Raw genomic sequence first — 144,179 nt, forward strand, 5'->3', positions numbered from 1 at the left:
CAAGATGAATAAACTTTAGAGATCTACTGTGCAACCTTGCACCTACAGCCAACAATAATATATTGCACACTTACAAGTTTGTTAAAAGGGTATATCTCATGTTAAATGTCTCACTACAATCAGAAATAAATAAGAAAACAAAGGAAAAGAAAACACCCTAGGAGAGTATTTCCCCACAAATAATTAATAAAATACCTTTATTATTAAAAATACAGATATGAGTGTCCAATTTCTTTATATGTAACCATAATCTGATTACTTTTAGGACACTGATATTAAATTTTAATCAAAGAATCTCCAAGATTTGTTAAGTATTTCATGATAGGAAATAAAGATGTGCTATAAGTAGAAAATACACACCAGATTTCAAAGATTTAGTACCAAAAAAAGTAAAATATCTCATTTATAAAATTTATATTAATTGTATATTGAAATGGTATTATTGATATTGGATTACAAAAAATACATTATCAAAATTAATATTGCCCATTTCTTTTTTGTTTTCCTGCATGTGGATACTAATATTTTAATATTACAGATGTGCCTCACATTTGTGGCTTATAATATATTTCTGTTGAATAGTGCTGCCCTAGACAGTGCCTAGTGTCTACTGCTTAGTGTCTCATATCTCATATCTAGTGTCTAGTGCCTGTCTAGTGTCCTACAAATGACAAATTGGAACTGGTGACCCTTTGGGCAAGTTTAGGTGATAAAGGGATTTTTTAAAATTTTAATTGTTATACAAATATTTTATTTTATTTTATTCTATTTATTTTTCTGAGATGGAGTCTCACTCTGTCGCCCAGGGTGGAGTGCAGTGGTGCAGTCTCAGTTCACTGCAACCTCCGCCTCCTGGGTTCAAGCGATTCTCCCTGCCTCAGCCTCCCGAGTAGCTGAGATTACAGGTGCCCGACTAATTTTTGTATTTTTTAGTAGAGATGGAGTTTTGTCGTGTTGGCCAGGCTGGTCTTGAACTCCTAACCTCAGGTGATCCACCCGCCTCGGCCTCCCAAAGTGCTGGGATTACAGGTGTGAGACACTACACCCCGCCTATGGATATATTTTAACGTATTACAAAAAATACAACTGACATTGTTTCATACATAGTATTGCTTTGAGATGATAAAGTAGGTAGCATCATGATAATGCTGTTTACAGAAAACCAGGAGTTATCAATGCCACAAACCCTCCTTTATTAACTGTTCAGAAATAGTACTAATTACGCAGATGATTCCTATTGCTGATATCTTGAAGGTCTCTTATTTCTGTACTCTTTCAATGCATATCTCTAAATTTAGAAAATAAAACCTACTTGTTTAATTACAGGAAAATCTTAAATTACTTTAGATGTGCTTGAAGATTTAGAAGTAGCTGGTAAAAGTGTTCCATTTGTCAATTTCTTTAGGTTCAAGTCACTGGGTTCTCAACATTTTTTCTCAGTTTCGTAAGGAGTAGAAAGTGAATGTAAACTTTTATGTTGACGTTTCATCATTCGACTATATGGAGTGTGAGATGACTTCAGGGTTTTCCAAATAAAACTTCTAACCTAAGAAATCACACATCTATTTAGGACTGAAATGAGAATATATCTTGCATATCGACATGTTTATTTGAACAATAAAAATTTATTCTTACAAGGCATGATGCTTGCAGTAGTATTCTGTTAAAGAGCATATGAATCACATGAATGAAATGATGGTAACACTGAAGCTATAAGGCGCTGGACTCTGTTGACTGTGGAACCTTGGTAGGAATTCATATAAGAGCTGACTGAAAAGGTACTCATACATTCAATCAATATTTATTGTACACAGACTAAAACAGGTTTAGGCTCAGGTGATAAAGCAATGAACACAAAATTATCTGGTCTTCAAGAACTTTTTATTGAGAATGGGGTAGAAGGAAGAGGGAAAAATAAATAAAATTCCATGGGGGCTTTGTAGACCATTATAAGGATTTTGGTGCATACTATAGGTGGAATAGGGTTGAGAGACAGACAGCCAGAGAGAGAGACAGACAGTTCAATGTTGACTTCAAAGTTGGAAATATGATGTATATTATGAGGATGTATTTAAATAATAGAAAAAGTTGTCATGCATATTTTCCCAAACCAAATGATAAAAATAAATGGATAACACATGCTTGGTTGCAAAAGTTCATGAATAGGACAGAGTCAGAAGAATTCAGACAGAATTCAGGTTTAGGGAATTTCTTCATAAGATTTCTTGGAACACAATTGTACTGGAAAATAATCACATATCAATATGGTTAGAAAATTGGTTCTTTCTTCCCAAACCTGTCAGATAACGTAAATAAAATATTTTGCTCTTTCTTAGGAGATACATATGTGAGATGGGATTTTCTTTTTCTTTTCTTGACCTTCAAATAATTGTTTATTATGATGAAAAATTATATACAAACAAAATGTCCAATTGTAGGGGTGGAATGAAATAATGATGGTATGTGCATAGGATGAACTACTGTGTAAATTATTAAAATATTTTAATGACCTGGGAAAATTCCCAGAGATGGAATTTTCATTACTGATTATCCTCAAACAAAATTATGCAACCATTTTCCTAATACAGAGCCTAGGTTCTTCTTAAATTAAGTGTCATCTAGTCAAGTGACACTTTATACTATTATATAATTGATAACTTCATTATTTTTAGTAACAAACTTATCTTTAGTTGAGAAGATGATTATATTCATTATTAATTCTATTTTATATTTTATTTTCAAATTAATCACATTGTTTTGTATTGTGTTTGTTTTCGTGGTTACTTTGATTCATTGCAAGTGACGCTGGTTATACTGTTTTGAAGGTATATAAGTAACATGATTAAATTGATCAAAGAAAAATATTAAGTAAGTACTTATATAGATGGTATGAAGAATGGTAAAACACAAAATTATAACTCAAATGGTCATGGTTTGAGGAGCATTGTCCTATTAAGATGTTAACAATTCCTGTGATGCCCATCTGCTGGGTTAGTCCCAAGCAACGGAGACCTCTAACTTTCTTACACGTCTCTCATCTAGCTGACTCTTTTAAGCTACAGAGAATGTATTTTCCATCCTAGTGTGAAGTTGGTCTAGGCACTATGCATAGTGTGTTACAAGAATAGTATTCTTACCTTTGAGAAATGCATAATTGTATAAATATATGTGTAATTTATTCAAGAAAAACACTAAGAAACCTAGTAAGACCTTCAAATAAATATCAGCCTTTCTCACAGAACTAGGCCAACCAGAAGCCTTATTAAAAGATAACCAGGTGGAGTGCAGTAGCTCACGCCTGTAATCCCAACACTTTGGGAAGCTAAGGTGGGCGAATCACCCGAGGTTGGGAGTTTGAGATAAGCCCGGCTAACATGGTGAAACCCCGTCTCTACTAAATATACAAAAATTAGCCAGATGTGGTGGCAGGCATCTATAGTCCCAGCTACTTGGGAGGCTGAGGCAGGAGAATCGCTTGACACCGGGAGGTGGAGGTTGTAGTGAGCTGAGATCATGCCACTGCACTCCTGCTTGGGTGACACAGCAAGACTCTGTCTCAAAACAAACAAACAAACAAACAACAACCAAAAACAAAACAAAACAAAACAAAAAAAACAAATCTATAATATCATTGTTACTGCTTTCCAGAAATCCACACCCTTTACTTCAAGGTGAGATTGAAAAGTTCAAAATCCACTTCCCATATGAACATTTCCATCTTCACACCACCCTATTATAATTGTATTTTGCACACATCCCTTCAATACATGTGTTCATAGCCCATAGTATATAACTTAAATGCTACTTTATTATTGTTTTCTAATTAGTGAATACATTTCAACTAAACCAAACTTTTCATATTTTTAAATTTATTTCTCTCTTTAGCCCAGAGAAGTACATGCAAATAATGGACATCGCTGAAATAAAATAAAATTGCTGATATCTTATTTCTTTTTTTTTTGTTGCTTTTTATTACAACCTCAGTTTCAACAACTGTTGGGTTGGTGCAAAAGTAATTGCAGTTTTGCTGCTGAAAGTTATGGCAAAAACTGCAATTGATTTTGCACCAACCTAATACTCTTCTGTAAGTTTGCTTAATTGTCATCCACAGCTTCGAAAATTTTTGCTCTCCTAGAATCAAAAGTCCAACATCAAACAATCACAGTTGACTGTTGCCCAGCATTGCACATGTGGCACTAGTCACTTTTTGTATCACTCACATGCTTTTGCAGAACAGCAGTGCGGATAAAAAGGGAAGATAATGTTGCAGTAATATTTCTGCTGGTCACATGATTACACTTGTACCAAACCCCTGTTCATGTCCAGTACCAACAAGCTATAATCCAGTTAAACAGGACTGTTCTATGAAGACAGTGAAAGCTAACCTTAAGCTTTAATGATATGAAACTCAAAGTTATGATTACCTCTGGTTTGCTATTTAAGGTCAAAAAGCACATTTCTTTATAAATCTGTCTCAAAACTAGTCAGGAACTTTGAATTTTCAAAAGTCATGCTGAGGCTGTCTCATTTCTCATGCTCTTGCTCTGAAATATTAGCATCTAATCTTGTTTATCTTTGTGATTGATGGTCTCAGCTTTAATAATTTCTAAAGCATAGAACATCCTACTCACAAGAGAGTCCCTCTGAAGTTCCTACCTTTTTTAGTTAGTGGAGAACAAAAAGATGGAAAACACAGGGTTGTTAAATGTGTGCAGAATACTTAGCAGTATAACACAGAGAGATATCCCTTGTCTTGCAAAATTTTACCCTAATAGTTTAGGGAGAAAAATAAAGTCATGTGTTTCAGCAGGACTTGAGTGAATCTGAGTTTTTAAGCTACTTATCTTCTCAGGTTGTGTGTCTGTCTTCGATATCAGCTGTGAATATCAGGTATTCTGCATGCCTAAAAATAATGACTAAAATATTTCCCTCTAAATTTTTCTTTCAATTTTTAATTTAAGGGAATTATTCCAATGAGTCATTTTATTTAAAGTAGTGAAACCTAAAATTTATTTTATGAAACAAAAACTATGAGCATAAAGTATCAATATGAGGTTTATAAACCAGCTTAAAAGATTGTGAAATGTTTTTCCCTTTCAAAAGAAGCTGAGTGCTTACTTGAAAACTTACTTATTTAGAAAAATGATACTAGGTTCTAATTGAAGGTATAGAAAAAAATCAGTCTAGGCTAGAGATTTTCTATCTGGATTGGAGATTTAGAAAAAGACCTGTGTAATTAAAATATTGATTACTGTGATGTGAAGGAAACAAAAATAGGCAACTTTTGGCTTCCTTTGTGGCCAAATTATTTTAAAAATGGTAGAGTAAGAAATTTAAAAGCAAAACCAATGATGCATTCACAATCATTATATACCAGCATAGTTAGTACTGTGTTTCTATGATTGCATGTCAGCAGCCCATGTCTACCATACCCTTAACGTACATTGTAAGCACTAAAGGGTAGGCCCTGTGACTTGTCCATTATTATTTACTAGCATCCACATATATGACTGGAACACAGCAAACATTCAAAAGGTGTCAGTGAATGAATGAGTGAACAAGTTAAGTGTGTTCATGAATGAAATAGGAAGGAAGGGGATAGTAAGTAATCAACAGTTTTATGCTCTTCAGTTTCACAGTATCTATCTTTTCTCAAACTCTCCTGGCCATAGGAATCACTTGTTATAAATGCAAGTTCCTACTCACCACTCCGGACCTAATGCATCAAAATTTTCAGGGACTCATATTCAGGTAGGAAATCTCTATTTTCAATCAGCCAGTTGATTCTTACTGAATCAACTTCACATACTGTGTTTGCCTCCTGTCTGTTTCCTAGAATTATTTAAAATCTCAAATAAGTGACCCATTATTCAGTTATTGGTAGATCTGCTTTATCTTGTCAGTTAGGAATTAGGGGTAGACCTGGCAATATACTGGCTCACAATCTCACAACTGGCTACTATAAAAAATAAAAGTAGTACCTAACCTGGGACCTGAGGAGACTGCTTATCAGGGTGACTTTGGAATTTGGATGTTGGTCACATTGTTTTAGAGAAGTCTTATACTAATATTTTAACTTCAATTCAGTCTTGAAGAAAGCAAAGTAAAAAAAAGTATAAAGGCAAAATGGGTCTATCACTGAAACCAGACTTCCTCTACAGCCCTTTTCTTCTTCTGAGCACTCTCTGGAACCTCCCTTAATACTTCTTAATACTTCATTTATGGTAGTCTAGCCTGTTCCTAGCTTATTTCTCCAAATTCTTCCTACCTCTACCCATTACCCAGTTCCAAATCTGCTTCCACATTTTTAGGTGTTTGTTATAGTAACACCCTCACTTCTTGGTACTATTTTTCTGTCTTAGTCTACTTTATGCTGCTATAACAGAATATCATGGACTGGGTAACTAATTTTAAAAAGAAATTTATTTCTCATAGTTCTGGAGTCTGGGAAGTCCAAGAGCATGGTACTGGCATCTGGCAAGGGCAATCCCATTGGATTAGGGTGTAAGGCAGAAGTGAGCATGTGAGCCAGAGAGAAAAAGAGGGCCAAACTCCTACAACAATTAACCTTCTTCCTAGTGATAGGTGTGAGGGGGTGGGGAGCATCTGTTTGTTTTTTTCTTTCAGTGTTCTCCCCCTGAAGCTGCTAAGGGGTGTGTAGTTTAGTTGGGGAGACTAGCTTTATTTGTGACCATGAACAAGACATGTCTGGAAATGTACATTATTATATCCTTTTGGTGAATTTAATCTCTTTATTATTACTAAATATCCCTCTTTATCCGTGGTAATATCCTTTGCTCTGAAATCTACTTTATCTATCATTAATATATCCACTCCAATTTTCTTTTGATTAGTGTTGTCATGTTATATCTTTTTTTCATCTTTTTACTTTTAATTCATTTGTGTCGTCATTTTTGAAGTGGATTTCATCTAGATAGCATACAATGGAGTCTTGCTTTTTCATCCAATCCAAAAATTTCTGACTTTTAACTGGGATATATAGATTATTGATATGATTGGGTTAAATCTACTATCTTGCTGTTTTCCATTTGTTTGTAAGTTTAACTCAGAGAAAATTAAATAAGAAATCAACTACCTATATAATATCTGATAATCCATATGCCATGTTCATACTTTCCTCTTTTTCTGCCTTCTTTCAGATTTGTTTTCAAAAATTATATTATATCCTTTTTTGTCTCATTATCTATTGCTCTGGTACCATCTATATTATCTAATAGTATCACTCATATCATAGCTGTTATTTTAGTGGTTGTCTTTTAAGATTTCTAGCATACATCATTAACTTTATGAAAGCCTACCTTTAAGTAACTTTATATCACTTCACTTACACTTATAAAAACCTTACTATCCTATATATTTCTTCACTCATAGCTTTTGCGGTAATGTTATCATTTTACCCCTACACAGTTTGTGTTAGAATCTCCAGCATATATGGTTTTAATTTTTGTTTAGTCAATAATCTTTTAAAAGATGTTAAGTAATAAGAGAAATATTTAATATATTTATCCACACAATTGTTTTCATGTGTTCTTCATTCCTTTGTAGATCCACATGTAAATCTGGAAATCCAGTATTATTTTTCTTCATATCTAAAGGAATTTCTTTAACATTGTTTTTAATGCAGGTCCACTAATGATAAATGTTTTCAACTTTCATATGCCTTTATTTTATTTTTACTTGAAAAATATATATGCTATATATAAAATTCTAGATTGACAAATTTTTTGTTTACTTTAAGGAGTTGCTCCACAGTCTTTTTGCTTACATTGTTTCCAATAAGAGTTTGCTGTCATTCTTACCTTTGTGTATGTGGTACTTTTTCTTTTCTGACTTCATTTATGAAGGTTTCTTTAATAGAGGTTTCAAAAATATGTATTAGATATGTAAATTGCTATAGTTGAAATGTCCTCTCCAAAACTCATGTTGCAATTTAATTGCCAATGTAACAATATTGAGAGGTGGGGCCTTAAGAGGTGATTAGGTAATGAGGGCTTTCCCCTCATGAATGGTTTTTTATACATTATCTTGGGAGAAGCATATAAAGAGCTCTGGATAGCAGCACCGTCTATTTTTGTCAGCGTGTTCCATGTGAGACCTCTCTTCACCTTTCTACCAAACTCTAAGACGTTAGTGAGTACGTAGGGCAAATCAACTTTTCAGATCTGAGTAGGGTAAAGGCCTTAAAATGTGGAGATTATCCTGGATTACATGAGTGAGTCCAATCTAACAACACAGTTCCTTAAAGGTGGAGAATCTTCCCAGCTGAATTAGAGAGAGTTGTGATGACAGAAGAGTCAGAAACAGGTGGCAACACTGGCAGTGAAGATTCAGGAAGGGGTTCACAAACCCTGGAATGTGGGGAGCCTCTAGAAGCTGGAGAGGCAGGAAAGAAAGTTCTCCTCCAGAGTCTCCAGAAAGAAATGCAGGTTTGCCAATACATAGGTTATAGCTCGACGAGACCAGTGTTGGACTTTTGCCCTCCAGAAGTGGAAAATAATAGATTTGTGGGGTTTTCTATGCCTCTAAGTTTCTAGTAATTTGGTATGCCAGATATATAAAATTAATACAATGCCAACTACTAAGAAAAACCTGATAAGTAGTATTGGAGCATACTGAACAAAAACTTATCACATTTTCTTCTGCTCAACTGTAATACCTCATGTTCCACAACAGTGTTTAGTTTCATGGTGTTTGTATTTTTAACACTGTGGTCTCTCAAGACTTCCCTGAATTGTTTCTATCTAAATACGTGAAACTCCTTTAAGATAACATAGGAAGATTCCTGATACTTCTTTACCAACCCCAATTATTTCACCTTATTCTTTTTATTTTGTTCTAACAAGAAAAAATCTCTGATGTATGATGCTAGACTAACACGGGTTATTGCTGCTCTAATTGAGGTCATAGTGCAGAGGGGATTTAATCAACACAGAGATCAACTGCACATAAAGGCATTTCTCTAAGAAAAGCAAGCATAACTTTGAGAACATGTCCTTTATTTTTCTGTTTTTAGCTGTCTTTTCTGAGGACTAATTAGACCAAGAGAGTTAAGGAATCAGTAGTAACTCTTTGTTTTCTGAAACTACTTATTGTTACTTACCTTAATTTTCCATCTTATAATGTAACTCAGAAACATATTTGCAAAAATGTCATAATATGATTATGTAAATTAATAGGGGCAGTTTTTTTCAATGAATGCCAAGTGATGTTATTGTTTATTGTGAGTGTTTTATTCCTTCTAGTCTCTTTTAGTCATGGATTGAATTAGTTTTAGCTGGAATTTGCCCAGTGTTTTTTTGTTTTGTTTTGTTTTTTGTTTTGTTTTGTTTTCTCACAACGAAGGATTGTTTTGCAGATCTGCTCATCTCCGGCCTGTTTTATGTCCACCCCACATGGCGCATAGTGACAAAAAGAGAAACACATTTGGATATACGATGGCTCTCATAATTGAGTTAGTGTTGTAACATCCCAAACAAGCCAGTGATGCCTGATATATTAGAAACTAGAAACAATGAGACGTTGCATTTTTATGTAGTCAGAATTATCTTTAACTTCTTTTCTGGGCTTCATTTAAGAATGTAGACATTTCAAAGAAATTGAGAGGTAATTGTTAGAAATTTGAGCATGTGATGATAAGGATGATATTTTAAATATAATGAATTTCAAGACAGTGTAGTAAGTTCAACTTACTTAGGAAAATTTTGTAAATGTAAGATGAGTTTCCCTGTTAAAAGTCTTAAAAAGCTACATATTCTTATGAAAAGAGAAATAATTGGTTAAAAATAAAAATGATTAAGCTGGGCGCAGTGGCTCATGCCTGCAATCCCAGCACTTTGGGATTACAACACTTTGGGGCTGAGGTGGGCAGATCAGTTGAGGTCAGTAGTTTGACACCAGCCTGGCCAACGTGGTGAAACCCTGTCTTGACCAAAAATACAAACATTAACCGGGCATGGTGGTACCTGTAATCCCAGCTACTTAGGAGGCTGAGACAGGAGAATTTCTTGAACGTGGGAGACAAGGTTGTGCCACTTCACTCCAGCCTGGGTGACAGAGTGGGACTCCATTTCAAAAAAAAAAAAAAAAAAAAAGATTAAAAGAAAATACAAAGAATCCTTAAATTGTAATCTAATGCATTTCAATTGCAATTTAATCAAAGATGAGAGAGAGTTATTAAAACTGGCAGATTGGCTTACATGATTGTGGAGGCCAAGGAGTTCCACAGTCTGCCATCTGTGACCTAGAGAACCAGAAAAGCAAGTACTATAATTCAGTCTGAGTCTGAATCCCTGAGAACGAGGAAAGCCAACTGTATAAGTCCTCATCTGAGTCCATAGGCCCAAGAACTAGGAGCACCAGTGTCCAGTGCCCAAGGGCAAGAAAAAGTTGGATATCCAAGCTCAAGCAGAGAAAGTGAATTTGCTCCCCTTTGCCTTCTTGCTCTTTCAGGCCCTCGGGGATTTTATTATGCCCACCCAAATTGATGAGGAAGATTTTTTTCCCCCAGACTACCAACTCAAAGGTGCATTTTTTCCAGAAACGCCCTCACAGACTGGTAAATTGGTACCAGTAGAGTGGGGTGCTGCTGAAAAGATACCCCAAAATATGGAAGTGACTTTGGAACTGGGTAACAGGCAGAGATTGGAACAGTTTGGATGTCTCAGAAGAAGACAGGAAAATGTGAGAAAGTTTGGAATTTTCTAGAGACTTGTTGAATGGCTTTGCCCATAATGCCGATAGTGATATGGACAATAAAGTCCAGGCTGAGGTGATGCAGATGGAAATGAGGAACTTTTTGGGAACAAGAGCAAAAGTGACCCTTGTTATGTTTTAGCAAAGAGACTGGCAGCATTTTACCCCTGCCCTAGAGATTTGTGGAACTTTGAACTTAAGAGAGATGATTTAGGGTATCTGGCAGAAGAAATTTCTAAGCAGCAAAGCATTCAAGAGGTGATTTGCGTCAAAGGCGTTCAGTTTTAAAAGGGAAGCAGATCATAAAAGTTTGGAAAATTTGCAGCATGATAATGAGATAGAAAAGAAAACCCCACTTTCTGACGAGAAATTCAAGCCAGCTGCAGGAATTTGCATAAGTAACAAGGAGCTGAATGTCAATCCCCAAGACAATGAGACAATGCAGAAAATGTCTCCAGGGAAAATGTCAGAGGTCTTCCTAGAAGGCCCTCACATCACAGGCCCAGAGGTCTAGGAGGAAAAAGTGGTTTTGTGGGCTGGGCCCAGGGTCCCCATGCTGTGTGCAGTCTAGGGACTTGGTGCCCTGCGTCCCAGCCATTCCAGCTGTGGCTGAAAGGGGCCAATGTAGACCTTGGGCTGTGTCTTCAGAGGGTACAAGCCCCAAGCCTTGGCAGCTTCCATATGGTGTTGAGCCTGTGAATGCACAGAAGTCAAGAATTAGGGTTTGGGAACCTCCACCTAGATTCCAGAGGATGTAGGGAAATGCCTGGATGCCCAGGCAGAAGTTTGCTGCAGTGGTGGGGCTGTCATGGAGAAGCTCTATGAGGGCAGTACAGAGGGAAATGTGGAGTTGGAGCCCTCACATAGAGTCCCTGCTGGGGCACCACCTAATGGAGCTGTGAGAAGAGGGCCACCCTCCTCCAGACCCCAGAATGGTAGATCCACTGACAGCTTGCACCATGCACCCGAAAAAGCCACAGACACTCACCACCAGCCTGTCAAGGCAGCTGAGAGGGAGACTGCACCCTTCAAAGCCACAGGGGTTGAGATGCCCAAGACTATGGGAACCCACCTCTTGCATCAGCATGATCTGATGCAAGACACAGAGTCAAAGGAGATCATTTTGGAGCTTTCAGATTTGACTGCCCCACTGGATTTTGGACTCTCATGGGGCCTGTAGCCCTTGTTTTGGTCAATTCCTCCCATTTGGAATGGCTGTATTTACTTGATGCCTGTACCCACATTGTATCTAGGAAGTAACTAACTTGCTCTTGATTTTACAGGCTCATAGGCAGAAAGGACTTGTCTTGTCTCAGATGAGACTTCGGACTGTGAACTTTTGAGTTAATGGTGAAATGAGTTAAGACTTTGGGGGACTATTGGGAAGGCATGATTGGTTTTGAAATGTGAGAACATGAGATTTAGGAGGGGCCAGGGTGGAATGATGTGGTTTGTCTCTGTCCTCACCCAAATCACATGTTGAATTCTCATGTTGTGGGAGGGATCAGGTGAGAGGTAATTGAATCATGGGGGCAAGTCTTTCCCATGCTGTTCTTGTGATAGTAAATAAGTCCCATGAGATCTGATGGTTTTATAAAGAGGAGTTTCCCTCCACAAGTTCTCTCTCTTTGCCTGCCACCATCCATGTAAGACGTGACTTGCTCCTCCTTGCCTTCTGCCATGATTGTGAGACCTTGCCAGCCATGTGGAACAGTGAGTCCATTAAACCTCTTTTTCTTCCCAGTCGCAAGTATGTCTGTATCAGCAGTATAAAAATGGACTAATATACCTCCCTAAATGATATCTACTGGCCTGTTCTCTCCTTCTGCAAATTTACCAGAGAAGGATCAAGGGATCAGAGCCCCTTTTATTCCCCATTGTATTGTTCCATCACCATCACTCCATGCCCACTCATCTCTGTATATATGCTCTATGAACAGCAGGGGCATGGATAGCTATTCACTTCTTGCTGTTTTGTCCATTTACAGAAGGATTCTGGACTAGCTTGAGCAATTTTCAAAAATTTTATACCAATCCTGGCCAACATGTTTCAATTAAATTGGATATTCAATGCCAGATATTTAAAAAAAAAAATAGGCCTTAACATTTATTTGGTTGATGTTGAAGAAAGGGAAAGAATAGAAATAACATTCATACTCTCTTCTCCAATGCCAAGTTTTAAATTGGGAAAATCTCATAATCTAAGAAATTAGGATACATGTGTCTGGCTTTCAGGTATCTCAAAAGAATGATTACTCCTAGACCATGGCTTGGCTGCTGTCAGCTCCCCCGCCCCCAGATTTTTTAGCATGTTGTAATCACTAATCCTTTGATATAAATTGTGTTTTGCATGGAAGTTAATTCACAGAATTCCCTGTTATACAGACATCTTTTATACACACATAGGCTCAGCTACCTGTGTTTATTTTGACAGTTCAGTTCAGATTGTTAACTCCTGAAGTATTACATATTCCTGCATTTAAACAATCAATATCAACAATGAGAGTCCAGTATTAAATGATGAAGAAAACTAATGTGTTTGAATAGCTTATATTTTTCATTTTCAAGTAAATCTTTTTATTAAAATATAAATTTGTACAAAAATGACAAAAATATGAATGTTCAGCTTGAGAGATTTTCAACAGATAACCACACCTATCTAGATAGCACTCAGATTAAAAAACAATTGAGCATTACTAGTACCACTAAAGCATGCAACTGACCTGTCACGGTCACCCAGAAATATCAGAACAATTATCCTACATTTAATCATCATTCTTTAGTTTTTCCATTTCATTTATTTGCATGAAATTGTGTATTATATTCTCTGGCATTGTTTTTAATATCTAGAGTATTTGTTTTAATATACACAAACTACCCACAATGCAAAGTACTCATATGACAAGGGATTAATAACTAGAATATATAAGGATCTCAAACAACTCTATGGGAAAAAATCTAATAATGTGATTTTAAAATGGGCGACATACCTGAATAGATATTTTTCAAAAGAAGACCATGGCAAACAGATATATGAAGAGGTGCTCAACATCACTGATCATTAGAGAAGGGCAAATCAAAACTACAATGAGATAGCATCTCACCCCAATTAAAATGAATCTTATCCAAAAGACAGGCAATAACAAATGTTGGTGAGGATGTGGAGAAAAAGGAATATGTGCACACTGGTGATGGTAACATAAATTAGTACAACCACTATGGAGAACAGTTTGGAGGTTCCTCAAAAAACTAAAAATAGAGCTACCATATGATCCAGCAATCCCACTCCTAGGTATATACCCAAAAGGAAGGAATTAATGTATTGAAGAGATAGCTTCACTTCCATGTTTATTGCAGCACTATTCACAATAGCCAAGATTTGGAAGCAATGTAAGTGCCCATCAACGGATGAATGGATAAAGAAAATGTGATACATATGCACAACGGAGTACTATTCATCCATAAAAAAGAATGAGATTCTATCATTTGCAACAGCATGGATAGAACTGGTGGCCATTAAGTGAAATAAGCCTGGGACAGAAAGATAAACTTTGCCTGTTCTCACTTATTTGTAGGAGCTAAAAATTAAAACAATTGAACTCATGGAGAGAGAAGAATGATAGTTACCAGAGGCTGGGAAGGGTAGTACAGGGGTGGGTGGGAAGTGTAGATGGTTAATGTGTACAAAAAAATAGAAAGAATGAATAAGATACAGTATTTGATAGCACAATGGGGTGACTATAGTCAGTAATAATTTAATTGAACATTTAAAAATTTAAAAAAAAGTGTAATTGGATTGTTTGTAACACATTGCTTGAGGTAATGAGTGTCTCATTTACCCTGATGTGATTATGACATATTGTATGCCTGTATCACAATTTCTCATGTAGCTGATAAGTATATACACCTATTAGGTACCCACAAAAATTAAAAATAAAAAAATCTTCACTAATCATCAGAGAAATGCAAATTAAAACCACAATAAGGGGCCATCTCACACTGGTCAGAACTATTACAACAGTCAGAAACAACAAATGTTGATGAGGCTGTGGAGATAAAGGAAAGTCAATACACTGTGGGTCGGAATAAATTGATTCAATCACTGTGGAAAGCAGTGTGGAAATTTCTCAAAGAACTCAAAACAGAATTACCACTCAACCCAGCAATTACATTACTGGGTATATACCCAGAGGAATATAAATCATTCTATTATAAAGATACATGCATGCATATATTCATTGCAGCTCTAGTCATGATAGCAAAGAAATGGAATTAACTTAGATGCCACCAATGGTGGACTGAATAAAGAAAGTGTGGTAAATATGCACCATGGGATACTATGCAGCAATAAAAAAGAATGAAATGATATTCTTTGCACCAGCCCAGATGCAGGTACAGGCCATTATCCTAAGCAAATGAATGCATAAACTGAAAACCAAATACTCACTTATAAGTGGGAGTCAAACACTGGATACTCATGGACATAAAGATGAGAACAGTAGACACTAGGGACCAGTAGAGGGAGGAGGTAGGGAGGGGGGCAAAGTTTAAAGAACTGTTGGGTACTGGCCAGGCATGGTGGCTCACGTCTGTAATCCCAGCACTTTGGGAGGCCGAGGTGGGTGGATCACCTGAGGTTTGGAGTTTGAGACCAACCTGGCCAACATGGTGAAACCCCATCTCTACTAAAAAAAAATATATATATACAAAAATTAGCTGGGCATGGTGGTGGGCACCTGTAATCCCAGCTACTCGGAAGCCTTAGGCAGGAGAATTGCTCGAACCCAGGAGGCAGAGGTTTCAGTGAGCCAAGACGGCGCCATTGCACTCCAGCCTGGGTGACAAGAGCGAAACTCTGTCTCAAAATAAAAAAAAAAAAAAAAAAAGAAAACAAACAAAAAAGCTGTTGGGTGCCATGCTCAGTACGTGGGTGACAGGATCATCTGTACCCCAAACCTCAGTATCATGGAATATATCCAGATAACAAACCTGCATATGTATCCCCTGAATCTAAAATAAAAGTTGAAAGAGAAAAAAGTAAAGTCAATTCCTTCCCAAGTTCAGGTACTGCCAATGTGATACAGGTTGAACATCCAAAGTCCAAAAATACAAAATTTAAAATTGTCCAAAAATATCATTTGACCCAGCAATCCCATTACTGGGTATATACCCAAAGGATTATAAATCATTCTACTCAAAGACACATGCACACGTATGTTTATTGCAGCACTATTTACAACAGCAAAGACTTTGAACCAACCCAAATGATAGTCTGGATAAAGAAAATGTGGCACATATACACCATAGAATACTATGCAGACATAAAAAGAATGAGTTCATGTCCTTTGCAGGGACATGGATGAAGCTGGAAACCATAATTCTCAGCAAACTAACACAGGAACAGAAATCCAAACACCACATGTTCTCACTCATAAGTGGGAGGTGAACAATGAGAACATGTGGACACAGGGAGGGGAATATCATGCATCAGGGTCTATCAGGGGGTTGCGGTGGGGGAGGGATAGCATTGGGGAAAATATCTAATGTAGATGATGGGTTGATGGGTGCAGTGAACCACCATGGCACATGTATACCTTTGTAACAAAACTGCACGTTCTGCGCATGTATCCCAGAACTTAAAAGTATAATAATAATTTTTTAAATGCTCCAAAATCTAAATCTTCCAGGTAAAAAGTTCCACATCTGAACCCATGCAATGGTTCACAGTCAAAATTCAGTCAAATTTTGTTCCATGCACAAAATTATTAAATATATTGTATAAAATTAACTTCTGATTATGTGTACAAGGTATATATAAAGCAAAAATGAATTTCATGTTTAGACTTGGGAACCATTCCCAAGATATCTCATCCTGAAAATGCAAGTATTCCAAAATCTGAAAAAAAATCTGATATCCAAAACACTGTTGGTCCTAAGCATTTTGGATAATGGATATTCAACCTGCAGTATTAGGAAGTGAGGCCTTTAAGACATGGGTAAGTCATAAGATCTCTTTCCTCATCCATGGGATTAAGGTCCTCAAAAGAGAGGTTTCACCCAGCTTTAGGCTAGCTGACTAGCCTGCTTTTCCACTCTCTGCCATGTGAGACACAGCAGAGCAGTCCTTACCAGAACACCGAACCTTACCAGACCACCGAACCTGCAGGCACCTACCTAGCCTCCGGAACTGTATGAAACAAATTCCTCTTCTTTGTAAATTACCCAGTCTGTGGTAGTCTGTTATAACAGCACAACCGGACTAAGATAACTAACTGCAGCTGCAACAACCCTATTTTCAAATAAATACATTCTGAGATGTCAGAATTTCAGATTTAAACATATAATTTTGCATGGCACAATTCAATCCATAATGCCAAGTTTTGGCTTTGTTGTTTTTCTCTATTATATCTTTGCTTTATTTATTTATTTATTTATTTATTTATTTATTTATTTATTTATTTATTTTGAGATGAAGTCTCGCACAGTTGCCCGGGCTGGAGTGCAGTGGCGCGATCTCGGCTCACTGCAAGCTCTGCCTCCTGGGTTCAAGCGATTCTCCTTCCTCAGCCTCCCAAATAGCTGGGATTGCAGGCACCTGCCACCACATCCAGCTAATTTTTTGTATTTTTAGTAGTGACAGGGTTTCACTGTGTTGGCCAGACTGGTCTCGAACTCCTGACCTCGTGATCAGCCCACCTCGGGCTCCCAAGGTGCTGGGATTACAGGTGTGAGCCACGGTGCCCGGCCTGATTTCTAATTTATTAACTTCTGTACTTATCTACTTTTTAAAGGCTTTATTTGCCTCTTGTCTACTTTTTAAGGCTTTATTTGCTGGATTTTTTTTTTTTTCTCTTCTTGAGATGCACATTTAGAGCATTGAACTTTGACTTCCCCTCTTGTCTAATGTACGATTTAATGTTATTACTGTTTCTCTAAACAGTATTCCACAAGTTTTAATATGTCATCTTTTATCACTGAATTTAACATATATAAATTCTACAAAAATTTCTGATTCTATCCAAGTGTTGTTTAAAGCTGTGCTGACCTCTTATTGTATTGAATTTAGTTTAATTTTTTCTTTCTCACAAATGCCCAAATTATCAGTCAGACTTACTCAAAACTTGTGTCTCACCCAGCACCAAGCTTTAGAAGTAATTAGCGAAGAATACAAGACAGTCACAGCAAATGCCACATCGATAGCTAGGGACCCCAATCCATTAAATACAGCTCCCTGGAATACCTTTTCCAAATCAGGATATTGTTTAGATTCTAAATGACAAGCACTAACTTTAGGTGATCAATGAGTTAATTGGGTCTGTTTAGTTTTCAGATCACTCAGCTTTTATATCTCACTATTCACATAGTCAGAAGGCATATATGACTAACTTACATTCTTCAGGACAATAGTGGCTCACAAACCCAAAAACTGTAAGCTCGTTTATATACCGGGTATTTCATGTTGTAAAGAGTTCTCAGATTATTAATCACACATAGAAAATCTCTTTTAAAATCTTCATTTATACTCTAGATAGTAAATTCCATCAGTGAAGAATTATACGGAACTCTGCTTGGCAAAAAAATCAGCCTCTCATTTTCTAGCAATTTATTGAAATCTTGCTTCATGTTTCAGTATATAGTCAATTGCAGTAAATGTTTTCTGTGCTTCTGAAATAAATGTATATTCTGTTGGGCAGGTGTGGTGACTCACGCCTGTTAATTCCAGCACTTTGGGAGGCCAAGACGGGAGGACCATTTGAGGTCAGGAGTTCAAGACCAGCCTAGCCAACATGGTGAAACCTCTTCTCTACTAAAACTGTAAAAATCAGCCAGGCATTGTGGCAGTAGTCCCAGCTACTCAGGAGGCTGAGGCAGGAGAATTGCTGAACCCTGGAGGCAGAAGTTTCAGTGAGCTGAGATCACACCATTGCACTCCAGCCTGGGCAATAGAGCGAGACTCCATCTAAAAAAGGGGAAAAATATATAATCTGTTATTATTGGGTATACAGTTATATTTACACAATTAGGTTAAATGTGTTAAAGATGTCTGTATTTCCTAAATCTCTACTAAATATTTTTTCTTGTTCTATATGTTATTAGGAGAAATGCAGTAAAATTTTTCTCTGTGATTTTGGATTTGTCTGTTTCTCCTATTAATTCAGTTACTTTTGCCCTATTTTCAAGTTTATTAAGAATATAGAAATTTAAACTTGTTTGACCTTACTGAATGATTAGCCTTTTATCACTTTAAAATTTCCTATTTATTTCTAATAATGCTGTCTTTAAGGCTACCATTATTTTTAACCTCCTTGTGTCCTTATATTTAAGGTGTGTCAATTGCAAGAAGTATATAGTTTTACTATATAGGAGTATATAATTATACTATATAGATTATATATATACTATATATATACAAGAGTAAATAATTATACTGTATATGCTATATAGTCTATCTTTTTATTATTTAGACTAGTTATGTTTAGTATAATTATTAATCTGTTGGAGTTTATGTTTACCATCTTATTATTTGTTTTCCATTTGAACCATCTCTCAGTTTACCAAAAGAGGCCTATGCACACACATTCACTTAGTATCTCTCACTAATACTTTAGCCACTTCCTCGCAGAAGCCCACCCAACCTCATGTCTAGGTATGATTCCTTTTTGTAGTCATTTTTGTAGCATCTCTTCTTTTTCCTAAGAGCACATCGCTCAGTTATTTTGTGTGAATATTTAATTAATGCCTGTTTTTTCTTTTAAACTATAACTTGATGACGGTAGTACTTTTTATCATAAATAAATATTTTTAGCATTAAATTAATATGTACATTCTATAATTCTACCTTTCTTTACAATCAAAGGTTACATAAATACAAACAACTTTCATAAAGGATCTACCCATTTCCCTTATGTAGAAGCACATCATCTCATCAAGGAACCACTATTATATTGAGTCTAAATTGTTCTGCCATTGATCATGTCAAGCCCTCTCTTCAGGGACTACGAGAGTCTTTGCAGCTTCCTGCAATAGTGGGCTCATTTCATCACATTTCCTGAGACAACCCTGTTTCTTGCACATCCACAGGGAGGGTGAATAGGACTGACTAAGTGCTCATTTATTGCAAATATTTTCCAGATTATTTGGTGCAAATACAATATTCCATTGTCATTTTTAAGTGAACTCGTCAAAGCTAAGGGCTCTGACTCATGAATGTTCACTTTCTTCCTGGATTAAGTAGGCAGTCACAGTAAAAAATGTCTGATGACTCAAAGTTCCTGTGAGTGCTATGAGTGTATTCAAGATTTTTTCTCTTTTGAAAATCACTCTGAGTACAAGCGGAAGAAATAATGATGTGCTATGTGTCCTTCCTGTCATCCCTATGTAAACAGTACACTCTTCAGGACTTTGTCAGAAATATTCTAGCTTTTCAAGGTCCTTTGATCCATGTTTTAATTAAAGAAAAAAATTATTTCTTTTCATGCATGTTCTTTAAGAAAGTTTATACCAATAATTCAAATTAAGAAAAATAAATACCATGAAAATTAGAGAAAATCAAATCAGGCTAATAAACCTATTGCAGATTACCTGGAGGCTTGACTTGTCCTTGGGTCAAGTTGCATTGTATTAGAATAAATATAATCTGCTGAGTGTAAATGAAAACTCAGGGAATAGTGCAGTCTTATATAAATATCAACAGATACCTTACTCTGCTCACTAGAGTCAACAGATTAAAAAATAGATCTTTATGGCACCAGCAGCTTAAAATTTGTTAAACAAATGTTTAGAAAATTTTATTATCTAACTCCTCAGAGAAAGCCCTTCTGCTGTATTTCAACTAGATGCTGGACATCACAGCTTCTGGAGTCCACAGGATCTGTCCATGCCAAAAATAGTTATGGTTTACTTTTCCTCTGAAAGACTACTTTTCCTCTGAAAGACTATTTTTGCCATATTGTTGCACAATGGCTTTCTGAGACCAATCAACTTTCTTTAGGGCCCAGGAAGAGTAAAATCAATATCACTCATTATCTCAGCCAATTTTTGATTGTACTTCTTAACTATACAATAACCATTCTATTCCTGTGGTAACAAGTTTTTGTATTAACATATTGAACACTTTAGTTTCTTGTCACAAAGCCCTCCAACCCACAATAAACTAAGATTTTGATTTTGACATAAGAGAACACATTTGCTCATTAAAGATGGAGCAGGGGGTGGGGAGAGAGAAAGAGAGAGAGATTTTTCCCATGCAAAGACAATTTAGTTCTTCTTCAAAAAGTAAACTAGGGACTCCCACTCCTATCCATGACAGAATGAATCTGACTAGACTTGCTCTCCCATAGTAAACAAGAAGGAAATCAAACAAAATATATAAAACAATTGCTTTCAGAGATTGGGCAACAGACAGTACAGGTGTGTGATTCTGAGGTAAGGGAAGCAAATGATATGATCCCTAAAATAACCCTGGCTTTCTACCTGGAGACATTTTCCAGACCACCATGCAGAAAAGAAATCCCAAGCAGAGAATGGTATTGTCTCTGAATTAGGGAAATCGTTTCTGAGTTTGGAGAGGCTGAGACTGCTAGAATTTTGGGATGCAGTAACAAAGGACAGAGCTACACAGAGAAAAAGCTCCATAAATCTGCACCAGGGTGCCTATGAGTCTTTGTACATTTATAGGGTAAGGCTCTACAAGGAGGCTAAGCAGCAAATAACCAGAACAGAAAGAATGACTAATAAGGAGATGTTCATTCTAGAATTCTCAGGGCTAGAAGACATATGAGTCTTGACTAATAGGAATGACAATACTTTGTTGAACTCCTGGGGTATTCAATGGAAGCTTCAAAAAGGTAATGTTTTTTAGTAGCGCTTGATTGGTTCTAGAAAAAGGGTACTCAGGTTGTATTCTAGCATAACATAAAAAATGGAGGAAAAATGAGATGATTCATAAGTGACTTAATTACCAAAACAAAATACAATACTCTATAAAGATAAATCATAATATTGCAATGCCTAGTATTTCATAAAAATATTACCAGACATGTAAGAAAGCAGAAAATATGACTCAGAACAAAGAACAATCAACTGGTAGAAAAAAAAAAGAAATGACAGAGATAATGGAATTGGGAGATATTAATTTTAAAATAATGTAAATATCTTAAAGGATTTAGAGGAAAATATTAATATAGTCAAGAGAACATAGAAGATTAATAAAGAAGAAATAGAAATAATAGATAAATAAAACATATATTATCTGTAAAGAAAAATCCACTGAGAAATAAAGGATAGATGTGGCAAAGGGAAAAAAATCCAGAATAAAACATGGGCAGCAAAATATTGAAACAAAAATAAACAGATCTTCAGGAACCTGTAGGAAAATGTTTGGCAATTTATTATACATATAACTGGAGGATCAGAAGAGCAGAACAAAAAAATAGTTAAAAGAATAAATGCCACATTTTTGCAAATTTCATGAAAACCATAAACTCACAAATCTGAGAAACCCAACACAACTCAAGCAGGATAAACACAAAGAAAACTATACTAAGGCCCATTATAATGTATTTCCATAACCAACAATAAAAAGGAAATCTTGAAGGTAGCAGAGAAGAAGCAAATATAACATACACACAAAGATAAAGACAAACAAAGACATGATAACGATAAAAATGACCACTGACTTCTCATCAGAAATAGTGAATTCCAGAAGACAATACGATGACATCTTTGAATTGCTGAAATAAAAAATTGTCAACCTAGAAGTCTACATTTAGTGACAATATTCTTCAAAGTGATGGCATTTGATTTTAGGTTAAGGTTTGTGTGTGTGTCTGTTTGTGGGTACACACACACACGCAGACACACATACAAGTACATATATACACAAACATATGTATATTTCTATAACATATGCATATATTTGTGCACATGCACACATACATATATACTCCATATATATGAGAAGGATTGAATTATAGAACAAGTATGGTAAAGTTTTATTGTTTAGAGATTCTGAATGGTATATAGAATTTTATTTACACTATTTTTGAAATTTTTTGTAAGTCTGAAATTATTTTAAAAATGAAAAGTCAAAAAATAAAGTCAAAGAGAAATTTCTGACGAACAAAAGCCTAGTGAATTTTTGGCCATGAGATATTCATTACATGAAATTACAAAAAGGAACTTTTTTAGACTGAATGAAAATGATATCAGAGGACAACGTGGATGTACACAAAATAATGACTTGGACCAGGAATAGTAATAATGGCAATGAAATAAAAAAACAGATGAACAATATAAAAATCAATAAATGCCTGTAATTTCAGCATTTTGGGAGGCCGAGGCGGGTGGATCATGAGGTCAGGAGTTTGAGACCAGCCTGACGAACATGGTGAAACCCCATCTCTACTAAAAATCCAAAAATAAGCTGGGCGTGGTGGTGCATGCTGTAATCCCAGCTACTCAGGAGGCTGAGGCAGGAGAATTGCTTGAATCCGGGAGGCGGTGGTTGCAGTGAGCTGAGATCGCGCCACTGCACTCCAACCTAGGTGGCAGAGTGAGACTCTGTCTCAAAAATAAATCAATGAAACTAAATGCTGCATCTCTGAAAAGATCAATAAAATTGATGAAGTCTAGCTAGACTGATCAAGGAAAAAACAAGAGAGAAAATATACGAATTACCAATATCAGGAATGGAAGAGGGGATATCACTACAAGTTTTACAGACAGTAAAAGCATAATAAGATAATAGTGTAAACATTTAATCTCATTGGTTCTCATAATTTTTGATTTCACATAATTTGTTCCTCTCATATAAGCTGTTGAACTTAATGGCAGAAGCTTGAGAGCCCAGGAGGCAGAGGTTCGAGTGAGTGGACATTGCACCACTGTACTCCAGCCTGGGTGACAGGCGAGAGCTCATTTCAAAAATAAATAAATATTCCTTCTAACATTTATTTATATATTATATATATATATTTCTTCTAATATTTATATATATATATCAAAATAAATAAATATTCCTTCTAGAAATAGAAGGAATCTTCTTCTAAATGATAAAGTGGATACATGAAACATCCATATCTAACATATCAGTGGAAGTCTATTTAGGAATAAGAAAAAACAAGAATGTCAGCTTTCCACTTCTATTCAACATTTTTCTGGAGGTCCTAGTCCCAGCAGAATAAGGCAAGAAAATATAAGATATACAGGCTGAAAGAGACAAAATAAAATTCTCCTTTTTTTCAGGCAATAGTATATGTGTATAGAATATTCAAAGTACTCTACATAAAGTTACTGGAATGAATAATTTATCACAATTTCAAAATGCAAAGTCAAACTACAAAATCAAATTATAATTCTTTCTTTAAGCAAAAAATAATTGAAATATGAAACAGCTGGATGTAAAGTTTTAAAATATGATGTAATATTTTCAATAATAATTTAACATTTTAAAAATATTCACCTCAAAAAATTTAGAAATAATTTTTAGTAATGAAATGTACAAGACCTATACACTGAAAACTACAAAACCTACCTGAGAAAATGAAACAGAACTAAAGAGACAAACAACGAATTAAAAATACATTGCTAGAATTTCAATTGTTCTCAAAGTAAGATGTAGATTTCAAAAAAAAAAAAAAAAGCCACAGTCAATGTCTTAATATAGTTCCTTTATAGACATTGTTATGGTAATATTTAAATTTTACATGTAAATGCAAATAACCTTAAAACTAAACATAGATTCTAGCAGCTTCTTAATTGCAGGTATCAAATATCAAAATTCCAATACTATCTGGATTGTGACTCAGAGCATGCTATGATGCTTATGAAGAGACAGATCAGTTTTGCCATTTCCATCTATTATGGCCATAATTCTAATGCATAATTGGAATTTGAAGCTGTGGCATTTCTTCCACTGCTAATACAATTAAAATCTTGGAAGAAAGTTCAAAACTTTAGTTTTTTGTTGTTGTTGTTGTTGTTGTTTTTCATAATAGAGACAGAATAGGAATGACAAGCAGATAGAAAGCATAATTTCAAGTCTATCAGTCAGTATTTTAGGAAAACAGAAAATACATCAGAAATTTTAAACAGAAAGGAATTAAATACAGGGAACTAGAACCTATGGAATTGTTGGAAAGACTGTGATAGTGTTCAGAGAAAGCCACTACTGGATTTCCTAAACAAATTTCCTAAAACATTGGGAAATGGAAGAACTGAAGAAACTACAGGAATCCACTGTTGATTATCACAGTAGAACCAAACTGGATAATTTTTAGTAGGATGCTCAGAAACTTTCACACCTGCCCATTGCTGCCACAAGAGCAATGATGGTTTCTACTTCTGTTTCTCTTCCCAACTATTAAGTGCCTTTCATGGATAGCGTGTGACCAGCACTCTGCTGGTAATAGGGATTCTTGGAAATACAGTTTCAAAGCTTCCAACTGCTGTAATACAGGAAAGAAGAGACTGTCTGTCACAATAAGACACAGAAATAAGATATTTTCTTCATTTGATAAATATTTAATACATACTCACAATATGCAAGGAACTACCCTAGGCTGTGCCTAAAATAAATTGCAACTTAGAGGCAAAAATAAGACTTGTACCTAAATACTATACTTGAAGGAAATATATGGTTAGTGCCACATCTGTAATATAAACAAAGGAATAACAAAAGTAGAAAAGCATTTATGGAACTCTAAATTTCATGTTGGTCAATTAGTTGCCTAATATGTTTAATTAGCAATACTTTCAGTATTTGCATTGCAAGAAGCATTTGCCATGAAGTAAATAAATTTCTGTTTATATATTGCCAGTTGCATGTTTCCCTTAAGACAATTGAGCTATTGCTGGATGTTGAGTTTGTAGATTAACTGTAATTTAGTAGAACTCTCCTATTCCAGAGCCCAGATCTGAGTTATGCACATTGAGTCACTTAGTTTTGTCAGTTCACTCAGGAATTAACATGTCTCAGGGTCTAAGTTATACTAAGCAACACTGAACAAGCAAATGTGTACACCAGAAGGTCATGTTTTCATTTACCTTGGGAGGTCTGTCTAACCAGATAACTGAGGCTGGTTGTATAAATACGGCCAAACTTTGTAATAGGGAGAGCTAGTACCCAAGGAGTCATTTTAAGACTACCCATTCCCTGGACTCAGTTGTATACTTGCTAAGGTGGCAATTCTCTTAGTGGACAATATATACACTGAAGAGATAGAGAAGGACCCCAAATCCTTGCTTTAGAGTAGTACAATGGAATATTGACAAATTCTTATTCAGAAACATACTTTCTACACTCACACATAACACTATATTTGTGTTTGTGACTGCCATAAGCATAGAATAATTTTCAGAGTCTCAGTCTATTGCACATTAGTTTTATTTTTGATTGGCATCTTCCTGGTGATATTTGGTAACACCCTGGTTTTGTTTATAAAAACTTCTCCTATTGTGGGTTAACTCTGCAGATGACTTATTGTATTAATTTTCTGTAGTTTCTTACTAGCTACAATTTCAGAGGGTGATATTTCCAACTGGTCTCAAAATTTTAGAGTTGGACTTCATTTGTCATTTAGAGGTACAGATATAATGACTACAGTAAATACAGAGAGTTAAGAGTAGTAATTATAACCATAAATAGTGTCTGGATATTTTGGAGTTATTCTTAATAAAGGTTATGAAACATTTCAAAGCTATTTTGTATTATTTTACAAATGGAACACACACTGCTTCTTAATAGTCATGCAGATGTCAAAAATTACTTTCATTATTCAAACAGAGAAAAGTGACACCATATTGTAAAATGTTATTTTTATCTCGGCAAAGGTTTAGAAACAGTTTCATTCTGATCCCCAACCTCTTATTCTACTTAAACTCTCCGTTCATATGTAGTGATGTAGATATCTATTTTAAGTTACTAACAGTTTGTGATTTTTGTCCCTTTCGTTCTTTGCAATGATAATTGGCTAATTAGAGAGTTGATCATTTACAAAAAAACTCAGCCCTGTTGAGAAGCTGGCTTTAGATATGCAAATGTTCTAATATATTAAAAAGGATAATTTTGAATGTGTTTTTCTCCTAAAATTCAAGTGTTACTGCTTTTTCTTGTCTTTACTACTAAAAGGTCATCAGTGACATATTTTAAATACAATAAAAAATAAACTATGACTAATTTGTTTTATAAACCTCATACTTTAATGTTTGCGCACATTTTAAAAATGTGCTACTCTCATGTATTCATGCATAAAATCTTGGCTCAATCAACTATGGCATTAACATTTGGTTTCATCTTTACATGTGGCCATTAGCACATTCAGTTTTTAAGAATCATAGAATCTCCTTTAGATATTTTTATGGGAAAGGTACATTTACTCAAAGAGTATAGATTCAGAATATCCTTTTGCAAACTATGTATAGGATACTAAATAGAATTATGTCTCTTAGCCCATGGTTCTACGGTTGTATAAAAACAAAAGTTTGGCTGGATGCAGTGGCTCATGCCTGTAATCCCAGCATTTTGGGAGGCTGAGGCAGGCAGATCACAAGTTCAAGAGATCAAGACCATCCTGGCCAATATGGTGAAACCCCATCTCTACTAAAAATACAAAGTGTGGTGGCGCGTGCCTGTAGTCCCAGCTACTCAGGAGGCTGAGGCAGGAGAATCACTTGAACCTGGGAGGCAGAGGATGCAATGAACTGAGTTCGTGCCACTGCACTCCAGCCTGGGTGACAGAGCAAGACTCCGTCTCAAAAAAACAGAAAACAACAACAACAAAAAAAGTTTTTTTGTATGTGTTTTTGTTTTGTTTTGTTTATAAACCAAAAACTACAATGAATCCAAGGTCTTTGAAGTTGATCACTCTGCAAATAGTTTTTTCTGTTTCTTTATTAATTTCCTTCTTGTAATATTTTTACATGGGCATCTACTAATTTTAAGGCAATATTCATTTATTTTAAAAACCAGTCTATTATTTGTTATGTGCTTGCATTTTACAGATATTACCTCATTTGATCTTTGTATACACCTCATTAAATATTGACAGCTATTCAACAGATAAAGAAAAAGAGGCATAGAAAATTTGGATAACTTACTAAAGTCATTGAGACAACAGACAGCCAAGGTAGGAACTGAACCTGTGTCTGGTTCCAAAGTTTATGTTCATAGTCATTTGGTTCTATAATCAAGCACAACCATGGATCAGTTACTTTAATTGAAGACAAAAATAAATATGATATGCAATGGTACTTAGCTTAAGAAACATATTCTCATTTTGGAAAGGGTAACACATTTTTATGTTTTCTTTAGGCAGGTCAGGATCAGTGTCGCATTGATTTTAGTGCCTGAAATTGTAATGTCTCTTAGCTTTCTCTCCTTATATGTCCAAATAGAGCCCCTTCTAAGAGATTTTTTTTTTAAATAGGGGAATCAGCAGCCAAGTTGCATGACCCAACCATCTTGATCACAATGTTTTAGACTGAAGTAAGCCTCTGACCCATGGCATCCTACATAAAGGCTGGTCACAGTCTAGAAGAGGTCTAGCTCAAAGGCTTATTCCATAGCAATGTTAATAATGACTTAGGCCAATCATATATTCTCTCTTAAGAGAGTCTGAATGAAGATGTGAAGAAAGAGATTGTCAGGTAGTGGCCTGAGCAGAAATACCTAGTTATGGGAGCAGAACCTAAAAGGTGACTAGGGAGAAGCAGAAAGAGAAGGTAACTAAGTCACACTTATATAATGATGAACCTACAAGAGACATCAACAAATTTCTGTTGCTGAGGCACCTTTAATTATAATCTGGTAACTAGAGTTGCCCAAAAGGGCAAGGACAATAGAGAAGAGAGAGGAGGATAAAGGATGCTAACAAAGAAGCAAGTTCATGAGTACTTGCCCATCTCTTCCTTTAGTTTTCCTCATGAATGTTTCCATCTTTTGAATTCAGCATACTGGGTTCAATTCCCAGCTGCATTACCTACTAACTTTGTTATCTTAAACGAATCCCTTTTGAGACAATTTACCAATAAATAAAATGGATAACACAGATATTATGTGACAGTTTCTGCCAAATGATAGGCCCCCTAGAAACATTACTTGAAAGTGCATGTAAAACAAGGAATTCTACACTGAGGCTCCTGTTCACCATGAGGCTTTATTCCTGCTTATCCTGTCCTTCTTTCTCCTCCCTCGTATCTTCCCTCATTTCTCTCTGTATTGAGAATAGAGGTGAGCTCAGTCAAATTTCCCTCATTCCAATCCTCTTCTAAACTTCCCTGCAAGACTTCTGTATTTTCATTCTATTTAAGTCTATTCTCTTTTGAATGGAGATACGCTAGTAAACCTAATATGTTCCATATATCCTTTTATTAGACTTCTAGTCATCTTTTAAGCTCATTTCCAAGAAGATTTTTATGATTACTCCCATCAGCTTTATTCAGTATATCCACATTTTCTTTTATACCATAATTACTGGTGAGGCACTATCTTGTCACCCCATCAACATGGCACTCTCCTTGAAGGCAGAAACAGTATCTTACTTATTTTGCCTCTCTATAAATATACAACACAGTGCCTGGCACATAGGAGTTCTTTAATAAATATTTGTGTCAAAATGCAATGTGTTGAGCCATAGGAAAGGCTTTTCAAATACAGCAGTTACCAATTCCACAGGACAAGCAAGTACTTGAACTGGTTTTGCTGATATCAGTCCTCCTGTCTTTTCTAGAAGTGGGAGATTCATACTCATTGTGCATGTGTGACTGCTTTGCCGCAACCCCAGAGTACAGGTGCAGATATTAGCATTGAGCAGATTTGCACAAGCAAGAACTCTTCAATTTGTCATGAAAAGCTAGGATTCCAAGAAGGGAGGTGATAAGTTGAAAAATTAGGGGGAAATATGTTGTTAAGAAGAATCTGGCACACCCCTTCCCCACCTCCATATTAATGAAATGAAAAGGGTGGGGGAAGGAAATGTTATGCTCTACATTGGCAGGAAAATTGTGCGTGTCCTGTGAGCAGATGAACATGGGACTGCGAACAGGAAGCTGATTATTCCAACACATTATATTTCTCACTGGAAATATCATCCTGGAGGAAAAGTCCAACATCTCTACTTTTGGAGCACCTACGGCTCTAACTTTCTACATAATATCGGACTGAAGATAATGATGAAGGTTTTTAAAAATAGGGTAGATAGATACTTGTTCCATGTGTGTATTCAGCCCAACACTAACCCCCATTTACCCTCACCAACATTTCCTGGGAGCTTCCTCTTTTTAACTTTCTCTCCAATTCAGCTAGAGTAGCAGATTTTTACTCCTGTCCAAAGTGGAGCATCCACTCTTTGCTACCATTAACCACTGTCAGTCCACTCTCTAGCCACATTTGATCATCCTCAAAGTAGGAAAGAAGCAGGAACTGAAGCAATTACACCAATAAGAATATAATTTTCTAAAATTGGGATTGAGATGGGAGAAGATTTGCTCTGTAGTGTAAGAATTGGGGGATTACCTTTGGTCAAACTTTTCACACTATGAACCAGAGAAGCAGAGAAAGCTAAACTAGAATTGAAGTAATAATGAGTAAGAATGAAGTATCTATAATGAGAGAAGAAAGATGGAGAGAAAGAGGGAGAAGATATTTGAATCCTTGGTTCCAAATAATTTCTAAAAATTATTTGTTTTCCATTACTTGCCTTATGAGACACCCCCATATTCTTAAATATGTATTTCCCCCCCTAAAGAGAACTGAAATTGTTTTCTGTTAAATAAAATTAACAAGTCTTAAGTATTTCCATTTCAGATCACATCAGTTTCAGGCTATCTGAAAATGACCACAGCAGCCCTCTCTCATCTTTAAAACGAAACAGTTCTGTGTCTACCCAGGATTAAAAACCTAATCAAAGTTAGCCTTAAATGCAACCCTCTAAAGATTATTAGAGCTGAACCATTAAAAAAAGTCAAAGGTAACAGTTGCAAAGGTTTTTCAAAAGAATAATGTTTAATAAATCACAGAAGCAAAAAATATCGTGCAGTAAGTAAAAACAGCCGCCTTCATCAATCAATAAAACAAGGTGGTTTTTAAAAATTCTACAACAGCAGCTTAAAAAAAAAAGATTTGTGTTTAAAGCTCTGCTGTGCAGTGGCCTCCCTAGTTCCCACATGGAGGGTGGTATTTTGAAAAATGTAAGACACAGGTGTGCATCATTTGAAATGGAATTTATTAACAGGTTGTATTATTTTACTCTGCCTCCATGGAACATCACAATGGACTGATGAGCTGCCACACTTCAGGCAGAGGGAGGCACATAAACAAAAGTTTAAAAATGAAAAAGCTGTGGGTCTAGGAATATACACAATATGCCCCATGCCAGCTGATTTATGCAGTAGGAAAGGAGAAAAGATGATCTTTTCTTAATTTCAGTGCATTTTCAGTGTGACAGAGCACTGAATTCAGTCACTAACCCCATTAAATTACTTGGCAAGGGCTGGACCCTATTTTTCTTTTGAAAAAAAGTGCCAGGGCAATAAGATAATTTGTAGTTCTGGGTTTCTAATATACAATAATTCTGACCATTTAAAACAGTTTTTGTAGGAAATATTTTATAGTTAGAGAAATAGTTTTTGACATTTTGGGGGGAAAAGAACAATGGGCCGTTTATAGGTCTACACAGCAGATTAATGAATCTAATTGAGTCTGTAGGGAAATGTTTCAGTTTAACTACTGGAACTAATTTATACATTCACTACATCGTAATAAGTCAATTTAAGTTTCTGGAAATAAAACTGGATATCCTGGGTATAGATTTGAACTATAAATTTCTGCAAGAAAGGAGTCTGTGTGTTCATTATACATTGTAAAATTACCATATGGACCTGTCAACACTTCTTAGCACAGCTTTGTAATAATGTCATTTAGTTTAACATTGTAATGTGCCAACTGAATTAATGTGTATGACACAAAGCATGCCTCCCTCCCAACCTCTGCTTCTGGGGAGCTGTGCAACTTTTAAAGATTTTTCTCAAGGCAAGAACCTCCTGCATTTGCATAGAGAACTTCAAGATGAAGATTGAATGTAATCGCATTTACTATGAGCTGCTGAAAAACAGGCTACAGGGCTCTGATGCCTAAGCTTTCCAGAAATATGCAAGCTCTATGAATGGGAATAAATATCTACCTGACAAACTTTACTTTACAACCAATACTAATCTACAATTAGCTAGCAATAGCTTCTTTAATCATCTTTTTTAATTGTGGAAAACCCCTTAAGATGGAGAGTTGATAAAACACTCTACACATAATAATACTTGGTGTTACTATATTACTCAAAACTCTGTCCTCAATCTGGATGTTTATAACATGAATATGATAATATCTTTCATCCAGATATTAATAGAACATGACATAATATAATTCTGAAAAGAAATACAGGAAAGAAAGGAAAATAGGAAATTAGAAAAAAATGATTCCTAATATTAACCGTGTATAATATCATTTACATGTAAAATCTAACATAATTCTCATAATTCATTTTATATAGTCTTTCTTTATATTCTTAATATAGAATTGAGTTGGGTGGATTGGGTTTTTAAAACATTCTTTCTCAAAAAAAGAGAACAGTAAATAAGCATAATTTCTGGAAAAATAGATAGCAATTTACAAGATTTTTGTAAAGGTAAGTTCTCTGTTAATTAGCACTCCCAAATTTTGATGCAACTTGCCTAATAGTTACATATGTCTATTTTATCTTTTTCCTACAAAAAAGCACACAGTTGTCAAACTGAATGAATGGCAGAGGATCCATACAATTTTTCAAAGAATTTTTCAAGACAGCTGTGTAGAGGACAAGCCTGAATAGTTGAGAATGGTATGGGTGGTAAGGGGCGTGGTGGGGGGCACTTTTGCTTTTTGCTTTTCTTACAACTTTCACCATAGCCACAGTCAATGGAGCCGATCAAGACTTCAAACCAGCAAAATATACATCTAACCTCAGGGTCTTTGAACTTTCATCATGGGCCTTGGCTGGTCCCTTTCAAGGTATTAATCACAATTACAGCCTGATTTAGATCATGGAGACTACAACTAGGGCATAAAGCACTAGAACAAGTGGGGAGCCCAAACCAAGTACACTGAGCATCACAGCAAGAAAAGTGAAGTTCAAATTTCTAGTCTAAATTGTAGGAACACAGAGGAAAGAGAAATAAGAGGCTGAGTGCATGCTTGGTGTGGTGTTCAACCAGAGGTTTCTGAGATTTCTGTGAAGAAGCCAGACTTCCTTGGTCATTTCATATTTGGTCTTTGTATGTGTCAAGCTACTTTATAGGTTAAAATCTGAGGCAAAGAACATTTCTCTACTTCTTTTATGTCTTTTCTTCTCAGGATACAGTGTGGTATCCTATTTATTCCATATCTTCTGTAGTTTCTCTCCCTATCAGGTATGACTTTTTCAGGGAGCACTTGAACATTTTCTAAAACTCATCTCTATCAAAGACTTACAACAGATTCCTTTACTCGGAGTTTAACTCTGAAAAATGACAGCTAGCTCATTAGATAAACAACTGTACTAGTGCATTTATAAATGCTTACCTGATAGTGTATTGCTCTTCTAAGGGATAAAGAATTTTTTAATGTTACTGTCTTAATCCAAACAATGGTTAGGAACAAATTTTCATACAAATGAGGACTTATGAAGCTCTTATGGTCATAGAAAGGAGAAAAAAATCCAGTATCTCACTAAGACTTGTCATGAAGCATACTATATTTCTGCATGATATTTACATGGGAAATAAAATTCTAAAGTCAGTATGCCCTGGTTCAAATCCCTGCTCTGCCACTTACTATTGATCAAACTTTAATTATACAACTTCTCTATGTCTCAGTTTTTTCATCCATACAAGTGGTATAGTAATAATTGCTACATTATATGGTTGTGTGAAGATAAAATTAGTCAAATAATTTAATTAACTGGAAAAGCACTGGTTCTATATAAGTATTAGTAATTATTATTATTATGGGTAGAGAGTATGGTATATTGGTTAAGGACTCTGGCTCTGGCATTAGACATCTATGTTCAACTCCAAGTTTTTGCTACACATAGGAGGTTGGAGAAACTACTCGGTCTCTCTACATCTCAGTTTCTACATCGGCCAAATGGCTTATGAGAATTGTAAAGGTAAGAAAGATTGGATGATGCCATTTAATCTGCCTTAAGTGATGTAGAAAAAGGTATGATTGTATACTATTGGGGAGATAATTTATGGCTTTGGAGGAGGTAAAAGAGCGTATTACACAGTCTACTTTTGAGCAATCACTTTGCTGAGCCCACAGTGATGATGTCAAGCTGAGGCCAAACTCAAGTTAGCCAAGTGAATCTCAGCCAAGTTAACTCTGTGGGTCACGTCTATTCCTCACACATTCATGAGAGAAAACACCGGCAGTGATCTGCAAATGCTGCAAATAACACCTGAGGAGGGAAAATGGTACCATAATAATGTTTTGTGATTGCCTTCTGTTTCTATGTTCTGGGCCATCTCTCTCAATGGCTTTTAAAGAAAGAGAAGCGTGGAAAGATTGCACAACACCACCACCACTAAACTGAAACAAATATAATTTCTAGCAAAGTTGAATTTCCACATGATCATGTTTAAAAATCACAAAAGTAAGTCTGGGTCTAAAAAATTATTTGAGCAATTTACCCCATTTGAGAAATCTCTAGGTTTGAAATCTCATGTAGGAGCATGACTGCTGTGGCTTGGTTTTCCACATTAATCAGTGTGGGGGCACTGGCCATGATTCTTCTCTCCTTTGTCCTCCCCAGGCATTGGCACAGTCTTTGGACATGAAAATCATGGAGAAGGAAGAGGCTGATAATTATCCATGATTAGGCAGTGCAGATATAGCTCAATATTCCAAATGGGATGTTTTGGCCTTGGAGTTAAGTTCCAAGAGCATTATAAAATAATCACCTGTATAGGAAGTCCTGCTTTAACTCTATTAACAACTTCGTAAGTATAAGAACAATTATTATACTATTTCATTTTGATAAATTTGTATTTTGTTTTTAGCAGTTTTATAAGATATACATCTCTTTTGTTTTCTGATAATGATAAATGGAGAGAAATGTAAAGAATCATTTTCCTTCTCTTGATTACATTTGCACTTTCCCATTCCAACTTCTCTTACTCCTGACTACCCCCGTCTTCAACATACACCTAGCTTTTTCATTTACACCAAATGTAATTTGTTCAAATTGTCCTTTACAAACATTAAGAAAGCTATTTGGTATATATGAGGCAATGCAAGGCCTTAAAATACTTAGCATTTGTATGATACAGCTCATTTTCAATGCACTTCAACAATATTAGCAATTAATTAATTAGTTCCTGATTACAAGGTGGCAGAAGTTCAAGGAGAAAATTGACACATTCCTCCACCCTTATAAAGAAAACTTGTTTATATTAGAGAATGTTATTTCTTTTTTGAGTAATACGTACTGTTGTAAAAAATGTTATAAGTGTTTTTGCTGGAACTAGGTATAATAATCATTAAAAATGAAGAATAGTAGTAATCATACCAGTATAAATACACCGATATTTTTCAAAGTAGATACATATTTGTTAGACCCTGCTCCTTAAGAACAAAAGCTGTCTTGTTCTCCTTTGTGGCTTGGCACCTAACACAGTCCCTGGCCTGGAAAATATAAATACACTAATTTGTAGGAGATGAAATCTAATTTGTAAGCTTTGTTTCATACAATGATAAACAATATAAGAACCAATGCAAAGCAGCATTACTCCACATAAAAAGGAAAGCAAGGAATAAAACAGTGTGGTTAATTTTCTAATCACAAAGTTATGTCTACATGCCATTAATCCTCAGGAAGCAAACTGAAAAAAAAAATTACCAAATATGAGCATAATTTGTGTGTAAAAAGAGAATAGATTTCGCTTTTGATGTCATTTCATACAAGGAGCAATAAAGTTCATTCGAACATAGGTTCAAATGTATTTTCTTAAAATAGTTACCCTAATATTGTAACAGTTGAATTGGTTGAGAGTGTAATTTCTCTTTATCCATCTGATGTCAAACAGCTAGATATTCCAAATTGACCTTTTAGTTTTACACATGAGTTCCTGATTTGAGATAAACACAAAGCTGGGCTGTCCATACACATAAACAGTGTAATTTCTTTTGATAGCCAAATCCTGTATTTAGCAACAAAGACAAAGTGATGGATATATTTTTAAAATTTAGAGATAAAATCACAATTTTATACAGTAAGTCATAATATGTGATTTATATTTGGGAAGATATGTGATTTATATTTGGGAAGAGAAAGTTCTGCTTATTCTCTTATTGAGCAAAACCAAACAACTGATAATTTATTCTGACATATAATGGTTAAGAAATGTAAGCACATGGATTGCAAAAGCTATCCAAAAATTTGAATTCATCAGCTTACCTATAGGCATTTTTCTTTTCACACAAAGAGAAAAATAGATGTTAAATCCAGCAGTGGATCTTAAGATATATTTTGCTCTCTGAACCCTTTGAAAAATTTCTAAAATTTCTAAAACCTTTCTTCCTTTCTTCAGATAAAATTATATAAAAATAAGACAAATACAACATTTTGCACTTTATTTCAGGAAAGTCACATACCTGAAGATGATCCTGCATGTCCATAGAGCATAGGTCCCTCAAAAGATGGCATGGCAATGACAGAAATTGAGACATCAAGAGAATGTTTAGGAGAATAAGTTAGTTAAGATTTGGGTATGTAGAAAGTTGCAAGTGCCAGTAAACATCAAAAGAAAATGTTCAGCAGCAGCTAGAAATTCCCAAGCTGAAGATGAAGGTTAGAGCTAAAGATAGACTATTTTTGTCATCTACATGGAAGATGATGGCTAAAGCTATAAGAGTGAATGACATCAGCAAGGAAGAAAATACAGGAATAAGGAAGAAGAGATGGTGAAATGCCTACTTGTAAGGAGTGGGAGAAATAATAAATGAGAAGAAAATGAAGAATGTGTGGCCAAGAACATAGGAGAAAAGCCAGGAAGATCAATGTCTTATCAATAGACAGATTTGAGGAGGAGGACTCAACAGAGCTTAAGAAAAACAAATATTGAGAACTGAGTAAGGACTATGTCATTTGGTGAATAGGAGATTTCTATTGAACTAGAATAGCTAGGTAACTAATTTTCATAGGTTAAAAAGAGAAGAGGAAAAAGAATAGTGAGGAAGAGAACCCATTGTCTTACTGAGGAATTTTGAAGTGAAATAAAAAGAGATGTGAGTGGAATGACGCAATTCTAGAAAAAAGTGAAGCTGGAAGACATATAAAGACATTGGAGAATGTTACATGCTTGGAAGGAAGGAATGAGTCTTAGAAAGTAAGGGAGCAAGTTCCTTCAAGAGAGAATGAAACGTAATAAGCAACAGAATGAAGTAGATATGATAATGATGCAAAACCCTTCTTTGTTACATATAGGCTGGGAGAAGGGTCCACACAAAAATTCTGAGATGGAGATGATGGCTGAAGTTAGAGTTCACATTGGATTGACTTTGAACTCAGTAAACTAGGTGAGTGTGCCCGAAGAATATGAAGCTATGGGAACTTGGAATCCAAGAGTACTATGATATTGATTATAGGGAAACAGTTTGAAAATATCACAAGATTGCAAGCGGCAGTAAGTGTCTTGACTAGTGAAAGACCTTGGATTTGTAGAGCATCATTGTATGTATGTCTATAACAATATTCATCAATTTTGTTAATCCAAGACTGGGGATTAGAACAGGTGGGGAGTGAGGAGAACTTGGTATTGACAGGGGCAACGTCAGTCAGCAACATGGCAGCATGCAAAGAACTTTGGTCTGTGAGACCAGGAATCTAGGTTCTGGGTTCAGTCATTACATTGTCCTAGGCTAATAACTTTCTTCTTTTACTCTTTTGTCTTCATTTGTAAACTGGAGATGCTAGACTATGTAATTTCAAATATGGTTTCAAATGGAAAGAAAATCTTATTCTTGAGGCAAAGTAGAGCTGCAGAAAGACCAACATCTTTGTGATCAGGCTTTACTCTCTACTTCTGCCACTTTATTGGCTGTGATCTTGAGAAAGTTACTTCTTTGCACCTCAGTTTCTTCATCCATAAAATGGTGAAAAGAGTAAGTTATGGGGAGATGTTAAAGATAAAATTTGAATAGTAGTCATCAGTAATTGCAATAGTTGTTTATTTGATTATGTTGATTTGATTTTTTTTTTTTTTTTTTTTGAGACAGAGTCTTGCACAGTTGCCAGGCTAGAGTGCAGTGGCATGATCTCGGCTCACTGCAACCCTCGCCTCCCAGGTTCAAGCAATTCTCCTGCCTCAGCCTCCCGAGTAGCTGGGACTACAGGTGCCCACCACCACGCCTGGCTAATTTTTGTATTTTTAGTAGAGACGGTGTTCACAATGTTGGGCAGGGTGGTCTTGATCTCTTGACCGTGTGATCTGCCTGCCTTAGCCTCCCAAAGTGCTGGGAATACAGGCATGAGCCACCACACCTGACCCTGATTTGATCCTCTTAAAGCCATATACTTTAACCATAATTTAATGTTTCTTGATGACTTACAGTCATCAAGTACAATGGATGATTAATGCTATAACATTGTGATATTCTTGTGCCCAGATTGTTTACACACTTATTGAACCCAAGAATCTTCTTTGTGCAAGTTGTCAAATTATCATTGTACTATAATCAATATGTCTATAATCTGCTAAGATCTTGGAGAGCGGATAACTCAATCATATAAGATGTACATTAAGTAAAAGTAGGTGCTTATTGAGGCCATGAGTATTAGGTGTGTATAGCTATTTTGACTTCTAAGAAACTTTCTTTGCTTACTTTCAGATTCTGAAATGTGATCCAATAAGTAGGATGTTGAATAGTTAAACACTCTAAAAAGAGATAAAGTCAGATTCAAACACAAAAACTGTCAACATACTGTGATTGTGTGTAAGGTTGGTGGAAGATTGGTGTTAGAGCTAACTCTAACAGATGCTAATATTGCATTGAGTACCTCTGCAAATTTTCATTCTATTTTTATGAGTGAGGAACGGTGAGAAAATGGCATGACAATGAAGAGTCGAAAATGGAAAAGAAGATTTTATTTTCTACTAATTATATATGGTCTATGCTCTCACATTTAAAATTATGCATTGGCTTAGTCAATAATTGACCCTGGGGTTGATTTGGTTTTGGAACAAGTCTCAGCAAAGTCCCTTAAAAAGTAAGATAAATAAGCAATGTTTAGACAGTTTTAATTATGTTAATCATTTTAGGACTGAATTCACAGAATGTCAGGGAACAGCAAGAGAGTGAGCAGACCATTTTCCCTCTGACATTCCCTTTTCCTATCTGATTGCTGTCTCCCATATATTCTTTTCCTGGGGCATCTGAAATTGCTGACTTGGGTGGAGTAGAAGATTTAACAAAGCTAATTGCTTCTGTTGTTAGACAGACAAACATGTGTCTATTACATTCATTATATTAGAACTATGAATTGCTTTAAAAAGTCAACCAAAAATAAAAATCAAAAGTATCTCTAATCCTTTCTCCTTTTAATAAATGTACTTCCATAGTTGTAGGGAAGTTTGTACCTGCCAGTACAAACACAGAATGAATCTGACCGATGTGGTCTGACTGCTAATGTTTACAAGCTGATGAGGAGATGCTGTGAGATTTCCCTGCGGATGCAGTCTTGAGAAAAGGACTAGCGAAATTACTACAATCCTAGCACACTGAATTAGTTGAACAGGCTAATCCTCACAAATGGATAGGATTTAAGATATGATTGTGAGATTGTTATCCAATTGCATAAATCTATGTATAAATGCAGGTTCATATTTATAGACACTGAATATAACAGAAAAAGACATAGATATTTTCATCTAGGAACTTTTATGTACATTTTAAATCATTGTTTAGTATATATTTCTCTCAATAAAAGTACATGCTGAACTGGAAGAATTCGTTGTAATAAAATATAAAGCCAGGCTATTATACTACTAGCTCAATAGCACAATGCCTCAGATATTTAAATTTGTGCAGAGGGAGTTAGTTATATATAAAACTCTTTGGCCAAACCCGCCACATATACAGTTGGGAGGACACCAGTTGAGTATGGGTGAATAGAGAAGTTTAGAATCTTGCATAAAAAAAAAAACCTCCTTACAAAATGTGCACATGAGAATCAATAAAATTTCAAGGATCCTTTTTACTTAAATAAAAGATGCAAAAGGTATTGTGGTAGTAAGTGTGCATCTGTTCACCCTTAGAACAGAATTTCAAATACTTAATGTTTTGAAAAATTCCTTTGCCAACCTACTTTATTACCCCATGTAACTGAATCATTTTATTTTCTGTGTAAATTGCTTGTAAACTTGCTTTCCATTTAATTACAATCCAAGACAGTTTAGAACACACACATATACATACACATACGTACACATACATACATACATACACATCTGGGTTAGAGAATCTGAGCATTTAAGAGCTATAAGGAAATTTTGAGCTGTTTGGTCAAACTCCAGCCTCAAGTTAGCAGACATCAAACTGGGATCACAGAATCTGAGTCTTTGTCCCAATTCACAGAGCACAAAATCTTCGATGTTCAGGTTCATAGTCACTCACCTTTCTGTCATATCTCCCTCCTTTATCGTTTCACAACTATTGTCTGTTTCGCCTTTTGGCTTGGTGTTATGCCAGCATGCATTCCCTTCTCCTATACCTAGAGAGGCTCATGGGGATTTCCCATACTTCCTCCAACACAGCAAACAGACTAAACACATATGGTCCAAAGTCCAACCTCATGGTGTCAGTCTAGGCCTTATTTCTTGAGATGATTCTCTTCTCAGATGAAAATCACTCACTGGTTACAAAATCAATGTTGGAAAAAATGAACTTTTTTTTTTGTAACATATCTGTTTTGATCACATTCCCAATGGAGCCATAAAATAACACAAAATAACATCGTATGCACTACTTTTGAAGTCTGCACTGAGTTACGGGTCTGAAACATTATCAATTGCACTGTGGTATGCATACAAAGCTTCTGGCAGAGAGTGTATCCTGTGAGTCATTTGAGAAATGGGGTGTCTCTGCCAGGCATTCTTTTAGTAGCCCATGCAAGATGTTACTGAAGAGCTGGAGAGAAGAGGGGGCCACTCTACCTCATCATTTACACTGAACCTAAATGAAGAGATCTTAGATTAGACTCACCTCCATCTTTCATAGTAATCTAGGGTAAATATTAAAATAAATCATTCTGTTTATTTAGTCCTAATTTGTCTTTGCCTAGGAAAAGAAGAAGAATCCAGCACTGTAAAATACACCTGGGATCTTACCCGAGATAAAACTACAAACTGTAGTAGGCTAACACAGTCAAGCCTTTATAGTTCCAAAATACTTTAAAATATATTACCTCATTTAGACTATATCCAAATATTTAACCTCATATGTTTGTATTTGGGAACTGTGAAAAACAAGGCCCAAGGAGATATTTTTTTTCTAGACCATGAATCTAACAAATGTTCTGTTTGTTATTTTTATTTTTAGCTATTATTTTCAGTCTTAAATTTGCTGGTACTATACAGTGCTGACAGTTTTTAGACTGTATGTAGAATATGGTATCCCCAGTTAGGGACTCAACAGAGCCATAATAATGGCTCAACAGAAAGGGTGTATATACCTTGGAAAGGGCCAAAAGCTCATATGAATGTTTTGTCATTAGCACACATCTATCTTGTGCCAAGAGATCTTTTTTCTAGTTATCCTCTAGAGTATTAAATGTTTAAATGTTTTCTGCAGCCACCCTGTTCTCTAGATCCCATGTACTGAAAGACTTACAGGTCCCTGGGAGAATATTTTGTGAAGGTCTTAAAGAAAGCTACATTTGCTTCCTTTTCTACTTGTGAGCCTTTTTGATTAAAACTCCTCCCTTACTGATGTCATCCAGATCAGCTCAAGGAAAACATTTGACAGGTCCATCTGTGTCCACAGTCACCCACAAACATGGGAAACTGCCACCCATCTGCCTCCCTATGCTTTGTTTTGCTCCTGTCCTGGTTATTTTGTTCTCTTGTAGCTACAGGGGATATTAATACCCTCCTGTCTTCCAGAAATGTGAAGAGAATAGATCTATGTTAGCTTGTGCTCCTGAGAGAAAGATGTTATAGAAATAGCATATGCTATCACACTGTTATTTACATGCAATTGTACAAGTTTTCTAGTAACATCCTCACATTTTAATGAACATGTTGCTTAACTTCCTACCTGGATTCACTATTAATCATTTCAATTTAATTACGGCTCATCAATTATTCTGCATTTCCCAAATAGATTGTTTACTCTTAATGACAGAAATGTTATAAATTTGGGGACACATTTTGGATTTAATTACTTTCTTGTCTATTGCCTGCATTTTATGATGTCATTCACTAACGTTGCCAAGAGTTGAATATTTGCATTAGTTCCTTTTTTATTTTGAATAACAACATACACTTTTTGGTAAAACAACACCAGGATGATTTCAAATCAGGGAAAATGCAAATGAGAGGCTTAAAGATGTGAAGCAATCCAAATATTTTATTTATCACATTCCTGGGGCATTGTATGAAATTCCAATAGCAATCAATGATCTTATGATTCAAACAATCCTATAAATATGATAAGAATTCATAATAGCTGTCAAAATTCAAAACAAAACAAATATGTCAGTGAATTTCAAAAAGGATTATTTGAGTCAATTTTGATCATTGCTTTTTTATAAAGTCATATCATTTGAAACTGATATGTACAGATTAGAGCTCAATGTACAAATTTACAGCCATGTCATATGAATTTAAAATCTTTTAAGATACACACATCCACCATTGTCATGTAGCTTTGAAATAATGCAAAGAACCAATTTACTATTTACTTGTCATTGCCTCTGATTCATTTTCCTCAGTAGGTAATTCCACTCCTACCATAAGTATATGCAAGAAATGCTAGATTATGATAGTACAAAATAATTTTGCTTATTTAAAGACTTTATCTTCATTTTCATAATGTGCAGCTTTTCCTCAAAGATTGATTTCGTGTTGTGATTTATTTCCTGGTACTCAAAAAAATTCAAAAAACTTAAATCTCTAAATATATGTTTGAATATACCATCAATTTAATATCCACGAATAATACAAACCTCATTTTGCTCAAACAAAGGTTACTGTACATAGTATCTGAAATGACTTGATATATTTTCCATTCTTTTATTAAGTAACTAATCTTCAGGTTAAAAAAAGTTTTTTAATGGAGATAAACCTCAGTTAATATTTTAGAAGGCAAATTGTTGTTACGGTTATTGATTCCTTGTTTTATGTGGAAACAAATTAGAGATGCTCAAAATTCTCATTTTTTAAATTTCAGGAGAACGTGTACATAATTAAATATATTTCTGTGTAAATGCAATAGCACCCTCTGGAGGTCTGAAACACTTTGCATAACTTCCATAAATCAATGTCTTCTTTTGTTATCTCCACATATTTTTGTTGGCTTAGACTTTTAATATTTTATATTCTGATAATCATATTTGTCTTGTAAAGTGATTAAATACATTTAATCTATTATTACTTTCTATCATGCATTCATTGTGATTTGTGTGTCATCTCATTTGTAATGTTGCAATGTAATAAGAAAATAATTCAGCTGACCTTGGTGATGTCTCTGTAACTTTCCTATTTTTTATCATGCAAAAATATTTTCCAAACAAGAAATAACAAGTTTCATTTCCGAAATCCCTTAGTATCTGGTTATATGTAGACAACAGGAAACTAATTTTACCTCCTTTGAAGATTCCTCATGAAAACAGTTACTTTCATTCTTCATGCCCCTGATGAACAAACACAGCTGTGGTTTTTCTGTGGTTTTGAAGCTAATTTATCAGAGATGGGAGAATTTGGAAAGGAGCAGAGGTCAGAAAACATCGGAAAAAATATCATGAGTCACTGGAACACATTCAAGGACCAAAGTGACTTCTATTGTGCCATAATAATATAAATAAATGATCCCATAATCATTGGCCTCTCTGCAACAGCTCTGCATACAAAGGTCTTTTTGAAGTTCAGGGAGATGCAAACAGAGCTGTTCATCCACTATAAAAAAAAAAAAAAAAGGGATGAGCATATGACTAATATTGGGTAGGAAGAAATAATGTCATTTGATTCTGAATGAAGCCAAGGCTTCCCTCTCCCTGAGGTTGTTCAAGAGGACACATCTTAGTTTCTTGGCTCACTGCAACTTCCGCCTCCCAGGTTCAAGCAATTCTCCTGCGTCAGCCTCCCAAGTAGCTGGATTACAGGCGCATACCACCATGCCCTGCTAATTTTTTGTATTTTTAGTAGAGACAGGGTTTCATCATGTTGGCCAGGCTAGTTCGGAACTCCTGACCTCAAGTGATCTGCCCACCGCAGCCTCCAACATGACACGCAGTTGAGCTGTCCTCTGGGAAGACTGGTCTCTGCTGGCTCTAATTAGAGGAGGCAGGGGATCTACCAAATAGTGCTCACCCAAAGGCAGATGACAGTGAAGATGTCATACAGGGTCTTCCAAATTGTTGCGTGAAAAGATAACAAACATACAACCAAAAGGAATTATAACTCTAATCTCAAGCACTTGAATGTACTCTAACGTGTATATACAAAGATAAATACAAAAAAAAAAAGATAATATTTAAACAAACTAAAATGCACTGGAAAATATTAACACAAAAATGACTATATTTCTAATAGGAAATAGGAAAAATCCAAGATTGGATGCACTAGAATTGCTTCAGTCATTCTTTCCCCAGTATTCTGTTCCTTCTCTCCATCTTTCTGTTCACTCACCTTAATTATACCTAAATCATCAGAAGATTCAGGTCAGAACTCTGCCAGCAAAACTGCACACTTTAACTATTTTAATAATTATAAAAATGAAAGATTTGTATGCCACATCATTTGGATTTTGACTGACTTTCCTGAGTTCATCCAGTCGCAGGAATATGGGTAAGTTTCATAAGCTTACTTATGAAAACTGGTGAGGAGACTTACATGAAGAGATGCTTGCAAAGCATTTGGTCATATCTAGTGCAGAAAAAAAGGCTGGTTTTCATATAATTTTAATTATTTAACTGATATTATATATATTATATAAATGATAAGTAATTATTTATTTAACATTTTCTCAGCATCTAGTGCACTATTCAAAACTCATTATAAATATTAACAAATTTACTCTTCCTAACAACCCTATGAGGTAGCTAATGTGTCATTAGCATCATCACTATCATGTTAACAGATAAATCTGAGACACAAGTTAAGAAACTTTCCCAGGGTCACACGGCTAGTAAGTACTAGAGCAACAGTTGAATTGCAGGCCGTCTGGATACAGTCTATTCTATGCATTTAGCTACAAGGTGGTTCTGCTGAGGGGCTACTGCTGCTATCACTGTTGTTGAATAAAATTGTCATATAGCATTCTATTTCCAAATTTGCCAAATAAAGCTATATAACAAGATAGTGATGATAACTTTACCTGTGGATGTTAATACAATGATGTGATTGAGATGTCAGTATAAGTGAAATTTGTCTGAGAAATTATAACTTTGACAGTCATAAAAACATAAACCATCTTGGAGTTTTTTAACTTGTCCTTAATATTTCCTTACACTCTTCCTCCTTTTGGTGGTCATTAATTTCTGAATGATTCTTCCCACTAGCCTCCTGCTTTAAAGTAGAAACTGGAACTAAAATGAGAAAAATAAACCAAGTCCTTTGACCCCTCTTGTATCCATTGTACCCAGCATTTTGATTCTGTGTATGTCCTGGCACTACACCATCACAGTGCTATGGTTTCTCCATCAGAATCATTCCCCAGCAATTCTCAGAGATAAAGGTTGAAATTCTAGAGAGGCCCATTCTTCAGAGACCAGTAGACTTATTTTGAGTGACATTTGTGCTTTCTTAGTTATGAAAGAGCAATGGCAAGTGCTATGAATGTGCCTGGGAGTTTTGATGTTTCGTTTAGACCAGATTCTCTTTGTAAAAGATTCATTGCTTAGCCTAGTGCTAAGAGTGAAAAGGCATTTGTCCACATTCTTCTTAATCATTGAATCTCAAACTCAAATAGGCATCAGAATTTCCCCAGAGATTCTGATTTAGAAGGTCTAGAAGAGGACCTAGAGGATTCTGAATTTTCAGGTGATTCTGATGCAGGTGGCCCAAGTACTGTACTTAAAGAAACCTTTTAGGACCAGCAGTCCTAGGAAGTCAGGGAAGGGGTGGTCCAGAGTCTCCTGGGAGCTATTTCAAGTTCATATGTCTAAAGGCCACACCAAACTCAGAGAATCAGGAGCTCTGGAGGAGGAAGATCTGAATATGTGTTTCTGGAAAGAACTGCTGAAGTTTTCTGCAACACTCCCTGACTTTGCTGTGTTCTGGAATTGTGATTTGAAGGCTGTGTTGGGTGAAATCCCAGGAAGTCAGGCCTTTTGTATGGCCAAATTGGTAGTGGCCTCCTATTAGCCCTCTTACTAAAGCTCTACTCATATTGCTTTTTTAAAATATGGGATTCAACATAATGCTTGTTTGTTTTTTGGTATATTGAGGATAGAGCATTCTTGGGAAAAAATGGAAAAAAGAAGAAAAATTATTTTAAAATCATAACCATAGAATTAATATCAGAGATTTCACTAAGGCCATATAGTTAATTTTGATCATTATGAACCAGCTTTGTATCCAGCTTCATTTCCCCTTTCTCCTATAAAAGGTGTGATATTGAGGGAGTGTCTCAAATCATGAGAATCTCTAAATCTAAATGTTAACAGGTGATATTAATAAACTTAATTTTATTGTAAGCCCATGACCTAAAATTCAAAAAGTCACCCATTTCATTTTATTATTTCTAAAGATAATGCTACAGAAATAATCATAAAAAACAATAAATTGACAGTTAAATCCATAAGTTAGTTACAACTGATTTTTCACAAGCTTTCCACTTCCACTCAGCTATCAGCACCAAGAAAAAGGCTGATTTATTCTCTGTATGCTTCATAATGAGCACATGGACTGAATGAACTGAGTGTTCTATTTATTCCTGGTTACAAACTGGCAAGGTTGCCAGTGGACCAAGAAAAATGTTTCTAGTGTGATTATTAATGTCTGTTAAGAACCCAGAGTCTGGATTGTGACCATAAAATTTATAATACAAAATTTATAGTCTGTCAAACACTGAAAGTCAAAAACTAAAAACAGGAAATGAACTAAATGTAAAAACATAGGTGGACTAAGAACAAGCATTAACTACTCACTAGAAAGATTTTTTTCTTATTTAAAAAATACTTTTGTTCTAATAGAGCCATCTTAAGGTTCAAAATCAACTAATTAAAATAATTTGTATAGAAAATGCTTATACTCACAATTTTTGATTGTGCTGTACATGGAAGAGGGTGATAACCAATGAAATGACTAAATAAAAGTCATTTAGATCACAACTTTGACCCATTCGGCTCATCAGATTTGTCTTTAACAGAACCTCCAGGTGGCAAATATAACCTATGTATTTTATTCTTTTCTCTCTCAGTAAGCAGCCACAAAATCCAGGGAGATAGCTCAAAGTTAAGCTCAAGATGGAGAAGAAGTATAGTAAAATGTATTGTGGTGAAGGAAAAAAAAAGTTTAAAAACATTTTCAATATTATCTTTGCACAATCATCCATTTAACAAACATTGATTGAGTACCTTCCACTCCTAGCCATTGGGGATGTAAAAATGAGGCCATTGTTTGTCATCTAGGAGAGAGGTTTCAGTCCCATAGTAGTGGCCCATTATTGAGCTGTGAAATCAATACAATAGATTGTGACCACCATTTTTTTTTTCAAAAACAGACCAGAGTAGAAAATATTAAAGCATGCCACTCATAATAAGAGAATATGTTATTTCTCGGAGCTGTGTTTCAGTCTGCATCCGTGTAAATGTGAGCGTGTGTGTGTGTGTTCCAGATCAAAATGTAAAAAATGTATTTTAATGATAGCTGCATTTAAAAAGTTTGAAAGCATCTGTTAAAGAGTCTACCAGATATAAGAATCGCTTGAACCGGGGACTCAGAGGTTGCAGTGAGCAGAAATCATGCCACTGCACTCCAGCCTAGGGGACAGAGCAAGACTCTGTTCCCCCTCACTCCTAAAAAATAGTCTGCCAGAGAAGTAGACAGTTAAACATAGAATTAAAACAAAATGTGGTAGGTGCTTTTTTTAGAGAAGTAGAAAAGTAACCCTAGAATCTAAAGAGAAAGAATGGCTACCTCTGCCAGGAGGGTTGGAAATGACCACTGAGGGACAGTCTTGATATTCAAACTATGTCAAAAATGATGAAATTGGAGATAGAGAGGAAGACTTGACAGGACATTCCAGGCAGAAGGAACCAATTGTATGGGAAGTTCTGAAAGGGAGCACTGTGTTTACACAGGGGTGAGAATGTGGAGATGGGGGAGGATAAGATTTTTGGGGGCAATGGGAGGGGAATGGTATGTGATAAAGACAGAGAAGTGTATATGCAACAAGCTTGTCATTGAGAAGAATGATAATGATGGGCATAGTTTGCTTTGTTTTGTTTTCTTATTTTTGAGAAAGTAACATTGTCACCAAGACTGCCTGGAAGAGAAAGGGAGATAAGTGAGAAGATTCTTGCAATCCTTCAGGCTAACGCTGCTGAGAATTGAGCATAGTAAAGATGGAGAGGAGATGCCACATTTGGAAAGCAATTCTAACAGAATCCGCATGATTTCAAGTCTAATTATGCATATATACTGAGCTATCAATGATTCAAGTGATCCTATTATTGCAAGACTACAAAGACAACAGCATCAGAAGGTAAGAGAGACATCTATTTTTTCCCCTTTGATAATATCATTTTATTTTCAATAATGAGCAACTGTGTAACTTTTTTAAACCTTCATTTTTAATCTGCTAAATGGAGATGCACGTAATACAATTTAAAAGCCTTCAATAAAAGGTTTTTTTAAACTTTGTGTTCTTTTGAACAGACTCTGTTTTATCATTACATAATTCTGCATTATAAAAACACATGGTTGCTGGTGCCATCCACCAGCAACTGTAATTCAAATGTCTCACTTCTTAAACCAAAGGCATTAATATGACTAGCCCAAAGATATCAGAGAAATAACATACTAATCATTTTTCTTTTATTTAAAAATGAATTTAATAAAATAAATTGAATGAAGATTTTATATGGCACAAACTATTTAGGTAAGAGAAAAAATAAGCCATGTTGGTCATATCATCAAAATAATAGGAAAGTTCTGTTTCTCTTTTAACCTTGTTCATTCCAAGACACATAGCCTGTACACATTATCTCCTTATCCTGCCATAATGAGAAGGCATCCTTATGACACATTTCAAACTTTCCATCTGGGCATCACAGAATCATTTGCTCCCCAAAGAAAGACATCCACTTCACAGGAAAATGAAAATAAAAGCAAGTCAACTCAAGTTTTGGGGATTCCCTAGAGTGCAAGGCTTGTGGCCCAAACGTCTGTTTAGTTGCCTTGACAAAAACCACCTGATTATCTCAATCAATGCAGGAAAGGCCTTCAATAAAATTCAACACTCTTTTATGCTAAAAACTCTCAATAAACTAGGTACTGATGGAATGAATCTCAAAATAATAAGAGCTATTTACGACAAACCCGCAGCCAATATCACACTGAATGGGAAAAAGCTGCAAGCATTCTATTGGAAGACCGGCACAAGACAAGGATGCCCTCTCTCACCACTCCTATTCAACATAGTATTGGAAGTTCTGGCCACGGAAATCGGGCAAGAGAAAGAAATAAAGGGCATTCAAATATGAAGTCAAATTGTCTCTGTTTACAGATGGCATGATTATATATTTAGAAAACCCCATCGTCACAGCTCAAAATCTCCTTAAGCTGATAAGCAACTTCAGCAAAGTCTCAGGATACAAAATCAATATGCAAAAATCACAAGCGTTCCTATACACCAGTAATAGAGAAACAGACAGCCAAATCATGAGTGAACTCCCATTCACAATTGCTGCAAAGAGACTAAAATACCTAGGAATCCAACTTACAAGGGATGTGAAGGACCTCTTCAAGGAGAACTACAAACCACTGCTCAAGGAAATAAGAAAGGACACAAACAAACGGGAAAACATTCCATGCTCATGGATAGGAAAAATCAATATTGTGAAAATGGCCACACTGCCCAAAGTAATTTATAGATTCAGTGCTATCTCCATCAAGCTACCACTGACTTTTCACAGAGTAAGAAAAAAACCACCTTCCATATGAAAGTATAAATAACCACTCTTAGCTATTTTCCCTAGGACTGTAAAAATTCACATTAAGATAACTTCCCAGATATTTTTAATTAAGTACATTATGGCCAAATTATGCCACATGTGTTATGCCAGATGTGTAATGCCATGTAAATGGAACAATGTGGGGATTTCCTATTTCTCTGTAGTAAGAGCCAGTCAAGGAATGTGGTTTGGAGAAGTCAAAGAGTGCTAAGAATTTGAAGACTTGGACTCTATGTTTTGTTCTTTCTCCAGCTGACAGGTGTATGACTGTTCATTCTTCCTTATAGTTTGTTCACTCTAAGCGAGGGAGGAGGGGAGGGGGCACGTCAGATTAGATGGATGTTAAGATTTCTTCTAGCTCCAAAATTCACTAATTTTGTGAACAGCTTATAAAATGAGAAAGAAGGGAAAGTGCCTTCAGCCCATCCTGGTGATTGGGTCCATATGAATCGGGAATAAAACAGACAAATCATGAAGAACGTGAGTTTGAGCACTAGCCACAGAGATCACAGGTGGAGAGGAAAGGCAATGATAGTTATCAGGCTTGAAAACAATTTGTAAATGCCTCTAAGAATAGTGAATTGTGTCCTGTTCTCTGTAAAATGCCTTCTCTTGTTCACCACAAAGTGCAAATTTTATAGTTTCACATGACTATCCTAAGAATTATTAATAGTACTTATTTGTTCACTATTCTGAACGTAGGTGGGGAATAAGAAACAAAATAAAGACTCGTTCTCTCATGTTTTCCATATCTAGGATTTTTCCATATCTAAGATTTCTTAGACTTCTGAGAACCATTAGTTCATGTAAAGAGACATTGTCTTTGAGTAAGTTTATGGCCTTGTCTTCATAAAATAATTTAAAATTGCACATCTGGTAATGAACTATGATTGTAGGTATTTGCCAAGCTTCTCTCAGGGGGTAAATCTACTCTCATTGAAGTGTAAGTCTAAGTTCCTCTATTGAAACACTTTGATTTGAATTTGAATTTTGGGGAATTTATCCTTTTTCTAGGTTTTCAGTTCTGGAAAATCTATGCAAAATAGAAGTTAACAGATGGATCAAGAAACCCACAGAACAATGTTTGTGTTGAAGAATTCTCAGCAAGTGCCCTGTGAGAGGGCTCCCATCTGGAAAGGACTGCAGCTGTCTTTTGGCATTAACTAGATGGGTATTCGTAACAGGTTCATGTCAACTCTTTAATAGAAAATCAATTCCTAAAATCACTGTAAAATTAAAGAGTTATTTTTATTAATTTCTCCATCCTGTATTAATTCAGGCACACAACTCCATTTTGAATTTAAAGTGGCCTTGGCCATTTTGTCAATTATCATCTTTGCTTTGGTAGATGAAGAAACACATTGTGCTGGTCAGAGGTTGAGGCTGGTTTGAATGGACCTGCCAAAAGGTGAGTGTGATCAACTGACTTTAAATATGTGCTCTTCTTTGATGGACTTTTATGTCAACATAGTGCTCAGGATGAATGGCTTTCCAGTTGAATACAGAAGCCTAGAAACAATGCATACACATTCAATTGTGCTATTACTATTTATATGTCTAGGAGGAGAAATATCTGTTCAATAGTCAATGCTTCTAACACCTAACTCATACTACCTGGTATATGTTTCATGCTTATACCATGTTAACAGTTTTATTTCCAGGGAATCTGATCCTTTCATTTAATTCTAGCTTTTACCAACATTGTCAACTATCAGCTTTGTTAAGTAACCACGTGTGGCTAGTGGATACCATATTAGACAGCATAGATCTATACTTTGACTTCCAAATCATCCCCAGATTTTTGGCTTATGGCCACCCAGACCCTGAAATCCAAGCAAATTGTTCCCGACTGTCTGCCATTCTTTGCCTGCTGAAAGTGCCTTTTTTTTGTCTTATGAAGTATAACTCAATGTCAAAGGGGTTTATGTAATATTTAGACTTGTATTATAAGAAATTAATCTTCACATGAAAAATCTTTTGATTACAGAGTATGCTTTGTCAGTGATTGATTGACTAACTCATTTATTCATATAATAATGCCACCATTTACTTCTATTTATATTCTTGAACTGTAACAGAAAGTTTCTATTTGTGCTATGCTAGTAGGTGGATTACATGGTTATCATAATCTTTCTACCTGTTTTACTAGGCTTTCTGGAAATAACAATCTCTTATTTTCTTTGTTAATGATTCTCCCTCAAAATCACTTTCCTCATAAAGAACCAAAATTTGGGGATGATGTGATGATGTTATCTATAGGGAATTCTGCTCTTCCCCTACTCTACACCTCTGCCCCTACATCATTGGTATAAAGGGAATAAAATCCTTATTTTCATCATGTCTTCATGAACATTTACTTTTAGAAGAGAAGAGACATATATAACTCCTTTACAGATATACAATAGTAGCACATAAATAGTATAATCATTATTAGAAAAGAGTTAACACTTTATTTCAATTACCTTGGGCTACTGTTAAAAAAAGGATAATACACAGTTGCAAGTGAAAATCCTTGTCCATCCTCATACTCACAGAAGGAGAGAAAAGTAAAACAACATAACCTTCCATAATTTTACACACTTTTTTTTATTTGGTGGAAGGGGATCAGGCTGATCTCCTACAAAACCCACACTCTAGCCCTTGGTTATATTGCTTTATATTGTTCTTCCTTTTCCCTGCCTCTCTATGTCAAAAATGAATTGAGGACAATAATGATGATCTTCTAATCTATTATCTTTCCACATTAACAGGATAAGTGATAGATATGCAATAGAGTAATAAAATTCCGTAAGTTGATTTCTGTGTTGACAAAGAACCCTGTGGTGATGAAAGTCCAGAACAAGTTTATTAATAAAACAATTAGTCAACATTTATTTTTTGTCTACTATGTACTCTGAATTAATGCATATATAAAATAAATATAAAATAGGATGCTAGCACTCAGTAACTCCATGTGGTTTATAAAACCAAGAGTATTGCTCAAGAGGCTCTTGGGGACAGAAACAATATGGAATTCATGACTTCATTTATGTAGAGAATCTATAAGAACTTTACACTTTAAGGCTGTAGGACTTCTGACACTCAGTGATGGCAGAAGTAAACAAGGAAAGATTAGGAAGGAGGTGGTACCTCAGTTGTGACTTGATAAGCAAATAAAATTTGGTGAGAATTCTGGAAGGGCAGATGACATTCCAGGGAGAGAGTTACTAGATATAAGTGGGAAATAACCTGGGAAAAGACGGTAGTGGTAGGATGGAGAGGTTGGCATGAACCTTAAAATCTTGAAAACCTTAAAACCTATCTTAAAAGGAAAATAGAAAATAAGCTCCAGCTACACATGCAACAGAGAATCTTTGTTTTTGATTCAATAACATATTTTAACAAGAATTAGGTCTTAAGATTTTCTTCTGATCACAAGAAGTTCATGAAAATACCAGCTGGTGGTGATAAATTTTCCTCACCTTCTTCTTCCTTCCTTTCCTCCTTTTTCTCCTCTTCCTCCACCTTCTCTTTCTTGCTTATCTTTTGCTTTTTTATTTCTTCTTTTATTTATATTTTCATGTTCTGAATACCATGAGCCTACTGTATATCAAAGGACAGTTCCAATGAGTTCCAATTTGTATAGTACTCTCCTCACCCGTGATTAAGGAACAAGTCGGTGATGTGGAAGGAGAGGCAGCAAGTAGTAACTGGCCAGGGAAGGGAAGTGTCTAGATTCCGGGTATTCAGCATTTCTGTAAATGTTTACTTTCCCTCTCAAAAAGGAATGTTCCCCTGGAATGGTACCTGTTTGTGCAGCAGAGGAGTCTAAACTGCAAACATTACTCAAATTATTTTTAATATGAAAATATGAAACGAAACAGTTTTCCTTGTGCCTTTTATGTTACTAAGGCAGTCTTTCATCATTAATATATTAAAATAATAAAAGCAAGTAAATTTAGAGATGAAGTGTGCCTTTTCTAAGTAATTAAGTACTATTAGAGAATCAGAGCTCTTAAGGAAGAACACGCTAAATGTTGAGCAGCGTCTTGATCTTGTTCTTCATATAAGGATGTTGTCAGTTCAATTTACTGAGTCCAGCACTTGCTATTCTGTTGATTCTTGGTTCAGATTTGAAAAAAATAAAATCTGAAGCCCTTACCAAAAATATAGCGTTCATATACAAAGATATATGATAGACACATGTAGAATATAGGATAAATATATGCCCGAAAGCCCAAGAAAATATATGCAAATTTTGCTGTAAATTGTCTATTACTGTCACCACTTGTCAGCATGTCACCAAAACAGTAGCTATCTTAGACCATCAGTTTCTCTAATGAGTAATTAGAGGATCGTGGAATTAGAAGAATGCATATTTTTAACAGTAACAATCATCAGAAAGTTATGATAAGAAAAACCATCATAATGCGGAGTCCCTGACTTCTGTTTCAAGAAAAATAGCAAAGGGAATCCAGTAAAAGAAAAGCCTTAGTTAAAATCACTTTTACTATTAGAAATCACTTAATGTTAAGCTAAAAATTTAAAGAAGAATAGTGGCTTTATTCATTCCAACACACCTTATAGATGTCAGATGTGAAAGTGTGGTGTCAGAATATAGAAGAGGCATAACGTCACAGATAAAGAGTTAAACTCTGGCATCTGGGTTTGTCTTCTTTCCTAATCTTTTAATTAATTTTGAAACTTTTTCTCTGTTTATCCTCATTGTACAATCTGCTCAGGCTAAAATTTAGTTCGCCTATGTTGGCATTCATCACAATGTCTTATAAGGAAGCCTCAAATTCTAAGAGATATGCACCCATGTAGACAATTCCAGTACATGGCAGCTTAGGTATGTTATGGGTGTAAAAGCATGTAATTGTCTTTCCTTGTTATAATGAATAGTATTGTAGAAGCCTATGAAGATTCGTTCTTCCTAACCGGCCTTTTACAAGTTTCCTGTCAGTCTCTGAATCAGCTTGAGGCTAAGAAATGAAAATGGAATGTGTGTCAATTTTGTAAATAATTTTCCACTTTTAAGTTCAGTCAAGAGACTCTTGTAATTAAAATTTTTAAATTGTTGCTCTCTCAATTAGCAATACTGCACTGAAGATCTTTAGTGTCTTGGTTAACCAGCCCTTTTTCAAGGAAGGGCCCAGGTCAATGATGTAGATTTAGAAGGATCATAACAACAGATTAGTAAATCTTTAGAACTTTAGCAAAACTGACATTCTAAAAAATCTTAGTCATCCATAATGCCATATATTGCAAAAACCTTTATTGGGGGAATTTTGATATCAATGATTACACTATGATATAAAAATATTAAAAATGCATCAGGAAAAATATCCTGGAAAAGACAGGAACTAAAGAAAACAGATTAATTTGAATGAGATATGTTCCTGGCACCAATATTAATATGATTGAGCCCTGATCTTTGGAACATCGCATGCATTATTAACCCACTGAAGACATAGATAATACGACTTTATATGCTTTTAGGTTATAATTTGAATAACTGGGGAAATAGTTTATTTTTTCAGCGCCTTGCACACTGTGAGTGCTCAATAAATACTAAACAACAATAATATGATATGTAGTGTGTTCCTGAGCCTTCATTTGCATGGCCATCTGGAAAACTCTTGTGTTGTAAACACTAGTTTTATTTTGAGTAAGAATGAAATTACTGCAGAAGTTGTTTAGCATTCTTGGTTCAATTTTTTTCCAGCTTTTCACCCTTTCATTTGGTAGAAAATGTAATAATTCAAAGGTTCTGAGGCTTTTCAACGTACGGAGTGGAAGATTTGGATAGATCGTATTTACATGGTGGCATATACTTTATTAGATTAGTTTTTCATAACTGTTTTATAAATTCATACCCTTTTTGTTTTCATAAATAATTAGCTAATTTTATGTAGTGATTTGTATTTAAGGGTGTATAAAAGAGAAAAATAAATATATAGCAGTGATCTAGGACAATGTGATAAAAAATGACTTAAGTGCCTGGGAAGAGTATCAGGAGATTCAGGGTCTTTAATCTGCTTTTCTAATTTTGTGTTTCCTTCCGTCTTTCCTCCCTCTCTTCCTCTGTCCTTCACTTCCTTTTTTCTTTCCCTTTTCTTCCTCCCTCTCTTCCCACTGCCTTCCTTCCTTCTTTCTTTCCATTCTTTCTTCCTTCCTTCTCACGCACCTTTACCTCATTTATATTTATGCTTCCTCTCCACAGTTCATAGTCTTTCTGGCCAGTATGGCTTTACTCCACACCAGTTATATCGGTAATAAGATAATTATGAGGTCTAATTTTTTCTATTCATCTATTTTTCTATTTATATATCTATTTATTTATCTATTTTTGTAACTGAGACATAATTCACATGCTGTTATTTACCCTTTTCAAGAGTGTAATTCAATGTTTTTTGTATACTTACAGAGTTGTACAACCATCATCACTACCAACATTAAAGTATCTTCATCACCCCAGAGAGAAACACGATATACCAATTAGAAATGACTCTTCATTTTTCTCCAACCCCTCTCCCATCAGACCTAGGTAACCATTAATCTACTTTATGTCTTTACAGATTTGCCTATTCTGGACATTTGATTAAAATGGTATCATAAAAATGTGACCTTTGAGACTGACCTCCTTCACTTAGCATAATGTTTTCAAAGTTTGCCCATGTTGTAGCATGTATTAGTAATTTATTCCCTTTCATGGACAAACAATATTCCATTGTATGGATAGAGCATGTTTTATTTATCCATTCATCAGCCGATTGGCATTAGGCTTGTTTCTCCTTTTTGGTTATTATAAATAATGCTGGTATTGGTTATTATAAATAATGCTGGTATAGCCACTGCAAAAACATGCGAACTTGTAAAGACCATCAATGCTACGAAGAAACTGCACCAATTAATGGGCAAAATAACCAGCTAACCTCATAATGACAGGATCAAATTCACATATAACACTATTAACTTTAAATGTAAATGGGCTAAATGCCCCAATTAAAAGACACAGACCGGAAAATTGGATAAAGAGTCAAGACCCATCAGTTTGCTGTATTCAGAAGACCCATCACACATGCAGAGACAAACATAAGCTCAAAATAAAGGGATGGAGGAAGATCTACCAAGCAAATGGAAAGCAAAGAAAAGCAGAAGTTGCAATCCTAGTCTCTGATAAAACAGACTTTAAACCAACAAAGATCAAAAGAGACAAAGAAGGCCATTACATAATGGTAAAGGGATCAATTCAACAAGAAGAGCTAACTATCCTAATATATATGCACCCAATACAGGAGCACTCAGATTCATAAAGCAAGTCCTTAGAGACCTACAAAGAAACTTAGACTCCCACACAATAATAATGAGAGACTGTAACACCCCGCTGTCAATATTAGATAGATCAACAAGACAGAAGGTTAACAAGGATATCCAGGACTTGAACTCAGCCCTGCACCAAGTGGATCTAATAGACATCTACAGAACTTTCCACCCCAAATCAACAGAATATACTTTCTTCTCAGCACCACATCACACGTATTCTAAAACTGACCACATAATGGGAAGTAAAGCACTCCTCAGCAAATGTAAAACAACAGAAATCACAACAAACTATCTGACTGACCACAGTGCAATCAAATTATAACTCAGAATTAAGAAACTCACTCAAAACCACACAACTGCATAGAAACTGAACAACCTGCTCCTGAATGACTACTGGGTAAATAACGAAATGAAGGCAGAAATAAAGATGTTCTTTGAAACCAATGAGAAAAAAAGACACAACATAACAGAATCTCTGGGCCACATTTAAAGCAGTGTGTAGAGGAAAATTTATAGCATTAAATGCCCACAAGAGAAAGCAGGAAAGATCTAAAATCGACACACTAACATCACAATTAAAAGAACTAGAGTAGCAAGAGCAAACAAATTCAAAACCTAGCAGAATGCAAGAAATAACTAAGATAAGAGCAAAACTGAAGGAGGCAGAGACACAAAAACCCTTCAAAAAAATCAACGAATCCAGGAACTGGTTTTTTGAAAACATAAACAAAATTGATAGACTACTAGCAAGACTAATAAAGAAGAAAAGAGAGAAGAATCAAATGGATGCAATAAAAAATGATAAAGGGGATATCATTGCCAATCCCACAGAAATACAAACTACCATCAGAAAATACTATAAACACCTCTACGCAAATAAACTAGAAAATATAGAGGAAATGGATAAATTTGCGGACACATACACCCTCCCAACACCAAACCAGGAAGAAGTTGTATCTCTGAATAGGCCAATAATAGGCTCTGAAATTGAGGCAATAATTAATAGCCTACAACCAAAAAAAGTCCAGGATCAGACAGATTCACAGCCGAATTTTACCAGAAGTACAAAGAAGAGCTGGTACCATTCCTTCTGAAACTATTCCAATCAATAAAAAATGAGGGAATCCTCCCTAACTCATTTTATGAGGCCAACATCATCCTGATACCAAAGCCTGGCAGAGACAGAACAAAAAAAAGAGAATGTTAGACCAATATCCCTAATGAACATCGATGCAAAAATCCTTAATAAAATACTGGCAAATCGAATTCAGCAGCACATTAAAAAGCTTATCCACCACAATCAAGTCGTCTTCATCCCTGGGATGCAAGGCTGGTTCAACATATGCAAATCAATAAATGTAGTCCATCACATAAACAAAACCAATGACAATTATCTCAACACATGCAGAAAAGGCCATCACAAAATTCAACAGCCCTTCATGCTAACATCTCTCAATAAACTAGGTATTGATGGAACATACCTCAAAATAATAACAGTTATTTATGATAAACACACAGCCAATATCATAGTGAATGGGCAACAACTGTAGGCATTTCCTTTGAAAACTGGCATAAGACAAGGATGCCCTCTTTCACCACTCCTATTCAACATAGTGTTGGAAGTTCTGGCCAGGGCAATCAGACAACAGAAAGAAATAAAGGGTATTCAATTAGGAAAAGAGGAAGTCAAATTGTCCCTGTTTGCAGATGACATGATTGTATATTTAGAAAACCCCATCGTCTCAGCCCCAAATCTCCTTATCTTCAGCAAAGTCTCAGGATACAAAATCAGTGTGCAAAAATCACAAGCATTTCTATACACCATTAACAGACAAATAGAGTCAAATCCTGAATGAACTCCTATTCACCATTGCTACAAAGAGAATGAAATACCTAGGAATCCAACTTACAAAGGATATGAAGGACCTCTTCAAGGAGAACTATACACCTCTTTCATTTATAAAACATTAGCAAAATGTTTTCAAAGTTTGCCCATATTGTAGCATGTATTAGTAATTTATTTCCTTTCATGGACAAACAATATTCCATTGTATGGATATAGCATGTTTTATTTACCCATTCATCAGCTGATGGGCATTAGGCCCATAAACAAAAGAGGATGCAAACAAATGGAAGAACATTCCATGCTCATGGATAGGAAGAATCAAATCATGAAAATGGCAATACTGCCCAAGGTAATTTATAGATTCAATGCTGTCCCCATCAAGCTACCAATGCCTTTCTTCACAGAATTGGAAAAAACTACCTTAAAGTTCATGTGGAACCAAAAAGAGCCCTCATAGCAAAGACAATCCTAAGCAAAAAGAACAAAGCCAGGGCAATACCATTCAAGGCATATGCATGGGCAAAGACTTCATGACTAAAACACCAAAATCAATGGCAACAAAAGCCAAAATTGACAAATGGGGTCTAATTAAACTAAAGAGCTTCTGCACAGCAAAAGAAACTACCATCAGAGTGAACAGGCAACCTACAGAATGGGAAAAAATTTTTGCAATCTACCCATCTGACAAAGGGCTAATATCCAGAATCTATAATAAACTTAAACAAATTTACAAGAAAAAAAAAACAACCCCATCAAAAAGTGGGCACAGGATATGAACAGACACTTCGCAAAAGAAGACATTTATGCAGCCAACAGACACATGAAAAAATGCTCATCATCACTGGTCATCAGAGAAATGCAAATCAAAACCACAATGAGATAACACCTCAGGCCAGTTAGAATGGCGATCATTAAAAGTCAGGAAACAACAGATGCTGGAAAGGATATGGGGAAATAGGAACGCTTTTACGCTGTTGGTGGGAGTGTAAATTAGTTCAACTATTGTGGATGACAGTGTGGCAATTCCTCAAGGATCTAAAACTAGTAACACCATTTGACCCAGTGATCCCATTACTGAGTATATACCCAAAGGATTATAAATCATGCTACTATAAAGACACATGCATATGTACGTTTATTGTGGCACTATTCACAATAGCAAAGACTTGGAACCTACCCAAATGTCCATTGATGATATCCTGGATGAAAATAATGTGGCACATATACACCATGGAATACTATGCAGCCATTAAAAAGGATGAGTTCATGTCCTTTGCAGGGAAGTGAATGAAGCTAGAAACCATCATTCTTAGCAAACTATCACAAGGACAGAAAACCAAACACTGCGTGTTCTCAATCACAGGTCGGAATTGAACAATGAGAACACTTGGACACAGGGTGTGGAACATCACACACTGGGGCCTGTTTGGGGGGTGGGGAGGTGGGGGAGGGATAGCATTAGGAGAAATACCAAATGTAAACGACGATTGATGGGTGCAGCAAACCAACATGGCACATGTATACCTATGTAACAAACCTGCATGATTTGCACATGTACCTTGTAACTTAAAGTATAATAAAAAAATGCTGGTCCAAATATTTGTGTATAGATTTTCATATGGACATAGGTTTTCATTTCACCTAGGTGTATACTTAGAAGTGAGATTTCTGGGTTATATAATAAATCTACATTTAACCTTTTGAGGAACTGCACACTGTTTTTTCAAGTGGCTGTACCACTTTACATTCTCATTAGTAGCTCATGAAGTCCAATTTCTCTATATCCTTGTCAATGCTCGTTGTATTTTACCTTGCTGATTACATTTATTTTATTGGCTATGAAGTGATATCTCACTTTAGTTTTTATTTGTGTTTCTCTAATAACTAATGTCTGTTTATTTTTAACACACTAAATAACTGATATAACCTAAATGTTGTTGAAAGGGGTGGGCCAATTTGTATAAGAAGCATAGGGATTAATTGAGAGGTAAAGGATAGAGGCAACTGGCCCCCCACACCCCCCAAAGACCCACTTGAATTCAATTCAAAACTATTGAAATAGTCAGGGTGGCACAGGAAGTCTACAATTGAAGTTTGGGGAAAACTAATGAAGTCCTAAGATAAGCCTCTAAGAGAGTAAAATGATCTTAGTGGACTGACCATTACATGGAGTCATTACTAAGATGGAAGACAGAGTCTTCTCAGTCCCAACCATAAATGTTTTGCTATTTATCAGTCAGGACACTGGCAGGGAAAAAAAAAAAAAAACCGCCCCATTCAAAGGAAGGAATTAAAAATGGCTGAATAAAAGAACGACTTACAGAGATGTGGGCATAGTTAAGAGAAGTAACAAAGAATCATGAAGAACCTAGAAACCAGCAAGAGTGCCAAGCTATTACCACCATCAGGCCTGAAGTGTCCAGAGTAGGATGCAGTCTTCCCTCAAACCACCGAAAGCTGTAACGATGGGAGAAGAGCAACCAAAAGGAGACTGTGATATTATGTAGATGAATGCAGTCAATATTGAAGCCACATCCTACAATGGAAGGAAGTAGGGTGAAGAGAAATAAATACCCTAAACTTTCCCTTCTCTTATTTTCCCAATTTCCCACCATTGCCTCCTACAGTTCAAACCCAGTAAGAAGGGAAAAAGCAAAGCAACTTTATATGAGATCCATGGACATCAGCATCCCAGATACAGAACATGGCAAAGAAGAGCAGATAATGGATCTGCACCGGCAATCAGATAAGCCACTCACGCAGAAAAGTAGAAACATGCCTTCTATACAAGCAGTGGCAGCAGAAACAAGTGAAAGGGCTTTTCCAACTGTCCATTATTATCCTGTTTTCCAAAATCTCTGCCTTTGATGGAGGCAACAGCAACACAGAGGTCCACCTGAAGTAACTAAATTCAATTCCAAGTGGTTCCACCATCAGACTCTCGACCAAGCAGTGAAGAGGAACAAATAGAGGCTGTTAGTAACAGAGAAAAACATACTTCAGCATCATTGAATTGAGGATTGATGATTGGACTCTCCAGGTTTCATCTGTCACCCTCTCACCTTGGGCATTAGAGTTGGCAACCAAGATGAAACAACTTATTTTAGGAAAACACCTTCACTTGTATAAATACCTTCACTTATGAAAGTATTAGGAAATACCTCCAGATAGGAGCACAAGAATATTCCCATTACAAGAAGTACATCTGTGTGTGTAAGATAAGAAAAAAATATAACTGGTCCTTGGTGACAAGAAAGTGCTCTGAAAGCTTTCTGACTGCATCATGGCAGTGGCCTGTAGCAGAGAGATAATGAAATTCACACCATCTGGGTTGTTGGAGTCTTAAGTGGTATTTGGAATCACTATAATGGAGCTTCCATTCATACTCTAAACTTTAAAGCATGTATTTATTACTTTAATTTTAATTTTTTTCGAGACAGAGTCTCACTTTGTCAACGAGGTGGGAGTACAGTGGCAAAATCAAGGCTCACTGCAACTTCTACCTCCCAGGCCCAAATGATCCTCCCCCCCTCAGCCTCCCAACCACAACTGCACACCACCATCCCCAGGTAATTTTAAAAATTATTTTTGAAGAGATAGCTCCCTATGTTGCTCAGGCTGCATGTAAAACATATATTTTATATCAATTCTCTCTGTATGTGAACAACCCAGTCTAGGGATATGCTTATGGTGATCGAAGGTAGTTATATTTGAGTACAATGATCGTTTTAACTTTTACTTTATCTTCCACAATTGGTCTAATTATTGGGTATATTTTCATATTAAAAATAAGGTTCAAAACATAAAGCCAGTTATTTAAAAGCATTTCAACCAGAATCAGATTACTATTATGAAGATGTTGTAAAAAACCCATGACTTAGAACAAGGAAAGTTCTCAGAGAAGAGCTAAATAGAAACAGTTTGGGGGGCTATAGGCTAAGGAGGAGACTTCCAGATAGACAATCCCACACAAGAGAATTCAGGAAAAAACCCAAGAAACATTTACATTTAAAAACGAAATAGAACAAAACTAGGGCATATTTACTTATCTCTATATTATACTTACGTTTTGTCAGTTGATTTGAGTTAATTCTAGTTGAATTATCAAACTAGAGTTTATACTAGCCATATTCCCCTTCACCGAGGCTTCATGCATTGCTTTTGGGGTATCTCATGTCTCTGTCAGTAGTTTGTTTCATAATTATCACCCCCTCCTTCCATGTTAAGCACAAAGGATCAAATAGCCAACAGCATAATCAGTGCCCTCACAAATATCTAATTGACTGGCATACTAACAGTGTTTCACTTCTTCAGAGGATAAATATGTCAGAAAATCAAATCAATCTAGCATGGCCCCAGCCTATCAACACTTTTCCTAAAGTGTGGCAAATGTGTGTGTGTGTTTGTAATGCTGTCTATGGCTTTATTTAGAAAAACTGTATTGTATTAGTTGTTTTTTCTTACATATATATAGGTGATCCAGTTAATCAACACTTTAAATAAGCATGTGTACTATTTCTTCATTTTTATGCAAATCCTTTCTACAACCAGACAGGTGCATTGTCTGCTTTCTATTCATTATCAAGAAATCCAATAACTTGGCTGTGTACCTACATCTGGTTAGGTTTGACCCAATGTGTATTCGAATGTGGATTTCAAATATGGGCAGGTGTTGAGCCTATCAGAACTACCAGCAATTGGAATCTTACTCACCTCTACAAAGGCAACCAATGATTTTCAAAAAAAAAAAAAAAAAAAAAAAAAAAAATAGAGAGACAGAGAGAGATTGTAATTTGGAATCTGATGCTTAGGTCCTTTTGTGGGAGAGAAAAAGGAATTTGTTTAATTAGTGAAGCACCACTAAGTACTAGGTTATACCATAAAATGTAACTGTATATAACGTGTGAGAACTGATGTATGCAATGAAAACATTGAATTAATTTTCAAAATCAAATAAAAAATACACAGCCTATGTATGGTGGTGTGTTTTTTCAGTTTTTGCCCATAGAAGTGGCCTTCTCAATGGAGCACAGAAGTCAGGAAAAAGCTGAACTCTGGAGGCAAAACAAGTCATCCATGACAAACAGTGATGCTGCAGCTCTGCCTTCTCTTGCCAGCACCCTTCCCCACCTCCTGTCTGCTCGGAGGAGGACACTGATGCCACTACACATAGGCAGCTATTAATCAAAGAGCCCCTTTTGGATTCTCACATGTTGAGAAGATTAAGGCCTATTTTTAGTTCTCATGGAGCAGATCCACTAACACATAAGGTCACAATCAGTTGCTTCATAGCAATCAAGATTTACATTCCCATGAGAAAGAGGAAGTAAAAAACAAGAAAGTCCAAGTTAACTTTGAAAACTGTCTCATGGCCATGCAAACAGCTTTTAAAGCCTGAGAGAAAGCAGAGGAAGCAAGTGTGAACATTGATATATTACTAGTCAATTTATAATCTTGTTTATGTGCCCTTAATTCCTAAGGCAATTTTTTTTTTTTTTTTTTTTTTTGGCAGAATAGGGATTTGGAAGGAAGAAAACCCACTCTGTACCTAAGGCAGACAGAACAAAGGAATAAGGGGAGAAGGGAGATCGGAGGAACTGTTGACGAGGCAGGGGCTAAAATATGACTGGAAAAATGGGGAAGAAACACATAGGTTTAGCATATATTTTAGAAGAAGAGGAAGAAGAAAGGAAGAAGGCAAAGAGGAAGTGAGAAAGGGAAGAAGGGAGGTAGAAGAATGTGTAATTTGCTATTGTAGAGCATTCCTTCTATGGTAAAATATAGTTAGCCTAAACAGGCTGTTGCTTCTGAAATTGACGCAGAATGTAGCTCCTCTTCCTCCTATTTGTGCATAGCACACAGTTGTATGCTTTGTGCTACCCACTCATTTGTCTGAGGTCAAAGGAGCTTGTTAAACCATTATCAACCTAAACCAGTGAAGAGCTTCCTTATTCAGGCAAAGTTTTCTAAATGACGAACAAAGTCCCACTAAACTCTCAGGGTAAGAACTACCGCTCAAACTATGAATATGAATTAGAGTGTGGCAGACCCAGAGTGAAACAGGGAGCTGAATTAAGTGAATTTAGTACTACTCAATTTGCTCATTTTAAGAGTTCAACTTGAGAGCTGGAGGAATGCACTAATTTAAACCCAGGAAATCTGCAGACAACGGTGAGAGGTGAATCTGGTGCATTAGTGCCCACCATAGAGATTTCAAACCTATGAGTGGAAGGAGTCTAATGGCCAGGGGTGAGTAAATCTACCCATAAGGACACTGACCATGGAAATAGGATCACTGCACCAATATCCCATAGGTCAAAGAGGCTTTTGACTTGCTCTGTTTGACTTTTTGTCAACTGTGATTCTGCCCATTATTACAAAGCTTCCTTCTTCACTAGGCATTTTTGAAGAGTCCTAACATTTCTAAATGTTCTCTTCAACCCAAGTGGCCTCTCTCAATGTTGTCTAAATTGAACCTAGAGGGGAACTCTGAGTTGGGTGGAGCTGACCTCTAGGTAACCAATATCCTTTTAAATTACCATATTTATTGTTTCATGGAGCCTCACAGTCTGATGGGTCGACAGCATTCAACAAACATTTATGAAAAACACTATTTCAATTATTTTCCCAAATGTTGAGATAAAGGGGATGTGGGGATGAATAAAGAGTGGTCTCTATCCATGAAGAGCTTAGAACCAAGACAGACTTAAAAAGCACTAGCTCCTAGTTTAATTAATCCAAAGTGTTTGAGGAAAAAAAAAAAAAACAACTCAGCATTATTTCCTGACTTATCCTAGGGGTGAGCTAAATATGTAAGTGTATTAGTAAAGATCATATTCTCTTTACTTTTTTTCTTTCACCTGAGAATTCCCAACAGCATTGAAACTGGAAACATAGTTTGTGGTTTTTCAAAATTTCACTGACCTCAGCATGTTACGAAGAATACCCAAAAGGCAGATTTGTTTTTCTTCTCTGCTACTTCCCAACTATTTCTTCCCCTCCTCCTACATAGGAAAAAAATCTTATAACTATAAACTGGTCTCCTGCTTAGACTAATTTTCTCCACCAAAACAGTGACCATTGTTAAATGCCTTGCATCTCCATGGAAACTGTTTCCTTGGCCATAGACAAAGGTCTGCCTATAATACAATGCCATGAGAGTGTCTGAGGTTGTAGACCCCTTGTTTAAAATCACAGGGCTAGGGTAGAAATGCAGATTTTATATTATTTCTGCCTGTCTGCTGCAGCTGGTAGGCCTTCATTCCAAAATAATATTTTTTCAAATGAAGTAGCAGAAAAAAGCTTTACATTTTTGTTATCCCTTCCAGCACAAAATAAAAAATGCCTGTGCTGCCACTACCTGATTCAATCAAGTGGAGTACATTTGATACCCACAGGCTACAAGTGCTGGAAAAGCTGACTTGTATTTTAATTAATAATGTGCTACACTTTCTCAACAGCAAGGCCTTTGGCAATCTGATTTGCTTTGTTCATTATTTGCTGTAAACAATTTTCAAACAACATGTAGGCAACTCTATTTCTGAATATCTCCTGCTAATTCATAACATTAACAAAAATGTAGAAGAGATTTTTTTCTTCTTTGCCAGAAAAAAACCCTGATTAAACTTTAATCATAGCCATTGGATAATTTGGGATGGGAATACTGGGGTTCATAGATAAGAGATAAAAATTAATATAAGAATCAAAAAATATATATGCATATATACACATATATTCTACATAGGTAGAATGAGTGTGTATGTATACATGCACACACACACACACACTCTGCCAGTTCACTAAAATATATGTACAGGATGGGGCATAGGTATCCACTGAAAATCTGGTAAGTAGCAGAGGGTGGGAAAATCCCATGTTTTCTTGCTTGTTTTTTCATTGTGGTGCTATGTGCTGTATTGTTTTTCCCCCAAATTCATAACCCTAACCCACAATGTGACTGAATTTGAAGATAGGGCCTTCAAAGAGGTAGGACCCTGATTCAATAGGATTAGTGTCCTCATAAGAGGAGACACCAGAGAGCTGCTAGCTTTCTCTGCCATATGAGGACACAGCAGGAAGGCAGCAGTCTGCAAGCCAGACAGTCCTTACCAGAACCTGACTATGCTGGTACCCTGACTCTGGATGTACCACCCTTCAGAATTGTAAAAATAAATTTCTTTATTTCTTTCTTTTCTTATTTTATTTATTTATTTATTTATTTATTTATTTATTTTGAGATGGAGTCTCTCTCTGTCGCCCAGGCTGGAGAGCAATGGCGCTATCTCGGCTTATTGTAACCTCTGCCTCCCAGGTTCAAGTGACTCTCCTGTCTCAGATTCCTGAATAGCTGGGATTACAGGAGCCTGCCACCACACCCATCTAATTTTTGTATTTTTAGTAGATGTGGGGTTTCGTCATATTGGCCAGGCTGGTCTTGAACTCCTGACCTCAGGCAATCCGCCTACCTCAGCATCCCAAAGTGCTGGGATTACAGTATGAGCCACCATTGCCCAGCAGAGAAATAAATTTCCTTTGTTTAAGCCAGCCAGTCTATGGTATTTTATTATGGCAGCCCGAGATGACTAGTACATGTGAAGAAGAGGAAAATTGAAAATATTGAATCACTCAATATTAAAGAGAATATATCAATCTTTCACATATGGAGGTAAATGGTAATTTTCATTTTCATAGGACAGGAACTTCTTGGAACAACATTCAAGTTTAGAAAGGGGACTTGGTTTGGTCATGAAGAGCATCTATACAATTGGGTACATCTATGTTTAGAAAAAAATTCTTTTCTTTGTATGGTACTTTATGGATAAACTACTTTGCTATGCTACACATCATCCCTACGAAGTGAATAGGAATTAGCAACTCCCATTTTTAAAATGAGAAAACTGATCAAGATTACACAGGTTTAAGGCAACATAAGAAATTGGTAATAAAGCATACATATGGCAGAACAAGGGTTAAAATCCTGACCTTTAATGTGGTACATAATGAGAGGCATAAAAGGATGAGATTTGAAGACCATTTTCAAAGTATTAATAACTTAAGGGAAGAACTCAAATTTTTAAATTTAGCTGTCTTCTCTTTCAACTTAAACTAATACTATATTTCAAAATAAATTATATTTCCATCATATTAACATAATCTACTAATTAAAAAGTATCACAGGAGAATAGTGGTAATAATTATAACTGAGATAAAAAAAACTTGGGTTGATATCCTCAAACAAAAAACTATTATAACATTTGTTAATCAATTTATCATTCATTTGTTTAACAGGTATTTAATGAGCACCTATATTGTTTCAGATGTCGTGTTTAGTACTGAGCATACAATAGTGAAGAAAATAGTCATGGACTCTGCCTTTACAAAGCTTACACCTATTAATGTTAGCTCCATTAAACAACATGGATTGAGGACCCACTAAGTAGCAACCACTAGATAAATAAGAAACTAGATAAACAAAAATAAATATGATTCATTGACTACCTATAAGGAAAAACCTGTGTGAACAAAGAAATTTAATATAGTACAATCACATAGAAGTATGTGCTAGATATAATAGTGTCATAACATCAGAGATAATCAACTCTTCTTATGGAAGGAAATTAAAGAAAAGATTTCATTTGGATTTCATACAATGAATGAAGGAATATTAGGTGCAAATATGAATGAAGGAATTATTTTCAATTGTAGTAGCTGATATAATTATATACAGGACAAAATAAAGGATAGGGCTGGAGGAAAATTAGTCAGTTTCACATATTTTCATCTTTGGTGTGGAGTGGGAAGGTGTAACCATGGTATTTTACACAGAGTAAAGAGAAATGAAGCTGGAGATACAAATGAGAACAAATGATAAAGAGCTTTAAATTACACAGAAAAGAAATTTACTTTATTTTATAGGAAGTTGGAAGTAATTGAAGAGTTGGAAACAGAGTAGTGAAATCTACAGAAATGTGGAAGATGGAGTAATGAGAGACTGGAAACCAGGAGATAATTGGCGTAGTCAAGGTGGAATAACTAACAACCTGTACCAAGTCCACAGCAGTTAAAATCAAAGTCCTTATGTGATATAATCATTCACAAAGAGCATCCAGCTCAGCCTCTTATTTTGTGAACAAGATCTTCAAAGTCAAGGAAGAGTACCTGACTTAGCCCATGGCACATTGAACCAAGGCTAGAGCTTGGGTCTCTCTTCATTTTCATTCCAGCCTATTTGCCACAATGGCAAAATGCCTCATTTCATCTTGATCCTATTTCACACAGTGAAAGAATTGTAAAGCACCCTGAGTTTCCATAGAATCCTTCTCTTGGCCTTCTTAGAGACTCCCACTCAAGCCTGATGGGACTTGCTGATCATTTAATGAAGTACAAATAACTTAGATGGAGAATTAAAGGATGTCCACACAGCTAAAAGCTGCTTGTTATTTCCCAGTGCTTTCAGCCTTAGAATAACTCTTCAGCAACTGAGTTCAGGTCTATAAAGCTGCGCCGTATCCAGCCAATCATGTAATGTCACACCAGTCTAGCTCCATCCAAAAGAGGAAGGCCTGCAGAGGAATGTTTCCTAAGGGCATCAAAAGCAGAAAGACTTCTGTTCTTCTAAGAAATGCACTTGGTGTAACTTGGACCTCTTGTGAGTCAAAGGGTGTGTACCTTCCTTCACGGCACCTCACATCAGCTTTAGAATTTTTATCTGATCCTCACAGAGAAGAAAAGTACCTCAACTCCCCCATAATGGTATCACTAGAGTTAAAAACATTAATTTGCATTGAGCAGTTAGAAAATACTTAAACTGGCCTGGTGCGGTGGTTTACACCAGTAATCCCAGCACTTTGGGAGGCAGAGGTGGGCGTCAGGAGCTCAAGACCAGCCAAAATGGTGAAACCCTGTCTCTACTCAAAATGCAAAAATTAGCTGGGGGTGGTGGCGGGCGCCTGTGGTCCTAGCTACTCAGGAGGCTGAGCCAGAGAATCACTTGAACCTGGGAGGTGGAAGGTTGCAATGAGCTGAGGTCATGCCACTGCACTCCAGCCTGGGCAACGGAGCGAGACTCTGTCTTTAAAAAAAAAAAAAAAAGAAAAGAAAAGAAAAAGGAAAAAAGAAAATACTCAAACTGCACCATAGAGATTCAATTGTTCAATCTATCTGCTGAGTTTAGACGTACTCCTTCACTTCAATTTACTGTGAGAATAGATTAAAATTTCCAAATTTCCAAGAGACACTCATCTTTAGAATCTAAGAATTTAAAATTTGAATTCCTACAAGTTTACAAGAATATTCAGAATCATGTCATTGTGCATTTTTCATCACATTTTCTTTATGTAATAGTAATGAATTACTGGAACTATAAATATAAATCACTTTTGCTGTGATAGGGTTATACCAAAAGTTCCAAAAACTTTTGTTAAAAAAAATAAATGAATGTGTTATTGTGATTTGAAACATATCTGACAAGTTAACTGCTTTTCTTTATTTTTCTTAAAATACTTCCAACATTCTTTACTCTTTACTTGATATTGTAAATACAAATGTTTAATAAATAAAAATTATGAAGTTTAACATTATTTACAAAGAACTATAACATATACAGCATATTCAAACACTGGAAAATCCCAGTGACTATTACTATGTGGTATTTGAAAAAAGTAAAATTCTCATCTCCTAGCAAGTATAAACCAAAAATAAAAATTCTAAGCCCCTCAACTGACTGAATGGATGGATCCCCACCTTGGTCAAGGGGATCCCAAAGAACCTGAAAAACTAGTGAAGGCCATCATGGGAGGAGGGGTTGGACACGCTTCCTTATACCCACCTCCCTTTGAGGTTTAGCCACAGCAGATCAACATTAACATTAACGTCAAAACAGAGATCATAAGACTGACAAAATAGAGTCTTTGCAACAATAAGACACCAGTTGGAACCCAACTCTGGTTTAGTATCACATGACAGACAGCAGATCCTGAGGGAAATTATAGTATTTTAACCTCAAATTTATTTCTTTGACATATTTTGAAATGGCCCTGCAAAGCTGTCTCTACTGTGGGATTTGCATTCTGTAGAGAATCTCCTTTCCTACTAGGTCTTTTCCAGAGAGTCTGACACCTTTTAAGGTCTGATAAGAGGCTTCTCTATCTATTCTCTCTGAAGCCTACTACCTAGTGGCTCTGTCTACATGACAAGAACCTTGGCTTCCACAATCCCCCTTATGTTAACTCAAACATTTATTTATGCTGACTTCAATTCTTCAGGCAAAGCTTAACTTCAACCAATTGCCTAACAGAAAAATCTTTGAATCCACCTATCACCTGTGAGCCCCTTCTTAGAGATGTCCCATCTTTCTAGTCCAAAACAATGTATACCTTCTATGTACTGATTTATGTATATGCCTGTAACTTCTGTCTCCCTAAAATGTATAAAACAAAGCTGTAACCCAACTACCTTGGGCACAAATTCTTAGGACCTCTTGAGACTGCATCACAGGCCAAGTCCTTAACCTTGGCAAAATAAACCTCTAAATTGATTGAGACCTGTATTCAATACTTTTCGGTTTACACAAGGTTAAAGGCTCTACACAGACTCAAATGCATAAATTACCAATTTAGGACTTATTTTGCTTCCCAAATTTGTTTATTTTTGTAGCATCAATCACAGGATTTATATAAAGTATACTATGTGTATGAACTTACAAATTTTTATTTGCAAGAATGACACGGCAAAGCTACAAACAGGACCATGAAGACACATTTACAACCTGGCAATTCTATAACTAAGCAAGATTGATTCATTAGAATCTTGACCACTTCTCTCCTCCTGGTTCCTGTCCTGGTTCTAGGAAATATCAGCTTTATTCTTGGACTCCTCATGTCAGCATTTTCTGCATTTCAATTTCAAGTTATCTCTGTAATGTTTTATGTTGATCATTTAGCTTTAATTTTGTAGAATTATATTTTTTCCTATTTTTCTGATTTCTGAACTAACTTTTCTCAGGATTTGGGATTCACAGAAAGTATAATTCTCCCAAGAAATACCAGGAAGAAACTTCTGCATGGCAACACTAGAACCAATCAGCTCTTAGCAACCTGAAGTCATAGCAGACACCAGCCATACAGCAACCAGTCCAGCAATCCTGGACTTCTGGGGAAAGTGAATCCACACCAACAGTGTCTGCATGTTCAGGAGTCTGTGATTTTCACTTACATAACAAACTCTTAGTTTTAATTAAAAATATTTTTATTTCAAAGGCCAAGTGTGATGGCTCACGTCTGTAATCCCAGCACTTTGGGAGACCAAGGCAGGTGGATCACCTGAGGCCAGTAGTTCAAGACCAGCCTGAATGAACATGGAGAAATCCTGTCTCTATTAAAAACACAAAATTAGCCAGGCATAATAGCACACACCTGTAATCCCAGCTACACGGGAGGCTGAGGCGGGAGAATTGCTTGGACCTGGGAGGTGGAGGTAGCAATGAGGCAAGGTCGCACCTGCCCCCAAAAAAGCCAAAACCAAATATATATTTTTATATATATTTATATATATAAAGAACGTAGTTTAACGTTTGCAAATTTATGAAACCAGAATAGACTCTTATTTTCACTGATTTCATTTTGGTTATTGTTTATATAATGTTTGTGTTTTTCTTGTAGATTTTACTTGGGTGCTATAGACAAGAAATAGAAATTGAAGACCTAGTACAAGCCTCTGACATAGCATTGTGACTCCTGGTTCATGGAGAAAAGGGGACATCTCCATCAGGATCTTTGCTCTTTGATTAATGAGGAGACATTCATTACAGCTCAGGAACAGACAGCACCTCCACATACTGGGAACTTAATTTATTAGTCTGAGGGACAGGGGTTAAGGAACATCAGAGAGAGATGAGAAAGAAGAAAAAAGGACAAGAAAATTCTTGGCTGGGGCAATACAGGGAGGTGGAGTTGCAAATATAAGAGGTTTAACAATAGTAATAATAATTCCAGAACTGTTTTGAGTATAAAGTTCTTTAAATGATAAATAAAAGATCCTAAATACTAATGATCCAGCTAGATGTATTATTTTAAATGTACCCATGCCACTGCTGTTTGCCTATATATAAAACTGATTACATTAGATGATATTTAAAGATAAAGAGAAAAACAGAATTAGCCAATAAAAAGAGATTTTAACAAAATGCTTACCACGTCTTGCCTGAATAGCTCAGTAGCCGAGTCAATAGAAACATATTCGATAGGATCACTTGCTTTCAAGCATGACCATTATTTGGGTCTGGGTAGAAACTAGGGCTGCCTGGAAGCCAGAGACCCAACATAAGGTAGCAGTAGAGCTGATTTCTGCTTCCATCACCTCTCTCCACAGTTGCAGCAATTCTCCAAGAGGGCTGGGACCTTTGCCATAACTCCTTCCAAGAGTGTATATGTATCACTTCAGAGGGATCAAAGTATAGTTATTCAAAATTTCTTACTTTGAAAGAAACAAATGCATTTCTTCTAAGGATTGCCATGCAAGTTATCACATTAACCATAGAGTTTATTGTTGCTGGAACAAATAGTGATGTCATGTCATTGTGAAGAATCATAGCTGTGCCAGAAACTGGCTAGCTGTTCACCAAATCTTCTTCTTTTTCTTCCTCTATATTCAAGTAGACTGTATTTCTCTCTTCCTTGCTGTTGGTTGTGGCCACTAAACTAAGCTCTAGTCCATCCCTTTTTAGTGAAAGTGCATCATCTACAAAACCTCGCCCACACAAGACCCTCCATACCCTTTCCCTTTCTGCCAGTGCAGTAGGGGAGCTCAATTGTGTTTGGGTGCTATGCTGCAGAAGGCAAAGCCACAGAGTGGAAGGACTCTGGTTCCCTGAATCATCACTTAGGAGACAGCCAACCACCAATCCAAAACACCTGTTTAGGACTTTATGGACTTAACATATAAATTTCCATTGTATTTGTACCACTACACATTTAATCATTGCTGTTGCTAAAGTAGCTAATGTCACAGTAACTATTGCAATAGTTATTGTCATGTAAAGCCATGTTTTATCACAATTGTTCAGAGACCTCATGCCATCTGAAAGGCCAATGTGAATTTTCACTAAAACAGAAATGTATCACTCATGCATCATCAAATAATCACTTTAAATAATTTAGAAAAAATAATTGTTTCTCAACCCTGTATGTCCAGGATCCTCTCTGCCTTACTTCTCTAGTTACAAGCTTGGAAAGTTTCTTTTATAACCTTTCACAGTGTGTTAAGAATAGTAGAAGCTCAGTAGAATGAAGCTGATTGAAATCATTACTGAAATTTTACTATTGTACTCCATATTCATCTGTTATACTTCCACAAATGTGAAAAGAGTGCAGTGACATCAGAAGTCAATTTAGTCCAAAAGAAACATAGTATGGACACTTATTTCCACAAGAACCCACCCCCTAAAAATCTTTGTTTTAAAGGCATATAGTATATTAATAGTGGGAAGATTTTTAAAGCATCATCAAGCCATTTAAAGTTTAGCTAATATATGTAGAAGACCACAAAGATTGTTTTGTAATATTGAGGAAGCTCACACTTTACAAGAAAACTGTACAATTTTAGTGATCATCCCAAACTACCAAATAGCAGAGTATAACTGACTCGCTTCTATTATTTATTCTGTCATTTACTTCTCTTCATTAAGTGTTTCGTTTAGAAAGTTAAAGAAATTCTATCTGTGGAAACTGCTTTTCCCTTCCCAAAAGAATATCTGTAAGTCACATATGTTATAATACATTTGCATTCTTAAACAAACAGAACTCAGACAAACAATTTAAAAATGATTATTTATGCCCTAAGAAGCTGTGTTACCCTGAAGTGCCATCGAAAGGTCAACCATTGCCTCAAACTCTTCTGTGTACACCCTGACCTGGAAGTACCATTGATAACGACCCCTCAGCTGCAGGACTTGAAGACTTAATCATTTGACATACAAGCAGCCCGGGGCATTCGTAGCTGGCATTTTCCTTTGTGAGATGTACACAAACAATATGCATTTTAAACAACTCAAAGCACCAGTGCCTAAAATAGACCTGGCACAGCGCTCCTCCTCAGGAGCAGCTTCTCGCCATCTCAGCTCTCTCACTCGGAGGCACATGCCGGGGAATGTGGAGCTGGCTAAGGCAGCTGGAACGAGAAGCTGCACGTACTATTGGCATTTCCCCCACATTTCAAGGCACGCTTGTCATCTGGATCATCGGAAACTTAATTACTGGGTGATGTAACTCCAGCCCCGTTGGGAGGAATTTTAGGCACCGTTCAGAGAAAGAAAATTCTTTGCTGAGAAAACTTTACCCCCTCGTTTTCTAAGTAAAACCTGAATTGAAGGCATTTGGATAAATGTCTTGATCACCGTGTTCCCTTAAGTTGTGCCAATATGTTTTTGTGAAGAGAGTCACAAATTATCAATAATTTCAAGTCTCATTGAGAATCACCCAAGGCCTCTGGAGAAAACTTAATACTGATAAAACCAAGGCGTGGAAAAAGCTGTGGATCTAGAATCTGTGTTTTCTAATGCCAGCAGGGAAAACTTAAGATGGCAAAAACGAATATCCTTTGGAGGAAAGAATCCTGAAAAATAATGAAAATGAGTCTCAACTTGTCAGTTGGAAATCTAGATTCTAAAAACAGGAGTCGTTTAGTTTTCATGTGAAAGAAAAATAAGTTGATCAGAGAATACCTTTTTATACAGAGCTACCAAAGTAATCTACCTATCACTTTTAGAGAGAATTGGTGGAGAATCTCACTCCCTCATCCAAAAACTCCAGCTGAGTCACATGTGGCCTGTGATGCTATCTACAAAATGAAGAGTGCTTCCATTTTGTATGGTACACAGAAACCCTAGAACTCAGGCCTACCTACAGAGTCCAAATGAAACGCCACGAATTGGCATCAGCTACAAGGCCATTTGGCAGAAAATCACTACCATAGGCATTAATTCAACCATTTATTCATTCAACACACATTTACTGAGCTAGGCATTAAAGTTGGTACGAAGATGGCTTTGCGGAAAAAGAGCCAGCAGAGTGGACATATGCATTGCCAGAGAAGGCAGCATAGCGTATGCTGTGCAAAGATTCACCCTGGGGTTGTCGGACACAGGTATTTGACTCTTTTCTGCTATTTAATATTTTCCATAATTTATTTTATCCATTGAAGGGTTTAATCTTAATAAAAAGAAGGGGAGGAAAGCAAAATAAAACAAAACACAAAAAGCTTAGTACCATGAAATGTGACATCTCTCTCCTATTCTTTCCATTACTCGACACCAAGAAAATGAAACCTTACTCTTACCATGTGCTGTGTTTTAATAAACTGTACATTAGTTTCATTTAACTGCTCCAGCCCCTGGCTATCCACTTTTCTGTATATTAGTTTTAAATACACATTGCTTGCAATAACACTGTATCTGGAGCTGTGCCTCAAGTTAAGAAATGGTTAGGATTGCTTTACATTTGCAGTCTCATTGAAAACATTTATTCAATCAAAGGGAAAAATAAATGTGGTCCCTCAGCTTTGTCAAGTATAAACTGTTATTGATCCCCTAAATGAAATTTGTTCATGCTGATCGATCAAACACATTATCTTTTTTTCAGTCTATTACCAGCAATTGGAAACTCTCAAGCGTCAATAGTCGTTTGACCACATACAGCTGTAAATTTGGATGATAGCTTTCAGACCTGAATTATCTCTCCCTGTCCATCTCTTCCAAAAGTAATGTCGATTTGAGGTGATTTCTCTATAAGTTGATGGCTTAAAAAAAATAAATAACACATTGGCAATAATTGGTGCATCTAGTGCTAAGCTGCATGGCCATGGGGAAGAGTCAAAGCTACAAAGCATGGCTTTAGTGGCAGCAGGCCCATAAGCCTCCTCTCCTTTTCCTGGTCTTACACTAGAGGCCATCTCAACTTCTTCACACATTGCTAATACACAGAATCATTAATTATTGAATTTTCTTCCTCAGAAGTTCTGCTACCATTGGATGGCATCTGACTTATTGCATGCACCTTACATAACAAACTAATCCACTAGGAGCACAACTTCTCTATAATGCACCCAATGTTTATATGAAAGATGGACTTCATGGAAACCTCTAGTTCTGCAAGGTCTCAGAAACCAAGTCTGACCTGATAAAAGCAAACGAATTCCATTCGTTCATTCATATATTCATTTAGCAAGCTTGTCAACTATTTATTCATTTCAATCTCATAGTTTTACCTTATATTTCTATTTAGACAACACTATAAAATGTCCCGTTGTATTATAAGATTTATTGCACTGCAAGTCAAATTGCATTGCCTATACATAATGAAACATAGTATAATAAGTTGATTACATGATGTTGTACTTGTTCCCAACATAAGCATTTGTATTAACTTCTCTATCATAGCCACATATATCTGACGAGTCCTAGAACAGCTCTAAAGAGTGAAAATATTCCATGGGCATAATCACCCAAATCAGGCAAATCCCAGAAGATATCTAAATATGTGGACTAAAAATGTAAAGTGATTACAGATAACCAGAAGAACATAAGCATTTGTTTTAAATAAGATAATGATATCACTCCCATTTCAGTTCATGGGGAGAATTCTACTGTCCTTACCCTGTCTCTCAATAATGAAGTATTTATATTTTATGATAATTTATTGTTAACAAGTCTTTCAGCAAATGGATACATGTATTGAGTTGGTTCAAATACTGTGGAGTCTTTGTTTAGCTTATAATTTCAGGATTCATTAAAGCAGATCTTCTACTTCTAACTTTTACTATAAAAACAATTTCTCACTATTAGTTTCAAACTCAAGGTATGTCTTCAAAAAGAACTTAATTTAAGGTTGACTGTATTATTTAAAAAGTAACTTTCACCTCTTAATAGCCATCATTAGGGACTTTCTACTGCTGTCAATATCATATATGTTTGTCTTCCATCTTGCTGATAGGTAATAATTTTCCAAGCAAGCTTAGGGAGTAGTGACTCTTTATTAAAACTAATAAGAGAGGGAATCACAGGTTTTAAAATATTACTCTGTAAATTATTACTGACAAGTCTGTCTTGAACTCCTAAGCAGAAAAGAAACAATGAAAAGTTAACATACCTTGACACCACAGTGAGCTGGTAGCTTTTCTGTCTTGCACTTCCCTAGTATAAAAAGTAGTTTTTAGCTGGTGCCATTCCACTGTTATATAAAGTTCCATTTTTATCTTATGAACAAAGTAAAAATGATGGCTCATTGATGTAGGAGAAAATATCAAATGCATCAACATATAAAACCATATTTTGAGATTCACTAATTGTAAATCTTAATAATCCAAATATAAATATGATAGGCAGCAAGTAATAGATAACAGAGTTAAAAAGTTAAAACCAGAATGATATCAACATAAAACAAAGGTGCGATTGAATGGTAAGGACCAGGAAAGGGAGTATCTAAACTAGGTTTGAAGTTCACAGAAAGTTAGAAATGATTCAAATATTAAAGAAACATATTCTTCTGCCAGCTCAATTCACCTTCATGAGTTTTTGCTCTGTCTTCCATTTTAAGTAGTCTCCACTGGTAGACAAAATAGAAGTGTGGGAGAGAGGTTCTCAAGACAGAAAGCAATGTCTCTGCCCAGTTTTACCATCTGTCAAAATCTTAGAGTCATTGTTCTTTCCATGTCCCAGTGAATTCACAGAAAGACAAACCTCACATTTATGAAATCAATGACCAATCAAGATATATTTTGGAATTAATTCTGACAACATAGTACATGATTTTAAAAAACTTGATTATTGCTGCTAATTAGGATAGAAGCAATTCATGTGATTTGTAGTTTAATTTTTACAACTGGCACTATATACAATAAAATGGAAATAGGGCATTTAAAAATTAATAGTGACAAATAATGCTGAGTGTTTCTATATAGAAACATACACATGTCAGAAACCCAAATATAGTTCTCATTTTCTTCTCATAGTAGAATCAATACAAGTGACAGAAAGCCCAATTTAGTTGGAGTTTATTTTCATCCTGAAACACTGGATGTGGGAAAACAAAACAAAACAAAAACCTTGATTCCTCAATTTATTCAAACTTCCCCCTATATACTTAATATGACATTTGATTCTGGTTTATGGTTATATAGATGGGAATCCTTAAAGACAATAACCAAATAAATACAAATATTCAAAGGGTCAACATTGTGATCATACTTATAGCTCATAATCCTATATGTTGGGTTTTCATTAATCAAAAAAAACCTTAATTTGAGCAATAAACTTTAATTTAAACCATCACTGTTCAGAGCTTAATTAGTAATAATTTATCACCTAATTGTGTTTAGGAAGCTCTTGTTCAGCCATGATTTGTTGTCTCTAAATAATTTGGACAGAGATGCAAAAGAACATGAGTATGTGTTATATGAATATCTAAGCCAAACTGCCTTTCCATAACAGCTGACCACAGAATTGGATCCCCAGTGATGCAAGAAGTCTCTCTCATTTTTGTTGAAGTCATATTCTGTTTCCTTTGAGATCAACTTTAAAAAGTGTACATATAATTATTAGAATTAAAGTCATTTTGAATTATTTTGTTTCCAGCTTGATATTAGAGTACCCATCTTAGATTAATCATATTTTTAAAATTTTAACAATAACTAATTCTTATTGACCCATGGTTCCAAGTGTCTTAAATGTATCATTTCTTTCCATCTTTACAATCTTAAATGGCATCATAACTTAACTTGAGCCATCAAACAGCTCATTGTGGTGCAGCCAAGATTTGAATCCAGAAAGGCAGAATCATATTTCTGCCCTGTATTTCTATTTAGACAACACTATAAAATGAAAACTGAAAACTATTGCCTCAAATAAAACAACAATAGCAACAACAAATCAAGTGTCCAGGTCTTTCTTTGCTTTTCAAAGGAGAAATTAGAGAAACATATTGAACAAGTGAAAGAAAAATTGAAAATCTTATTGTTCACTTTGAGAAGACAAAGTACCTCTGCAAACAATAATAAAAAGTCAGTGATAGGCTGGGTGCAGTGGCTCACACCTGTAATCCCAGCACTTTGGGAGGCCAAGGCAGGTGGATTGCTTGAGCCCAAGAGTTCAAGACCAGCCTGGGCAACATGGTGAGACTCCCATCTTTACAAAAAAATTACAAAAATTAGCCAGGTGTGTTATTGTGTGCCTGTAGTCCCAGCCACTCCAAAGGCTGAGTCAGGAGGATTTCTTGAGCCCAAGCAGTCAAGGTTGCAATGATCTGTGATCATGCCACTGCACTCCAGCCTAGGCAACAGAGACAGACCCTATCTCAAAAAAAAAAAAAAAAAAAAAAAAAAAAAAAAAAAAAAAGTCAATGATACGATCATCCTTTGGGCCAACAAAATAACCCAGGGGTCCTGATATCTATCTACCTGTTTCTCGGAGGTTGCCATCTAACCCTATCTGATAAGCTAAACAATATTTCTAAGACTGTGAGCAACCCGAGAGCATGAATGGTATCATACTCGCTTAATTTTAATGTTATGCCTCTGTGGGGGCAAGCCCAGTATTTGGGCTAATGTCTTGCTGCCATGTGGTAGATTCTATGGTATTCTGGATGTTAATCTTGAGAGTTTCATGCAGTTACACATAATGATTTTAAGCTAGGAGGGTTTCAGAATGCCCAAATCCTGTCTTCCTACACGTTGCAGGATTTGTCACAGAAAAACAGTAACAGCCAAATCAGAACAAAATACCACTTTATTTATGGTCCGGCAAGTCCCTGATATTTCCAAATGTAAAAGCTACTGATAATCACTGAATTGTAAAACATGACTTTGATTTGGAGATGAAAGTAAAACCTTATATTTCTTCTTCCTTAAATCTAAAACAAGTGTGTTTTAGAGAAGCTCCCTCCCAGTAAACACATCTAGGGAAAGGTACAGTGACAGTGGAATAGAAAAAGATCACACAAAGATGTGCATTCACTTTTTAAAGCAGTAACTGTTTCAGTTAGTGGCATAGTTAAATTAATATCCTGAGCTCTTACCAATATGTTAAGCAACTCTTCTCCCACAGGGGAATAAATGTAGATGGCTGTAGTAGGGAAAATGTGGAAAGAATAAATCGAAGAAAGACTTACTCTACTGTTGGAGGTACATGGATACGCAAGATATGATAAACTATAAATACTCTGCATTATATTTTAGTGGTTGCTGTAGGAATTACAATATGCATCCTTAACTTTTTATAGTCTACTTAGAGCGAATATTTTACCACTTTATGTAAAATGTGGACAACTTAGAAACATTCCTGTCTTTTTACTCATGCCCATCCCTTATGCTATAATCATTTTATCGGCACATGTTATAAATCTTATAAAAATTTATATTGTTTTATTTAAAAGTTCTGTGTATTTTAAAGCAATTAAGTGGAGAATAATAGTATTTTACATTTTTTCAGACATTAATCATTTTTGAGGCTCTTCATTCCTTCTGGAACATACACATTTTTATCTCATATTAATCCCCTTCATCCAAAAGAACTTCCTTTAGCCATGTTTTATAGAGCAAATCTTTCAGCAATGACCTCTCATAATTTCCTGCCTTCTATTGATCTATTATCAAATTTACTTAACTATTTTCTCTATCATCTCCATTCTTCTGATAAGTCTACCCAGTAATTTAAAAAACTTAGTTCTTGTGCTTTCTATTATTGAATTTCCATTTGCTTCCTGTTACAGGTTTTTAATTCTGTGCTGACATCTCGTATCTTTTCTTTCATTGTGAGTACATATCTCTCTACTCCTTTGAACATCATTTACTTTAAAATCCTGCTCTGCCAATACCAACATCTGGGGCACATACAAGTTGGTTTTCATTGATTGTTTTATTGGATAAAATTTTTAAATAATTTTAATTTAAAATCATTTTAAATTCTACTCTGGGCATTGTGAATACTAGGTTGCTGTATTCACCCTTTCTTCTAGCTCCTGCCTTCCTCCAGATGATTCAGCTTTGATGATCCCCTCAGGTTCTCAGTGGGTAAGACAGAGAGGCCTTCTGGGCAGAATCCCCCCAAACTGTGCCTTCTTCATGAAGGGGTGACTCAGATAAAGTGAAATTATTCTTCTTACCTTCTTCATGTGTCCACTCAGATTTTTTGCCCTACCGGGGTGCTGGAACCTCTCAGTTTTACTCCAGAGTTGCCACAAAGGTACTCTCATCGGTGGTGGGTTCTCAAAGTCAGCATTTGTATGAGAGGTTGAGGGATGGGATCTCCTACTCCACCATCTTCTGACATTAGTCTTGATTGATTTTCAAATGTTAAGCCAACCTTGCATTTCTGGTATATATCCAACTTTGCATAATGTGTTATATTTCTTGTATATTGTTGGATTAAATTTGTTCATTTCTTTTAAGAATATTTGCATCTGTGTTCATGAAGTACATTGGCTTGTCATTTTCTTTCCTTGTAATGTCTGACTGGTTTTGGCATAAGTGTAATGCTGTACTCATAGATTGGTTTAGGGAAAGTTTCTCCCCCTCTCTGATTTTCTAAAAGAGTTTGAATAGTATTATTTCATTTTTAAGTGTTTGTTAGAACACATTTGTGAAGCCATCTGTACGTGGAGTTGTTAATTTTGGAGAAGAGGGAATCATAAACTATAATGCATTTTCTTTAATTAAGTCTAGTCCAGATTTTTTTTTCTTGAGTAAACTTTGGTTATTTATGTCTTTCAAGAAAATTGATCAATTTCATTGTTCTTCTCAAAAGACTACCTTTATGTTTCATTGATTTTTATCCATTGCTTTTCTATTATTTAATTGAATTTAATTTATTATGCTCTGATACTTATTATTTCTGCTTATTTTGGATTTAATTTGCTCTTCTTGTTCTAATATCTTAAATTTGATCCTAAGGTTACTGATTCAACTTCACTTTTTATCTGATATGGGTGATTTGTGCTATACATTCACCTTTAAGCATTACAAGCTTGACACACATTTTGATATGTTGTGTTTTAATGTTCATTCGGTTCAAAATACTTTCTAACTTCTCTTTTAATGTTTTTCTTCAACCCATGCAATGTTAGGAAGTATATTATGTAGTTTCGCTATATTTGGGATTTTTCCAGAGATCTTTTTTTAAATTCTTAATTTAATTTTATTGTGATCAGAGAATACACTTTCTAGAATGTGAACTTTTTAAAATGTATTCAGATTTGTATCGTGACCCAGAATATGGCCTATCGTGGTAAATGTTCTATGTATACTTGAAAAGGATGGAGAATACTGTAGTGTTGGTTATAGGATTCTATGAATATCAATTAAGACAAACAGTGTTTTTTATTTTTTCTGTTGTCTTACTGACTTTCTGCCTACTTTTTCTATAGATTATTGAAAGAAGAATATTGCAATATCTGGTTATAACTATAGATATTTCTATTCCTTATAGCTCTATCAGGTTTTGCTTCATATATTTTGAAGCTTTGTTATTATGTGCCAAAATGTTATGTTCTTATGATGAATTCACCTGTTTCTCATTAAGAAGTTATTTTTAAATTCTCTGGTGACATTCTGTTCTCTAATTCTCATTTGTCTGATATTAATATGGCCCTTTCAGTCTTGTTTGATTAGTGTTACCATGGCATTTATCTTCCTATCCTTTAAATTTTAACACCATTTTTCTTTATATGTTAATGTTTCTTGAAGGTAGCATATAGTTAGATCTTGTTTGTAAACCCAGTCTTTCAAGTTTTGCCTATTAACTGAGGTACATAGACCATCCCTTTTAATCTGCTTATATAATATAATAGAGTTTAAGACTACCATCATGCCACTTGTTTACTTTTTTGCCATCTATTCTTTGTTCTCATTTTCCTTATTTCAAAAAAAAGTTTGGCTTAATTATATTTTATAATTCCATTTTATCTTCCTTGTTGGATTATTAGTTACAAATCTTTGCTGTTTTAGTTGTTGCTCTATGTTTATAGTATACATTTTTAACTCATCACAGTCAACCTGGAAGATATACTTAAGATATAAGAAATTTAAAACAGTAAATTTTCATGTTGTTACTTTTAATTATTGTGGTTTTATTGCCATACATTTTACTTCTAAATATGTTATAAACAGCATATTAAGTTATTTTTGTAAGTATTGATTTACTTTTTTAAAATCAAATAATTCAAACTAATTATCTTTTTTAAAATTATACTTTAAGGTCTAGGGTACATGTGCACAACGTGCAGGTTTGTTACATATGTATATATGTGCCATGTTGGTGTGCTGCACCTGTTATCTTGTCATTTACATTAGGTATATCTCCTAATGCTATCTCTCCTCCCTCCCCCCACCCCATGACAGCTCCCAGTGTGTGATGTTACCCACCCTGTGTCCAAGTGTTCTCATTGTTCAATTCCCACCTATGAGTGAGAACATGCGGTGTTTGGTTTTCTTTCCTTGTGATAGTTTGCTGAGAATGATGGTTCCTAACTTCATCCATGTCCCCACAAAGGACATGAATTCATCCTTTTTTATGGCTGCATAGTATTCCATGGTGTATATATGCCACACTTTCTTAATCCAGTCTATCATTGATGGACATTTGGGTTGGTTCCAAGTCTTTGCTGTTGTGAATAGTGCTGCAATAAACATACGTGTGCATGTGTCTTTGTGGCAGCATGATTTATAATCCTTTGGGTATATGCCCAGTAATGGGATGGCTGGGTCAAATGGTATTTCTAGTTCTAGATCCCTGAGGACTCGCCACACTGTCTTCCACAATGGTTGAACTAGTTTACAGTCCCAACACAGAGTAAAAGCATTCCTATTTCTTCACATTCCTCTCCAGCACCTGGTGTTTCCTGACTTTTTAATGATCACCATTCTAACTGGTGTGAGATGGTATTTCATTGTGGTTTTGATTTGCATTTCTCTAATGGCCAGTGATGATAAGCATTTTTTCACATGTCTGTTGACTGCATAAATGTCTTCTTTTGAGAAGTGTCTGTTCATATCCTTTGCCCACTTTTTGATGGGACTGTTTGATTTTTTTCTTGTGAATTTGTTTAAGTTCTTTGTAGATTCTGGATATTAGCCCTTTGTCAGGTGAGTAGATTGCAAAAATGTTCTCCCATTCTGTAGGTTGCCTGTTCACTCTGATGGTAGTTTCTTTTGCTGTGCAGAAGCTCTTTAGTTTAATTAGATCCCATTTGTCAATTTTGGCTTTTGTTGCCATTGCTTTTGGTGTTTTAGTCATAAAGTTCTCGCCCATGCCTATGGCCTGAATGGCATTGCCTAGGTTTTCTTCTAGGGATTTTATGGTTTTAGGTCTAACATTTAAGTCTTTAATCCATCTTGAATTAATTTTTGTGTAAGATGTAAGGAAGGGATCCAGTGTGAGCTTTCTACATAGGGCTAGCCAGTTTTCCCAGCACCATTTATTAAATAGGGAATCCTTTCCCCATTTCTTGTTTATCTCAGGTTTCTCAAAGATCAGATGGTTGTAGATGTGTGGTATTATTTCTGGGGGCTTTATTCTGTTCCATTGGTGTATATCTCTGTTTTGATACCAGTACCATGCTGTTTTGGTTACTGTAGACTTGTAGTATAGTTTGAAGTCAGGGAGCGTGATTCCTCCAGCTTTGTTCCTTTGTCTTAGGATTGTCTTGGCAATGCAGGCTCTTTTTGGGTTCCATATGAATTTTAAAGTAGTTTTTTCCAATTCTGTGAAGAACGTCATTGGTAGCTTGATGGGGATGGCATTGAATCTATCAATTACCTTGGGCAGAATGGCCATTTTCATTATTTGATTCTGGATATTAGCCCTTTGTCAGGTGGGTAGATTGCAAAAATGTTGCATTCCATGAGCATGGAATGTTCTTCCATTTGTTTGTGTCCTCTTTTATTTCGTTGAACAGTGGTTTGTAGTTCTCCTTGAAGAGGTCCTTCACATCCCTTGTAAGTTGGATTCCTAGGTATTTTATTCACTTTGAAGCAGTTGTGAATGGGAGTTCACTCATGATTTGGCTCTCTGTTTGTCTGTTATTGGTGTATAGGAATGTTTGTGATTTTTGCCCGTTGATTTTATATCCTGAGACTTTGATGAAGTTGCTTATCAGCTTAAGGAGATCTGGGGCTGAGACGATGGGATTTTCTAAATATAAAATCATGTCATCTAGAAACAGGGACAATTTGACTTCCTGTTTTCCTAATTGAATACCTTTATTTCTTTCTCTTGCCTGATTGCCCTGGCCAGAACTTCCAACACTTTGTTAAATAGGAGTGGTGAGAGAGGGCATCCCTGTCTTGTGCCAGTTTTCAAAGGAATGCTTCCAGTTTTTGCCCATCCAGTATGACATTGGCTGTGGGCCTGTCATAAATAGCTCTTATTATTTTGAGATACGTCCCTTCAATACTTAGTTTATTGAGGGTTTTTAGCATGAAGGGCTGTTGAATTTTGTCAAAGGACTTTTCTGCATATATTGAGATAATCATGTGGTTTTTGTCTTTGGTTCTCTTTATATGATGGATTACATTTATTTATTTGTGTATGTTGAACCAGCCTTGCATCCCAGGGATGAAGCCAACTTGATCGTGGTGGATAAGTTTTTTGATGTGCTGCTGGATTCAGTTTTCCAGTATTTTATTGAGGATTTTTGCATCAATGTTCATCAGGGATATTGGTCTAACATTCTCTTTTTTTTTGCTGTGTCCCTGCCAGGCTTTCATATCAGGATGATGTTGACCTCATAAAATGAATTAGGGGGGATTCCCTCTTTTTCTGTTGATTGGAATAGTTTCAGAAGGAATGGTATCAGCTCCTCTTTGTACCTCTGGTAGAATCCGGCTGTGAATCCATCTGGTCCTGGGCTTTTTATGGTCGGTAGGCTATTAATTATTGCCTCAATTTCAGAACCTGTTATTGGTCTATTCAGAGATTCAACTTCTTCCTAGTTTAGCCTTGGGAGGGTGTATGTGTCCAGGAATTCATCCATTTCTTCTAGATTTTCTAGGTTTTTTGCACAGAGGTGTTTATAGTATTCTCTGATGGTAGTTTGTATTTCTGTGGGATTGGTGTTGATATCCCCTTTATCATTTTTTATTGCATCTATTTGATTCTTCTCTCTTTTCTTCTTTATTAGTCTTGCTGGGAGTCTGTTAATTTTGTTGATCTTTTCAAAAAACCAGCTCCTGCATTTGTTGATTTTTTGAAGGGTTTTTGTGTCTCTGTGTCCTTCAGTTCTGCTCTGATGTTAGTTATTTCTTGCCTTCTGCTAGCTCTTGTTTTTTTTTATTTTATTTTATTTTTTTTAATCTTTATTTTTATTTTTTAATTTATTTATTATTATTATACTTTAAGTTGTAGGGTACATGTGCATAACGTGCAGGTTTGTTACATATGTATACTTGTGCCATGCTGGTGTGCTGCACCCATCAACTCGTCATTTACATCAGGTATAACTCCCAATGCAATCCCTCCCCCCTCCCCCTTCCCCATGATAGGCCCCGGTGTGTGATGTTCCCCTTCCTGAGTACAGGTGATCTCATTGTTCAGTTCCCACCTAGGAGTGAGAACATGCGGTGTTTGGTTTTCTGTTCTTGTGATAGTTTGCTAAGAATGATGGTTTCCAGCTGTATCCATGTCCCTACAAAGGACACAAACTCATCCTTTTTTATGGCTGCATAGTATTCCATGGTGTATATGTGCCACATTTTCTTAATCCAGTCTGTCACTGATGGACATTTGGGTTGATTCCAAGTCTTTGCTATTGTGAATAGTGCTGCAATAAACATACGTGTGCATGTGTCTTTATAGCAGCATAATTTATAATCCTTTGGGTATATACCCAGTAATGGGATGGCTGGGTCATATGGTACTTCTAGTTCTAGATCCTTGAGGAATCGCCATACTGTTTTCCATAATGGTTGAACTAGTTTACAATCCCACCAACAGTGTAAAAGTGTTCCTATTTCTCCACATCCTCTCCAGCACCTGTTGTTTCCTGACTTATTAATGATCGCCATTCTAACTGGTGTGAGATGGTATCTCATTGTGGTTTTGATTTGCATTTCTCTGATGGCCAGTGATGATGAGCATTTTTTCATGTGCCTGTTGGCTGTATGAATGTCTTCTTTTGAGAAATGTCTGCTCATATCCTTTGCCCACTTTTTGATGGGGTTGTTTGTTTTTTTCTTGTAAATTTGTTTGAGTTCTTTGTAGGTTCTGGATATTAGCCCTTTGTCAGATGAGTAGATTGCAAAAATGTTCTCCCATTCTGTAGGTTGCCTGTTCACTCTGATGGTAGTTTCTTTTGCTGTGCAGAAGCTCTTTAGTTTAATTAGATCCCATTTGTCAATTTTGGCTTTTGCTGCTGTTGCTTTTGGTGTTTTAGACATGAAGTCTTTGCCCATGCCTATGTCCTGAATGGTACTACCTAGGTTTTCCTCTAGGATTTTTATGGTATTAGGTCTAACATTTAAGTCTCTAATCCATCTTGAATTAATTTTCGTATAAGGAGTAAGGAAAGGATGCAGTTTCAGCTTTCTATTTATGGCTAGCCAATTTTCCCAGCACCATTTATTAAATAGGGAATCCTTTCCCCATTTCTTGTTTCTCTCAGGTTTGTCAAAGATCAGATGGCTGAAGATGTGTGGTATTATTTCTGAGGACTCTGTTCTGTTCCATTGGCCTATATCTCTGTTTTGGTACCAGTACCATGCTGTTTTGGTTACTGTAGCCTTGTAGTATAGTTTGAAGTCAGGTAGCGTGATGCCTCCAGCTTTGTTCTTTTGACTTAGGATTGTCTTGGAGATGCGGGCTCTTTTTTGGTTCCATATGAACTTTAAAGCAGTTTTTTCCAATTCTGTGAAGAAACTCATTGGTAGCTTGATGGGGATGGCATTGAATCTATAAATTACCTTGGGCAGTATGGCCATTTTCACGATATTGATTCTTCCTATCCATGAGCATGGTATGTTCTTCCATTTGTTTGTGTCCTCTTTTATTTCACTGAGCAGTGGTTTGTAGTTCTCCTTGAAGAGGTCCTTTACATCCCTTGTAAGTTGGATTCCTAGGTATTTTATTCTCTTTGAAGCAATTGTGAATGGAAGTTCATTCCTGATTTGGCTCTCTGTTTGTCTGTTACTGGTGTATAAGAATGCTTGTGATTTTTGCACATTAATTTTGTATCCTGAGACTTTGCTGAAGTTGCTTATCAGCTTAAGGAGATTTTGGGCTGAGACAATGGGGTTTTCTAAATATACAATCATGTCATCTGCAAACAGGGACAATTTGACTTCTTCTTTTCCTAACTGAATACCCTTGATTTCTTTCTCTTGCCTAATTGCCCTAGCCAGAACTTCCAACACTATGTTGAACAGGAGTGGTGAGAGAGGGCATCCCTGTCTTGTGCCAGTTTTCAAAGGGAATTTTTCCAGTTTTTGCCCATTCAGTATGATATTGGCTGTGGGTTTGTCATAAATAGCTCTTATTATTTTGAGGTACGTTCCATCAATACCGAATTTATTGACCGTTTTTAGCATGAAGGGCTGTTGAATTTTGTCAAAAGCCTTTTCTGCATCTATTGAGATAATCATGCGGTTCTTGTCTTTGGTTCTGTTTATATGCTGGATTATGTTTATTGATTTGCGAATGTTGAACCAGCCTTGCATCCCAGGGATGAAGCCCACTTGATCATGGTGTATAAGCTTTTTGATGTGTTGCTGAATCCAGTTTGCCAGTATTTTATTGAGGATTTTTGCATCGATGTTCATCAGGGATATTGGTCTAAAATTCTCTTTTTTTGTTGTGTCTCTGCCAGGCTTTGGTATCAGGATGATGTTGGCCTCATAAAATGAGTTAGGGAGGATTCCCTCTTTTTCTATTGATTGGAATAGTTTCAGAAGGAATGGTACCAACTCCTCCTTGTACCTCTGGTAGAATTCAGCTGTGAATCCATCTGGTCCTGGACTTTTTTTGGTTGGCAGGCTATTAATTATTGCCTCAATTTCAGAGCCTGCTATTGGTCTATTCAGGGATTCAACTTCTTCCTGGTTTAGTCTTGGAAGAGTGTAAGTGTCCAGGAAATTATCCATTTCTTCTAGATTTTCCAGTTTATTTGCATAGAGGTGTTTATAGTATTCTCTGATGGTAGTTTGTATTTCTGTGGGGTCGGTGGTGATATCCCCTTTATCATTTTTAATTGCGTCTATTTGATTCTTCTCTCTTTTCTTCTTTATTAGTCTTGCTAGTGGTCTGTCAATTTTGTTGATCTTTTCAAAAAACCAACTCCTGGATTCATTGATTTTTTGGAGGGTTTTTTGTGTCTCTGTGTCCTTCAGTTCTGCTCTGATCTTAGTTATTTCTTGCCTTCTGCTAGAGGTGTGGGGTGTCAGACTGCCCCTAGTGGGGTATGTCTCCCAGTTAGGCTCCCAGTTAGGCTACCCAGGGGTCAGGGACCCACTTGAGCAGGGAGTCTGTCCCTTCTCAGATCTCAACCTCCGTGTTGGGAGATCCACTGCTCTCTTCAAAGCTGTCAGACAGAGTCGCTTGCGTCTGCAGAGGTTTCTGTTGCGTTTGTTATTGTTTACTGTGCCCTGTCTCCAGAGGTGGAGTCTACAGAGACAGACAGGTTTCCTTGAGCTGCTGTGAGCTCCACCCAGTTCGAGCTTCCCAGCAGCTTTGTTTACCTACTTAAGCCTCAGCAATGGCGGGCGCCCCTCCCCCAGCCTCGCTGCTGCCTTGTCGCGAGATCGCAGACTGCTGTGCTAGCGATGAGGGAGGCTCCGTGGGTGTGGGACCCTCCCGGCCAGGTGTGGGATATGATCTCCTGGTGTGCCTGTTTGCTTAAAGCGCAGTATTGGGGTGGGAGTTACCCGATTTTCCAGGTGTTGTGTGTCTCAGTTCCCCTGGCTAGGAAAAGGGATTCCCTTCGCCCTTGCGCTTCCCAGGTGAGGCAATGCCTCGCCCTGCTTCAGCTCTCGCTGGTCGGGCTGCAGCAGCTGACCAGCACCGATCGTCCGGCACTCCCCAGTGAGATGAACCCAGTACCTCAGTTGAAAATGCAGAAATCACCGGTCTTCTGTGTCGCTCGCGCTGGGAGTTGGAGACTGGAGCTGTTCCTATTCGGCCATCTTGCTCTGCCCCAAGTGAAGCATTGCCTTCTGCTAGCTTTTGAATGTGCTTGCTATTGCTTCTCTAGTTCTTTTAATTGTGATGTGAGTGTGTTGATTTTAGATCTTTCCGGCTTTCCCTTGTGGGCATTAATGCTATACATTTCCCTCTACACACTGTTTTAATGTGTTCCAGAGATTCTGGTATGTTGTATCTTTATTCTCATTGGTTTCAAAGAACATCTTTATTTCTGCCTTCATTTCGTTATGTACCCAGTAGTCATTCGGGAGCAGGTTGTTCAGTTTCCATGTAGTTGAGTGGTTTTGAGTGAGTTTCTTAATCCTGAGTCTAGTTTGATTGCACTGTGGTCTGAGAGACAGTTTGTTATAATTTCTGTTCTTTTAATTTTGATAAGGAGTGCTTTACTTCCAACTATGTGGTCAATTTTGGAATAAGTGCAATGCAATGTAGTGCTGAGAAGAATGTATATCCTGTTGATTTGGGGTGGAGAGTTCTGTAATTGTCTATTAGGCCCACTTGGTGCAGAGCTGAGTTCAATTCCTGGATATCCTTGTTAACTTTCTCTCTTTGATCTGTCTAATGTTGACAGTGGAGTGTTAAAGTCTCCCATTATTATTGTGTGGGAATCTAAGTCTCTTTGTAGGTCTCTAAGGACTTGCTTTATGAATCTGGGTGCTCCTGTATTGGGTGCATATATATTTAGGATAGTTAGCTCTTCTGGTTGAATTGATCCCTTTACCATTATGTAATGGCCTTCTTTGTCTCTTTTGATCTTTGTTGGTTTAAAGTCTGTTTTATCAGAGACTAGGATTGCAACCTCTGCTTTTTTGTTTGTTTGTTTTCCATTTGCTTGGTAGATCTTCCTCCATCCCTTTATTTTGAGCCTATGTGTGTCTCTGCATGTGAGATGGGTCTCCTGAATACAGCACACTGATGGGTCTTGATTCTTTATCCAATTTTCCGGTCTGTGTCTTTTAATTGGGGCATTTAGCCCATTTACATTAAAGATTAACATTGTTATGTGTGAATTTGATCCTGTCATTATTATTTTAGCTGGTTATTTTGCTCATGAGTTGATGCAGTTTCTTCCTAGCATTGATGGTCTTTACAATTTGGCATGTTTTTGCAGTGGCTGGTACCGGTTGTTCCTTTCCATGTTTAGTGCTTCCTTCAGGGTCTCTTGTAAGGCAGGCCTGGTGGTGGCAAAATCTCTCAGAATTTGTTTGTTTGTAAAGGATTTTATTTCTCCTTCACTTATGAAGCTTTGTTTTGCTGGATATGAAATTCTGAGTTGAAAATTCTTTTCTCTAAGAATGTTGAATATTGGCACCCACTCTTTTCCAGCTTGTAGAGTTTCTGCTGAGAGATCTGCTGTTAGTCTGATGGGCTTCCCTTTGTGGGTAACTCAACCTTTCTCTCTGGCTGCCCTTAACATTTTTTCCTTCATTTCAACTTTGGTGAATCTGACAATTATGTGTCTTGGAGGTGCTCTTCCCGAGGAGTATCTTTGTGACATTCTCTGTATTTCCTGAATTTGAATGTTTGCCTGCCTCGCTAAGTTGGGGAAGTTCTCCTGGATAATTTTCTGAAGGCTGTTTTCCAACTTGGTTCCATTCTCCCTGTCACTTTCAGGTACACCAATCAGACGTAGATTTGGTCTTTTCATATAGTCCCATATTTCTTGGAGGCTTTGTTTTTTTCTTTTTACTCTTTTTTCTCTAAACTTCTCTTCTCGCTTCATTAATTTGATCTTCAATCACTGAAACCCTTTCTTCCATTTGTTCAAATCAGCTACTGAAGCTTGTGCATGCATCACGTAGTTCTCATGTCATGATTTTTCAGCTCCCTCAGGCATTTGAGGACTTTTCTACATTGTTTATTCTAGTTAGCCATTCGTCTAATCTTTTTTCAAAGTTTTTAGCTTCTTTGTGATGGGTTTGAACATCTTCCTTTAGCTTGGAGAAGTTTGTTATTACCAATCATCTGAAATCTGCTTCTCTCAACTTGTTAAAGTCATTCTCCATCCAGCTTTGTTCCATTGCTGGCATGGAGTTACATTCCTTTGGAGGAGAAGAGGTGGACTGATTTTTAAAATTTTCAGCTTTTCTGCTCTGGTTTCTCCCCATCTTTGTGGTTTTATCTACCTTTGGTCTTTGATGATGGTGACGTACAGATGGGGTTTTGGTGTGGATGTCCTTTCTGTTTGTTAGTTTTCCTTCTAACAGTCAGAACACTCAGCTGCAGGTCTGTTGAAGTCTGCTGGAGGTCCACTCCAGACCCTGTTTCCCTGGGTATCACCAGCTGAGGCTGCAGAACAGCAAATATTGCAGAATGGTAAATGTTGCTGTCTGATCCTTCTTCTGGAAGCTTCATCTCAGAGGGGCACCTGGCTGTATGAGGTGTCAGCCAGCCCCTACTGGGAGGTGTCTCCCAGTTAGGCTACTCGGGGGTCAGGGACCCACTTGAGGAGGCAGTCTGTCCGTTCTCAGATCTCAAACTCCATGCTGGGAGAAGCAGTACTCTCTTCAAAGCTGTCAGACAGGGATGTTTAAGTCTGCAGAAGTTTCTGATGCCTTTTGTTCAGCTATGCCCTGCCCCCAGAGGTGGAGTCTACAGAGGCAGGCAGCCCTCCTTGAGCTGCAGTGAGCTCCACTCAGTTCAAACTTCCTGGCCACTTTGTTTTTCTACTCAAGCCTCTACAATGGCGGACACCCCTCCCCTAGCCTCGCTGCCACCTTGCAGTTCTGTCAAGCAGTAAGCGAGGCTCCATGGGCTTGGGACTCTCTGAACCAGGCATGGGATATAATCTCCTGGCAGATTATATATCTTAAGGCCATTGGAAAAGTGCAGTATTAGGGTGGGAGGGTCCCGATTTTCCAGGTACCATCTGTCACGGCTTCCCTTTGTTAGGAAAGGGAATTCCCTGACCCCTCGCACTTTCCAGGTGATGCGATGCCCCACCCTGCTCCATGGGTGCACCCACTGTCTGACAAGCCCCAGTGAGATGAACCCAGTACCTCAGTTGGAAATGCAGAAATCACCCGTCTTCTGCATCGCTCATGCTGGGAGCTGCAGGCTGGAGCTGTTCCTATTCGGCCATGTTGGAACCTCCCTCAGAAATAATTCTTACACGTTTTTCTTGTAGTTATTTTTTCTCATGATCATTATTTTTTGTGTAGATATATATTTCCAGTTAATGTCATTTTTTCTTCTAACTGAAAGTATTTCTTTTATTTTTGTAGGAAATGTTTGCTGGTAATGAATTACTTCATTTTTGTGTCTGAAAAAAATCTTTATTTTATATGTCATTTTGAAAGATGTTTTCAATGGGTATAGAATTCTACTATTTTAGAGGTATTTCTGACCTATCTTCTCACATGCGAGACTTTCAACAAGAACTATTTTGGTCATAACATTTACATTTTCTCTAACTGCTTTTATTTTTTTAATTAGCATTGTGATTAAAATGTACTTTGGTGTAGTTTTCTTCATGTTTCTTGAACATGGGCTTTGTTCACCTTTTTGGATCTATATAGGTTTATATTTTTATTAAATTTAGAAAAAAATTTCAGTCATCATTTCTCAATTGTTCGTCTATTATGTTCTCTCTTCAGTCTTTTTCTGGAGACTCCAATTAAGTTTTGACTATTGAAGTTGACCCACAACTATTTACTTACAATCTACATATGTTTTTGTGATTTTTTTCTGTGAGTTTCATTTCAGATTTTTTTTAAATGGTCTGTATTCAAGTCAGCCAATCTCTTCTCCTGCAATGTCTAATCTGCCTTTCAACTCTAAAGTCCAATTTGGGTATTCTTTTTATATAACTTCTGTGTTTCTATTTAACATATTAAATATTTCCTCTAGATTTTTTAAACATATGGAATATGGTTATAATAATTATTTTCCTGTCATCGTTTGCTAATTCAACCACATTCATCGATTCTGAGTTTATTTTTTGTTGGTTTTCATCCTCATTACAAGTCATATTTTTAGGTCTTGCTTTTAAAGATATGTTGGGCATAATCTATTCATCTGGGGCCTATTATTTCCTACTACTAAAATGAGACTCACCGGAGTAATCTACTCAATACCCCATAAATTATAAAGTTTTCCAATATGACACTAGTTAAACAGGCAATATTCATAGCCCTGTGTGAGGAGTTCCTTCTAGTAGAGTCATTCTTTCCCTAATATTGGACAATTTCTTCACATGAGTGCATCGATCAATACTCTGATCAATGTTTGAAAGCAATCCTCTGAATATCCCTAGAGTTTTGTGTCTGTGCATCTCTAGTGGTCTGCCCTGTGAACTCTAGATGCATTGGCTTCCCCAGACTCTTCAACTCAGGGAGTCCACTGGGTTCTGCCTGGTTTCTCCTTTATGCACTACCCTAGACACTCTCTCACAATGAATAGGTGGAAAGTGACAGAACTAATCTTCTTTGCTTCCCATCTCATATAAATCACTTTCCATGTTGCCTAATGTCAAATGTCTTGCAAATAATTAAAAAATATGTGCTGTTTGAGTTTTTAGTTGTTGCTGGTGGAATGGTAAATCTGGAGCCTGTTAGTTCATTGTATAGTGAATGTAAGTTTTTCATAGTTTGGAGTGATTCAACTGATCACCTACGTAGGTTTCCTGATTTCCAGAGAAGAATCTTATACTCAGCAAGAGAAGGTAAAGTTAAGAAGTAATAATCAACCAATGATTCTTCTGGGAGCATAGACAGTGACTGTGTCTGCAGCTGTTTAATTCCTATATCCTATTTCTTTCAAGGTTAGGTTTCTTTTTCTTTTTCTTTTTTTGTATTTTCCTAACCTTAGTGAGGGAGGACTATAGTCCCTCTTTGAGAAATTTCTGCAAAATTTTTCACTGTAGTCATTGTGCCAAGATTTTCAAAATTTGCTCTTGGAGATTGCAACTTTCTCTGAAACATGCTCCCATTCAAGGCTTACTCACCATTATCTTCTAGTAGCAGATAAAAAACTTCTGCTAACTGACTTTGGTTTTATGGTAAAATACACAGGTGGACACTGGAGATGTTTTGTTGGTTTGACATTGACCTAAAATATGTTTTCATTCTGAACTAGACTTAGCTTATTTTCAAATGTTTACAAATGTGGCATGGGAAGCTTCCCAGGCCCACTAAAGACCTGATTGCTGGCTGAAACTTCACTTCCTCTAAGAGATACGATTTATATATACCATGTAGAGGCTTTTTTATTATCTATAAGAACAGTGTATGTGTGAGAAGCCCTCTTTGGGAAATTAAAAGTGTCTAGATTTACACCAAGTGAGAAACACCCCAAATTCTCAGGTAGGTAATTTTTCTTCTTCTTTTTTCCAGGAGGATATGGGTGTCTTTCAACAGTTGCCCACAGATCCTGATAACTAGCTTATGGACTCCATCAGAAGGCCTATTGTAAAACTTGAAGACTCACCTAACAAGTCGACGCATTCTTCTACGACCTCACATGCCATCATCCCCACAGCCAACAGCCCATGCTTACCCATGCATGGTATCCCACACAGTACATGTGAGTCTCCAAAAACAGCATGCATATATCAACAGCAGATGCAGAGCTCAGCAACTGGCTTGGCTGTTGGATTAGGAGATGATGCTCAACCTCAAGCACATCAGGACTCCAGAAAAAATAAATGGGAGGTTCTTAGCACCAGGCCTATCTTTTCAGAATTGAGTGAAGGCACACAAATCTAAGAATTCCCCCTAAGAGGGAACAAGAGGAATGGAGCAGGTGCATTCATAGAAAAACTCTGAGAGATCCTCAGAATCTCTAGCCCAGTTTACTGATGAAGGTCTTTCTCTCTGAAGTTAACCAGAAAAGATGGGAGGAAGTGACTACTTTAAATGTGAAGACAACAATGTATGATTTCAAGGAACAAGAAGAATCATGGAATTATGACACCACCAAAGGAACAAAATAAAGTTGCAGTGGCTGAAATTAAAGAAATGGAAGTTTATGAACTGGCTGACAAAGAGTTCAAAATAATTATTTTAAAGAAGCTCATTGAGCTAGAACACACATAGAAAACTAAACAAAACCAGGAAAAGAACAAAATGAAAAGTTCAACAGCAATAGAAACTATTTAAAAACACATAGAAATTATGAAGCTGACTAACAATGTCTAAACTGAAAAATTCAATAGAGATCTTCAACAGCAGACTCATTAAATTAAAAGCAAAAAATCACAGAACTCTAAAATAGAGTATTTGAAATTATGCAGTGAGAGTAACAAAAAGAAATAAGAATTAAAAACAGAAAATAAAGCCTACATGATTTGTGGGATAACATCTAGTAAACCAAAATAAGTGTTATGGAAGTGCAAAAAGGAGAAAAGAAAAAAAGATGGGGGGAACAGAAAACTTACTTTAAAAAATAATGACAGAAAATTTCCTAAATCTGGAAAGGAAAACAAACATCCAGATTCATAAAGCCCAAAGAACCTCAAATAGGTTAAACATAAAGGAGTCTTCACTGAGACACATTATGATCAAACTGTGATGGTCAAGGACAGAGAAAATTTTGAAAGTAGCAAGAGAAAAGCAACTCATAATATACAAGGTAACTGCAATGAGACTGTTGGTGTATTTCTCAGTTGAAACCTTACAGGACGTGAGACAGTGTGATACTAAAGTCAAAGTACTATACTAAAAGAAAAAAAAATGTCAATTAAGAATACCATACCTGGCAAAGCTGTGCCTCAGAAATGAAGGAGAGATGAAGACTTTCTTAGGCACACAAAAGCTGAGGAAGATTATCACCACTAGGCCTATCTTACAAGAAATTCTAAAAGGAGTTCTTCAAGTTGAAATTAAAGGATTCTTTTTTTTTTTTTTTTTTTTTTTGAGATGGAGTCTCACTCTGTTGTCCAGGCTGGAGTGGTGTAGTGGTGCAATCTCAGCTCACTGTAACCTCCACCTCCTGGGTCCAAGCGATTCTCCTGCCTCAGCCTCCTGAGTAGCTGGGATTACAGGCGTGCACCATCATGCCAAGCTAATTTTTGTATTTTTAGTAGAGATGAGGTTTCACCATGTTGGTCAGACTAGTCTTGTACTCCTGAGCTTGTGATCCACCCACCTGGGCCTGCCAAAGTTCTGGGATTACAGGCATGAGCCACCATGACAACCGAAATGAAAGGATTCTAACTAACATCATGAAAACATATGAAAGTATAAAACTCACTGGTAAAGGTAAGTACGTTATCTAATTCAGAATAATCTAATACTTTAATGGTGGTGCATAAATCACTTTTAATTCTAGTATAAATGTTAAAAAGCAAAATATTGAAAATACACCTACAATAATGTGTAAATGGAACACATTATAAAATAAGGTAAATTGTAAGATCAATAACAAAATATGGGTAGGGAGAAGCAAAGTGCTGAGTTTTTGTATGTGATTGAAGTTAAGTTGCTAGCAGCTTAAAATAGACCACTATAAGACTTTTAACGTAAGATTCATGATAATCTCAAAGAAACCTGTGACCGATACACAAAAGATAAAAAGAAAGGAATAAAAACATACCACTATATCCTTGGGGCATAAGCGTAAGAAAGGAATAAAACAAGCAAACTAACAAAAAACCTCTTTTCCAAGGTGGCAGATTGGAGGCAGTGTTAGCATGCCTCTCACATTTGGAAAGATAAAATAGGAAGTAGAGATTCACACTGTGAACTTTTTTCCAAGGAAAAATGTAGGAACACAACAGGAAATGAAAAGAAACCACAGACACTTTGAAAGAAGCAGTGGGTTGTAGCTTACACTGTGAACCAGGCAAAAAACTGTTAAGTCCACAGAGTGTGAGAGGGCAACAGACTGCCTCCAGGATATATACCCCCACCACAGCACCTGGCAATCCCACTTACAGGGAAAGACGTTAACCCTACCCAGCACTGGAACTAATGTAGAGAATGGTGGGGAATATAAAAGTGGGAGCAGCAATGGGAAGAGCCTTGTATGCATTCCCAGTCTTCAGCACAGACCAAGTGAAGCCATTCCTGATTCTAGAATACAGGTGACCTCATGAAAGCCTGCCAATTAAGTCAGGCAGTGGCTGCAGGTTAAAAGAAGCTCCCAACTGAATTTTACAATATAATATTAAATGGGGATGAACTCCCTTGGCCAAAGCCAGGAGTTGAGTGAGAAGTGTGTTACAGCCTTGGGCAGAAGAGCTGGGCACCTTAGATTTGTGAGTGGACAGGGAGGAGTGTGGCCTGAAAGCCTTGGTTCCTCTCTCCCTGAGGAAGGCTTATGGCCTGGGGAAGTTTTGAGTTCTGAGTGTAGAATGCCTGGAATTTAGCTCACTATTGCTAGCAAACACTGTAGGTGAGAGGCCTGCTTTGCCAAGTGTGTGAGAGCTGGGTGAGTCTTACTGCCACTTGCTACTCCCCACTCCCTGGGCAAACTCTTCTGTGCAGCAGAGGCAGCTATGCTCCTTCTTTGAAATTACCCCAGGGGCCATAGAATCGCCCTCCTACTCCAACAAGGTTCTCTTCTTGCCCTGCACATGGAGAGCCAGAATGCAGACCTGCCTGACCCACCCCTGACCTGGCTTTGCCCCTTCACCTGCCCTGGTAGTTTAACACAAAGGAGAGAAACTTTTTAGAGCCCTATGACCCCATCCATTGCCTGAGAAACCAGAGTACCTCCCCAGGGTAACAAAAGGCAAGCAAAAATCCCACTGCTACTACCGCAGCTGTCTCTTTTGTAATCACCACCTCCTGGCTGGAGGCCAAATGACGTAATCCATCACAGCATCTACAGGGGGAATAACACTGCACCAAGGAATGAGAAAACTTGTGTATGACCTCAGCTATAACCATTGCCTGCGCCACCCTCGCTCACCAGGAGGTCCTGAGTCTGTACACATGACCAATGCATTACCACTGCAATTGGCATTTAAGAAAGCCAATGCACTAAGACTATTTATAACCAGGGACTCTCATAGAATCTACGTCACTCCTCTGTCACCCCCATCAGAGGGATTGCTGGTACCTGCTGCTGGGAGACTTGAGGACAGGTAACATTTCTGGATCACTTGCAGATATTCCCCAGCACCAGCCTGAAATGTGGCAGACTTACTAGGTTGCTAGACCCCAAGGAGTAGCAGCATTCACAGTAGTATGGGTCTCTGGGAGTTCAACAAGCCCAGTAAATAAAATTCTGGGGGCTGGGCACAGTGGCTCACACCTGTAATCCCAGCACTTTGGAAGGCCAAGGAAGGCGGATCACCTGAGGTCAGAAGTTCAAGACCAGCCTGACCAACATGGTGAAAACCCATCTCCACTAAAAATACAAAAATTAACGGGGCACAGTGACATGCACCTGGAATCCCAGCTACTTGGGAGACTGAGGCAGGAGAATCACTTGAAACCAGGAGGTGGAGATTGCAGTGAGCCGAGATCATGCCACTGCACTCCAGCCTGGGTGACAGAGTGAGACTCCTTCTCAAACTAACTAACTAACTAATACTAGGAAAATCACGAATAAATAAATAAGCGTACACCATTAGGGAACAAAGTAAGCTTCAAGAGACCTCTGCCATTCCAACCCCATAGGAGACAGTAAACTTGCCTACACACGGAGCACATTGCTATTTCAACCAGTATCTCCGAAAGCTATCCTACTAAGTATCTCTATAACCAAGGATCTTGTACAGAATCTTCACCCCTGAAAGTACCAAGAGCTGAATTAGGCTACAATAAACTATATACATTAAAGTCACATCACTGAGGGGAAAAAAGAAGTTTAAAAAAACCACAGTCAAATAAAAAATAAATTCAAGAATAGTTAGAAGGAATAGTCTACCCTAATGAGAAAGAAGCAGAAAAATAATTTTAGTAATATGACAAAACAAGGTTCTATAACACCACCCAAAAAGATCACATCTCTAGCAATAGATCTAAACCAAGATGAATCTTTGAAATACCAGATAAATAATTCAAAAGGCTGATTGTTAAGCTGCTTGAGGAGATACCAGAAAATGGTGACAACCAACATAAAGAAACCTAAAAAAACAATTCATGATATGAATGAAAAATTTTTTAAAGAGATAGATTGGTTTTAAATGCAAACCAATCAGAAATTCTAGAAATGAAAGGCACATTTAGAGACTTACAAAATTCAGTGGGAAGTTTTAACAACAGACTAGAACAAACAGAAGGAAGAATTTAAGAGATCACAGACAAAATTGAATTAACCCCATCAGTCAAAAACAAAGAAAAAAGAATCAAAATAAATAGTCTCCAAGAAATATGGGATCATATTAAACAGACAAACCTAAGAACAATTGGTGTTCCAGAGGGAGAAGAAAAAGTAAGAAGTTTGGAAAACTTATTTGACGGAATAATTGAGGAAAACTTCCCTGTCCTTGCTAGATATTTAGATTTTCAAATACAAGAAGTTCAAATAACTGGATACTTTATCACAAAAAGGACTTCACCTAAGCATATAGTCATCAGATTTTCTAAAGTCAATGTGAATGAAAGAATTCTGAGAGCAGTGAGACAAAAGAACCAGGTAACGACTAATAGCAGACTTCTCATCAGAAACCTTAGTAGCCAGAAGGGATTGGATTCCTGTCTTTGGCGCCCTTAAACAGAATACCTGTCAGCCAAGAATTTCGTATCCAGTAAAACTAAGCTTCATAAATCAAAGAGAAATAAAGTCACTTTTAGAAAAACAAATGTCGAGAGTATTTATCACTACCAAACCAGCAATACAAGAAACCCTGTAAGGGGTTCTACATCCTGAAACAAAATGTTGATATGCACCAGAATAGAACCTCTTGAAAGTGTAAAACTCACAGGGCCTATAAAACAATAACACGATGAAAAAAACAAAGTATCTAGGTAAACATTTAACATGATGACTGAAATAGTACCTCACATGTCAATATTAACATTGAATGTAAATGACCTAAATCCTCCTCTTAAAAGATATAGATTGGCCGAATGGATTTAAAAATCACAAAACAAGAGAGTCACCTAAGACACAAAAATTTATATATACTCAAAGTAAAGAGGTGGAAGAAGATACTCCATACCAATAAAATCCAAAAGTGAGAAAGAGTAGTTATTCTTATGTCAGATAAAATGGACTTTAAAGCAAAAACATTTAAAAAGACAAAGAAGGCGATTATTATATAATTATAAAAGAATCGACCAGGAGTGGTGGCTTATACCTGTAATGCCAGCACTTTAGGAGCCCAAGGTGGGCAGATCATGAGGTCAGGAGTTCGAGACCAGCCTGAACAAGATGATTAAACCCTGTCTCTACTAAAAATACAAAAATTAGCCAGGTGTGATTGCGTGTGCCTGTAATCCTAGCTACTCAGGAGGCTGAGGCAGGAGAATCACTTAAACCCAGCAGGAGGAGGTGGCAGAGAGCCAAGATTGTACCACTGCACTCCAGCCTGGGTGACAGAGCTAGATTCCATCTCAAAAAAAAAAAAAAAAAAAAAAAAAAAGAATCAATCCAACAAGAAGCTATTATATTACTATCCTCAATTTATATGTACCTAACACTGAAGTTCCCAGATACATAAAACATTTACTACTAGATCTAAGAAAAGAGAGAGCCACACGATAATAATTAGGGACTTTAACACTCCACTGAGCACTAGGCAGATCATCAAATAAGAAAATCAACAAAGAAACAATGAACTTAAACTAGAACAAATGGACCTAACCAATATTTACAGAATATTCTACCCAAGACCTGCAAAACATATATTTTTTACAGGCCACAAAACAAGTTTCAATACATTTAAGTACATCAAAGTCATATCAAGTATCTTCCTAGACCAAAGAGGAATAAAACTGGAAATCAACTCCAAAAGGACCCTTAAAACTACAAATATATGGAAATTATATAATCTGCTCCTGAATAATATTTGAGTTAACAATGAAAACAAGATGGAAATTTATAAATTCCTTGAAATGAATAATAGTGACACAAGTTATCAAAACCTCTGGGATACAGCAAAAGTAGTTCCAAGAGGAATGTTTATACCATTAAGTGCCTACATCAAAAACTCTAAAAGATCACATATTGACAACCTAATGTCACACCTCAAAGAACTCAAGAAACAAGAAAAAACTAAACCCAAGGCTAGCAGAGGAAAAGAAATAACAAAGATCAAAGAAGAACTAAATGAAACTGAAATAAAAAAATACAAAAGATCAATGAAATAAAAAGCTGGTTGTTTGAAAATATAAAATTGATAGATCTTTAGCTAGTTTAACCAAGAAAAAAAGAGAGAAGACTCAAATAAACTCAGATATAAAAGTGGAGACATGACAACAAACACCGCGGAAATACAAAAGATCATTTAAGACTACTGTCAACACCTCTATGCATACAAACTAGAAAATCTAGAGGAAATAGATAAATATCTGGAAACATACAATCCTTCTAGATTAATTTAGGAAGAAACAGAAACCCTGAACCAACCAATAACAAGCAGCAAGATGAAATCAGTAATGAAAAAAAAAAGTGCCAACAACAAATAGCCCAGGGCCAGATAGATTCACAGCTGATTTCTACTATACATTCAAAGAAGAATTGGTGCTAATCCTTCTGAAACTATTGCAATAGATTGAGAAAAAGAGAATCTTCCCTAACTCATTCTATGAAGCCAGTATCACCCTGATACCAAAACCAGGGAAGGACATAACAACAAAAAAGAAAATTATAGACCAATACCCCTGATAAACATAGATATAAAAACTATGCATACAAAATATATGCTAAGTGAATCCAACCACACATCAAAAAGATAGTACAAAAGATACAAAAATTAGCCAGGTGCAGTGACATGCCCTCAGGAGGTTGAGGCAGGAGAATCGCTTAAGCCCAGGAGACAGACATTGCAGTGAACTGAGATTATACCATTGCACTCCAGCCTGAGAGACAGAATGAGACCTTGTCTCAAAATAATAAAATAAAATAAAATAAAATTAAATTAAATTAAAAAGATAGTACACTATGATCAAGTGAGTTTCATTCCAGGAACATGGGAATGGTTTAACAAACACAAGTCAATAAATATGATACATCATATAAGCAAAATTAATAATAAAACCCATATGATCATTTCAATAGAGGCAGAAAAAGCATTTCATAAAACTCAGCATCCTTTTATGATAAACACACTAAGCAAACTAGGCATAGAAAGGACTTACCTCAAAATAATAAAAGCTGTATATAACAACCCCACAGCCAACATCATACGGAGTGGGGAAAAGATTAAAGCCCTCCCCCTGAGAACTGGAACAAGATAAAGATGCTCAACTTTGCTACTTCTATTCAACATAGTACTGGAAGTCTTAGCCAGAGCAATCAGGCAAGAGAAAAAAATAAAAAGCATCCAAATTGAAAAAGTGGAAGCTAAACTATTGCTGTTTGCTGGTGATAGGATTATATATCTAGAAAACTTTAAAGATTCCTCCAAAAGACTCTGAGATTGATAAATGAATTCAGTAAAGTGTCAGGTCAAAAAATTCATGTACATAAATCAGTAGCACTGCTATATACCAACAACCACCAAGATGAGAATCAAATTAAGAACTCAATTCATTTTATAACAACTGCTAAACAAATAAAACACTTAGGAATATACTGAACCAAGGAGGTGAAAGATCTCTACAAGGACAACTAGAAAAAAATGCCGAAAGAAATCACAGATGACACAAATGGAAACACATCTCATGCTCATGGATTAGAAGAATCAATATTGTGATACTGCCCAAAGCAATCTACAGATTCAATGTGATTCCTATTAAAATACCAACATCATTTTTCACAGAACTAAAAAAAAAACACTAAAATTCACATTGAACCAAAAAAGACCCTAAGTAGCCAAAGCAATCCTAAACAGAAAGAACAAATTTGGAGGCATTACATTACCAGACATCAAATTATACTACAAGGATACAGTTACCAAAACAGCATGGCACTGATATAAAAAGGAGACGCATAGACTAGAACAGAATAGAGAACTCAAATATAAAGCCATATAATTGCAACCAACTGATCTTTGACAAAGCATATACAAATATAAATTGGGGAAAGGATACCCTATTAAATAAACGGTTTTGGGAAAACTGGCTAGCCACAAGTAGAAAAATGAAACTGGATCCTGTCTCACACCTTATACAAAAATCAACTCAAAAGGGATCAAATACTTAAATCTAATGGATGAAAACCTTAAATTTCTAGGAGATAACCTAGAAAAAAACTCTCTGGACATTGGCTTAGGCAAAGAATCCATGACTAAGACCTTAGAAGCAAATGCAACAAAAATTAAAAAATTAATAAATGAGATCTAATTTAAAAACTTCTGTACAGCTGAGGAAATAATCATCAAACATACAACTCACAGAACGGGAGAAAATATTTGCAAACTATGCATCTGACAAAGGATAATATACAGAAACTACAAAGAACTCAAACAAATCAACAAAGAAAAAAAAAACATATAATCTCATCCAAAAGTGAGAAAATGACATGAATAGACATTTCTCAAAAGAATATATACAGATGGTCAATGAACATATGAAAAGATGCTCAGTATCACTTATCATCAGGGAAATGCAAATTAAGACCACAATAAGATGTCATCTTACTTATGCAAAAATAGACATTATTAAAAAGTCCAAAAACTGTAGATGTTGTCATGGATATGATGAAAAAGGAATGCTTATACATTGCTGGTGGAATTGTAAATTAGTACAATCTCTATGGAAAACAGTATGGAGATTTCTTAAAGAACTTAAAGTGGATCTACTATTTGATTCAGGAATTCCACTACTGGGTATCTACCCAATAAAAGAAGTCATTATGTCAAAAAGACACCTACACACATATGTTTATTGCAATTCACAATTGCAAACATGTGGAACCAACCTAAGTGCCTATCAACCAATGAGTGGATAAAGAACATGTGGTATAAGCCGGGTGCAGTGGCTCATGCCTGTAATCCCAGCACTTTGGGAGGCTGAGGCAGGTGGATCACCTGAGATCAGGAGTTTGAGACCAGCCTGATCTACATGGAGAAACCTTGTCTCTACTAAAAATACAAAAAAATTAGCTGGGCGTGGTGGTGCATGCCTGTTATCCCAGCTACTTGGGAGGCTGAGACAGGAGAATCGCTTGAACCTGGGAGGCAGAGGTTGTGGTGAGCCGAGATCATGCCATTGCACTCCAGCCTGGGCAACAGAGCAAGACTTCATCTCAAAAAAAAGGACATGAGTTAACTCACTTAGAATAATGGAAAATTTTTTAAGGAAGTTATCTCACTTAGGAATGGAAAATCAAATACTATATATTCTCACTTATAAGTGGCAGCTAAGCTATGCATACACAAAGGTATATAGAGTGATATAATGGACTATGGAGACTTATAAGGGGAAAGGTAGGAGGGTGCAAGGGATAAAAAACTACATACTGGGTACAATGTACACTGCTCGAGTGATGGGTGGACTAATCTCATTCACCTCTATACAATTCATCCATGTAACCGAAACCACTTGTACCCCAAAAACTACTGAAATGCAAATATATATCTTTTCAAAAATGAAAAAAACTACAAAAATTATCTAATCACAAAGACAGTATAAGAGAAAAAAAGGAACAAAAGTATGATAAAACATGAAACAACTAACAAAATGGAAGTATTATACTTCCACACTTATCAATAATTAATTTGAATGTAAATGAATTAGAGCTAGGCACAGTGGCTCACATCTGTAATCCCAGCTACTTGGGTGGTTGAAGTGGAGGGATCCCTTGAGGCCAGCCTAGGCAACATAGTGAGACTTTATTTCTAAAAAACTTTAAAAATATTTAGCCAGACATAGTGGCACATGCCTGCAGACCCACCTACTCAGGAGGCTGAGGTGAAAGGATCACTTGAGCCTAGCAGTTCAAAGCTACTGTAAACTATGATTGTGCCACTGCACTCCAGCCTGGGTGACAGGGTGAGACTCTGTCTGTAAATAAATAAATAAAGTAAATGAATTTAATTCTCAAATCAAAGGCATAGGATGATTGAATGACAAAAAAGTAATATACAACTATATTCTGCCTACAAGAGACTCACTTTAGCTTTAAGAACACAGATTGACTGAAAGTGAAGGGATAGAAAAAGGCATTCAATGCAAATGGTAACCAAAAGAGAGTAAAGGTGGCTATACTTATACAAAATAGACTAAGTCAAAAACTGTCACAAGAGACAAAGACGATCACTATATAATGATAAAAAAAAATGTAATGAAGATAACATAATAATTATAAATATACATACACCCAACTTTGCAGAACCTAAATATAGTAAATATTAATAGAACTGAAGATATACACAGATGGCAATACAATTATAATAGAAAACTTCAATTACCCCACTTCTGACAATTAGATAGCCAAGATATGGAAACAATATAAATGTCCATTTATGCATGAATGGATACAGAAAATGTGACATATGCATACAATGGAATACGATTTAGCCTTTTAAAGAAAGGAAATGCTGTCCTTTATAACATGGGTGAATCTGGAGAGTATTCTGTTAAATAAGTCAGACAAAGAAAGACAAATACTGTAGACTCTCACTTATATGTGGAATACAAAATAGCCAAAGTTATAGAAGCAGACAGTGGAATGGTGATTTCCAGGGACTGGGAGGTTGGGAAAATGGAGGTGATGGCTAAAGGGTACAAAGTTTCAGTAATGCAGGATAAGTTCTGGAGATCTACTGGACAGCATAGTGCATCTAGCTAACAAAACTGTATTGTACACTTAAAATTTTCAAAGGGCAGAGATCTTCTGCTAAATACTCTTACCATTCCCTTCCAGAAAAAACAATAATAATAGAGGGCATGGGAGGAAACTTTGGGAAACGATGGCTATGTTTATGGATTTTATGATAGTGATGGCTTCACAGATATATATTTATTCCCAATCTTACTGAGGTATATATGTTAAGTATGTACAGATTTTATATGTCAGTCATATCTCATTAAAGAGATTTTAAAATAAAATAAAATTGATGTGATTGATTATACTAACAACCTAACAGAAAATAATAGACAGAGAGATAGGTAGATAAACTCAACAAACACAGGAAAAACTTATGACAAATCCAACATTAATTTTTAATGAAACTCTTGGTAAGCTAGGAATATAATTTTGTCAAACTGTAACAGGCATCTATGAAAAACCTACAGCTAATATCATACTTCATGGTGAAAAATCAAATGCTTTCATTCTAAGAATAGGAACATGGTAATGTCCATTTTCACCACTCCTATTCAACATTGTAGTAAAAACTCTAGTGAGATCAATGAGGCAAGCAAAATAAACAAAATACATAAAATTTTAAATGAAAAAAATAGATATGTCCCTATTCATAGAAGACACCATCACCACCAAAAAATCAGCTAACCCCAAAATACCAAAACTATAACGCAAGTTTAGCAGATTTGCAGGATACAAGGTCAACATCCAAACATCAAATAAAATTTTAAACTACATTAGATGTAATTGTTCCAATAAAATAAAATACTTGGGTATAAATCCAACAAAATATAAAGTTGATCTGTGTGCTTCAAACTACAAAAACTGATTGGACAATTAAAGAAGACCTAAATAAATAAAAAGACATACCTTGTTGATGGGTTGGAAGACTCAACAAAGTAAAGGTGTCAGTTCTCTACCAACTGATATACAGGTTTCACAAAATTCTTATCAAAATCCCAGCAAGACTTTTTATAGATATAAACAAGATTTCTCTAAAATGTATATGGAAAGACAAATGGATGAGAATAGCTGAAACAATTTTGTAAAGGAATAATAAAGTGAGAGAAATCAGTCTACCTGATTTCAAGACTTATTTGATAACTGTAATAATTATAATTGTGAGATATTGGTGAAGGAATAAACTCATAAATCAATGGAAAAGAATGGAGAACCCAAAAATAGGTTCATATAAATATGCTCAGCTAATTTTTGACAAACATGCAAAAACAATTCAATAGATGAAAGATAACCTTTGCAACAAATGGAGCTGAAACAATTGCACATCCATAAACAAAAATATACTGTGACCTAAGTGCCAAACTTTATATAGATCCAAATGTAAAGTATAAAATTATAAAATTTTTAGGCCTGGCCTGGTGGCTAATGCCTGTAATCCCAGCACTTTGGGAGGCCGAGGTGGGCGGATCACGAGGTCAGGAGATCGAGACCATCCAGGCTAACATGGTGAAACCCTGTCTCTACTAAAAATACAAAAATTAGCCAGGCGCTGTGGCAGGTGCCTGAAGTCACAGCTACTCAGGAGGCTGAGGCAGGAGAATGGCATGAACTCAGGAGGTGGAGCTTGCCGTGACAAGAGATTGCACCACTGCAGTCCAGCCTGGGCAACAGAGCCAGACTCCGTCTCAAAAAAAAAAAAAAAATTAAAAGACAAAACAGCAGAAAGTCTATGACCTGGGATTAGGCAGACAGTTCTTAGACCTAATAACAAAGCACAATTCGTAAAAGAGAAAATTGATTAGATACTCTTAAGAAAATGAAAAAGATGAGCTACAGACTTGGTGAAAATATTCACAAATCACATATTTGATAAAAGACTTGTATCCAGAGTGTATAAATATTTCTAAAAAATCAACACTAAGAAAATAAACCACGCAATTAAATATATGGGCAAAAGACTTAAATGGATACTTTCCCAGAGAAGATATACACATGATATATCATCACAAGAAAAGATGTTCAATATCATTAGCTATTAGGGAAAGGCATTTTAAAACAGTAATGAGATACTACTACATACAGTTTAGAATGCCTAAAATACTCCTATGGCATTTGTGTTTAAACTTTTATATTGATATACACTTTCATTCTTTTTGGATAATTATCTAAGGATAGAATGGCTGGTTCACATGGTAAATTATATGTCTAACTTTTAGAGACATTGACAAACTGCTTCCTAAAATGACTATACCATTTTAGACTCCAATTAGCAGTGTTGAGAACACCAGTTCCTCCAATTCAGAGGAACTGGAATCCTCCAATTTTTTATTTTTTAATTTCCATAGGTTATTGGGGAACAGGTAGTGTTTTGTTACATGAATAAGTTCCTTTTTTTTTTTTTTTTTTTTTTTTTTTTTGAGACAGAGTCTCTCTCTGTCACCCAGGCTGGAGTGCAGTGGCGTGATCTCGGCTCACTGCAGCCTCCACCTCCTGGGTTCAAGTGATTCTCCCTGCCTCAGCCTCTTAAGTAGCTGGGATTACAGGCGCCCGCCACCAAGCCCAGCTAATTTTTTGTATATTTAGTAGAGACGGGGTTTCACTGCGTTAGCCAGGATGGTCTCAATCTCCTGATCTCGTGATCCACCCACCAAGGCCTCCCAAAGTGCTGGGATTACAGGCGTGATTCACCGCACCCAGCCTACATGAGTAAGTTCTTTAGTGGTGATGTGTGAGATTTTGGTGTACCCATCTCCCAAGCAGTATACATGGCATCCTACTTGTAGTCTTTTATCCCTCACGCCTTTCCCCTGAGTTCCCAAAGTTCGTAGTGTCATTCTCATGCCTTTAGATCCTCACAGGTTAGCTTCCATTTATGAGTGAGAATATACAATGTTTGGTTTTCCATTCCTGAGTTACTTCACTTAGAATGATAGTCTTCAGTCTCATCCAGGTGGCTGCAAATGCCGTTAGTTAATTCCTTTTTATGGCTGGGTAGTATTCCATCATATATATATACCACAGCTTTTTATCCACTCCTCGAATGATGGGCATTTGGGTTGGTTCCACATTTTTGCAATTGCAAATTGTGCTGCTATAAACATTTGTGTACAAGTATTATTTTCTTGTAATGACTTCTTTTCCTCTGGGTAGATACCCAGTAGTGGAACTGCTGCATCAAATCAAATAATAGTTCTATTTTTAGTTCTTTAAGGAATCTCCACAATGTTTTCCACAGTTGTTCTACTAGTTTTTATTCCCACCAGCAGTGTATAAGTGTTCTCTGTTCACCGCATCTATACCAACATCTATTATGTTTTGATTTTTTGATTATGGCCATTCTAGCAGGAGTAAGGTGGTATCACATTGTGGTTTTGATTTACATTTCCCTGATCATTAGTGATGTTGAGCATTTTTTCTTATGTTTGTTGGCCATTTGTATATTTTCTTTTGTGAATTGTACTACTTTTTGACGAGATTGTTTGTTCTTGTTGGTGTTTGAGGTCATTGTAGATTCTGGATATTAGTCCTTTGTTAAGTGCGTATATTGTGAAGATTTTTTCCCATTCTGTGGGTTGTCTGTTTACTCTGCTGACTGTTCCTTTTGCCATGCAAAAGCTCTTTGGTTTAATTAAGTACCAACTATTTATCTTTGTTTTTATTGCATTTGCTTTTGGGTTCTTGGTCATGAACTCCTTGCCTAAGTCAATGTCTAGAAGGGTTTCTCCAAAGTTATCTTCTAGAATTTTCATAGTTTTAGGTCTTAGATTTAAGTACTTAATCTATCTTGAGTCGATTTTTTGAGACAGAGTCTTGCTCTGTCACCCAGGCTGGAGTGCAGTGGTGCAATCTCGGTTCACTGCAACCTCCGCCTCCTGGGTTCAAGCAATTCTCCTGCCTCAGCCTCCTGAGTAGCTGGGACTACAAGTGCACGCTGCCACACGTGGCTACTTGAGTTGATTTTTGTATAATGTGAGAGATGAGATTCCAGTTTCATCCTCCTACATGTGGTCACCCAATTATCCCAGCACCATTTGTTTAAAAGGGTATCCTTTCCCCCACTTTGTGTTTTTGTTTGTTTTGTCAAAGTTCAGTTAGAAGTAAGTATTTGGGTTCGGTTTATTTTTGGGTTCTCTATTCTGTTCCAATGGTCTATGTGCCTATTTTTATACCAGTACCATGCTTTTTTGGTGACTATGGACTTATAGTATAATTTGAAATCAGGTAATGTGATGCCTCCAGATTTGTTCTTTTTGTTTAGTCTTGTTTTGCCTATGCAGGCTCTTTTTTGGTTCCATACGAATTTTAGAACTGTTCTTTCTAATTCTGTGAAAAGTGATGATGGTATTTTGATGGAGACTGTGTCGAATTTGTAGATTGCTTTTGGCAGTATGGTCATTTTCACAATATTGATTCTACCCATTCATGAGCATGGGATGTGTTTTCATTTGTTTGTGTTATATATCATTTCTTCCAGCAGTGTTTTATAGTTTTCCTCATAGAGGCCTTTCACCTGCCTGTTTAGGTGTATTCCTAAGTATTTTATCTTTTTCTGCTATTGTAAAAGAGGTTGAGATCTTAATTTGATTTTCCACTTGGTTGCTGTTGATGCATAAAAGAGCTACTGACTTGTGTACATTAATTTTCCATCCAGAAACTTTGCTTAATTCTTTTATCAGTTCTAGGAGCTTTCTGAAGGAGTCTTTAGGATTTTCTAGGTAAATGTTCATATCGTCAGCAAACAGTGACAGTTTGACTTCCTCTTTACTGACTTGGATGCCCTTTATTTCTTTCTTTTGTCTAATTGCTCTGGCTAGAACTTCCAGTACGATGTTGAAGAGAAGTGGTGAGAGTAGGCATCCTTGTCTTGTTCCAGTTCTCAGAGGGAATGCTTTCAACTTTTCCCCATTCTGTATTATGTCGGTTATAAGTTTGTCATAGGTGAAGTTTCCTCTAATCTTTGGAATGGTGAGATGTTTTAACTGTAGTCATTCTTACAGGTGTGTAGTGGCATCTCATTTTAAGTGGTGATAAGGAGCAACTGGATATCTCACACATTGTTGAATGCAAAATGGTACATCATTCTGGAGAAGAGTTTGGCAGCTTCTTTGAGCATATTTTAAACATATACTTACCATAAGACCAAGCAATTCTATTCCTAGGTATTTTCTGTTAAGAAATGAATGAAAACTTAATTTTTCTATGGAACCCTATACCTAAAAGTATTCATAATTACTGGTAACTGGAGACAATTCAAGAATCCTTTGACAGGTAATGGATAAACAAACTGTGGGACATCCTTATTATAAAATATTACTCAGCAATAAAATGGAGCACTCCACGTATAGATAACATCTTGGATCAATCTCAAAGACATTATGCTGAGTCAGAGAAGCCAGTCTCAAAATGTTACATACTGTATAATTCTATTTATATGATATTTTTGAAAAGACAAAACTATAGTGAAGAAGAATAGAACAAAGGTTGGGATGCGGCAGTATAGGACTATAAAGGGTATCATTAAAAAGAGTTTTTGGGAGTGATGGAACTGTTTTGTATCTTGATTGTGGTGGTAGTTACATAAAATTATCATTTAATAATATAAATAGAACTGTACATCAAAAAGTTAATTTTATTGGATGTTAATTTTTTAGAATAGAATACAGTTAAAATAGAAATTAAACCTCAATATTAAGAAAGCAAACAACTCAATAAAAAACAGGCAAAAGATTTGAACTGATATATAGTTGGAAAATAAGCACATGAAAAGATGTTCAACATTGTCAGTCACTGGGAAAATGTAGATCAAAATTGTACACACAACAAAATGAATAAATTTCAAAATAATTATCCTGGAAGAATCTTTAGTAAAAAAGTACATTCTATATGATTCCCATCTCTGTAAAATTATAAAGAATGCAAAATAATCTGTGGAGACAGGAAGTAAAGCAGTAGGTTTCCAGGGGATGGGATGGTTGTGCGGGGGATGCGAGGATGGGGCAGAAAGGTAGTGGTGGGTAGGAGAGACAGATTAAAAGGGGGCATAAGAAAATTTTCAGATGCAGTGGATGTGTTTATTTCTCGATTTGGCTGATGGCTTCATGGGTATGTACATGTGTACACTTTAAAATGTGCAATTTAGTACATGTCAATTTTATTTAAGTAAAGCTGTTTAGAAATAGAAAATAAACTAAATGTTAAAATGTAGAATGTGAGATAGAAAAAAGAATATTGAAGAAGGCACTTATAATTATTTTTTACCTGTTAAAAAAAAAGTGAGGAAAGATGAACACTTGCCCTTCACAAATACAAGCCCAATTTCTTCTTAGCTTTCCATTCCTTACTCACATTTATATCTAATGCTTTAACTCTTAATTTGATAAAAGATAGCCCATTAGGAAAAGAAGAAAAAGGGTATCAAGTTTGGTCAGGGTTTCCCTTCCTCGTCCTGATCTCCTTGGAGGTACCAAGCCCTAGGCTGCAGGGAAAGACATAGCTCATTGCTTTTCTTCAAATCTGCTTGACAGAGTGGATTCAGTTGGCTTGAGGAGCATGTTTAATACAGATAATTCATCAGGACCATTGTCAGAATTGTCAGCAACATGAAAAAGCTGTTTCTGAAGCTCTTGCAAAGCACAGTCCCATCCAAGTGAGAGTTGAAAAACATCTCAGTTTTTCTAAGAAAAATCCCATCGGCCCGACAGATTCAGTGTCATTCGAATATTCCACATGCAATTTCACTTCTTTGCTCATGTCTATTTAAGTGATTTTTGAAAGCTGTAATTACATAAACCGAGAGCCTCCCACACTCTGACAAGTAGAAAAATACATATTAACTCCAGACAAAATGTGGGTGGCGGTATATTTTCTTTTCTTTAAGCGAGCTTTATACTGTCAGAAACTATGAAACACCATGCAAACAGCAATAAGTCACTAAACGTTTATCATATTAGAAACTGCCATGCAGTTTCCTGCGATGTTATTTTACTTTATTATTCCTTTTAGGTAATGTGAGAAGTAAAACAACAAAGCTCTTAAACATAATTCTTCCTTCTTTTTCAGATGGTATCAATCCATCTCTTTTCCAAATACTCTGCTTTTAAGACATGGCTAATTACAGAAATGGTTACTTTGTTTCGATTTGAGACGTTTTAATATGGGTTCCTCCTGACATTGTGATTTCTTGTCATTTGAATTACACATGTGTTGGAGGGGAAAGCAGTAATGGAAAACTAAGACATAGACTTGTCCTTTTGTTTACATAGTAGGGACAGCTAATTGAGTATTTCATGTTAATATCAATGTGAAAAGCAAGAGTAAAAGTCAAAATCAGATGTAGAAATTAGCATTGTTTTAACTACTCATCTTGGAGTGTTACCTTTTAAATATTTCATTCTGTAATCATTCAATAATAATATTAATGTTTGTTAAATATTTGCCATGTAGAAACTAGCATAAAAAATTAACATCATCTTGGAAAAATTAAGTGGAATGAGTGGAACAGGAATTAGAGCCCAGTTAGCCTGGATTCAGAGTCCCACTTTCAACCATTATGCTATGATATATCTTGCAATTGTGATTAATATTTACTGAAAGCATACCCCTGAACCAGGCATTATTCTAAGCCCCTACATTTATTATTTCAGTTAAGCCTCACACAAAAACTCTATGATCTACACATTCTTATTTTCTCAGTTTTTCAGATGATCCAGTTAAGGCACAAAAACATTAAGTACCTTCTCCAAGGTTCAGAGTAATTTGCCCAAGATTCATGGCAACATAGAGTAGGAATTAGAACAATGAGAATCTGACTTCAGAGTGTTCTCTTTACTCCTCAAGGAAAATGCATTTAGCCCATACTCTGGGCAAATCACCATGTCCAGCATAGGAGCTTCTAGCCTAGAGTTGGGTTAAGGAGTCAGGCAAGTAAGCCATGCTTTTATCTGTTGCTTCCCTTTCTTTCTTTCCCTTCCTTTCTTTTTTTTTTTTCAGACAGAGTCTTGCTCTGTTGCCCAGGCTGGAGTGAAGTGGTGCGATCTCCACTCACTGCAAGCTCTGCCCCTGGGTTCATGCCATTCTCCTGCCTCAGCCTCCTGCGTAGCTGGAACTACAGGCACCTGCCACCATGCCTGGCTAATTTTTTTTTTTTTTTGTATTTTTTAGTAGAGATGGGGTTTCACAGTGTTCACCAGGATAGTCTGGATCTCCTGACCTCATGAATCCGCCAGTCTCGGCCTCCCAACGTGCTGGGATTACAGGCATGAGCCACCATGCCCGACCTTTCCCTTCCCTTCTTAAGCTCTTATGCTATCTTCTGTTAGAAGTCATTCTATGAGAATAAGAATAATAAAATGTTTAATAATTAATCCATCTTTCACTTCAAAATGTTGGAACAAGTAGGGAAAGAAAATGGGAGAATATGCAAGACTTTTACATCTATCTTTAAAGAACTTGGACATAAATGTGTTAAGATCTGCCAGAGATCTACAGTTGCTGCTTCACCCAATCCTCCATCAAATCTGGATTCAGGGTTAGTCAAGATATCTGACTGAAAGCAACTAGTGTGCACCTCTCACAGAGAGAAGAAAGAGTGGTGAGTAATTACTGGATCTTCAAGTGGAACATCTAAGTGAACATATTAGGATTCATCAAGGAAACATTTTGACCCTTGGAGAATGGAGAGGAGCAAGACAGGATGACCAACCACCCAGGAGTGGCACAGAACCAAGGGAGGTTTCTCCACCACAGGGAAGTTGTGAGAGGGTGAGAATCCCCAGGGACTCACACTTCTTCTGCGGATCTTTGCAACACTGGGCTCAGGTGATCCTTCCATAAGATCACCCATTTGGGCCTCAAGACTGACATGGAGAGCTACATGGAGTCTAGGCATAGCTGCCACTCAGGCACATGCAGAGTCCCAGAAGTCTTGGATCTCCAGGCATCCTGGCATTAGTAGCTGCAGCTCCAGTGGCAGGAGAAGTCAAACTCCCTTGAGTACCCCCAGGAAAGGAGCTGAATCCAGGAGGCTGAACAGCAACAGACTACAGGCAGGTCTCACTTCCACTGTACCTTGCAGGATAAGTGCAAAGTACTTAGGGACTGGCATGGACCCTCAAAACACCACAGCTGCCCCACAGAAACACAGCCAGGCTGTTTTCCATGCAGGTTCCCATCCCTGCTTCTCACTGGGCAGGGCATCCTGACCTGGGACTCCAGGACAACCACACTTCCTCCACCTGAACACTTTGGTCGGAAACAGCTCTGCGTTTCTCTAAGGAAGAAATCCCAGAGACAACTCACAACCTTTCCTCCATTGCAGTTGCAGTTGTACTATCCTAACCTCCCTCAGGCAGGGGAAGGAACAAAGAGTGAAATTGCCTTTGAAAAATTATAACTGAGGAAATTTTGACAGTGAAGGAGATCAGACCTAACTGACTCCATCTTGCTCGTAGCCTTTAAGCTGTCCTTGTTGATTCCTGGGTGTAGGTCGAACTAACTTTGGGAAGGAATTTAGTTTATGGTTTCACTCTGAAACAATATTGATAATAGCCCTTTCCTGAAAAGATTCCCTTCTTGCCTGGGAACCAGTCTGCTTTGCAGGACTAACAAATTAGCTACAAAATTAGAAATTAGGTTTAGGGAGTCTGAACCTCCCCAGATTGCCCCTGGGGATCACTATTGCACAATTTAAGATCAGTACTTGGGGTATTTTGCAGACCCTGCACTCAGTGCACCAGCTGATACCACCCAGACTGGTAATCTAGCTCAACCAGTTCTGCGATCCCACCCAGGAACTGAAACAGCAAGAAAACCTCACTTTGATCCCCATATGATTCCATCTCCAACCTGATCAATCAGTACTCCCTACTTCCAGAGCCCCTACCAGCCAAATCATCTTTAAAAACTCTAATCCCCAAATGCTCAGGAAGACTTATTTGAGTAATAATAAAACTCTGATCTCCCTCACAGCTAGCCTTGTATGAATTACTCTTTCTCCATTGCAATTTCACTGTCTTGATAAACCAAGTCTGTCTAGGCAGTGGGTAAGGTGAACACATTGGGCGGTTACAAGGATCTAGTCACTGCACTGGCACTTCCAGCCCACCACAGCTACCATTCAGAGGGTAGTATAGTCTCTCTTCCCTGAGAGTCCTCACCCCACTCTTCGCCAAACAGGGCCCCCAGTTCAGGACTGTAGAACAGCCATCCCATGACTGAACACACCCATGGATAATGGTTTGGTGTTTCCCTGAGGATGGGCTCCCAGAGGCAACTGACAGCCCCACGGCCATGGCACAGCAATGGTTCTGCCCCTACTGCCCTTGGTCTGGAAAGAAACAAAGAGTCTGAGTGCTTCACCTGAGCTTCCATCATCCCACAGTTACTACGTGGAAAGGAGCCCAGACTCTCATCCCCTTGAGCCCTCAAACCCCTGCTCTTCAGCAAACAGAACTCCCAGCTTGGGCCTGCAGTACAACTGCCCCACTCCCTGGTTGAACATTCTTAGTAGCAGTGGTGCTGTGTTTCCTAGAGATGCAGCTCCCAGAGGCAACCAATTCAGTGGTATTGTCCTGTTGTCCTTGGACTTGGGAAGGAGCATAGACCCTGAGTGTTTTAACCACACATCCAGCAAGCTGCAATTGCCCTAAGAAGAAGAGGCCAGTCTGTCCATCCCCTCCACTATCTGCCTACTTGTTACCAGGCAGGGAACCTGGCCTGGGCCCACAGTGCAGCCACCTCATCCCAGGTTGATTGCACTAATTGATAGTGGTGAGGCAGGAAAATAGGGTCTGCAGGCAGGGAACATAAGGCCAATTCACACTTTAGCTATAACAGGAAATATCCTCTCCATAGGGTGTACACAGAAAATGACTTTGTAACTTTACTTCATCCTCTCCATTTACATAGTGCACATTCCAAATAACCAATGGAATTCTCTAGGGAATGCTTTAACTCCCCAAAATTCTGTAACAGGGCCTTTGAGCCCTATCCTCAGGCTTACTCCCACCCTGTGGAGTGTACGTTCATTTTTCAATAAAACACTTCATTCCTTCCTTGCTTTGTGTGTTTTGTCCAATTCTTTGTTCAAGACACCAATAATCAAGACACCCTCCACCATTAACAGTGGCTCCACATCGCTCTAGGGTAAAAACTCTAAGAGACAAGTGAAAGAGCCTTTGCCACAACCACTGCTAAGGACCCTGGCCATGCTACCTCTTAGCTAGGAAAGGAAGCTCAGAGCTATGGCATACAGTCCAGGAGTCTCAAGCCATGATCTGCAGCCAGCACTCACTTAAGTGCCATCTACTGGATGACAGCCCAAAATTTAACACCAAAAATATTTTTGCTAATATCTCCCCTGTGAAACCAAGGACAAGAATCTAGCTAACAATAAAGACCCTGCATAAAGCCTTGGCTGTCTATAAAAAAGAAATCTACTGACTGTATTCAAACTACACCACAATTAAGTGAAAACTAGCCAACACATATAAGAAAGAATTAGCTCAAGAACTCTGGCAACTCAAAAAAGCAGAGTGGATTCTTTCTTCCAAACAACCAAACAACTGCACTAGTTCTCCAGCAAGGGTTCTTAACTGGGTCAAAATGACTGAAGTGACAGAAACAGAATTCAGACTCTTGATAGGAACAAACATCATTGAGATTCAGGAGAATGTTGAAATCCAACTCAAGAAAGCTAAGGATCACAAAAAAAATACAATAGCTGGTAGACAAAATGGCCATAATAAGAAAGAACCAAACTGATAGAGCTGAAAAACACATTGCAAGAATTTCATAATGCAATAGCAATTATTAACAGCAGAATAGACCAAACTGAAGAAAGAATGTTGAGCTCATAAACTGGCTCTGCAAAATAACTCAGACAACAATAAAGAAAACAGAGTAAAAAAGAATAAACAAAACCTCCAAAACATCTGGAATCATGTAAAAAGACCAAATCTACAACTCATTGGTATCCCTGAAAGAGAAGCAGAGAAAGCAAGCAACTTGGAAAACATATTTCAGGATATTGTCCATGAAAACTTTCCCAACCTCACTAAAGAGGCCAACATTCAAATTCAGGACATGTAGAGAACCCCAGGAAGATACTACACAAGCAGACTGTCCCCAGACACATAATCATCAGATTCTCCAAGGTCAAAATGAAGGAAAAAATGTTACAGGCAGCTAGAAAGAAGAAACAGTCACCTACAAAGGGAACCACATCAGGCTCACAGCAGACCTCTCAGTAGAAACTCTATAAGCCAGAAGAGATTGCGGCCTATATTCAACATTCTTAAATAAAAGAATTTCCAATAAATAACTTCATATCCAGTCAAACTAAGCTTCATAACCAAAGGAAAAATAAAATCCTTTTCAGACAGGCAAATGCTGAGGGAATTTGTTACCACCAGACCTGCCTTACAAGAGGTCCTGAAAGAAGCACTATTACCAACCACTACAACAGGCTTAAGTACACAGACCAGTCACAAGATAAAGCAACCACACAGACAAGTATGCGTAATAACCAGCTAACAAGAAAATGACAAGATCAAATCTGCACATATCAATATTAACGTTGAATGTAAACAGGCTAAATGCCTCAATTAAAAGGCACAGGGTGGCATGCTGAATAAAGAAGCAAGACCCAAAGTTATGCTGTCTTGAAGAGACCAATCTCACATGCAATGACACTCATAGGCTCAAAATAAAGGGATGAGGAAAAATTTACCAAGCAAATGGAAAACACAAAGAAGGAGAGGTTGTTATCCTAACTTCAGACAAAAAAGACTTTAATTCAACAAAGATTAAAAAAAAAAAAGAAAAGAAGGGCATTACATAATGATAAAGGGCTCAATTCAACAAGAAGACCTACCATGCTAAATATATGCACACCCAACACAGAAGCACTAAGATTCATAAAGCAAGTTCTTACAGACCTTCAAAGCAACTTAGACTCCCACACAATAACAGTAGGAGACTTCAACACCCCACTGATAATATTAGAAAAAATCATCAAGCTTCAATACTAATAAAAGATATTAAGGACCTGAACTCAACACTTGACCAAATGGACCTAACAAACATCTACAGAACTCTCCACCTCAAAACAATAGAATATACATTCTTCTCATCGCCACTTGACACATACTCTAAAATCAACCACAGAATCAAATGTAAAACAATCCTCAGCAAGTTACAAAAAAGAAAAGAAAAATAAATAAAATAGAAATCAATACAAAGAAATTCACTCCAAACCATACAGTTACATGGAAGTTAAGCAACCTGCTCTGGACTAATATTCAGGTAAGTAGTTAAATTAAGGCAGAAATCAAAAAGTTCTTTAAAGCTAAAGAACTTTTAGTTCTTAGTGAACAAACATGCAACACACCAGAATATTTGGGACAGATAAAGCATTGTTAAGAGGGAAGTTTACAGCACTATAAGCCCACATCCAAAAGTTAGAAAGATCTCAAATTAACAACCTACCATCAAACCTACAGGAACTAGAGAAACAAGAGCAAACCAACCCCAAAGCTAGAAGAAGCTAGGAAATAACCAAAATCAGAGCTGAATTGAAGGAAATGAGATGTGAAAACTCATATAAAAGATTAACAAATCCAGGAATTGGTTCTTTGAAAAAAAATAATAAGATAGGTAGACCACTAGCTACACTAATTTAAAAAAAGAGAGAGAAGATCCAAATAAGCATAATCAGAAATGGCAAAGGGCGCATTACCACCAACCCCACAGAAATACACAAAACCATCAGAGACTACAATGAACACCTCTATGCACACAAACTGGAAAACCTACAAAAATGAATAAATTTCTGTACACATTCAACCTCCCAAGATTGAACCAAGAAGAAATTGAATCTCTGAACAGGCCAATAATGAGTTCCAAAACTGAATCAGTATTAAAAAGTTTACCAATCCCAAAAAGCCCAGGACCAGAGAGATTCACAGCTGAATTCCACCAGATGTATACAGAAGAGCTGGTACCATTTTTACTGAAACTACTTGGAAAAATTGAGGAGGAGGGACTCCTCCCTAACTCATTCTCTGAGGCCAGCATCATCCTGATACAAAACCTGGCAGACATACACAAAAAAACTTCAGGCTAATGTTCTTGATAAATATAGATGAAAAATTCCTCAACAAAATATTGGCAAATTGAATCCAGCCGTACATCAAAAATCAAATTCAACATGATCAAGTAGGCTTCATCTCTGGGATGCAAGGTTGGTTCAACATATACAAGTTGATAAATGTGATTCATCGTATCAACAGAATTAAAAACAAAAGCCACATGATTATCTCAATAGATATAGAAAAGGCTTTCAATAAAATTCAACATCAATTTATTTTAAACACCCTCAATATATGAGACATTGAAGGAACACACTTCCAAGTAACAAGAGCCATCTGTGACAAATCCACAGCCAACATCATACTTAATAGGCAAAATCTAGAAGCATTCCCCTTGAAAACTGAAACAAAATAAGGATGCCCTCTTTACCACTCCTATTCAACATAGTACTGGAAGTCATGACCAGAATAATCAGGCAAGAAAAAGAAATAAAAGCCATCTAAATAGGAAGAGAGAAAGTTAAGGTATCCCTGTGTGCAGACAATATGATTCTGTACCTAGAACCCCATAGCATCTGCCCAAAAGCTCTTCGATTTGATAAACAACTTCAGCAGACTCTGGATACAAAAGTTAATATACAAAAAATCAGTAGCACTTCTATATAGCAACAACATTGAAGCTGAGAGCAAAATCAGGAAAGCAATGTCATTCACATTTGCAAAAAAAGAAAATATATATATATAGGAATATAGCTAACCAGGGATGTGAAAGAGCTCTACAATGAGAAAACACTCAACACATTGCTCATAGAAACCACAGATGACAGAAACAAATGGAAAAATATTCCATGCTCCTGGATAGGAAGAATCAAAATTGTTAAAATGGTCATGCTACTCAAAGCAATCTACATACTCAATGCTATTTCTATCAAACTATCAACATCATTTTATTCAGAAGTAGAAAGAAGTATTTTAAACTTCACATGGAACCCAAAAAGAGATGAATTCTAAGCAAAAAGAAAAAAGGCATCTTGTTACCTGACTTCAAACTACACTACAAGGCTGCAGTAACCAAAACAGCATGGTATCAGTACAAAAACAGACACATACACCAATGGAACAGAATAGAGAACCCAGAAATAATGCTGCACACCTACAACCATCTGATATTCAACAAAATCAACAAAAACAAGCAATGAGAGAAAGGACCCCATATTCAATAAATGGTGCTGGGATAACTAGCTAGCCATCTGCAGAAGATTAAAATTGGACCACTTCTGTATTAGTCCATTCTCACACTGCTATAAAGAACTGCCTACGACTGCTTAAGAAGAAAAGAAGTTTAATTGACTCACAGTTCAACAGGCTTTACAGAAAGAATTAATGGGTAGTCTCAGAAAACTTACAATTATCATGGAAGTTGAAGGGAAGGCAAATACATCTTCCCATGGTGAAGGAGGAGAGAAAGAGAGAGCTGTGGGGTGGGGGAGTGTCACACAATCTTAAGCACTTTTATTTTTTTTTATTTTTTTTATGTTTTTTTTTTTTCAATTATACTTTAAGTTCTAGGGTACATGTGCATAACGTGCAGGTTTGTTACATATGTATACTTGTGCCATGTTGGTGTGCTGCACCCATCAACTCGTCAGCACCCATCAACTCGTCATTTACATCAGGTATAACTCCCAGTGCAATCCCTCCCCCCACCTCCCTCCCCCCTCCCCGTGATAGGCCCCGGTGTGTGATGTTCCCCTTCCCGAGTCCAAGTGATCTCATTGTTCAGTTCCCACCTAGGAGTGAGAACATGCGGTGTTTGGTTTTCTGTTCTTGCAATAGTTTGCTGAGAATAATGGTTTCCAGCTGCATCCATGTCCCTACAAAGGACACAAACTCATCCCTTTTTTATGGCTGCATAGTATTCCATGGTGTATATGTGCCACATTTTCTTAATCCAGTCTGTCACTGATGGACATTTGGGTTGATTCCAAGTCTTTGCTATTGTGAATAGTGTCGCAATAAACATACGTGTGCATGTGTCTTTATAGCAGCATGATTATAATTCTTTGGGTATATACCCAGTAATGGGATGGCTGGATCATATGGTACTTCTAGTTCTAGATCCTTGAGGAATCGCCATACTGTTTTCCATAATGGTTGAACTAGTTTACAATCCCACCAACAGTGTAAAAGTGTTCCTATTTCTCCACATCCTCTCCAGCACTTGTTGTTTCCTGACTTTTTAATGATCGCCATTCTAACTGGTGTGAGATGGTATCTCATTGTGGTTTTGATTTGCATTTCTCTGATGGCCAGTGATGATGAGCATTTTTTCATGTGTCTGTTGGCTGTATGAATGTCCTCTTTTGAGAAATGTCTGTTCATATCCTTTGCCTACTTTTTGATGGGGTTGTTTGTTTTTTTCTTGTAAATTGGTTTGAGTTCTTTGTAGGTTCTGGATATTAGCCCTTTGTCTGATGAGTAGATTGCAAAAATTTTCTCCCATTCTGTAGGTTGCCTGTTCACTCTGATGGTAGTTTCTTTTGCTGTGCAGAAACTCTTTAGTTTAATTAGATCCCATTTGTCAATTTTGGCTTTTGTTGCCGTTGCTTTTGGTGTTTTAGACATGAAGTCCTTGCCCATGCCTATGTCCTGAATGGTGGTGTTACCTAGGTTTTCTTCTAGGGTTTTTATGGTATTAGGTCTAACATTTAAGTCTCTAATCCATCTTGAATTAATTTTCGTATAAGGAGTAAGGAAAGGATCCAGTTTCAGCTTTCTACTTATGGCTAGCCAATTTTCCCAGCACCATTTATTAGATAGGGAATCCTTTCCCCATTTCTTGTTTTCCTCAGGTTTCTCACCACTCCTATTCAACATAGTATTGGAAGTTCTGGCTAGGGCAATCAGGCAAGAGAAAGAAATAAACGGTATTCAGTTAGGAAAAGAAGAAGTCAAATTGTCCCTGTTTGCAGATGACATGATTGTATATTTAGAAAACCCCATTGTCTCAGCCCAAAATCTCCTTAAGCTGATAAGAAACTTCAGCAAAGTCTCAGGATACAAAATTAATGTGCAAAAATCACAAGCATTCTTATACACCAGTAACAGACAAACAGAGAGCTAAATCATGAATGAACTTCCATTCACAATTGCTTCAAATAGAATAAAATACCTAGGAATCCAACTGACAAGGGATGTAAAGGACCTCTTCAAGGAGAACTACAAACCACTGCTCAGTGAAATAAAAGAGGACACAAACAAATGGAAGAACATACCATGCTCATGGATAGGAAGAATCAATATCGTGAAAATGGCCATACTGCCCAAGGTAATTTATAGATTCAATGCCGTTCCCATCAAGCTACCAATGAGTTTCTTCACAGAATTGGAAAAAACTGCTTTAAAGTTCATATGGAACCAAAAAAGAGCCCGCATCTCCAAGACAATCCTCAGTCAAAAGAACAAAGCTGGAGGCATCACGCTACCTGACTTCAAACTATACTACAAGGCTACAGTAACCAAAACAGCATGGTACTGGTACCAAAACAGAGATATAGGCCAATGGAACAGAACAGAGTCCTCAGAAATAATAGCACACATCTACAGCCATCTGATCTTAAGCACTTTTAAACCATGAGATCTCATGAGAACCCACTCACTATTATGAGAACAGCATGGGGGACATCTACCCCCGTGACCCTATCACCTCCTACTAGGTACTTCCTTCAACACGTGGGGATTACAATTTGATGTGAGATCTGGATGAGGATACAGAACCAAAACATAACATCTTTCTTACCTCACTTGCAAAAATCAAATCAACATGGATTAAAGACTTAAATGTAGAACCTAAAACTATAAAAACCTTGGAAGAAAACCTAGGAAATACCATTCTGGACATAGGACCTGACAAAGATTTCAAGACCAAGATGCCAAAAAAGCAATAGCAACAACAACAAAAAAATTGACAAATGTGGCCTAATAAAACTAAAGAGCTTCTGCACAGCAAAATAAATGATCAACAGAATAAACAGACAGCCTATAGAATGGGAGAAAATATTTGCTAAGTATGCATTGGACAATGGTGCAATATCCAGAGTCTATAAATAACTTAGACAAATAGGGCAAGCAAAAAACAACCCCATTGAAGAGTGGGTAAAGGACATAAACAGACACCTTTCAAAAGAAGACATAGATGTGCCCAACAAGCATATGAAAGAGTACTCAACGTCACTAATCATTAAAGAAATGCAAATCAAAACCACAATGAGATATCATCTCACACCAGTCAGAATGGCCACTATTTAAAAGTCAAAAAATAACATGCTGGTGAGGTTGCAGGTAAAAGGGAATGTTTATATACAGCTGATAGGAGTGCAAATTAGTTCAGTCATTGTGAAAAGCAGTATGATAATTTCTCAAAGAACTTGGAACAGAACTACCATTTGACCCAGCAATTTCATTACTGCGTGTATACCCAAAAGAATATAAGTTGTTCTATCATAATGACATATGTACATGTACACTCATCACAGCACTATTCATAGTAGCAAAGACATGGAATCAACTTAAATGCTCATGAACAGTAGACTAGATAAAGAAAATGTGGTACATATATACCATGGAATATTACACAGCCATAAAAAAGAAAAAGATTGGCCGGGCAAGGTGGCTCATGCCTGTAATCCCAGCACTTTGGGAGGCCAAGGGGGGTGGATTATTTGAAGTCAGGAGTTTGAGACCAGCCTGGCCAACATGGTGAAACCCCGTCTCTACTAAAATTACAAAAATTAGCCTGGCATGATGATACACGCCTGCAATCCCAGCTACTCGGGGGCACTGAGGCAGGAAAATTGCTTGAACCCAGGAAGCGTAGAGTGTGGTGAACCAAGATTGTGCCACTGCACTCTAGCCTGGGTAACAGAATGAGACTTTGTCAAAAAAAAAAAAAATACAAGATCCTGTCCTTTGCAGCAACAGAGATGGAACTGTAGACCATTATCCTAAGCAAACTAATGCAGAAACAAAAAAAACACACAAATACCATATATTCTCACTTTAAGTGGGAGGTAAACAATTCGAACACATGGACACAAAGAGGGAAACAAGAGACACTGGGGCCTACTTGAGGGTTGAGGGTGGGAGGAGAGAGAGGATTTTTAATATCTATCAGGTACTATACTTATTACCTGAGTAACTAAATAACCTGTGCACCAAGTGCCCCTGATACGCAGTTTACGCATATCACAATGTTACAATGTACCCCTGAACCTTAAATAAAAGTTTTAATTGAAAAAATAAAACTGGATCCACATGTCTAAGGCTTCCCTAAACCACTGGGTGACAGGAGCCCCGACCCTACAGTATATAATTTAGAAGGTGAAAGTAACCTCAGGCTGGGGAAATACCTGTGGAACCAAAAGACACATGTACAAGAAGTTGATTTTGCTGGAGTGGATCATTCTTATGAAGGAAAAAAGGGATATCTGGTTAGCAGGACTGTAGAGTAGCAAGAAATAAACCTTTAAGTCATGAAATTATGAAGATTTTTGTTAAACTAACATTAGTCATCTCAATTAAAACAGTAATTTTTACCAGTAATAGGGTTCTACTATAATAGTGAATATAAAATGTGTGACATTGGCTTTGAAGTCAGGTAGTAGAAGTGAAGAAAACAGACACAGTATGGTGAACAGTTAAAAACCTACAGTCTGTTATGGAATACATTTGGTATAACTGACAATCTGGAAGATAGAATATGTGCCTCCTGGGATTACAGCTTTTAGGGAAGTTGTTGGAAAATGTCAGCATGTTATAGGCTACTACATGCTGTTTAGAGCAAGGAAATTAAAAGAGCAAGTTGGGTCCAGGCAAGAAACTGTTTGTTTGTAGGTCGAGATGAAATAAAATAGTGTCAAGAGCCTTATCTATTTACCAAAAATGTTTATTTCTGGATCCTTAAAAAGTAAGATAAGTTTGAACAAAGTTTGAGCATTAAAGTTTCAGTAAGATTTTTAGTTGAATAAAAGTGTCTCAGTGTGCTGCAAAGGTTAACCACACAATCTCCACACCCCTACCAAGCAAAAAAAAAAAAAAAAAAATTTGTTATAACAGAAAGTATTTTCCTAAGTAATGGAATGCACAAAGACTTCAGGATTCTAATTTGATCTATATTGCATTATCCCTTTTTTGAACTTTAGACAGCACTTAGTCTGTACTAGGGCACTGAGTTTAATAATTGTACCCTAGGAGACATAAAAATTAATCCTTTGTTTAAAAGTCAGTTGGACTAAACAAAACACAAATAGATCATTAGGAAAGTTAATTTACTCCTGCAATCTCTGCTCAAGGAGTATCCCAACTCCGGCTTCATTACAGCATTCACTTATTCATCTCTTCATAGGTCACTTCATTTTTGGGACACAATTTCTAGCCACGGAAAATTGAATACAACTTAACAGATCAATTACAAGACAGACTTTTGTGGATTCCATTTTATTTGCATTATCAAAAGGATGTCCTCATGTACTGTCACATCATCATTAAATAAGCACTTATTTTGCATTTACCATTGCTCGGCTCTGTGCTTGATAAAACGATAACTGAGACACAACCCCTGTTTGTGAAGCACTTAGAATTTAGTGAACATGCAGGCACGTTAGAGTACTGGAGTCAGAACCGTAATTCTGTAAAACAGCATTCTCTAAGCAAAGAGATTTGGAAGCAGAGGTGTGAAAAATACACACACACACATACACACACACACACATTATATGAAAGAAAATGCAGGAAGCCCCTTACTCCAATTATTCACAATTATTTATCATAGTAAGGGTCAAATTTGGTCACTAAAGAGCACTACCAATCTTAAAGCAAGATATCAAGAGCTGGGTTTATATAGCATTTACCATTATTTGAAGATTCTTCTTTGATATCTGCCATTTATTAATATTTCAGATTTAATACTACAGTGATTACAACTATTAGTACTCACGCCTTCAAGCTTCCTTCTCCTGCAGGGTCCACCTCCACCCCATTTTGTAATCCTTCCACAATTCTCCCAGTTGAAACCTTGGATAAATGTCTGAGTCCTCTGTCTTTATCACTCCAATATTCAGACACAGTTTCCTTTCTTCTTCATTCAGGTCCTCATTCATGCCTTGGTGTCTGTTTTTCATTCAGGCCCTCATTCATGCCTTGGCTTCAGAAATTGCCTCCCTGGCAGGCTCTCTGCCTTTTTTGCATCCAATTCATTTGATAATCTCTACCAGATGAATATTCCAATAGTCCCATTTTACATTTCTCTTTCTGTCTTTCTTTTTTCGACATAGTTCTGTTCTTGTTGCCCAGGCTAGAGTGCAATGGCGTGATTTCGGCTCACCACAACCTCTGCCTCACAGGTTCAGGCAATTCTCCTGCCTCACCCTCCCAAGTAGCTGGGATTATAGGCATGTGCCACCACGCCCGGCTAATTTTGTATTTTTAGTAGAGATGGGGTTTCTCCATGTTGGTCAGGCTGGTCTCGATCTCCCGACCTCAGGTGATCCACCTGAGGATCCCAAAGCACTGGGATTACAAGCGTGACCCACTGCGCCCGGCCTCATTTTACATTTTTCAGTTACACTCTTCTTTCTAATTTTTCCATAGCTCTACATTACTAAAATCCTGACTTTGTTAGTTACTTACAAGCTAATTAATCTTGTTGAGATTTGGTTGCCTGATCTATAAAATGGGGATAATAATCATACATAACTTATACATTTATTATGAGGTTCTAATACTTTGAAACACATAGTATTCATTCAAGGGCCTTAATTGTTGCTGTTATTTACAGCAACCCAACACATACAGGAGTCTGAAATCTGACCCAAATTTAACTTCTCTTTTATCTCACAAGAAATACCTGTTAATGATAAACAGCAGTCTTATCCCTGTTTTATTAACAAATCTTGCAAATTCCTTCCTCTGAACTTGTAATTTGATAATGCTCTGCCCCAACCATCCCTTCTTTCCATTTATTCAAATCCTATTCATTCTACATGGACCAATTAGAATTTAATTTACCACAAATCTTCTCTTGCCATGGTTGGTGGCAGTTCTCAACCCATTCTGAACAGGTATGATGATATTCATTTGGAAATGATTGTGTATTGCGGGATATGAATGAAGAGGCCTTAGATCAGACTGGAGAAGAAAATGTTCTCATTCCCATCCTACCCTAGTTTACCTAGCATACTTTCCCAGAGTAGGAAGTGAGCCACAAATGTTTGGGGATTGACTGCGTATCATACCTAAGGATACTCAAAAAGTTTAGGTTTAGCAGTCATAAGGCAAAAGAGAAAAGACTGAAGAGGGCATGTTGGAATTCTTCCTGGAGTTGAATGAGGCAGGAAAAATAGCATCTAAAAAGAAATATTGCTATGATTACCATATTCCCAAATGATGTTACACGGAACAAGCTAAATAGTCTAAAATTAACATCCTCTGTCTTCTAAGAGTTGACTGTTTTTTTATACTTTGTAAATGGAGATGCTTCTCATTTTTATGCATCAAATCAAAATTGATACATACTAATCTAAGTAAACTGAAAATATCAAAACAAATGTTACATACAGATTTATGCAGAATAGCAATTCCAAAGCATCCAATATGTATAACAGTTCATGGTTTGGGGATCTTTCTAAGGCTACTGTGAACAACTGAGTAGGCTGCATACCAACCAGTTCCAGGAGATACTATTAACATAGACTTTGGAGTGGATGCTCTCTCATCCTGCCTTCCTGACGTAGGAGAGTGCAGCAGCCTCCGTCTGTGCAAGTGAATTGAAAAGTAATCTACCCATATACTTTATTTCATTTTCTTTTCAGAGAATAGTAATGCATCTCCAAATTGCAGGAAAGCAGTTCACTGAGTGTGAGTAGTGGATAAGAGGACAGGATCTGAAGTTAGGCCCATCTAGGTACAAATCATTGTATTGCCCTTCACAAAATAGGTAGCCAAGGCAAGTTACATAACCTTTCTGAGCCTTTGTTTCCTCATCAGTAAAATGGACATCATAATACTACTTCAAATGGTTTTCAAAAGGATTTAATGAAATGAAGTCTAGCAAAGAGCTCAGCTCATAGTAGGAGCTCCATGTTTACTTATTCACATTTCCATTTCAGAATTATGATTTGCACAAAGGAAAGAGGTTTTTCTTCTACATAATGAATTCTGGGGAGAAATACCTCAGCTTGACTTCTAGCTTCCATTCTGGAAAATCATGCTGGCCGTATTCATTTAGTGCAGTAGCTTTCAAACATTTTCTTCAACAGCAGCAGAACGTTTTGGTTTCCAGTTAAAATCTTAAATGGACCCCACTATTAAGGGCGGTTATTCCGGGAAAGATACTGAATTTGAAGACCAGGTTCCACCTAGCCTTGTAATTGCCTAAACTTGTGAAAGTTGCTTAACCCCTCTCAGTCACTTCTCTCTTCTGCAAATTTTAGATAACAAAAAACACTTCCCAGCTTACTTTTCAAGGTTGTTGTGACACTCAGATGAGCGCATGTGTATGAACGCAGTTTGAAATAGTAATGCAGTACACAAATATACACTAGCTTTCTTATCACAACACAAGCTTCTGCGTTTTGGCTCACCTATTTGATTTTTTCCCAACAGATTTACCTTCCTAATTACAGGCAGTTCCTTGCTAACAAACAGGTTGTATTTCAAAATTTAATTTGCTAATCAGTTGTTGGGAACTTAGCACACATTTTCCCTTGGAAATGATGTTATAAATGGAATAGTTCATTTCTGAAGCAGTCTTTGAATGTCTCTTTAGCCCAAAATGTAACTTAAATAGGGTACATTTGCTATAAAAACAGTTGGAAATATTATTGCAATATAAATGATTCAAAGGTAAAATAATATAAATAAATTTATTTCTCTCTAATGCTGGCATTTAATAGCCAGCACGTCAATTTAGAAAAGGGTAGACATTAAAACTAGTGGCGATCCTAGAGAAAATTTCGGAGTCCTCCAAGAGTTTTAGAAATTGATATGACTTGACTGTTATTGCAATTGGCAAATTTCAAAAACTAGATTTTTCCTTTCAATTTTTTTACTTTTAACAAAATTTCCATAAGTTATTGGGGTACAGGTAGTATTTGGTTAAATGAGAAAGTTCTTTAGTGGTAATTTGTGAGATTTTGTTGCACCCATCACCTGAACGGTATACACTGCACCACATTTGCAGTCTTTTATCCCTCGCCCACCTCCCACCCTTCCCCTCATGTCCCCGAAGTCTATTATATCATTCGTATGCTTTTGCATCCTCATAGTTTAGCTTGCACATATCAGTGAGAACATATGATGCTTGGTTTTGCATTTCTGAGTGACTTCACTTAGAATAATAGTCTCCAATCTCATCCAGGTCGCTGCAAATGCCATTAATTAATTCCTTTTTATGACTAAGCAGTATTCCATCATATAAATATACCACAGTTGTTTTTTTTTAATCTGCGTGTTGATTGATGGGCATTTGGATCAGTTCCACAATTTTGCAATTATGAATTGTGCTGCTATAAACATGCATGTGCAAGCATCTTTTTTGTATAATGACTTCTTCTGCTCTGGGTAGATATCCAGAGTGAGACTGCTGAATCAAATGGTAGTTCTACTTTTAGTTCTTTAAGGAATCTCCACACTGTTTTCCACAGAGGTCATACTAGTTTACATTCCCACCAGCAGTGTAGAATTGTTCCCTGTTCACCGCATCCATGCCAACATCTACTATTTTTTTATTTTTTTGGTTATGGTCATTCTTGCAGGAGTAAGGTGATATCACATTGTGATTTTGATATGCATTTTATTTTATTTTATTTTATTTTTTGAGACGGAGTCTTGCTCTGTCACCCAGGCTGGAGTGCAGTGGCCGGATCTCAGCTCACTGCAAGCTCCGCCTCCCGGGTTTACGCCATTCTCCTGCCTTAGCCTCCCGAGTAGCTGGGACTACAGGCGCCCGCCACCTCGCCGGGCTAGTTTTTTTGTATTTTTTAGTAGAGACGGGGTTTCACCGTGTTAGCCGGGATGGTCTCTCGATCTCCTGACCTCGTGATCCGCCCGTCTCGGCCTCCCAAAGTGCTGGGATTACAGGCTTGAGCCACCGCGCCCGGCCGCATTTTCTTGATTATTAGTGATGTTGAGCATTTTTTCATATGTTTGTTGGCCATTTGTATATTTTCTTTTGAGAATTGTCTGTTGATGTCCTTATCCCACTTTTTGATGGGATTGTTTTTTTTCTTACCGATTTGTTTGAGTTCATTGTAGATTCTGGATATTAGTCCTTCGTCAGATGTTTGGGTTGTAAAGAATTTCTTCCCCTCTGTGGGTTGTCTATTTACTCTGTTGACTGTTCCTTTTGCCATGAAAAACTTCTTTAGTTTAATTAAGTTCCAGCTATTTATCCTTGTTTTTATTGCAATTGCTTTTGGGCTCTTGGTCATGAAATCCTTGCCTAAGCCAATATCTAGGAGGGTTTTTCCAATGTTACCAATGTTATCTTCTAGAATTTTCATAGTTCCAGGTCTTAGGTTTAAGTCCTTAATCCATCTTGAGTTGATTTTTGTGTAAGGTGAGAGGTGAGGATCCAGTTTCATTCTTCTACATGTGGCTTAGCCAATTATCCCAGCACCATTTGTTGAAAATGGTGTCTTTCCCCATGCTATGTTTTTGTTTGCTTTCTCGAAGATCAGTTGGTTATTAGTATCTATTTCTGGGTTCTCTATTCTCTTCCATTGGTCTATGTGCCTATTTTTATACTAGTATCATGCTGTTTTGGTGACTGTGGCCTCATAGTATAGTATAAAATCAGGTAGAGTGATGCCTCCAGATTTGTTATTTTTGCTTAGTCTTGCTTTGGCTATGCAGGCTCTTTTTGGTTCCATATGAATTTTAGAATTGTTTATTGTAATTCTTTGAAGAATGATGGTGGTATTTTGATGGGGATTGTGTTGAATTCGTAGATTGCTGTTGGCAATATGGCCATTTTCACAATATTGATTCTACTCATTCATGAACATGGGATATATTTCCATTTGTTTGTGTCATCTATGATTTCTTTCAGCAGTGTTTTGTAGTTTTCCTTGTAGAAGTCTTTTGTCTCCTTGGCAAGGTATATTCCTAAGTATTTTATTTTATTTTATTTTTGTAGCTATTGTAAAAGGGGTTGAGTACTTGAATTGATTCTCTTCTTGGTCACTATTGGTGTATAGAAGAACTACTGATTTGTGTACATTAATCTTGTATCCAAAACTTTGCTGAATTCTTCTGCCAGTTCTAGGAGCTTTCTGCAGGAGTCTTTAGAGTTTTCAAGGTAAATGATCAGTAAACAGTGACAGTTTGACTTCCTCTTTACTGATTTGGATGCCCTTTATTTCTTTCTCTTGTCTGATTGCTCTGGCTAATACTTCTAGAGCTGTGTTGAAGAGGAGTCATGAGAGTGGGCATCCTTGTCTTGTTCCAGTTCTTAGAGAGAATGCTTTCAACTTTCCCCATTCAGTACCATGCTGGCTGTGGATTTGTCATAGATGGTTTTTATTACATTGAGGTACATACCTTGCATGTTGATTTTCTTGAGAGTTTTAATCCTGAATTTTGTTGAATGTTTTTTCTGCATCTGTTGAGATGATCATGTGATTTTTGTTTTTAACTGTTTATGTGGTCTATCACATTCATTGACTTGCATATGTTAAACAATCCTTGCATCCCTGGTATGAAACCCACTGGATCATGGTGAATTATCTTTTTGATATGTTGTTGGATTCACTTAGCTAGTATTTTTGTTAAGGATTTTAGCTTCTATGTTCATAAAGATATTGGTCTGTAGTTTTCTCTTTTGGTTGTGTCCTTTCCTGGTTTGGTATTAGGTTAATGCTGGCTTCATAGAATGAAGTAGGGAGTGTTCCTTCTTTCTCTATCTTGTGGAATAGTGTCAAAAGTACTGGTACCAATTCTTCTTTGAATGTCTGATAGAATTCTGCTGTGAATTGCTCTGGTCCTGGACTTTGTTTTGGTTGATAATTTTTTAATTACCATTTCAATCTCACTGCTTGTTATTGGTCTGTTCAGGGTATCTAATTCTTCCTGATTTAAGCTAGGAGGGTTGTATTTTTCCAGGAATTTATCCATCTCTTCTAGGTTTTCTAGTTTATGAGCATAAAGATGTTCATAGTAGCCTTGAATGATCTTTTGTATTTCAGTAGTGTCAGTTGTAATATCTCCTGCTTCATTTCTTAATGAGGTTATTTGGATTTTCTCTCTTCTTTTCTTGGTTAATCTTTCTAATGGTCTATCAATTTTATTTATGTTTTAAAAGAATCAGATTTTTGTTTCATTTATCTTTTGTATTTTTTTGTTTCAAATGTTATTTAGTTCTGCTCTGATCTTGGTTATTTCCTTTCTTCTGCTGGGTTTGGGTTTAGTTTGTTCCTGTTTCTCTAGTTCCCTGAGGTATGACCTTAGAATGTCAGTTTGCGCTCTTTCAGTCTTTTTGATGTGGGCATTCAGGGCTATGAACTTTCCCCTTAGCACCACCTTTATTGTATCCCAGAGGTTTTGATACATTGTGTCATTATTGTTTTTCAGTTCAAATAATTTTTTAGTTTCCCTCTTGATTTTGTTTTTTACCCAATGCTCATTCAAGGAACAGGTTATTTAATTCTATGTATTTGTGTGGTTTTGGAGGTTCCTGCTGGAGTTGCTTTTCAGTTTTATTCCACTGTGGTCTGAGAGAGTGCTTGATATAATTTCAATTTTCTTAAATTTATTGAGGCATGTTTTATAGCCTATCATATGGTCTGTCTTGGAGAAAGTTCCATGCACTATTGAATAGATTGTGTATTTGCAGTTGTTGGATGAAATGTTTTGTATATATCTGTTAAGTCCATTTGTTCAAAGGTATAGTTTAAATCTATTGTTTCTTTTTTGACTTTCTGTCTTGATGATCTGTCTAGTGTTGTCAGTGGAGTACTGAAGTCCCCCACTCTTATTGTCTTGCTGTCTATCTCATTTCTTAGGTCTATTAGTAACTGTTTTTTAAATTTGGGATCTCCAGTGTTAGGTGCATACATGTAAAGGATTGTGATATTTTCCTGTTGGACAAGGCCTTTTACCATTATATAATGTCCCTCTTTGTCTCTTTTAACTGCTGTTATTTTAACGTTTGTTTTGTCTGATAAAAGAATAGCTATCCCGGCTCACTTTTGGTGTCCTTTACATGAAATGCCTTTTTCCACCGCTTTACTTTAAGTTGATGTGAGTCCTTATGTGTTAGGTGAGTCTCCTGAAGGCAACAGATACTTAGTTGGTGAGTTTTTATCCATTCTGCAGTTCTGTATCTTTAAAGTGGAGCATTTAGGCTATTTACATTCAATGTTAGTATTGAGATGTGAGGTACCTTTGCATTCATTGTGCTATTTGTTCCGTATGTACCTTGGTTTTTGTTTTTTGTTTTGCTTTCTAACTTGTATTTTTGTCTTATAGGTCCTGTGTGATTTATGCTTTAAAGAAATTCTGTTTTGATGTGTTTCCAGGATTTGTTTCAAGATTTAGAGCTCCTTTTAGCAATTCTTGTAGTGGTGGCTTGGTAGTGGCGAATTCTCTCAGCATTTGTTTATCTAAAAAAGACTGTATCCTTTTTTTGTATCTGATGCTTAGTTTTACTGAATACAAAATTTTTGGCTAATAATTGTTTTGTTTGAGGAGGCTGAAGATAGGGTGCAGTCCCTTCTAGCTTATAGGGTTTCTGCTGAGAAATCTGCTGTTAATCTAATAGATTTTCCTTTATAGGTTACCTGGTGCTTCTGTCTCATAGCTTTTAAGATTCTTTCCTTCATCTTAACTTTAGATAACCTGATGACAATGTGCCTAGGTGATAATCTTTTTGTGATGAGTTTCCCAGGTATTCTTTGTGCTTCTTGTATTTGGATATCTAGGTCTCTAGCTGGGGAAATTTTCCTCAATTATTCCCCCCAAATATATTTTCCAAACTTTTAGATTTATCTTCTTCCTCAGGAACACTGAATATTCTTAGCATTGGTAATTTAACATAATCCCAGACTTCTTAGGACCTTTGTTCATATTTTCTTATTCATTTTTCTTTGTCTTTGTTGGATTCGGTTAATTCGAGCTCTGAATTTCTTTCTTCTACTTGTTTAGTTCTATTGCTGAGACATTCCAGAGCATTTTGCATTTCCATAAGTGTGTCCAGAGTTTTCTGAATTTTTTACTGTTTTTTCTTCATGTTATCTATTTCCTTAAATATTTCTCCCTTCATTCCTTGTATCATTTTTTTTTTTGATTCCCTTGCATTGGGCTTCACCTTTCTCTGGTGCCTCTCTGATTAACTTAATAACTAACCTTCTGAATTCTTTTCCAGGTAAATCAGGGATTTCTTTTTGGTTTGGATCCACTGCTAGTGAACTAGTGTGATTTTTTTTGGTGGTGTTAAAGAGACTTGTTTTGTCATATTACCAGAGTTGGTTTGGGACTTCCTTCTCATTTGTGTAGGCTCTGTCAGAGGGAAGGTCTAGGGCTGAAGGCTGTTGTTCAGATACTTTTGTCCCATGAGGTGTTCCCTTGATGTAGTACTCTCCCGCTTTTCCTATGAATGTGACTTCCTGTGTGCCGAACTGCAGTGATTGTTGTCTCTCTTCTGGGTCTAGCCACCCAGCAAGTCTACCCGACTCTGAGCTGGTACTAGGGGTTGTCTGCACAGAGTCCTGTGACGTTAACCATATATGGGTCTCTCAGCCATGCGTACCAGTACGTGTTCCAGTGGAGGTGGCTGGGGGGTAAAATGGACTCTGTGAGGGTTCTTAGCTTTGGTGGTTTAATGCTCTATTTTTGTGCTGGTTGACTTCCTCCCAGGAAGTGGCACTTTCCAGAGAGCATCAGCTATGGTAGTATGGAGAGGAACTGGTGGTCGGCAGGGCCCTAGAACTCCAAGATTATATGCCCTTTGTCTTCAGCTACCAGGGTGGGTAGGGAAGGACCATCAGGTGGGGTCAGGGCTAGGTATGTCTGAGCTCAGACTCCCATTGGGTGGGTCTTGCTGCAGCTGCTGTGGGGGATGCGGGTGATGTTCCCAGGTCCATGGAGTCATGTACCTAGGAGGATTATGGCTGCCTCTGCTGAGTCATGCAGGCTTGTCAGGGAGTGGAGGAAAGCCTGCAGTCACAGGCCTCACCCAGCTCCCATGCAAACTGAAGGACCAGTCTTACTCCCACCGTCACCCCCTGCAACAGCCGCAAGTCTGTTTCCAGGCAGTGGGCAAGCCAGGTTTGAGAACTTGCCCCGGGATACCCACCTCCCAGCTGTGAAAGAAAAGGGCTTGGTTCTTCCCCCACCTGTGGAGTCTGCACACCAGATTTGTGCTCTCCCCAGAGTTCTGGCCAGGAGGCTTCTCACCTGGCTCAAATTGTTACAAAGTTCAGCTGGAGATTTCCTTCTCCCTGTGGTGTTTTTCCCGCTCTTCTGACCACCCTCCCGATGGATCCCTGTGGTGCCAGGCAGGAATGGACTGCCTGGGGACCCAGCAAGCTCCCAGGGCCTTTGCCACTGCTTCCTTTACCCCTGTATTTCTCTCAGCTCTCTAAATTGACTCAGCTCCAGGTATAGTCGGAAATTTCTCCCACAAACAGACCTTCAGTTTCTCCATTGGGAATGTGTGTTTGGGAGAGGAGGATCTCCCTTTCTGCAGTTGGGGCACTCACAATATTTGGGGCGCCTCCTGGGTAGCACAGGAGCAGTCTGCTTCCTTCAGAGGGTCTGTGTGTCCTCTTGGGATTGCTGGTTTGTTCTTGTAGGACAAACCACAATGGTTAAATTCACAATGCAAGCCTCTGCAGGCTGCTCTGTTCATCTGAGTCAGAGCTACAATCTAGTCCTGCCTCCCATGCACCATGATGATCCTCCATTTACATTTGTGACATCTATATTCAGTAATTACTATTGGGGTAAGTTAGTGGGTGCAGGAAGGAGTATAACAAGGGGTACAAAAAGAATGAAAGAATGCAGAAAGAGCAGAGAGGTAGGAGAAAAGCAAAGAGAAAGTCAGAAATATAGTGTGACCAGTAAAAAAAAAAAAAAAAAAAAAAAAATTGTAAAAGAAAGAGAAAAGCTAAAAACTATGAATTTAGTACAGAAAAAAAAAAAAAAAAGAAAAAAGAAAATGGCAAAAGGGACAGAATGTATATGTATATTTTTACCCAGTTAAAGGTTAAGGAAAAAAGAAAAGAAAAGCTTTTGGAGATTTAAAATGGCTGAGTTCATCAGTCCTGTAAAAAGAACTGCAGCCCTTACGTCATGCAATTGAGTAAGAGTATATTGAGTCTCCATTGGGTAGATGACGACAGGAAGTAGAAACAGGTGGACAGCTGGCCTTGGGTATAAATTAGACTTTTCTTATTAAGTGCTAGAATTCTGGAAGTCAATTATTTAATATTAAAATTACTTGAGATAAGGAATTAGTACTTGATAAACAATTAGGAGAAATTAGCAAAAGATGAAAATATTTAACTGGATAGACTACCTAATGGTTGATAGCCTATCATTTGGCAGATGTCTTTAATTTATAATAGGAAATTGTTTTCCACTTAAATACTAAAATTTATTGTAACACCTGATGCTTGTAAAGACCTCTAGGGCTGGTTGCTGGTTATAAAGCTGCTGGTTGTAAAGACCTCTAAAAAGCTGGTTGCTAATGTAGGGGCAAACCCTCCCTCAAACAAACACATCCTTGCATTTAAAGGTCACCAAAAACATATTCATTGTCACATGCAATTAGCTAATATTCAATAGCAATGTTTCCTGATAACATTTATTCCTGATGCTCTGCAACTCTCAACTCTTACGACAATCCCTTCCTGAGTCTTCACCCATCTCTCTAGTCATCTCTCTCATATTTTTGGGTTCACCTCCCTTCCACTCCCCTCCTCTCCTTAAATGTTATTGTTTCTCAGAGTTCTGAATTTGGTTTTCTTCTCATTTTACAAATGCTCTGTAAACATTCCCACCCACACATGTGGTTCCAACCACAATTATCTAATTATTTTTAAAGGATGTACATGATTTTGTGAAAGAGATAGGTCCTGGGCCACAATTTGGAACCATCTGGGGAAGTCAAAGCCATAAGAACCATTGTATTTTTATTGTTACTTCCACAATCTTAGCTTTCACCTGTGTTCAGCTTTAGATAGGTTTTTATGGTAAGGAGAAAACTTTTATTCTAACCTCCCTACTAACCAGTATGAAAAGGTTGGAATAGGCATCTACAGACTACATTCTATATGTTAACACCCAAATCTGCATCTCCCATCCATTCTTCTCCCCAGCATGCAGTCTTTTCCAGACTTCTGCATTCAACTGAAAGACAAGCCAGAAGGTTGAAATAGAATTTACTTTTTCCTTTCATTTGCAAAGTCAGAGTTTTGATCATTTCAAAAATTGAAGTGCCTTTTAAAAAGAGAAGATATTCTCTTTATTCGTTTTGAATAAAAGGAAACATCTTTTTGATATTTTAAAAATTAACATGAAATAATTTATATTATACTTGACCATTTATATTATTTCCCCTTATTACTAGAAGTTGATGTGATTAAAAATGCATAATACATTTCATAATCCTTCTGATAAGGAAGCTTTTAATCGAACTTTTAAAGTTAAAATCTTCAAAGATCCAGAATAAATTTTGGCTGTATTTTTTCTGCCTATGAAATTCACCTAGAAATTTTTTAAGAAAGGGGGATTAATTAAGACTCCCCCTCCATATTATATTTTTAAACACAGTATCTTCAGATGTGCCTAATACGGGGATTTCAATAATTTCCTTTTTTTATGTCAAGAGAATGCTTTTTCTGTTTTAATCTGTCATTGTTTCTTTAGCTTTCTTTCTTTTAAGATAATGCTAAACTTAGAGAAAAGGGATTTATACTTTGAAATATTTTCACAAAATTTTCTTCCAATAATTATTTTTTGTTTGCTAAGGAATGGTGGCAGTATGCCCCAGCAAATGAAATGTTGGGTGTGCTAAAAAAAAAAAAGGGATTCATTCTAAGTGAATGTAGTAATACTATGGAGGGTACTGGTAGAAAGGGAACCATCCGTTAAGCCAAACTTTAAATGTGTTTATTTTCTGCAATACTCTGAATATATTCCATCTATTATCTATTAAATCATACTACTAAAGAAAATAACCAAATTTCGCTTGCTTGAAATATGTAAGCTTTCTAATACTCATAATCCAGGCTCCAAGGCAATTCAAATTTGAAAATATGTGCAAGATAAATTGTCTTATATTTTATTAATTGAATTAGCTGTAGCATAGGCTTACCCAGTACAGGCCCTAGTTAAATGCTGCGAAAAGACAGCCTGCAGATGCCTACAGGCTGCAAAGAGTAATAGAAGAAACAAGGATTTTGAAATCAGACCACCAGTGTTTGAATCCAAGCATTTATTCTATCACTTACTATCAGCATGAACTTGGAAAGGGTATTTGACTTCCTCAAGTTTCAGTTTTCCAACTTTGAATGGAGATAATATTTACAAAGTCCTTGTGAATAACTCTATTGATGTATTTTATAAAAAGAAGTTTCCCATACATTGCTTGAGTCTTAATAGATGTGCAAAAAATTGTTCTTAAGGTTATTTATCTGTCATTGCAGAATAAATATTTGCAGTGGTTTCTAAAATTTTACCTGAAACATTTTACCTCCAAAACTTCCTCATCACCACTACAACCACTGCCTATTTTTCTAACCTTATCCTTTGCTTCTTTCCCTCACTCACCCTTGGTTCCATCCATACCAAATCACTCCTACTCTCCAGAAGCCTTTACATAGGGAGTACCTGCCTGGAATTGCCTAGTTAATTTTGTTCCTCCTTGAAGGTTTCGTTCAAGGTCACAAATTCTGTAAGGCAAATTATGTCCACTTAGTGTGACTTAGGTGCCTCTCCTCTGGGCTTCCATACCAAACCACACATCTCTGTATTGTTGCTCTGTCTGATCCTAGACTGGAATGAAAAGCAATCTTATATTTATTTTTATGTCTATCTCTAAAGCATAGGTTAGTGCCAAGCACATGCTTGGTGCTCAACCAATGTTTTTTCTATAAGATAATGAATAAATACAAAAAAATAGTACTATATCTGAAATATAAAATGTGGTCATTATTAAGCAGGGTTTTAAAAAATGTGCATGCCTCTCAGAGAGTAAGCTGAGTTATCTTCTAACATATTATTCAAAACTTGATTATTGCTATTGGAACAAAAGACAAATTCCCCATACCCCATGAGAAAGGGGCTTCAAGGTGAGAGAGAGGTGGATGAGCTAGGGAGAAAGTGGAAGCCATGAAAAAACAATGTTCTGCAGTCCACCAGGGACCTGCCCTTCTTACCAACAATGGAAATACTGAGTGGATGATCAGACTTCTTTCTTTTCCTCTCATAAGAGATCCATTGCCATATAACTATGTAGGAGCACAGAGTGATGCTTCTGAATTTAATTGGCATGTCAGATATATGTTCATGTGAATGAAAATGCATCAAATGATATTTAAGTCAACAAGTTTAGAGCTGAGGTACTTGTAAGAGGGCTGAATGTATACATAGGCAGGTGTGTTGTATGCATTTGTGTATGTTTAAACTTCCAAAACCTCTCTCCTACAGATGATAGATAATTCTGTTGTGAGGGAAAAAAAAATTAAATGCTTTATTGAGAGAGGCTGCCTGTCTCCTGTAGACCTGGAGTCATTCAAAATCACATTCTTTAACAATGGTTTCAAATAATGTAACTATGCCAGAGAGGGCTTTTATTGTTTTTACTGCACTGACCCTGCAGTGTAGCAAATTACCCTCAGGTCCTGGGAGACAACACAATGACTTTCAGGAGCAGTTTCCACATGTTCAACATTTAGTAAGTAATATGGACCCCACGGGACATAATTCCAAGGAACGAAATGGAGCACGACTTGAACTTCCCAAATTTCCCCATAATTTTTGAAAGGCTAAGTGTTAATTACCTCAGGATCTCTGGGTAATAGCTAAGACAGTTTCATCTCTACTCTCCTTTTGTTGTGTACTTGACAGGGCATGGAAAGAAGAAAAGATTCCTTCCCCATTCCAAAAAAAAAAAAAAAAAGAACCAAAATTTTCTTATCTTTTTGTTTAGTTTCAAACTTTTTCAGCCAGTAATTTGTCAAACTAAAGGGTCTTTCTTTTCCTTTAATCACAGGCTTGACCCAAAGAAAGGGAAGATAATATTCACTTTCTCTATGTGAATGTTCACTGCCAGATAATTCAATTATTACAGAAAATTATTTTAAACATTAAGATGCACAAAGTTCAGTTTTTCTCTGTTTCTGCTACTATCACCAAGCTATTGATAAGATGTCTAAATTTATTGCAGAATAATTCTGCAGGAAAAGAGATAAAAGGTTCCTGAATAAAATATGAGGCGAGAGCTGTAAATTGTAGCAATGCATATCATTTCATTCAAATGTAGGAAGCAATTACCATCTGCTATACTCATCAGTTCCCTCCTTTATGACTTAATTATATGTTTAATGCTATCAGATCAAGGAAAGGGCACAATAGATGAATGAGTGAGAGAAATAGAAAAGATTCTGCAACAAGACAAAAGGCAGCTGAAAAGTAACCTAAGAAGAGAATTGATTTCATTTGTTGGGAGAGGAGTTAATTTAAATAGTATATTCTATCATCTCCAGTGGTGCACTGAGATAATATAAATCATGTGTTTGTGAATTTGCTTCATACAATTTTAACAAAAGCATTCAAGTTTCTCTAAACCTAAGGTCTGCAGGTTTTGATTTATTTATGAAATGGGTAAC

General features: G+C 36.7%; 1 long non-coding RNA gene across 2 annotated transcripts; it reads right to left on the reverse strand.

Annotated features, from left to right (window-relative positions):
• Nucleotides 1-1,588: 1,588 nt before the first annotated feature.
• Nucleotides 1,589-66,335, reverse strand: LOC105493219 (uncharacterized). 2 transcript variants are annotated; one of them, XR_011609788.1, is made up of 3 exons: nucleotides 66,196-66,335; nucleotides 43,583-43,893; nucleotides 1,589-2,241 (listed from the first exon to the last, which is right to left on the reverse strand). It is a non-coding gene; the product is annotated as an uncharacterized lncRNA (long non-coding RNA). The 2 variants fall into 2 exon arrangements; XR_011609787.1 differs by lacking the exon at nucleotides 1,589-2,241 and adding an exon at nucleotides 17,550-18,673.
• Between the last annotated feature and the right edge of the window lie 77,844 nt (nucleotides 66,336-144,179).

Source organism: Macaca nemestrina, chromosome 11, assembly GCF_043159975.1.
Source record: "Macaca nemestrina isolate mMacNem1 chromosome 11, mMacNem.hap1, whole genome shotgun sequence".
Classification (NCBI taxonomy): domain Eukaryota; kingdom Metazoa; phylum Chordata; class Mammalia; order Primates; family Cercopithecidae; genus Macaca; species Macaca nemestrina.